This window comes from Triticum aestivum, chromosome 2D (genome assembly GCF_018294505.1).
Source record: "Triticum aestivum cultivar Chinese Spring chromosome 2D, IWGSC CS RefSeq v2.1, whole genome shotgun sequence".
Classification (NCBI taxonomy): domain Eukaryota; kingdom Viridiplantae; phylum Streptophyta; class Magnoliopsida; order Poales; family Poaceae; genus Triticum; species Triticum aestivum.
The window spans coordinates 513,084,388-513,228,566 of NC_057799.1; positions in this window are offsets into that span (position 1 = coordinate 513,084,388).

Below are 144,179 nucleotides of genomic sequence, written 5' to 3' on the forward strand. Positions count from 1 at the left end.
CGTGGTAGGCTTTTAACGGGCCGGATCTCATATGGGCCACTATTAGGCCCGGAGCATGGCAGGCCATTAATGGACCGGATCAAATATGGGCCGGCATTTGGCCCAAAACATGGCAGCCAGTTAATGGGCCGGCCTACTAGGGTCCTCAAAATCTTGTGGGCCTATAGCTAGGCCGGCCCATTAATGTCGGCAAAATCTCATGGGCATTTAGCTGGGCCGGCCCATTATGATCCGCAAGAATCTTGTGGGCCTTTACCTGGGCCGGCCCATTATGGCACACAAAAATCTTGTGGGCCTTTACCTGGGCGGCCCATTATGTCCCGCAAAATCTTGTGGGCCTTTAGCTGGGCCAGCCCATTATGGTCTGCAAAATCTCGTGGGCCTTTAGCTGGGCGACCCATTATGGTCCGCAAAATCTTGTGGGCCTTCAGTTGGGCTGGCCCATTTAAACTTGATGGGCCGGTCCACGTGTCAACATATCATAGGCACGTCTCGCCCATTGGATGAGTGACACCTGTGCCAACGCGGACCTGACACGTGTCTCCTCCAGCCAATGATGAATTTACACGTGGAAAATCCCCATTGGTCGGGGCTGTTAACGGGTTACCGGATCCAAAACCCGACCTGATAGCTTAACGGCGTTCCGTTACGGTGGATGCCACGTGTCGGTCACCCTTGACGAAAGCACTTCTGTGATGCACGATTTATCGTCATGGAAGTGGACACTTCCGTGATGATAATTTTGGTAATGTCATGGAACACTTCTACGACAGCACAGGTATGACTATCTTGATTTTGTCATAAATTTGTCATGGATGTACATGCATGACAAAAAACGCGACCTACTGTGACAAACATGTATCATCACGGAAGTGTATATATTTTGTAGTGGTGGCTGTGGTAAGCAGACGTAACTACATAGGAAGATCAATCGCCCTTTGTTAGAGAAAGGAGAGACATAACTTGTGAGGTACGTCGATCGATGGGGGGGTAGTTAAAGTCGATCTAGGTATATGTTGGGAGATCGATCGGTATACATGAATGTGTGTGTTAGAAGCAAATGAGGCACGTGGAGAAGGATAGAGAGAGAGGGATGCATGTAGGAGGTGGTACGAGAGGCATACTATATCGAGGGGGGAGTGTGTGAGTACGAGAACGATGAAAAGAGTGGTGGGAGTGAGGCATGGACGGTGACAAGAGAAGAGGGGAAGCTTGTGTTTGTGCTAGGCACACCTGGCTAGAGAGGCATATCGATCGATGTGTGCCGTAAAGAAGGAGCTGGGGGGCCTACACACACCATGGGTGAACGACCTAAAGTGAAAATACGAATTTGCGCGATGGAGCTAGAGAATGCTGAGGAAGGGTGAGAGGGATGCGGGCGTGTGCATGCACAAGAGAAAGTTAGCGCTAGCTACAAAGATAAGAGGGTTGTGTGGGTGTAAAAGACGAATAGAGATCATATATACTTCATTATAAAAAGCGAATTCGGATATTTAAAGAATTTATCATAGTGTTTCAAACCGACGCATGTATGAATATATATAACGGTGATACACATGGTGTGGTTATGAACATGTTATACTACATTTAATATATTTTATCTCTACTCTTACAAAAAAAACGGAGTTGTTGATGATGGTGTGCCTGCCATCCTGCATTATAGGCCATCCGATTTATATCTGGCGGATAGCAAGGAAACTATGATGGTTGAAGTTGGCAACAATCATGATTGTAGATTCTTATTGAAATAGAGAAACAAATTCAAATTTAGTTCGAATTGCAGGGGTAGTATAGACATTTGGAATGCACTAAAATGTTGGTATGAGTAGGTTACATGCATTATACAGCAAGCGAAAAAATTTAATCGGACATAACATGGATTCATACTCCCTCCTTCCATCTATATAGGGCGTAATGAGATTTTTAAGACCGCCTTTGACTATTGACAAGATTAATAGTACATGACATGCACAATGTGAAAATTATATCATTGAAAGAACCTTTCACAAACGAATTTAACGGTGTGCTTTGTGTAAGTTGCATGTCATATATCATTGCTCTAATATTTGGTCAAAGTTAGCACCGAAAAACGCATTAGGCCCTATATAGATGGAAGGAGGGAGTAGCTTTGAATAGCATTTGTATAGTAAAACGGGGCAAGACTCTCTCTTTGTGTGGTGTGAATAGTTTTATTTTTTTTGTTTTCTTTTTGGTTGAGGGAAGTGCGAATTGATTTGGTACGTACAAGTACAATATTACTACACGTTAGGCTTGTCCCTAAAATTCAACCCGCGTCTTGTTATATCCCGAAAATTTAGATATCGTGCTCCCAAAACTGGCGCCTTCACAACCCGCGCCTTGCTATCCCGAAATTACAACGCGCGCGAAAACTCCCTCCAGCTGCCAAATCCCGACACGCGAAATCCCCCTTCTAACCCTGAGCCGAAAGGGGCCGCTAGTTCAAATCGGTGGGAGGTACTTTTGTAACACACCCTACATTTTGGACAAGCACATCCCTAAGTCATGCTTCACCCCCTCCCATCGCCCCCTTTTCGCCATTCGAAATCCCAGGCCGCCATAACCTCTCCGCTCCAGCCGCGAAACCCCACCCTCCTCCATCTGCCACGTCACCGCTGCCCAGCCGGAGCCTCTTCCCCGACGACGTCGTCCACCGCAACAGCTCGACGTCCCTCGTCCACCTCCCCTGATGAGGATCCGTCGTCCATCTCGCCATCCCGCCGGTTCAGCCGCCCCGTCCTCCACCTCCAAGGCGCTGCTCCGATGATCGCCTCATCTATTGCGGCTGCTCCATCCCCACAGCGCCGCCTTAACCTGCTCCACCGGAACCGCAGCATCCTCACCGACTCCTCGGACGTAGCCGAGGCCTACTCGGCGCCACCAAAGAGGTTGTACACTTATCGCATCGCACCTTCTCCTTAACTCGACCTCCCGGCACCGACGGTGCTCCATCCCGCACCCCCATGGAGCGGCTACCTTGAAGCCGGCGCCGCGGGCGACATCTCCACGGCGGCTCTCCCCCAGTGCGAGGCCCCTTCGGCGGCGGCGTCCATACCAGCCGGATCTGCTGCTGCTGCTTCGGCTCTTGCTCGCTCGCTCGCGCTACTGCTGCTCCGGCTCTCACTCGATCGCTCGCTCGCCCAGCTGCTGCTGCTGCTGCTCTCCCCCTTGCTCGTGCTGCTGCTCTGCTCCGATTAAGCCACACTTCAGTCGACTGAATCGACTTTTGGGTCAGTCGATTTTCAGGGGTTGTGGGGGGGGGCTCGCCGGAGTTAAGGAAGAACCACCCGCAGCGGGGACGGGGGCTCGCCGGAGAGGTACCCCACTATCTATCTTAGGGTTCAGGGTGGGGGCGGGGGGCCTAGAGGGCTGGCCGGGGCGGCAGTGGCGAGTTGTTTCGGGGCGGCGAGGCAGCGCTGGGGCCGGCGGTTTGGCCGGTGGTGGCTGGCGGCTCAGGGGGGGTGCAGGTTGCAGGCCCTCCCTAAACTACATGTCAAGTGCCTCTCTGCTACCATTGCGTTCAGTTTCGACAGTAGCATTCAGATTCGACAGTAAATTTCAGTTTCGACAGTTAAGTTCAGAGTCAACAGTTTTTACCTCATCTGTTGTAGTCAGGTGGTTTTTGGTGATGTTAATTTTACATCCATTTTACATCATCTATTGGAGATGCTATTAGCATCCCACTTGAGATTGACGATGTCTGTCTTGTGCTGCTTCAGCCTTGACGTCTTACGGCTCACCGGAGCTGCTCCAATGACAGAACGATCCATCACAACAGAGCAGTGCCCTGGACGCCGTCTACAGATTCCTCAGATCTTCCTCCACACCTTCCGACAGCCACCTCTGCCTCAACTGCTTCAGCGACCAACCCAATGATGCTGAGGTCGACATGGCTACGGCAAAGAGGTTGTACACTTGTTGCATCACTTATTACTATACATTCACGTCGATCCATTAGGGCTATTTTGGTTCAACGGAAAAACGTCGATCCACTGGTTGTTACCATCACTCTAAATTTCTGCATGCTCTCCTTACATAATCTCACCATATTTTTTTCGTATGCATGTCAGATATTGTACACAGTCATGCTGAACATGTAGAGAAAAAGAGAAGAGTTTTGCGCGGCAATACAATGTCATGCAGACATCGCTCCATGGTGGGTTCAATGGCAAACCCTCCCCACCCCTCTCCAGATTGTAATCCAGAGGAAGATATCTGTTCTGAGGCGGATTCAGACGTCGCTGACCACTCCTATTTACCCCCCAAGGTGTTTGCTCTACCTTGGCATGATGATGTTAGTCATATCATGCATATGTTGCCTTGCAGTGCCTACTTTTGACATCATATATGTCATCTGCTTAGTTTAGACATGTTCTGTAATGCCACCTGTTTAGTTTCTATATCATATATGGGAATTATGCAGTCTCATGTCTTTTAGCCAGCCATAATATATGTGAAATGTGCAATGCCATCCTGTTTAACCAGGCATCATATATTTGAATGATATCTTGCCCATCCTTTTCTTCATTACATTTCCATTTGTCGACAATGTTTGTACATTAAACTACTCTTCCTGTGAATCAGCCATTTGGGTGGGAGATGGAAAAATCTGGAGTGAAAACAAGGCCTTCAGAGCAGACAGTGCTACCTGTCGAAGCAAATCTCTTGTTGGGTCCCGATAGCTCCTCAGAGATGGATTCAGAGACAGATGACCAGTCCTATTCCCCCACTGAGGTGTATGCTCTAACTTGGCACGGTTATACTGCTCATATCATGCATACGGTGTCTTGCATTGCATAGTTTAGACATCATATACACAATATTCAACACCATGTTCTTAGTTCAGACATCATATTCGAATGCCCTCTGTTTAGCATATAAATCACATATGTGAATTAAATGATGCGATCCTGGTTACTTAGATAACATGTAGGTGAATTATGTCATGCCATCCTGTTTAGTTATTCATCATATCTTTGAATTATGTTATGCTATGCTATCAAGTTTAGATAGACATCATATATGTGAAATTATGTCATGCTATCCGTTTTAGTTAAACAATATACATGTCAACTATTTCATGCCCTCTTTTTCCACACTATCTATTGCATCTGTCTCTCATACAATGTTTGTACATTCAACTATGTTTCCTGCTTATCAGCCATTTGAATTGGAGCGGGTGATGCCAGTATCTAGCGGACTAAAAACACGGTCTTCAAATAAAACAGTGCTACCTCTTGGTGGAGATAGCACCCTGGTTGTACATGCACAAGAACCAGCCCTACCACACATAACCCAAACTCTCGCGGATTGTACCCCTACTGCGATGGACAGAGAACCAGCTTCACCCAATCCAACCCCAACCCCAGCCGATAGTAACCCAGTTCCTGTTGACACAGCACCATCTCCACCACAGAGCTCCCAAACAAGAGCAGTAAGTAAGGCAGCTCCAGTGCCCAAAGGGCCAGTACTATCACGGCGAACCCCAACTCCACCATTTAGTACGCCTATTCCTGTGGAGGAAGCACAACCAGCTAGTCGTAGTTTAGCATCTATCGCATTTGATGTTGTTAAATCGTATGTGCGTATCTTCCCATCTTGGAAATATTATACTGAAGATGAAGGAAAATGTCAGTTGCAGGTGTTTGTCCAGGAGTTATGTGTATGTAATGTTATACATGGCAATTACTTTGCTTCGTCCCATACATCCTACATCCATGATGGTTATAATACAGCAAATTTTCCCATTTTTCTCTATAGAGAAGGACCGATTTGATACCTCTGCTATCTTCAAGAATGCTTGGTGGCAGTATCGGAATTACCTGAAGAAAACGTACTTCACCGGCAAAAAAACTCATCAAATTCCCTTACGTTCTCCTGAGACACATTTACTGGACGATGACTGGGAACGCCTTGTTCTGTACTGGTCCCGAACCAAGAATGTGGTAAGTTCTATGAGCTCATTTTCTATTTTTAAGTATTATATTCTTGCGTCTTACTGTACTCTGTTCATGTAGAACAAGTGCCTAAACCTGAAGAACAACTGTTCTAATTTAAGATTCCATTGCTATCATAGTTCAAAAAAGCGCTAGGCGTTAATTGTGCGTTTTGCCACTGCCTTGCGCTTTACTGACTAAAGCGCATGCTTATGCGCAATATAAAATGCACAGATTATGCGTAATTATGCGCAATGCGTTTTGCCAACGCCTAGAGCCTAGGCGCGCTTAAGCGCTCGCTTAGGCATGCCTTTTTTAACTATGATTGCTTTCCTATTGTATCACTGTATTTACTCATACAAACTTATTTTTAAATTGAAGGATCCAATCAAAACTCCAATGGCACAGCAGGTATGTTCACGCATGTTTCTTTAACAGGTTTACTCTTATCAATAGCTCTGTTGATTTCAATTTCAATTGTGTATATAGTTGACTTTCATATCATGCACATTACTAGCATCACAACAGAGCCAATAGTGTTGTTGTACATGTAGACCCGTGGTACCCATCTGAAATCTTGTTGTGCCGTGTAGTTTTCCACGCTTTGTATTCTTTCACTGCTGCTTTGTCTTGAACTGATATGATTTGAACCGTGTCTCTATTTTGATTTGGCAAGACAATAAAGTGACCATAGGACATAGATATATGTTTGTTTGATGCTTTTATTATGTACTAGTACTTGGCAATAGAAGACTTGGTAGTTTAATCCTGTCCACCTTACTAATGAACTGGTTCACCGAAATGAGTTTCATATACTAGTACATGCTAAACTTGTTATGTGTCTGCTTGTTTCTTCTTTTAGAATGCTAACAGAATATTGGGGAAGAGTGCCTTATTAAGCAATGGTAAAGGAAGTAATGCAGATAAGGTTCAGGATAGTGACACATCCTTGTTGGTCTCCAACTAAGCTGATAAAACAGCTATGGAAGACTATCTTGAAGACAGTGAGACAACCCCAAAGTCTTGTCTTGGTTTTGTGTTCGAGTTACTTGCCACTACCGCTTGCACAAGCTATTCAAACTCACTGTCTGAATCAGTTCGGTTTCTTGAGTCTCAACTACAAGCTGAAAGACATCGATCAGCTGTGCTACAACAAGAAGCGGAAGGACTGCGGAAGTCCCTGGAGCATTTAGATGCATACTTTCTGGTGCAATAGCAAGCGTTGGAGGATGTTAGCGCCAAACAGGACAAAGCTAATCAGCTTGCTAAGCTTATTGCCAGCATGGTGGATACCCAGGATACGTTTCTTGAGCACTTCTGAAGTTGTTTCAGTTATGCTCTTGTTTTGCTGCCGCGTTTATTTGCACTGGTGGCCAATTTTGACGGCCAGTCTATGTAATGTGCTGCATTGTTCCCTATATTTGCACTAGTGGCGAACTTTGATGCCCAGTGGATGTAATGTGTCTAATAGCGGTAATAGGCTAGCGTTAATTGCTTGCTTATTTATTTCCTTATTGTCTTGTTTAGTTGTTTGCTTGTAGTCACTGCAGTTCTTTTTCTGTTTTTTTCTAGTGGCCACAATAGCCTATTTTTGGTAACTAGGCCAAAATAATCATGGCAACACACGGACTGTTGTAACCATGGGCCTCCTGCAGGCCGTATGATCCATGGGCCTTCGTTCGGCCGTAGGATCCATCGGCCTTCTATACGGGCCTTAGGGTCCATGGGCCTTCTACGGGCCGTAGGGTCCATGGGCCTTCTACCGGCCGTACGATCCATGGGCCTTCTACGGGCCGTACTATCCATGGGCCTCATATGGGCCGTAGGATCCATGGGCCTTCTACGGGGCGTATCATCATTTCGCCAATCATGGGCCGTACTATTCGTGGACCATAACGGGCCGTTAATAGGCCGTATTTGATAACTCTATGAAAACAGCCCAACGGTTTTTTTACATGAAAACGGCCCAACGTATTAACGGTCCGCAAACGGGCCGACTATAACGACGGCTAAATTTGGCCCACAAGCAGAAAATGACAGTAACGGGCCGTATGTAACCGAATGCTGCAAATGAGCCCAAGAATCAATGGGCCTTGAGAAGGCCGAAAGATAACTTGGGCTGGAAACGGCCCAATGGAATAACGGGCCGTTAATGGGTATAAAGTGATACACTGTTCATTACGGGCCAGTTTCACCACGGGCCGTTAATGGGCCAAGAGTTACAAAGGTCCTCACATGGGCCGAAAGAAGTCATGGGCCACACATGGCCCAGAAGTTAAAACGGGCTGAATCATATTGGACGGCCCAGATGACGCTACTGGGCCTAATTCGGATAGGGCGTAACGGTCCCTGGGTTAGCGGGCTGTAAATGGGCTATATGCGAACAGGCCGTTAACAGGCTTTCCGTGGGCAGGCCCGCCACCTTTTGACCAAGTCAAACGGGCCGGCCTTTTCACAGGAATGGGCCTCTGTTGGGCCGTGCCATGTGTCGCTGTATCATAGGCGCCTTCGGTCCAATGAGCGGATGACATCTGTCCCAACGGTGAGCCGACACGTGTTTCCTCCAGCCAATGATGATTTTACACGTGGAAAATCCCCATTGGTCGGGGCTGTTAACGGGTTATCGGATCCAAAACCCGACCCGATAGCTTAACGGCGTTCCGTTATGGTGGATGCCACGTGTCGGTCACCCTTGACGAAAGCACTTCTGTGACGCGCGATTTATCGTCATGGAAGTGGACACTTCCGTGATGATAATTTTGGCAATGTCATGGAACACTTCTACGACAGCACAGGTATGACTATCTTGATTCTGTCATGAATTTTTCATGGATGTACATGCATGACAGAAAACGCGACCTACTGTGACAAACACGTATCAACACGGAAGTGTATTTTTTTGTAGTGTGAGATATAATGTTTTACTCGTTGCCCATTGACAACCTTCGGGTTAGTACCTTCGGGATTATTTATCTTGATGGCTCCAAACCGATAAACCTCCTCAATGACATATGGGCCTTCCCATTTTGATAGGAGTTTTCCTGCAAAGAATCTGAAACGAGACTTGTACAAAAGGACAAATTCTCCAACTTTAAACTCACGCTTTTGGATTCTTTTGTCATGCCATCTTTTAACTTTTTCTTGTAGTAATTTTGCATTTTCATAAGCTTGGGTTCTCCATTCATCTAATGAGCTAATATCAAATAACCTCTTTTCACCAGCAAGTTTGAAATCCTAGTTGAGCTCTTTGATGGCCCAATATGCTTTATGTTCTAACTCAAGAGGCAAATGACAAGCTTTTTCATAAACCATTTTATAAGGAGATATACCCATAGGATTTTTATATGCTGTTCTATAAGCCCAAAGTGGATCATCTAATTTCTTAGACCAATTCTTCCTGGACCTATTAATAGTATTTTGCAAAATTAATTTTATTTCTCTATTGCTAAATTCAACTTGACCACTAGATTGAGGATGATAAGGTGATGCAGTTCTATGGTTAACATCGTACTTAGCAAGCATTTTACGGAAAGCACCATGATTAAAATGTGAACCACCATCAGTCATTAAATATCTAGGGACTCCAAACCTTGGGAAATTAACTTCCTTAAGCATTTTAATAGGGGTGTTGTGATCAGCACTATTGGTTGGAATAGCTTCTACCCATTTAGTAACATAATCAACAGCAACCAAAATATGTGTATACCCATTAGAGGAAGGAAAGGGTCCCATGTAATCAAATCCCCAAACATCAAATGGTTCAACAGCAAGTGAGTAATTCATAGGCATTTATTGACGCTTACCGATATTACCTATTCTTTGACATTCATCACAAGATGAGACGAACTTACGTGCATCCTTGAAGAGAGTAGGCCAATAAAATCCAGACTGCAATACCTTATGAGCAGTTCTATCTCCAGCATGATGTTCTCCATAAGCGTCGGAGTGACATTTTCGTAGGATTTGTCCCTGTTCATGCTCAGGTACACAACGTCTAATAATACCATCTACTCCTTCTTTATAAAGATGTGGGTCATCCCAAAAGTAATGTCTGAAATCATAGAAGATTTGTGTTGTTTTGTTGGTATGTAAAGCTAGGTGGTAAATATTTAGCAATAATGTAATTAGCATAGTCAGCATACCAAGGAGTACCATGGGCAACATTTATTGTAGCTAACTGCTCATCAGGAAAACTATCATCAATAGGTAGTGGGTCATCAGGCACATTTTCAAGCCTAGACAAATTATCAGCTACTGGGTTCTCAGCTCCTTTTCTATCAATGATATGTAAATCAAATTCTTGCAACAAGAGAACCCAACGAATAAGTCTAGGTTTAGCATCTTTCTTTTCCATAAGGTATTTAATAGCAGCATGGTCTGTGCGAACAGATACTTTGGAATCAACAATATAAGGTCTAAATTTATCACAAGCAAACACAACTGCTAAAAATTCTTTTTCAGTAGTAGCATAATTTCTTTGAGCACTGTCTAGAGTTTTACTAGCATAATGAATAACATTCAGTTTCTTATAAACTCTTTGTCCTAGAACAGCACCAACAGCATAATCACTAGCATCACACATAATTTCAAAAGGCAAGTTCCAATCAGGTAGTTGAACAATAGGTGCAGAAATTAAAGCTGTCTTGAGTGTTTCAAAGGCTTCTAAACAATCATCATAAAAAACAAAAGGAATATCCTTTTGCAAGATACTATAGTAAGAGGCCTAGAAATTTGAGAAAAGTATTTGATAAATCTCCTATAGAAACCAGCATGACCTAGAAAACTACAAATACTTTTTGTATCTTTAGGACATGGCATTTTCTCAATTGCATCAACCTTAGCTTGGTCCACTTCAATACCTCTTTCAGAAATTTTATGACCCAAGACAATGCCTTCATTAACCATAAAGTGGCATTTCTCCCATTTCAAGACAAGATTTGTTTGTTCACATCTCTGCAAAACTCACTCAAGATTGCTTAAACAATCATCAAAAGACATCCCATAAACAGAAAAGTCATCCATGAAAACCTCAACAATATTTTCACAAAACTCAGAGAATATAGCAGTCATGCATCTTTGAAAGGTAGCAGGTGCATTACATAAACCAAAAGGCATACGTCTATAAGCATATGTTCCAAAGGGACAAGTAAAAGTGGTCTTTTCTTGATCAGGTTGAGAAACAGGTATTTGTGAAAAGCTAGAATATCCATTAAGGAAGCAAAAGTGTGTGTGCTTAGATAATCTTTCAAGCATTTGATCAATAAAAGGCAAAGGGTAATGATCTTTTCTAGTTGCTTTGTTTAATTTGCCAAAATCAATTACCATTCTATAGCGTGTAACAATTTTTTGTGGAATAAGCTCATTCTTATCATTAGGACCAACAGTAATACCTCCTTTCTTAGGGACACAATGACCAGGACTTACCCATCTACTATCAACTATGGAATAGATTATACATGCTTCCATAAGTTTTAATATTTCCGTTCTTACCACTTCTTTCATCTTCCGATTTAACAGACATTGGTGATCAACAACGGGTTTAGCATCAGGTTCCATATTAATTTTATGCTAACATAGAGTGGGACTAATGCCCTTTAAATCATCAAGAGTATATCCAGTAGCATCCTGGTGCTTCCTTAGAACTTTCAATAATCTTTCTTCTTCATGTTTTGAAAGGTTAGCACTAATAATAACATGATATATCTTCTTTTTATCAAGATAAGCATATTTCAAAGTGTCTGGTAATTGTTTTAATTCAAACACAGGATCACCTTTAGGTGGAGGAGGACCTCCTAGAGTTTCAATAGGCAAATTGTGTTTAAGCAGAGGATGTTGTTCAAAGAAAATATTACCTATTTCATTTCTTTCATGCATATGAAAATCATTTTCATGGTCTAGCAAATACTGTTGGGGCGTAACCCTCTCAGCGACGCGCCACATCGAAACCCGGGTGTGGTGGAAAATGGGCAAGGGCGGGCCGTCACCCCCCAAGTGGCGTGCCGTATCTTGATCCGGATACGGTGGCAAGTGAGCGAGGATCGGGTCGTCGCATCCTTAGTGGCGCGCTACATCGGCGCCCGGGTGTAGTGGAAAATGTGCAAGGGTCTTCGCATTTGACTCGACGAGTGCGAAGGGTAAGGAAGCTAGCTGAGCCTAGGAGGATTCGCTTAGGTAGCTGGAACGTAGGGTCTTTGACAGGGAAGCTTCGGGAGCTAGTTGATGCAGCGGTGAGGAGAGGTGTTGATATCCTTTGCGTCCAAGAAACCAAATGGAGAGGACAGAAGGCGAAGGAGGTGGAGGATACCGACTTCAAGCTGTGGTACACGGGGACTGCTGCAAACAGAAATGGCGTAGGCATCTTGATCAACAAGAGCCTCAAGTATGGAGTGGTAGACGTCAAGAGACGTGGGGACCGGATTATCCTGGTCAAGCTGGTAGTTGAGGACTTGGTTCTCAATGTTATCAGCGCGTATGCCCCGCAAGTAGGACACAATGAGAACACCAAGAGGGAGTTCTGGGAAGGCCTGGAAGACATGGTTAGGAGTGTACCGATTGGTGAGAAGCTCTTCATAGGAGGAGAACTCAATGGCCACGTGGGTACATCTAACACAGGTTTTGAAGGGGCGCATGGGCGCTTTGGCTATGGCATCAGGAATCAAGAAGGAGAAGAAGTCTTAAGCTTTGCTCTAGCCTACAACATGATTGTAGCTAACACCCTCTTTAGAAAGAGAGAATCACATCTGGTGACTTTTAGTAGTGGCCAACACTCTAGCCAGATTGATCTCATCCTCTCGAGAAGAGAATATAGGCGTGCGTGCCTAGACTGTAAGGTGATACCTGGAGAGAGTGTTGTACCCCAGCATAAGCTGGTGGTTGCTGACTTTCGCTTTCGGATTCGTGTCCAGCGGGATAAGCGTGCCAAAGTCGCTAGAACGAAGTGGTGGAAGCTCAAGGGGGAGGTAGCTCAGGTGTTCAAGGAGAGGGTCATTAAGGAGGGCCCTTGGGAGGTAGGAGGGGATGCGGACAATGTGTGGATGAAGATGGCAACTTGCATTCGTAAGGTGGCCTCGGAGGAGTTTGGAGTGTCCAGGGGAAGGAGAAGCGAAGATAAGGATACCTGGTGGTGGAATGATGATGTCTAGAAGGCGATTAAAGAGAAGAAAGATTGCTTCAGATGCCTATACCTGGATAGGAGTGCAGAAAACATAGAGAAGTACAAGATGGCGAAGAAGGCCGCAAAGCGAGCTGTTGGTGAAGCAAGGGGTCGGGCATATGAGGACCTCTACCAACGGTTAGGCACGAAGGAAGGTGAAAGGGACATCTATAAGATGGCCAAGATCCGAGTGATGTTGGCCAAGTCAAATGCATCAAGGACGGAGCAGGCCAACTCTTGGTGAAGGACGAGGAGATTAAGCATAGATGGCGGGAGTACTTCGACAAGCTATTCAATGGGGAGAATGAGAGTTCTACCATTGAACTGGATGACTCCTTTGATGAGACCAGCATGCGTTTTGTGCGGCGAATCCAGGAGTCTGAGGTGAAGGAGGCTTTTAAAAGGATGAAAGGAGGCAAGGCGATGGGCCCTGATTGTATCCCCATTGAGGTGTGGAAAGGTCTCGGGGACATAGCGATAGTATGGCTAACCAAGCTTTTCAACCTCATTTTTCGGGCAAACAAGATGCCAGAAGAGTGGAGACAGAGTATATTAGTACCAATCTGCAAGAACAAGGGGGATGTTCAGAGTTGTACTAATTACCATGGAATTAAGCTGATGAGCCATACAATGAAGCAATGGGAGAGAGTCATTGAGCACCGCTTAAGAAGAATGACATGCGTGACCAAAAATCAGTTTGGTTTCATGCCTGGGAGGTCGACCATGGAAGCCATTTTCTTGGTACGACAACTTATGGAGACATGTAGGGAGCAAAACAAGGACTTGCATATGGTGTTCATTGACTTGGAGAAGGCCTATGATAAGATATCGCGGAATGTCATGTGGTGGGCCTTGGAGAAACACAAAGTCCCAGCAAAGTACATTACCCTCATCAAGGACATGTACGATAATGTTTTGACAAGTGTTCGAACAAGTGATGTCGACACCGATGACTTCCCGATTAAGATAGGACTGCATCAGGGGTCAGCTTTGAGCCCTTATCTTTTGGCATTGGTGATGGATGAGGTCACAAGGGATATACAAGGAGATATCCCATGGTGTATGCTCTTTGCGGATGATGTGGTGCTAGTTGACGATAGTCGGACGGGGGTAAATAGGAAGTTAGAGTTATGGAGACAAACCTTGGAATCGAAAGGGTTTAGGCTTAGTAGAACTAAAACCGAGTACATGATGTGCGGTTTCAGTACTACTAGGTGTGAGGAGGAGGAGGTTAGCCTTGATGGCCAGGTGGTACCTCGGAAGGACACCTTTCGGTATTTGGGGTCAATGTTGCAGGAGGATGGGGTATTGATGAAGATGTGAACCATCGAATCAAAGCTGGATGGATGAAGTGGCGCCAAGCTTCTGGCATTCTCTGTGACAAGAGAGTGCCACAAAAGCTAGAAGGCAAGTTCTACAGGACGGCGGTTCAACCCACAATGTTGTATGGCACGGAGTGTTGGCTGACTAAAAGGCGACATGTTCAACAGTTAGGTGTGGCGGAGATGCGTATGTTGAGATGGATGTGTGGCCACACGAGGAAGGATCGAGTCCGGAATGATGATATACGAGATAGAGTTGGGGTAGCACCAATTGAGGAGAAGCTTGTCCAACATCGTCTGAGATGGTTTGGGCATATTCAGCGCAGGCCTCCAGAAGCTCCAGTGCATAGCGGACGGCTAAAGCGTGCGGAGAATGTCAAGAGAGGGCGGGGTAGACCGAATTTGACATGGGAGGAGTCCGTTTAGAGAGACCTGAAGGATTGGAGTATCACCAAAGAGCTAGCTATGGACAGGGGTGCGTGGAAGCTTGCTATCCATGTGCCAGAGCTATGAGTTGGTTGCGAGATCTTATGGGTTTCACCTCTAGCCTACCCAACTTGTTTGGGACTAAAGGCTTTGTTGTTGTTGTTGTTGGTCTAGCAAATACTATTCTAAAGGATCAGTAGGAGGCACAACAATAGAATCAAGACCAATTAATTAATCTTTACTAGGCAATTCTTTTTCATCAAGCTTTCTACTAAAGCTGGAAAAATTAAACTCATGAGACTCATCACCAAAACTAACACCGACAGTTTGTTTCTTACAATCTATCTTAGCATTAACTGTGTTCAAGAAAGGTCTACCAAAAATAATGGGACAGAAGTCATCTTGCGGGGAACCAAGAACAAGAAAATCAGTAGGGTATTTTATTTTCCCACACAAGACTTCAACAACTCTAACAATCCCAAAAGGTGATATGGTGTCTCTATTAGCAAGTTTAATAGTAACATCTATGTCTTCTATCTCTCCAGGTGCTATGTCTTTCATAATTTCTTGATAAAGGGTGTAAGGAATAGCACTCATACTAGCAGCCATGTCACATAAACCATGATAACAATGATCTCCTATTTTAACTGAGATGACAGGCATGCCAACAACAGGTCTATGTTTATCCTTTTTATCAGGTTTGGCAATTCTAGCAGCTTCTTCATAGAAGTAAATAACATGCCCATCAATATCTTCTTCTAAGAGATCTTTAACCATAGCTATGCTAGGTTCTACTTTAATTTGTTCATCAGGTTTAGGTGTTCTAATATAGCTTTTGTTAACCACAGTTGAAACTTTAGCATGTTCCTTTATCCTAACAGGGGAAGGTGGTTTCTCAATATATGTAGAAGGAACAACTGGATCAACATTATAAAGTATAGTTTCTTCATTAATTGGTACCGTTTCTTTGATTTCTTCTTTAATAGGTGGCTGATATTTAAACCACTTCTCTTTAGGGAGTTCAACATGAGTAGCAAATGATTCACAAAAGGAGGCTACTATCCCAGAGTCAAGTCCATATTTAGTGCAAAACTTTAGAAAAGCATCGATATCCATAAAAGATTTAACACAGTCATACTTAAGTTTAATAACTAACTCTTTACCTTCGCCGAGTTCCCAATCTTCAGAGTTGCGTTTAATTCTTTCCGAAAGATCCCACCGGAATTCAATAGTCTTCTTCATAAAGGAACTAGCACAAGAAGTGTCAAGCATGGATCGATCATTATGAGAAAGCCGAGCATAAAAATTCTGGAAAATAATTTCTCTTGGGAGATCATGATTGGGGCATGAATATAACATTGACTTAAGCCTCCCCCAAGCTAGAGTGTTACTTTCTCCTTCACGAGGCCAAAAATTATATATATAATTCCAATCACGATGAACTAGATGCATAGGATAATTTTTTTGGCGGAACTCCAATTTCAATCGATTCCAATTCCACGATCCAATATCATCGCATAGCCTACTCCATGCCAATGCTTTTCCCTTCAAAGATAAAGGGAAAACCTTCTTCATAACTTCATCCCTGGGTAAACCAGCAAGCTTAAACAATCCAAAAATTTGTTCTACATATATCAAGTGCATATCAGGATGTTTGGTTCCATCTCCTGCATAAGGATTAGCTAGCAGTTGCTCTATCATACCCGAAGAAATTTCATATTCAATATTTTCAGTAGGTGCATTAGGTTGAGGGGTAGCTAATTGTGGTTCCGGACGAGGTGAATATACCCCGAACAAACCCCTCAAAGGATTGTTTTCCATAGTAACAATTGAGAATAAATTTCAGCACACTATATAAATGTTTCCTTACCAAATTCCACTTACCACAGGCGCTTCACTCCCCGGCAACGGTGCCAGAAAATAGCCTTGATGACCCACAAGTATAGGGGATCAATTTTAGCTCTTTTTGAAAAGTAAGAGTGTCGAACCCAACGAGGAGCAGAAGGAAATGACAAGTGGTTTTCAGCAAGGTATTGTCTGCAAGTGCTGAAGTTGTAAGTACCAGAATGGTTTGATAGCAAGATAATTTGTAACGAGCAAGCAACGGTAGTAGTAACAAAAGTGCAGCAAGGTAGCCCAATCCTTTTGAGGCAAAGGACAGGCCAAAACGGTCTCTTATGATAGGCAAAGCGTTCTTGAGAGTACACAGGAATTTCATCTAGTCACTTTCACCATGTTGATTCGATTTGTGTTCGCTACTTTGATAATTTGATATGTGGGTGGACCGGCGCTTAGGTGCTGTTCTTACTTGAACAAACCTCCTACTTATGATTAACTCTCCCGCAAGCATCCGCAACTACGAGAAAATTATTAAGAATAAATTCTAGCCATAGCATTAAATTTTGGATCCAATCGGTCCCTTACGGAATAGCGCATAAACTGCGGTTTGAGCTTCTGTCACTCTCGCAACCCATCATCTAATTGCTACTCCACAATGCATTCCCTTAGGCCCAAATATGGTGAAGTGTCATGTAGTCGACGTTCACATGACACCACTAAGGGAATCACAACATACATACTATCAAAATATCGAACACATATCAAGTTCACATGATTACTTGCAACATGATTTCTCCCGTGACCTCAAGAACAAAAGTAACTACTCACAAATGATAAACATGCTCATGATCAGAGGAGTATTAAATAGCATAATGGATCTGAACATATAATCTTCCACCAAATAAACTATGTAGTAATCAACTACAAGATGTAAACAACACTACTAGTCACCCACAAGCACCAATCTATAGTTCCGGTAACAAGATTGAACACAAGAGATGACCTAGAGTTTGAGATGAGATGGTGTTGTTGAAGATGTTGATGGAGATTGCCCTCCCCAAGATGGGAGAGTTGTTGGTGATGATGATGACGATGATTTCCCCCTCCGGGAGGGAAGTTCCCCCGACGGAATCGCTCCGCCGAAGAGCAAAAGTGCTCCTGCCCAAGTTCCACCTCGAGACGGCGGCGCTGCATCCCGAAAGTCTTCTTCTGTTTTTTTCTAGGTCAAAATGACTTATATACCAAAAGATGGGCACCGGAGGTGGGCCTGGGTGAGCACAAGCCACCAGGGCGCGCTGGGCTCCCTGGAGCGCCCAGGTGGGTTGTGCCCACCTGGTGGGCCCCCTCTGGTAGTTATTTGCTCCAATAATTCTTAAATATTCCATAAAAAATCCTCGTGAAGTTTCATCTTGTTTGGAGTTGTGCAGAATAGGTGGCCTGATGTAGCTTTTCCAGGTCCAGATTTCCAGCTGCCGGAATTCTCCCTCTTGGTGTGTCCCTTGCAAATTATGAGAGAAAAGCATTATAATTACTCCAAAAAGAATTATTATGGATAAAAACATCATAAATAATAGTAAGAAAACATGATGCAAAATGGATGTATCACAGACTCATTCCCGTGTCGAGAGGTATGAGACCTCTAACAAGTACTTTGCCTACAAGATGGAGGAGAATGGCTCAACCAGTGAGCATGTGCTCAGAATGTCTGGGTACTACAATCACTTAAATCAAGTGGGAGTTAATCTTCCAGATAAGATAGTGATTGAAAGAGTTCTCTAGACACTATCACCAAGCTACTAGAACTTCATGATGAACTATAATGTGCAAGGGATAACATAAAAGATTCCTGAGCTCTTCGCGATCTTGAAATCAGCGAAGGTAGAAATCAAGAAAGAGAATCAAGTGTTGATGGTTAAACAAGACCACTAGTTTCGAGAAAAAAGGGCAAAGGGAAAGAAAGGGAACTTCAAGAAGAATGACAAGCAAGTTGCCACTCCCGTGAAGAAGCCCAAAGCTATACCTAAGCCTGAAACTGAGTGCTTCTACTGCAAAGGGAATGGTCACTGGAAGCGGAATTACCCCAAATACTTGGCGGATAAGAAGGATGACAAAGTGAACAAAGGTATATTTGATATACATGTTATTGCTGTGTACTTTACTAGTGTTCATAGTAACCCCAGAGTATCTGATATCGGTTCAGTTGCTAAGATTAGTAACTCGAAACAGGAGTTGCAAAATAAATAGAGACTAGTTAAGGGCGAGGTGACGATGTGTGTTGGAAGTGATTCCAAAAAAACCCTAAGCTATCATTTCTTAAAGTTTGGGGTTGCGATGCTTATGTGAAAAAAGCTTCAGCCTAATAAGCTTGAACCCAAATTGGAGAAGTGCATCTTCATAGGATACCCAAAAGAAACTGTTGGGTACACCTTCTATCACATATCCGAAGGCAAGATCTTTGTTGCTAAGAATGGATCCTTTGTAGAGAAGGCGTTTCTCTCGAAAGAAGCGAGTGGGAGGAAAGTAGAACTTGATGAGGTAATTGTACCTTCTCTCGAATTGGAAATTAACTCATCACAAAAAACCATTCCCGTGATGCCTACACCAACTAGAGAGGAAGCTAATGATAGTGATCATGAAACTTGAGATCAAGTTACTACCGAACCTCGTAGGTCAACCAGAGCACGTTCCGCACCAGAGTGGTACGGTAATCCTATTCTGGAAGTCATGTTACTAGACCATGACGAACCTACGGACTATGAGGAAGCGATGATGAGCCCAAATTCCGCAAAATGGCTTGAGGCCATGAAATCTGAGATAGGATCCATATAGAAAGAACAAAGTGTGGACTTTGGTGGACTTGCCCGATGATCGGCAAACAATTAAGAATAAATGGATCTTCAAGAGGAAGACGGACGCTGATGGTAGTGTTACTATCTACAAAGCTTGAATTGTCGCAAAAGGTTTTTTGACAAGTTCAAGGTGTTGACTACGATGAGATTTTCTCACTCGTATCGATGCTTAAATCTGTCCGAATCATGTTAGCAATTGCCCCATTTTATGAAATTTGGCAAATTGATATCAAAACTACATTCCGTAATGGATTTATTAAAGAAGAGTCGTATATGATGCAACCAGAAGGTTTTGTCAATCCCAAAGGTGCTAACAAAGTGTGCAAGCTCCAGCGATCCATCTATGGACTGGTGCAAGCATCTCGGAGTTGGAATATATGCTTTGATTAGTTGATCAAAGCATATAGTTTTATACAGACTTGTGGTGAAGCTTGCATTTACAAGAAAGTGAGTGGGAGCACTACAGCCTTTCTGATAAGTATATGTGAATGACATATTGTTGATCGGAAATGATGTAGAATTTTCTGGAAAGCATAAAGGAGTGTTTGAAAGGAGTTTTTCAAAGAAAGACCTCGGTGAAGCTGCTTACATATTGGCCATCAAGATCTATAGAAATAGATCAAGACGCATGATAAGACTTTTGATGAGTACATGCCTTGATAAGATTTTGAAGGAGTTCAAAATGGATCAGTTAAAGAAAGAGTTCTTGCCTGAGTTGTAAGGTATGAAGTTGAGTAAGACTCAAAACCCCACCACGGCAGAAGATAGAGAGAGAATGAAAGTCATTCCCTATGCGTCAGCCATAGGTTCTATAAAGTATGCCATGCTGTATATAAGACCTATGTGTACCTTGCCATGAGTTTGGCAAGGGGGTACAATAGTGTTCCAGGAATAGATCACTTGATAGAGGTCAAAATTATCCTTAGTAACCTTAAAGAGGACTAAGAAAATGTTTGTCGGTTATGGAGGTGATAATGAGTTCGTCGTAAAGAGTTACTTCGATGCAAGCTTTGACACTGATCTAGATGACTCTAAGTCTCAATCTAGATACATATTGAACGTGGGAGCAATTAGCTAGAGTAGCTCCATGTAGAGCATTGTAGACATAGAAATTTGCATAATACATACAGATCCAAATATGGAAGACCCGTTGCCTAAAATTCTCTCACAAGCAAAACATGATCACACCTTAGTACTCTTTGGGTGTTAATCACATAGCGATGTCAACTAGATTATTGACTCTAGTAAAACCCTTTGGGTGTTAGTCACATGGCAATGTGAACTATGGGTATTAATCACATAAAGATGTGAACTATTGGTGTTAAATCACATGACGATGTGAACTAGATAATTGACTCTAGTGCAAGTGGGAGACTGAAGGAAATATGCCCTAGAGGCAATAATAAAGTTGTTATTTATATTTCCTTATATCATGATAAATGTTTATTATTCATGCTGGAATTGTATTAACCGAAAACTTGATACATGTGTGGATACATAGACAAAACAGTGTCCCTAGTAAGCGTCTACTAGACTAGCTCGTTAATCAAAGATGGTTAAATTTCCTAGCAATAGACATGTGTTGTCATTTGATGAATGGGATCACATCATTAGGAGAATGATGTGATGGACAAGACCCATCCGTTAGCTTAGCATAATGATCGTTAAGTTTTATTGCTATTGCTTTCTTCATGTCATATACATATTCCTTTGACTATGAGATTATGCAACTCCCAAATACCGAAGGAATACCTTGTGTGCGATCAAATGTCACAACATAACTGGGCGATTATAAAGATGCTCTACAGGTATCTCCGAAGGTATTTCTTGGGTTGGCATAGATCGAGACTAGGATTTGTCACTCCGAGTATTGGAGAGGTATCTCTGGGCCCTCTCGGTAATGCACATCATAATAAGCCTTGCAAGCAATGTCACTAATGAGTTAGTTGCCGGATGATGTATTACGGAATGAGTAAAGAGACTTGTCAGTAACGAGATTGAACTAGGTATGAAGATACCGACGATCGAATCTCGGGCAAGTAACATACCGATGAAAAAGGGAATAATGTATGTTGTCATTGTGGTACGACCGATAATGATCTTTGTAGAATATGTAGGAACCAATATGAGTATCCAGGTTCTGCTATTGGTTATTGACCGGAGAGGTGCCTCCGTCATGTCTACATAGTTCTCGAACCCGTAGGGTCCCCACGCTTAACGTTCGATGATGATTTGTATTATATAAGTTATGTGATTTGGTGACCGGATGCTATTCGAAGTCCCAGATGAGATCACGGACATGACGAGGAGTCTGAAAATGGTCGAGAGGTAAAAATTCATATATTGGATGATAGTATTTGGACACCGGAAGAGTTCCGGGGGTACCGGGTACGTATTGGATCACTCTAAGGGGTTCCGGGCATCCCCCCGACAACTACATGGGCCTAATGGGCCAAGAAGTGGACAGACCAGCCCCTAGGGGGCTGGTGCGCCCCATGTAGGCCGAAATAAGGGGGAAGGATAGAGGAGAAGAGGGAAAGGAAGGGGAGGGATTCGACCTCCCCCTTCCTTCTCTCATCCCTCCTCCTTCCTTCCCCCTCCGGATGAATATGGAAGGGGGGAGGCCGAATTGGGAGGCGCCCAAGTAGGATTCCTCCTACTTGGGGCACCCCCTTGGCTGCCTCTCCTCCCCTCCAACCTATATATATGAGGGGGGCGCCGCTAGAACACACAACATTGATTCCTAGCCTGTGTGCGGACCCCCCTCCACAGTTTACGCCTCCCGTCATATTGTCGTAGTGCTTAGGCGAAGCCCTGCGTGGATCACTTCACCATCACCGTCACCACACTGTCGTGCCGACGAAACTCTCCATTGAAACTTTGCTGGATCAAGAGTTCGAGGGACGTCATTGAGCTGAACTTGTGCAGAACTCGGAAGTGCCGTACATTCGGTGCTTGATCGGTCGGAACGAGAAGAAGTTCGACTACATCAATCGCGTTGTCAAACGCTTCCGCTTTCGGTCTACGAGGGTACGTGGACACACTATCCCCCTCTCGTTGCTATGCATCTCCTAGATAGATCTTGCGTGAGCGTAGGAATGTTTTTGAAATTGCATGCTACGTTTCCCAACAGGCCGCTAAACCCGAATCTTCGAATAATGATGATGATTTTAAAGTGATTTGTGTGACTCCTATTGAATCTTTGTTTGCCAATATAAATCTTTATAAAGATGGGACTGGAGATGAGTCAACTTTAGCTAGAAGGCATCCCAATAGTTTCGAGGGTGAAGATCTTAATGGAAAATTTTATAAAAGTGGGATTGGAGAGGTCAAAACTTTAAGTAGTGATGAACCCACTCTTTTGGATTTCAAGGACTTTAATTATGTTATTTTTCTTTAATAGATTGTATTTCCTTGTTGCAATCCATGCTTAATTCACCGCATGCTTATAATCAAAATAAAGCTTTTACTAAACATATCATTGATGCTATGATGAGATCTTTTGAAGAAAAACTTGAGCTGGAAGTTTCAATCCCTAGAAAGCTTTATGGTGAGTGGGAACCTATTATTAAGATCAAATTAAAGATTATGAATGCAATGCTTTTTGTGATTTGGGTGCTCGCGTTTCAACAGTTCCAAAAACTTTATGTGATGTACTAGGTTTCCATAAACTTGATGATTGTCCTTTTGCACTTAGCAGATTCCACTATTAAGAAACCCATGGGAAGGATTAATGATGTTCTTATAGTTTCAAATAGGAATTGTGTGCCCATAAATTTTATTGTGCTTGATATAGATTGCAATCCTACATGCCGTATTATTCTTGGTAGACCTTTCCTTAGAACAATTGGCGCAATTATTGACATGAAAGACGGAAACATTAGATTCAATTTCCGTTAAGGAAGGGCATGGAACAATTTCCAAGAAAGAAAATTAAGTTGCCATATGAATCTATTATGAGGGCCACTTATGGATTAAATACCAAAGATGCTGATACTTAGATCTATGCTTTATGCCTAGCTAAGGTGGTTAAACAATAGCGCTTGTTGGGAGGTAACCCAATTTTATTTTGTGTGTTTTGTTTTTGCTTCTGTTCTTGTATAAGTACACAATATTACTTCTGTAGTAATTGTGTTTTAGTGTTTTAATTAGTGTTTGAGCCAAGTAAGACCTTTGGGATGATCTATGGTGATAGTTGATTTGGTTTTGTCAAAAAACAAGAACTTTTGCATCCAGTTGTAGAATTTTGTAAATACACAGAAGCGACGAAAAATTCTGAATTTTTTACACAAGGTTGATATACAAATTGCCTCTGTTGTCCTAAATTTTTAGAATTTTTTGAGTTACATAAGTTGGGGAAATGTCCAGATTACCGCAGATTGTTCTGTTTTTGGCATATTCTGTTTTCTTTGTGTTGCTTGCTTATTTTGATGAATCTATGAGTAGTATCGGGGGGTATGAACCATGGAGAAGTTAGAATACAGTATATATAACACCAATATAAAATTGGAATGAGTTTACAACAGTACCTAAAGTGGTTCTTTGCTTTGTTTCACTAACGGAGCTCACGAGTTTTTTTGTTATGTTTTGTGTTGTGAAGTTTTCAAGTTCTGGGTAAAGTTTTGATGGACCAAGGAGTAAGGGGTGGCAAGAGCCTAAGCTTGGGGATGCACAAGGCACCCCAAGGTAATATTCAAGGACAACTAAGCATCTAGGCTTGGGGATGCCCCGGATGGGATCCCTTCTTTTGTGTTCAATCCATCGATAAAATTAGTTGAGGCTATATTTTTATTCACCACGTGATATGTGTTTTGCTTGGAGCGTCTTGTATTATATGAGTGTTTGATTTTTAGTTTACCACAATCATCCATGTTGTACACACCTTTTGAGAGGGACACACATTAATCGTGAATTTATTATAATACTCTATGTGCTTCACTTATATCTTTTGAGCTTGGTAGTTACTCTAGTTCTTCAGTTATACCTTTTTAGAGCACAGTGGTGGTTTTATTTTGTAGAAATTGATGAACTCTGGATAACCCACAAGTATAGGGGATCGCAACAGTTTTCGAGGGTAGAGTATTCAACCCAAATTTGTTGATTCGACACAAGGGGAGCCAAAGAATATTGGCAAGTATTAGCAGCTGAGTTGTCAATTCAACCACACCTGGAGATTAATTATGTGCAGCAATATGATCAGTAGCAAAGTAGTATGATAGTTTCGATGGTAGTAACAATAGCAATAGTAACTGTAACAGTGATAGGAATTATTTTGTAGCAAGTATAATGGTAACGGCAGCAGTAGTAACTTAGCAAGAACTATATAAGATAATTTCATAGGCATTGGATTGGTGGATTCGTTGGATGGTATTGAGCATATAACAGTCATAACCTAGGGCGATACGGCAGTAGCTCCAGTTCATAAATATAATGTAGGCATGTATTCCATAAGTAGTCATACGTGCTTATGGAAAGAACTTGCATGACATATTTTGTCCCACCCTCCCGTTGCAGCGGGATCCTATTAGAAACTAAGGGATATTAAGGCCTCCTTTTAATAGAGAACCAGAACAAAGCATTAACACATAGTGAATACATGAACTCCTCAAACTACAGTCATCACTGGAAAGTATCCCGACTACTGTCACTCCAGGGTTTACGGATCATAACACATAATAATTGAATATAACATGCAAGATCGGATCTAGAACATAGATATAATGGTGATAACGTAAACGGTTCAGATCTGAAATCATGTCACCCGGGCCCCAAGTGACAAGCATTAAGCATGGAAAAGTCATATCAACATAAATCTCAGAACATAGTGGATACTAGGGATCAAGCCCTAACAAAACTAACTCGATTACATGATGAATCTCATCCAACTCCTCACCGACCAGCGAGCCTATGAAGGAATTACTCACTCCCAGTGGGGAGCATCATGGAATTAGCGATGGAGAAGGGTTGGTGATGATGAAGATCGAAGATCGAAGATCCCCCTCTCTGGAGCCCCAAACGGAATCCAGATCTGGCCTCCTGATGAAGAACAGGAGGTGGCGGTGACTCCGTCTCGTGAAACGCAATAATTCTTCCTCCCTGATTTTTCTCTGAAAATAGGATTTTATAGGGTTGGAATCAGGGTCTGCGGGGCCACCAGGTGGGGACAACCCACCTGGGCGGGCCAACAGGGGGCGCGCCCTGGTGGGTTTGCTCACCTAGGGGCCCCCTCCGGTGGTTCTTGGCTCCAGTATTTTTCTTTTATTCCATAAAAATTCGCCAAAAAGTTTCTTGCCATTCCGAGAACTTTTATTTCTACACAAAATCAACACTGTAGTTCTGCTGAAAACAGCGTCAATATGGGTTAGTTTCATTCGAAACATGCAAATTAGAGTCCAAAACAAGAGGAAAAGCATTAGGTAAAGTAGATACGAAGGAGACGTATCAACTCCCCCAAGCTTAAACCTTTGCTTGTCCTCAAGCAATTCAGTCGATAAAATGAAAGTGAAAAAGAAAAACTTTTACGAACTCTTTTGCTCTTGTTTACATAAATAAGCTTAAGTAGCACCGAGGTTTTCAGCAAAGATCATCACTAACCATGTCGACAACAACTCTTAAAAATCATACTAACTCGTATCAATGGCATATTCAACTGGCGAGCAATAATAAGGTATCTCAAATGACAACACTTTGTCAAAATAACCATGATATAATATGACAATAGTGGTATCAAGCTAGCCCTTTGTGAGGCCGCAAAACATAAATGCAGAGCACCTCCAAAGTTCAAGCAGCGACTAAAAATTGTAATTCATGGTCGAAAAGATCCAGCCATGATGCACCCAACATTAGCTACACACAATGCATGAGGATGAAAATAGTGCTCTCAGGATCTGGCGCTTATTTGAGAAGGTGATGACACAACATAAAAGTAAATAGATAGGCCCTTCGCAGAGGGAAGCTGTGATTTGCGGCGGTGCCAGAGCTCAAAATTTTAAAATAGAGGTAAATGAAATTTTGAGAAATGCACCCTTCTTGTTTACTTCGCGACCATTAGTTATCGGTATCTTCCATGCTAAACACATTAGTGGCGGTTCCCAAGTGATAAATGTTAAGGTTTACTGCTGTAACATCCCAAATTTTCAATTTGGTATGTTATACATAGATCATCATTGCATATCATATTTTATTGCATTTGTCGAATCCTCGATAAATCCTAAGCAACTCAAGGACCCTCGGAGAGAGTTGGGGATTTTCTCAAAATTTTCATATTTGATTTACATCAAGTAATAAAACGAGGATTTTGGTTTTAATTATTTTCTCTCCGGGAAAAATATCTCATTTAGAAATAAACGAGAGGAGAAAATATGACTTCTCCAAAACAATTGAAATATTGGAGGAAAAGTGTTAAAATCATTTATTGGAATTTATTCGGAGTTTATTTGCAATTTTAATTGCATTAAAAATATTGCACGTTTTCAAAAATTTATTTTGTGTCAAAAAAAATGTTCACCCTGTTCTAAATATTCTAACTACACGGGGAAAATTTGTTTTATATTTTTTTGGATTTTTATTTATTTTTCTACGAATTTTTCGGCGGAACGTTTAAAAAAAAAGAATCCGCGCCGCGCCCGACCTGGCCGAGGCCCAGCCGAGCGGGGGCCCACCCCCGCGTCTCCCTCGCGCAGCCGCCAGCGCCACCGCCGTGCCGAGTCCGCCTCGAGCACGAGAGCCACCGCCGCCTTGCCCCCTCCCCCACGCCACCAGCCCCCCTCATAAATACCCCGCCGCCGCCGCCCTCCCTCTCACCCGAGCCCGCCCGAGCCGCCGCCGCCCCGAGCCCGCGCCGCCGCCGCCGCCTTGCGCCGCCGCCCCGCTCGCCGCTCGCCGCCGCCGGAGCCAGCCGAGCCTCGCCGGAGCCCGCCCCGACGAGGTATTACCTCGCCGTCGTTTGCCGGTTTTGTTTTAAAAAAAACCGTTCGTTTCAAAAAAAACCCTAGATCGGTTTTTTTTCGGTTTTGTTATTTAGTGAGCGTTCACCGACTCGTTCGTTTTAACAAACGCGTTCGTCGGATTTTCTCTGTTAACGAACGTCCGTTCTTTAACCGTTCGTCTGTTTTTCTTTTTCGTCAGTTTTTTCCGCGATTATCTCAGATCTCGATTTCTGATCGAATCTTCATTTCTGTTTAACTTTTCGCTCATTTATCGGAATCAGGCGATTCAAGCGCCTAGAGTTTCGTCACGAAATTCTCTTTCCGTTTAATCTACTCAAACAAGTTTTTGCTACTGTAAAATTTGACCTAGATCCAGATTAGTAAACGAAGCTTGTTTCTTTCGCAGTTTGACTTTCGTTGCTTCGTTCGAGTTGATTCTTTTTGCAAACCGGAGTTCTTAAGTTGAACTTTCTGGTTGGATCTTTCATTCGAGTTTTACCTGTGCATTAGATGAGTACTGATTGTCTGCTTGTTTGTTTGCGATAGAGTACCCGGAGTGTGCCGCTTGTTACTTCGAATCGCTAGGTTTCGCGGATCATCAGCAAGGCAAGTAACACTTTGATCATACCTTCCATACCCAGTTTTATTGCATTAGATCTATTCCTCAAACATTGCATGGTTAGGATCAATTTAAATTTTGGGTATTGGGAAGTAGTTGAGGTAGTACCTATTACCTGTTTTCTTATCAAACCCTTGGGAGTTACTTCTACGTTGCTATTATATTGCCATGCTATGCTCGTAGACGTGGATTGGGTTTGAGAGATATTCATGACAGATGTGAGATTGTTAATAATGTTTTACCTAAGGTGGCAACTAAAACTCACATCTGGGTGGATTGAGGCACCTGGAGAATCCAGTGTTGTCTATTTGTATAAGGACCGCCACCCAGGCTCAAAGGGATCATAAGATTATTCATGCTAGAAACTTCCGTGTGCAGCCACAAGCTATTATGGGCTCTAGCATAGTTGAGTAGGTTACATGATCTCTTGAAGAGGTGGGCTAGCAGATGTAGGGGAAAGTAGGTGTACCGGTCCACCCGGAGTAAAGAGTGATTGTTCCTGAAAGACTGTGTCTCAGTCATCCGTTTCTCAAACATCACGCAGTGCGAGAATCAAGCGGAGGCGATCGAGTCTTGTGGGGAAAAGTGCGCAAACCTCTGCAGAGTGTACAAACTAATCATGGTTAGCCGTGTCCCCGGTTATGGACAACTTGAGTATCTAGTACCTGGATTATCATTTGAATCTCATCACCATGTTACTTTTAATTAATTTTGTTGGGTTAATGATGACTTTAATTGGGATTGAGATGCTGTCAACCATCTCAATGTTTCACAACCACCATGATAGTTAAATAAAATGTATTCCTTTGAAGTAGGAAAAAATTTGCTTTTCGCAAAAACTTAATCGTAGAGCTTTCCACCAGCCATACGTGCATGTAGTATAGCATTAATATTGTTCATTATTCTCTATGTGTTACTTTGCCAGCATATTCTATGTGCTGACCCATTTTCGGGCTGCAACATTTCATGTTGCAGACTTTTCAGACGACGAGTAAGGTGCCTTAGGTCGTGGTCTTATACTCAGTGATGCCGCTGGAGTTGATGGACTCACTTATCTTCCAAGTCTTCCGCTGTTATCGTTTTTAGATGGCCTTAAGCCATATTTATCATACTTAATCTCTTTGGAGATATTCGATGTAATAAGTGTGTGATTGCTACTCTGTTATAAATCCTCCATTTGTACTGTGCGTGTCAGCATTACTGATCCAGGGATGACACTGGTGCACAGCAGCACAGACCATTTGAGGTATGGTCGCTACAACTCCCCCTCCACCAACAAACACACTCCACGGCTAGCCGAATCCATGGGTACCGTCCATACCAACAACAATCCTGGGGGAGTTTTGTTTAATTATTTGCAATTTTGAATTCGGGACTGGGAATCCCTATTACCGCCCCTCTCGTGCAAGGACGAGTGAATAAACACTCATCATGAGAATAACTCGCTTCGCATGGAAGATACTAACTACCTCCTCTCACTCTGTGAACAATCCAGGCACACAAAAACGGATGTTTATTTGAAGTTTTTAGAGGTGGAACATGCAAATTTACTTAGAACGGTAGGGTAATACCGCATATATGTAGGTATGGTGGACTCATCTGGAATAACGTGGGTTTTAGGATTTTGATGCACAAGCAGTATTTCCGCTTAATACAGGTGAAGGCTGGCAAATAGGTTGGGAAGCGGCTAGCTAGAGAGTGAAAACGGTCATGAACATGCATTATGCATAATCAACATTAGATACTAGCATGATTAGGATATGAACACCATGAATATAAATATCATAGAGGCTATGTTGGTTTTGATTCAACTACATGCATGAACATGTGCCAAGTCAAGCCACCCGAACATTCGGAGGAGGATACCATATCATCATACTACATCACAATCATTTTAATGCATGTTGACACCCAAGATAATTCATTATCCACTCCTAGATACTTCAGCATGGCATGAGAAACTATAATCTCTAATTGTCATTGCAAACATGTTTCATCATAATAGGTTGAATCATGGATACTAGGTTCAACATATTTACAAAAACAAAACAAGTTAAGTTCATACCCGTTTCTCTCTGCCACGGCCAGTTCATCAAATATCATCATTATTTCCTTTCACTTGCATGACCGAATGATATGAAAATAATAATAGTGCAAGAGTGCCATGGACTAAGCTGGAATCTACAAACATTTTATTCAAAGATGAGACGACAAGGTAATATGGCTCTTAGTTAGATCAATAACAATGCATATGAGAGCCACTCAACATTTTCATAGTAGTCTTCTCATCGGTATGACTCAATAAACGGAAAAGTAATTCAGAGAAACACACTGAAATATTGTTGGAGCTTTTAGTTTTTATAGAAGAAAGCATATTAAAACAGGAAGAACAAAAATGAGAAAAACTATTTACAAGGGAAAGCTCCCAAGAAGCAAAAGAAGAACAAGGAAATCATTTTGGGTTTTCTTTTTAATACTACAACTAACTACACTACAAAGAAAAACCAAAAGAAGCAGGAAATATTTTTGTATTTTCTCAAAGTTTTTCAAACACACAAGAAGAGAACGAGATAATAAATCTAACATGGATAGTACAATGAAAAAGTGTGAACACCGACAACTAGAATGAAATGTGTGAACATGAATATAATGTAGGTGGGCATACGCACTCCCCCAAGCTTGGGATTTTAGCCTAGCTTGGTAATCACCACTCGTTCAAGCCCTCGGGACCTATGTTGAAGTATTGTGGAGCGGTAACCTAAGGGTCCCACTACTGAGGCTCCTCCTCAGCTGCTGCCTGGGCGTTCCGGTAGGCAATGATGTCCTCGGGCATGATCATGTATCCCCTCCTAGCAATAGGATCAAACAAAGCAGGTGTAGGCAAAGGGATAATATCACGAGAAGTCACACTAAAAACCAAGTAGTGTTCTCTCCATCAATAAACCGGTGGTCTGCCATGGCCTGACGATCTAAGTAACCTTGGTCAAACGATACTCATGTTGGCATATCTGAACATTGAAATGACTCGCTAGGCGAGTAGCGTAAATACCACCATGAATTTTGCCCTTGGACCTATTAAGGTGCAGGCGACGTGAAATGATAGCTCCCAAGCTATAAGTGTTATTGTCGTATAGTGCACGGTGTAGGACAACAAAACCAGGGGCACTAAGTGCACCAACCTTCTCTCTAGCAAGTAAACACTTCGCTATGAATAGAGTAAAATAATGCATAGAAGGAAACTGCAAGCTAGTGGCGGTGACACTCGATACCCCTCTCTCATCTCCCACTGACAGAGGGCGATATAAGTCCTCAAAATCTACAGGCCTAGGCTCTCTTATTTCTCCATCAGAAGGGATCACACATATGTCACAAAAGTCAGTAAGTGGTATCTGATGGTTTTCAGCATACAAATTAAACTGCACTTCGGGAGGGTTATTCCTACTCAGAAACTGAAAGCTTTGCACAAAGGAATTTTTAAGGAGATGGTATTGTTCACACTCATCTGCGATGAAGTCGGTGAGATCACCATTAGTAGCAAATTGTGCGAAATCTTGATGGATCTCGGCTCCATCCACGAAGGGGTTATGCGGCCATTCGCACGACCGCACCTCTGCCATCCTCCGCATGTGGAGATCATTGTCCAATGACTCCCCAATAACTCCCTTAGAGTTCTTCTTGGAAGCAAACTTCCTGAAGAAACTCATCCTATTCCTATGAACAAAATTCTGAAAATTTTAGTCCACAAAATTTTTGTTAACAAAGCTTCACAAGATTGATAGCGGCTACTCATGGGGATGCATAGAGGCCATATCAAGCATTCAACCTACTTAGAACTCTATGAATTCAACATGCAAGCTCATCTACAGCAGCACCAAGAGTAGCAATTTATTTGAAATATAATCCACTAAAACAAAAACTAGCTGGACCAACGGAGGAGTCACATACCAAGTAGCAATCCCCCAAAACAGTTTCGGAAATGGAGCTTCGAGCAAAGAGATGAAAATCCGCGGGTTTGAGAGCAAGACTAAGAGAGAGAGAGAGAAAGAGAGCAATGTTTGATTTTTTCTGGAGGTAGGTGATGACATGGGCTAAGGAGATAAGTGAGGGGCCCACAACCCACCAGGGCACGTGTGGGGTTGCTCGCGCGCCCAGGTGGGTTGTGCCCACCTGGTGCACCTCCTTTGAGGTTATTTGCACCAAAAAATCTTAAATATTCAGAAGAACAAAATCGTATAAAATTTTCAAGGCATTCTGAGAACTTTTATTTTTTGGTCATTTCTTTATTACACGGGAAATTCAGAAAGGGTTTTTGCCATCTGTGCCCCTGGTTTTTTAGTTGTACTCATTCATCCCCATGCTCTTAACTTTTGCTGACTTTTCTCCACTCCCTTGTCTGAAACTCTAACAAATGGGCAAACTGTACGTTGCCATCGGGTCAATGGCTTGACCGTTAATTGTGACTAGTGGGGCCGTGTAGGCGTTTCGGTTTTCCATGCAACTGACCTCGGTCGTGGGGTAGCACGTGTCCATGGAACATGCCAAAAACGTCCCATCGTATAATAGGGGGAACCACCTACGGGCGCATCGCCCCTACCATTTTCCCCCAAATCCCCTCCCCGCGCATCGTCTCCCTCTGCCCCACTGCGTCGTCTCACTCTCCTCCACTGAACCGTCTCGCTGCCCCCACCGCATCCTCTTCATCACCTTCATCGCCTCCCTCATACCAATGGCGGACACTCGTGGTGACGCCAGCACAGCGGCCGGAGATCTGCCGGGCATGGTGATCGCAGCAGATGTAGTACATGACGTTGGCGGTGTCCACGGTGGTGTGGGGAAAATCCCAACTGATGTCGCGGCTGTGGATGTGGAGAAGGAGGTGGCGGGCTCCGCCTCGGCACTGCCGGAGCTGAAGGTGACGGTGTTGACCGGCGCAGTCCATCCAAATGCGCAGCCTGGCGAGGAGAAGGTGGTACAGGAGGTACTTCCATTTGCTTGTACCCTAGTTGCAATATTTAGATTGTAGAGTTAGTTTCATTGGTTGGATTGCGATTCGTAAGGTAGTACAGATGGTTAGAGTAGTTGGTTTGAGGGATAGGGTTTTTTGTATGGGGGGGATGGGGGGTTTGTATTAGGGTTTTTTGGATTACATTCGTCGCAAAAATGCTAGACAGATCTTAATGAGAGATAGGGACCTCTGTGCTTAAATGCTACACATGATTATTAGATTTGTTTTGAATGCTACACAGATTGGGGTTCTGAATGCTACAGACATGTATGCTTAGATTTTTTTTGATGCTACACAGATTGGTGTTTTGAATGTCATATGCCCAAATGGAATGCATTAATTTTGATGTACCTACCAAATTATTAGGAAGTTACTTGATTCATCAATATATAAATTTGTCCACAATATGTAGTTATATTAGCTTTGTTGTTCAATGTGTGTGCATGACAATGGAAAATGCAAATAGGACCATAGTATGGATAATATGATCAATGTGTCATATGTGCATATCTAAATTATTAGTTGCCTTCTGTATTTACTAGTAATGGATGTAATTGTATATTCAGGAGGATGATTCTGTGGGGAATAAGAGGAAGCTGAACCTCACTGGGTTCAAGTACCCATACGATCCAGAGTATAGTGACGACGAAGAATATGAGGTAAGCCTACTTGAAATTTAGATTGTTCATTTAGTTCCCTTGACATGGTGTATGTGAATCTATAATGTATTAATGTAATTCATTCATGTGTGAAATGTGAGTCTGGAGAAGATGTGGACAACGGCAACGCCGCGTCCTTCACAGCGAAGGAGGAGGAGAAGATCCAGGCGAAGGGAGTTGCTTCCTTCTACAACCGTAAGATCAAGAAGTGGCACTGCCCCTAGTGCACCACCAAGCCAAAGACAAAGGATGGCCGCTTCGATCACCTTGTTTCTCATGCAAAGGATGTAGCGATTCGCGGGGAGGACTACAAGATCAGGGGCAGTATGCTGCCCTCGTGAAGGCCCTGACTCCTCTTCCCAATTGATGTGATGATGTTTTATGTTTTACATTTGGTAAACTGAATGTGGCTGTTTGGTAAACTTTGTGTGGTGGTATCTACATTAAACTTTGTGAGTGATCTATCGTAGTAATGTATTATGGTATCTATATTTGTCTGTCCTTAAATTTGCCTGTGGTGTATGGTATGTTCTGTTAGATGTTGTGAGTTATGAGTTTAGGTGCTGCAATGATCACACATGATGCTTCAATGTTGCTTCACTGATCAGGCATGCTTCAAAGAATAAGCAAAAAGAGCAAATAGTCCATCATTTGATCAAATATTCCAATAACAGAGCAAAAAACAACATTTGAATGAAGATAGTCCATCATTTGATCAAATATTCCAATTTGAATTTGATGCAGAATTTTAATTTGAACCAACACTTGAAGTCCATTGCCCTATGGTGTGATGTTGCAAAGTTTGCTGAACTATTATAAACGTTAGGTGATCAATCCGATCTCTTTTGCGTGGTACAACTTATAGTCATGACAAATGTGTTCCAAATGAGTTCCATTTGTAATCAAGTTTTTTTTGGACGTACTCCAAATGAGCCAAATATTATTTATTAACACCTATTCAATCTATATAGTGTAGATTTGAAGTCTCACTATTTATTGAATTAATCTTCATATTTTTACTTTTTTTGAAAAAATTATGCTTTAATAGAAAATCATTAAAAACACGTTTAAAATATGAAAATGGAAAACTAAGTTCAGATCCTTCTTATTAACTTTGGAATCAAGCTTTGGTGGTGTTTGATTTTTTTAATTTTACAAAAACCTAAGGGAACCCTACCTCCTCTCCTTGAACTCTCTACAACGTTGTACGCGATAGCTCATATGTGTGAAGGTTTTTTCATGGAAATGTCCATAGACCAAGTTACTATTTTTGGTTGGTAACATGTCACATAAGACAACATTGTGCACATGTTCTATATTTTTTATTTTTTTTAATTAATGGTGCTCATTTGACCTCGATCGTGCCACCTAGTTTTTTTTAAATTTCGTATACGAAGTTTAGTATTTTTCCTTGTTAGTGTGTCTTATAAAACGACGAACGGCGAAGGTTTCATATTTTTCGATTTTTTAAAATTAGTTATGCTCAGTCAAAGCCTAGATAACGCCGTTGACTAGCTCAAAACCCATCTAAACCTAGGCGGTTTCGCCTCACCCTAGCTCTGAACATCAGCCGTCCGATCATACACTAGCGCCAAGCGACACCCTCGGTTGTGGTCTTCTAGAAGGGTTGGCTGCGTGCAGGCTCCGCACCGTTGGATCAGATGGACGGCTCCGCATTGTTGGATCGTGGGGCGACCCGCGAGATATTCTCCCGTTGGTTGTGCTCGCCCACCATTGACTCCGCGAAAAAACATAGTTATTGGGCCGAAAATGAAACCAAGCTCTGGTTGGGCCGTCGCAGTGGCTCTGTTTTTTGCTTGATTGTTTTGATTGCACCAACAGAGATTTAGTTCCCGATGCCGTGGTGGGTGTGAAAATGAGCTAGTTCACATTTGACCCCATTACTGCCACGGTGAAATAACATGTCGCACTACGGCTATTTAAGCCACCCATCATCTTCTTCTTCCTTTCACATCCCTCATCTATCTCCCATCCTCTGCCATCTGCCCTTCTTGTTCTTTGACCCATTCTCCTTCTTCACATCCCTCAGCCATGCAGTACACCGGACCAACCTACCACTTCCCACCCATCGTGCCGGAGAGGCTCTCCCCTGCTGGCGTGTACGTTGAGCATACACTACGTGTGTGGGCGATATCAATGTGGAGGACCGCAAGGGGCTTCACTAAGTTCTTCCTCGCGGCTAGCTACCGCCACCTCCCATGGGGCTCTCCAACGATATTCCGCGGCGAGGAGGTCAAAACGGGGTGGTGGTTGCTATCCTTTCCCACTTCACCAACCCCTTCGACACCTTCTACCTCCACGGCTGCGTGTTTTGGTGTGGCTACGAGTTGATCGCTTTCACCACCCACAACATCTTCACGGAGTACAACAACATCTTCCCACCGGGTTGCGCATGCATACTCTGCCATACCCCATCAACAAGACCCCAGAGGAGCAGCGAAGGGCGCCCGCAGGAGCGAGGTGGAGAAGGCGGTGGCTAGGGTTTAGAACCCTCTATCTTTTTTCTTTTTTTGAATTTATGGTATGTTATGTTATTAAGTTGTAATTGAACTATATGATCGTGCTCTGGGCTTGTTGGCCCTAACTATGTTATGTTATTAAGTTCTATTATTAAGTTTTCTATCTATCATATTATTAAGTTCTTGCTAGTTTGTACTTTTTTTCAATTATTGATTGTTTTTTAAGAGAGCTCGCTTTGTTCGTAAGCACCTAGTGCATGCAGGCAGTACCATGTCGAGGAAGCCACAAAGAATTAAGATATGTAGCCACCTAGTGCATATAGCCAAAAACAATAAAAAATATTGTTCAATTTAGTTGTCGTAGCAAAATGGTTGCAGATGCAAGTGGATCGAAAAGGATCAAACGATGTTCTAAATCGAGCAGACACGCATCGACGCATGCAGGCAGCGACCATTAATTGTTGCGTCCGTGGCGGCTGGCGTGCATGAAAGCGGCTCAGTCAGTGCATTGTGGCGGCATGCATCGGCGCATTGAGGCTGGCTAGCTGGGTGCGAACTAGCGACAGTGACCGTCGTTGAGTCCGTGGCGGCTGGCGTGCAGGAAAGCGGCTGGTTCGGCACGCATCGGCGCATGCAGGCAGGCTAGCTGCGTGCATGCATAGCAGGCTAGCTGGATATGTCGTGCATGCATTGTAGGCTTCTGTCGTGGTGGCGCGCGCATGTGTTTAATTCAATGGCCCAATAGACTAAGGAAACCACGGCCCAACGGTCGAACAACGCCACCATCCAAGGTCGCCCCACTTGTCACGTCCAACGCGCGACACAGTCCAGCGCGGCCCCACTCGTCAGAGTTAACAGTCAGACCATTAACCCGACGGCGATGTCTAGTTCGCCCATTTGTGAGGGTTTCGGGCAAGGGAGTGGGGAAAAGTGAGCAAAAGTTAAGAGCATGGGGATGAATGAGTACAGCTAAGGAACCAGGGGCACAAATGTAAAAAAACCATTCAAAAAACAGACAAAACATGGCATTTTATTTTATCTAACTAAGAAAAACAGAAAATAAAAGTAAGGACAGAAAGTGGTTCGTACTAAATTCATCAACTTCATACCTCTAAAAATGATCCATTAATAAGGTTGATCAAGTCTTATTAACAACCACTTCCGATTAGCATGAAACCGAAGAACTTTTCTAAAACACCAGGTTACCTCAACGGGGATATGCATGTCCCCAACAATAAGCATTTCATATTTCTTTTTGGCAGTAGGTAGAGGTAGTTGAAAGATTCCAATAGTGATTACCAGATATTTTTCAATAACATTAATACAATTCGCTTGGAATTGTTTCTTCGGAAAGTGAACCGTATGCTTTTATTGCAATCAATAACAGCCCCTGCAGCATTCAAAAAGGGTCTACCAAGGATAATCGACATGTTGTCGTCCTCGGGCATCTCAAGTATAACAAAGTCAGTTAAGATAGTAACATTTGCAACAACAACGGGCACATCCTCACAAATACCGATAGGTATGGCAGTTGATTTGTCAGCCATTTGCAAAGATATTTCAGTAGGTGTGACTTTATTCAAATCAAGTATTTTATATAAAGAGAAAGGCATAACACAAACACCAGCTCCTAAATCACACAAAGCAGTTTTGAAATAATTTCCTTTTATGGAGCAATGTATAGTTGGTATCCCCGGATCTCCCAGTTTTTTAGGTACTCCATCCTTAAAAGAATAATTAGCAAGCATGGTGGTGATTTCAGCTTCTGGTTTTTTTCTTTTATTAGAGATGATGTCTTTCATATATTTTGCATAAGGGGCCACCTTTAAGATATCAGTCAAGCGGGTACGCAAAAAGACTAGCCTAATCATTTTAGCAAAGCATTGAAATTCTTCATCATCCTTCTTCTTAGTTCATTTAGGTGGAAAGGTCATAAATTTTGAACCCATGGTTCACTTTCCTTACCATGTTTTCTAGCAACAAAGTCTCTTTTATCATATCTTTTATTTTTAGGTTGTGGGTTATCAAGATCAACAGCTAGTTCTATCTCAACATCATTGTCTGGTTCTTTATTATTTGTTTGAGTGTCTTCATGAACCTCATCATTATATTTTTCATTATCAAAAGGTGAGTGTTCATTACCAAATTGAGTTTCAACATCAGAAATAGAAACATCATTATTAGTTTCAGGATGTTTTTCTATTTCAGATTCACTAGAGGCATGCAAAGTACTATCATTTTTCTTTTTCTTCTTCTTTATAGAAGGAATAGGTGCATGAGTGTTAATTCTTTGAGAGTCTTGTTCAATTCTTTTAGGATGTCCCTCAGGATAAAGTGGTTCCTGAGTCATCTTACCTCCTCTACTTGCTACTCTAACAACAAAGTCATTTATATTATTATTCATTTCATCTGGCAACTCTCTTTGAGATTTAGCAACTTGTTCTAGTTGAGTTTGAACCATAGAGGCATGTTTTCCTACACCTCTAACATCATTGGTGATTCTAAATAACAAGTCACTCAAGCAAGCAATCATATCAAAATTGTATTTCAATTGTTTCATAACATTTGTATTGAAGTGGTCTTGTTTTATAATGTAATTATCAAACACATACAGGCATTGACTAGGATGCATATTATAAGGATTATCCCTTTCATTGAATTTCAATAAAGAATTTACCTCTACCACCTTGGGTGGTGGTGTGTCAAGTCCATGTATTTCTTCAATCGGAGGCAAAATTTTAACATCCTCTGCTTTAATACATTTTTCCTTCATAGATTTCTTTGCCTCTTGCATATCTTCGGGACTAAGATATAGGATACCTCTCTTCTTTGGAGTCGATTTAGGCGGTGGTTCAGGAAGAGCCAATCATCATAATTTTTTAATATGTTATTCAATAATTCTTCAGCTTGTTCAACAGTCCATTCCCTGAAAACACAACCAGAACAACTATCTAGGAAGTCCCTAGAAGCATCAGTTAGTCCATTATAGAAGATATCAAGTATTTCATTTTTCTTAAGAGGATGATCAGGAAAAGCATTAAGCAATTGGAGAAGCCTCCCCCAAGCTTGTGGGAGACTCTCTTATTTAATTTGCACAAGTTAAATATTTCCTGTAAGGCAACTTGTTTCTTATGAGCAGGAAAATATTTTTCAAAGAAGTAGTAAATCATATCCCGGGGACTACGAACACAACCAGGAGCAAGAGTATTATACCAAGTCTTAGCATCACCCTTTAGTGAGAAAGGGAATAAATTGAGGATATAATAATAGTGAATCTTCTCATCATGAGCAAAAAGGGTGGCTATGTCATTTAACTTAGTGAGATGTGCCACAACAGTTTCAGTTTCGTAACCATGGTAAGGATCAGATTCAACCAAAGTAATTAACTCTGGGTCGATAGAGAATTCATAATCCTTATCTTCAACAAAGATAGGTGAAGTAGCAAACTTAGGATCACATTTCATTCTAGCATTCAAAGATTTTTCTTTCAGTTTGCATAATAATTTCTTAAGATCATCCCTATCATTGCAAGCAAGAAAGTCTCTAGTTGTCTCCTCATCCATATCATAACCTTCCGATATCTTAGGCAATTCATATCTAGGAGGACTAGGTAAACTAGGTGTTTCAATATTTTCAGTTTCAAGTACTTCATCAGTTTCAATAATTTCATCAGTTTCAGCTTTCTCAAAAGCTTTAGGTCTAACAAGTTGTTCATCAAGAAATTCACCTAGTGGCACATTATCATCAAGCAAGGTACTAGCATCATCATGAGTATCATTCATAGTAGAAGTAGCATCATCAATGACTTGCGACATATTAGGATTAATAACATGTGGTGGTGTTGCAATTCTACTCAAAACAGAAGGTGAATCTAGTGCACAGTGTGATGGCAGGTCCTTACCTTCCCTCGTCCTAGAGGGAATGATCTTGGTTTTAGTATCCTTCAGATTCTTCACAGTGATAATTTAAAGTAATCCCAAGTGACTCAATAAATATAGCTATGCTCCCTGGCAACAACGCCAGAAAAATTCTTGATAACCCACAGTATAGGGGATCGCAACAGTTTTCGAGGGTAGAGTATTCAACCCAAATTTGTTGATTCGACACAAGGGGAGCCAAAGAATATTTTCAAGTATTAGCAGCTGAGTTGTCAATTCGACCACACCTGGAGATTATTTATCTGCAAGAATATGATCGGTAGCAAGGTAGTACGATAGTTTTTTTGAGGGAAGTATGATAGTTTTGATAGTAGTAATGATAACAATAGTAATGGTAACAGTGATAACAATGATTTTGTAGCAAGTATAAAGGTAACAGCAGCAGTAGTAACTTGGCAAGAACAATATAAGAGAAATTCGTAGGCATTGGATCGGTGGAGTTGTTGGATGATATTCATCATAAAGCAGTCATAACCTAGTTCGATACAACACTAGCTCTAGTTCATAAATATAATGTAGGCATGTATTCCATAAATAGTCATACGTGCTTATGGTAATAACTTGCATGACATCTTTTGTCCTACCCTCCCGTGGAAGCAGGGTCCTATTAGACACTAAGGGATATTAAGGCCTCCTTTTAATAGAGAACCGGAACAAAGCATTAACACATAGTGAATATATGAAGTCCTCAAACTACGGTCATCACCAAAAAGTATCCCGACTACTGTCACTCCGGAGTTTACGGATCATAACACATAATAGCTGAATATAACTTGCAAGATAAGATCTAGAACATAGATATTATGGTGATAGCATAAAGGGTTCAGATTTGAAATCATGGCACTCGGGCCCAAAGTGACAAGCATTAAGCATGGCAAAGTCATATCAACATCAATCTCAGAACATAGTGGATGCTAGGGATCAAGCCCTAATAAAACTAACTCGATTACATGATGAATCTCATCCATCTCCTCACCGGCCAGCGAGCCTACGAAGGCATTACTCACTCCCGATGAGGAGCATCATGGTATTGGCGATGGAGAAGGGTTGGTGATGATGAAGATCGAAGATCCCCCTCTCCGGAGCCCCAAACAGACTCCAGATCTAATCTCCCGATGAAGAACAGGAGGTGGCGGCGGCTCCGTCTCGTGAAACACGATAATTCTTCCTCCCTGATTTTTCTCTCCGAAAATAGGATTTTATAGGGTTGGAATCAGGGTCTGCGGGGCCACCAGGTGGGGGACAACCCACCTGGGCGCGCCAGGAGGGGGAGCGTGCCCTCGTTGGTTGTGGTCACCCAAGGCCCCCCTCCGGTGGTTCTTGGCTCCAGTATTTTCCTTTTATTCAATAAAAATTCTCCAAAAAGTTTCATGCCATTCCGAGAACTTTTATTTCTACACAAAAACAACACCATGGTAGTTCTGCTGAAAACAGCGTCAGTCCGGGTTAGTTTCATTCAAATCATGCAAATTAGTCCAAAACAAGAGGAAAAGTGTTAGGAAATGTAGATACGACGGAGACGTATCAACTCTCATGCTTCATGTATATTATTTTGAGAGTCTTAAAAATAGTGTGGCAAATTTCTTAGGTTATGAATCTAGTCCTAATATGATGGGTATCCAAGAGGGGTATAATAAAAACTGTCATAAAGATCATTGAATATATGCGAAGTTTGATTCCTTACATTTGTTTTGATATATGAAGATGGTGATATTAGAGTCATGCTAGTGAGTAATTATAGATTTGTAGAAGTACTAGTGTTAAGGTTTGTGATTCCCGAAGCATGCACGTATGGTCTATCGTTATGTGATGAAGTTAGAGCATGATTTATTTTTGATTGTCTTCCTTATGAGTGGCGGTCGGGGAAGAGCGATGTTCTTTTCCTACTAATCTATCCCCCTAGGAGCATGCATATTAGTACTTTGTTTCGAAGGCTTTCATACACTTATAACTCTAGTGCATCCGTTGCATGCCAATATTAAACTTTTGTTTTGAATCTTATGGATCTGAATATGCATACCACAATGAGAAGAAATACATTGATAAATATGTTAGGTAGCATTCCACATCAAAAATTCAATTTTTATCATTTACCTACTTGAGGACGAGCAGGAATTAAGCTTGGGGATGCTTGATATGTCTCCAACATATCTATAATTTTTAATTGTTCCATGCTATTATATTATCCATCTTGGATGTTTTATATGCATTTATATGCTATTTTATATCATTTTTGGGACCAACCTCTTAACCTTGAGCCCAGTGCCAGTTGCTGTGTTTTCCTTGTTCTTGACTTCTACAGAAAATCAATACCAAACGGAGTCCAAATGGAATAAAACTTTACGATGATTTTTCTTGGACCAGAAGAAACTCAAGAAGCTTCGGGAGGAGGCCAGAAGACGCACGAGGGGCCACAAGCCCTAGGGGCGCGGCCCCTGGGCTTGTGGCCCCCCTGTGGCTCTCCTAATCCTAACTCGAGCACTATAAATCCTCAAATATCCCCCTACACCAGAGGCCACACCAAAAATTCTTTTTCGCCGCCGCAAGCTTTTGTTCTCGTGAGATCCCATCTTGGGGCCTTTTCTGCCGCTCCGCCGCAAGGGGATTCGATCACGGAGGGCCTCTACACCAACCTTGATGCCCTTTCGATAATGTCAATGGAAATATGCCCTAGAGACAATAATAAAGTTGTTATTATTATATTTCCTTATTCATGATAAAGGTTTATTATTCATGCTAGAATTTTATTGATCGGAAACTTAAATACATGTGTGGATACATACACAAATACCGTGTCCCTAGTGACCCGCTACTAGACTAGCTCATTGATCAAAGATGGTTAAGGTTTCCTAACCATGGACATGTGTTGTCACTTGATAACTGATACGCCCATTTTGCATCATGCCTTTATATTGATATTTATTGCATTATGGGATGTTATTACCTATTTTGGTACAATACTTATGCATTTTCTCTCTTATTTTACAAGGTCTACATGAAGAGGGAGAATGCCGGCAGTTGGAATTCTGGACTCGAAAAGGAGAAAATCTGAGAGACCTATTCTGCACAACTCCAAACGTCCTGAAAATTTACGAAGAATTATTTTGGAGTATATAAAAAATATTGGGCGAAGAAAATACAAGAGGGGACCCACGAGGAGGCCACAAGCCTGGGAGGGTGCGCCCTACCCCCTAGGCGTGCCCCTGTGGCTTGTGGGCCCCCTGGCAGGCCTCCGGTGCCCATCTTCTGCTATATGAAGGGTTTTGACCTGGAAAAAAAATCAAGAGAGAGCTTTTGGGATGAAGCGCTGCTGTCTCGAGGCAGAACCTGGGCAGAAGCAATCTAGGGCTGCAACGGAACTGGTCCTGTCGGGGAAATTTCCCTACCGGTGGGGGAAATTGAAGCCATCTCATCACCAACGATCCTCTCATCGAGAGGGGGTCAATCTCCATCAACATCTTCGCCAGCACCATCTCCTCTCAAACCCTAGTTCATCTTGTATCCGATCTTTGTCTCAAAACTTCAGATTGGTACGTGTGGGTTGCTAGTAGTGTTGATTAGTCATTGTAGTTGATGCTAGTTCATTTATTCGGTGCAAGATCATATGTTCAGATCCTTAATGATAATTAATACTCCTATGATTATGAAAATGAATATGCTTTGTGAGTAGTTACGCTTGTTCCTGAGGACATGGGAGAAGTCTTGTTATAAGTAATCATGTGAATTTGGTATTCGTTCGATATTTTGATGAGATGTATGTTGTCTTTCCTCTAATGGTGTTATATGAACGTAGAATACATGGCACTTCAACATTATTTGGGCCCAGGGAAAGGCATTGGGAAGTAATAAGTAGATGATGGGTTGCTAGAGTGACAAAGCTTAAACCCTAGTTTATGCGTTGCTTCGTAAGGGGCTGATTTGGATCCATATGTTTCATGCGATGGTTAGATTTATCTTAATTCTTCTTTCGTAGTTGCGGATGCTTGCGAGAGGGGTTAATCATAAGTGGGAGACTTGTCCAAGTAAGGACAGCACCCAAGCACCGGTCCACCCTCATATCAAATTATCAAAGTAACGAACGCGAATCATATGAGCATGATGAAAACTAGCTTGACAATAATCCCCATGTGTCCTCGGGAGCGCTTTGCTTTATATAAGAGTCCGTCCAAGCTTGTCATTTTCTACAAATAGGATTGGGCCACCTTGCTGCACCTTTGTTACACTTGTTACTTGTTACCCGTTATGAATTATCTTATCACAAAACTATCTGTTACCGACAAATTGAGTGCTTGCAGAGAATACCTTACTGAAAACCGCTTTGTCATTTCCTTCTGCTCCTCATGGGTTAGACACTCTTACTTATCGAAAGGACTACGATAGATCCCCTATACTTGTGGATCATCAAGACTCTTTTCTGGCGCCGTTGTCGTGGAGTGAAGCGCCTTTGGTAAGGAAACATTTATATAGTGTGCTGAAATTTGTCACTTGTTGCTATGGAAAATAATGCTTTGAGGGGTTCGTTCGGGGTATCCTCACCCTGACCAGAAGAGCTAAGAGTTTCCCCTCAACCTACTGAAGCTACTGAAAATATTTATTATGAAATTCCTTCGGGTATGATAGAGAAACTGCTAGCTAATCCTTATGGAGGAGAAGGAACAGTACATCCTGATATGCATCTAATCTATGTGGATGAAGTTTGTGCATTATTTAAGCTTGCAGGTTTGCCCGAGGAAGAAGTCAATAAGAAGGGCTTCCCTTTATCTTTGAAGTATAATACATTGACATGGTATAGGCTATGCGATGATATTGGGACTTGGGACTACAACCGATTGAAATTGGAATTTCATCACAAGTTTTATCCTATGCATCTAGTTCATCGTGATCGGAAATATATTTATATTTTTTGTCCTCGTGAAGGAGAAAGTATCGCTCAAGCTTGGGGGAGGCTTAAGTCAATGTTATATTCATGCCCCAATCATGAGCTCTCAAAAGAAATTATTATTTAGAATTTTTATACTCGGCTTTCTCGTAATGATCAATCCATGCTCGATACTTCTTGTACTGGTTCTTTTATGAAGAAGACTATTGAATTCAAATGGGATTTATTGGAAAGAATTAAACGCAACTCTGAAGATTGGGAACTCGACGAAGGTCTGGAGTCAGGTATAAACCTTAAGTTTGAATGTGTTAAATCTTTTATGGATACAGATGCTTTTCGTGAATTTAGCACAAAATATGGACTTGACTCTGAGATAGTAACTTCTTTCTGTGAATCATTTGCTACTCATGTTGATCTCCCTAAGGAGAAGTGGTTTAAATATCATCCTCCCATTGAAGTGAAAGTAGTAGAACCTATTAAAGTTGAAGAAGAAACCATTACTTATAATGTTTATCCTATTGTTCCAACTGCTTATATTGAGTAACCACCTTTCCCTATTAGGATAAAGATCATGCTAAAGCTTCAACTGTGGTTCGTAAGAGTTATAATATAACACCTACACCCCATGAACAAATTAAAGTTGAACCTAGTATTGCTATGGTGAAAGATCTCTTGGTCGATAATACTGATGGGCATGTTATTTACTTCTGTGATGAAGCTGCTAGAATTGCTAGACCGGATGAAAAAGATAAACATAGACCTGTTGTTGGCATGCCTATTATTTCTGTTAAAATAGGAGATCATTGTTATCATGTCTAATGTGACATGGGTGCTAGCGTGAGTGCAATTCCCTTTACTTTATGTTACTATCAAGCTTGCTAATAGAGATACTATATCGCCAATTGGGATTGTTAGAGATGTTGAAGTCTTGTGTGGGAAAGTAAAATACCCTACTGATTTTCTTGTTCTTGGTTCCCCACAAGATGATTTTTGTCCCATTATATTTGGTAGACCTTTCTTGGACACTGTTAATGCTAAGATAGATTGTGAGAAGGAAACTGTTACTGTAAGTTTTGGGGATGTGTCTCATGAGTTTAATTTCTCTATATTTTATAGACAACCCCATGACAAAGAATTGCCTAGTGAAGATGAAATTATTGGTCTTGCTTCTATTGATGTGCCTCCAACTGATCCTTTAGAATAATATCTACTAGACCATGAAAATGATATGCTTATGAATGAAAGGAAGGAATTAGATGAAATATTCTTTAATCAAATGCCTGTTTTGAAACACAATTTTCCTACTGAGATTCTTGGGGATCCTCCTCCACCCAAGGGTGATCCCATGTTTGAGCTTAAACAATTACCTGGTACTCTGAAATATGTTTATCTTGATGAAAATAAGATACATCATGTTATTATTAGTGTTAACCTTTTAGAGCATGAAGAAAAGAAATTATTGAAAACTCTGAGGAAGCACCGTGCTGCTATTGGATATACTCTTGATGATCTTAAGGACATTAGTCCCACTCTATGTCAGCAGAAAATTAATATGGAGCCTGATGCTAGACCAGTTGTTGATCACCAACGATGGTTAAATCCCAAGACGAAGGAATTGGTAAGAAATGAAATACTAAATCTTCTGGAAGCAGGTATAATTTATCCTATTGCTGATAGTAGATGGGTAAGTCCTGTTCATTGTGTCCCTAAGAAGGGAGGTATTACTATTGTTCCTAATGATAAAAATGAATTGATTCCACAAAGAATTGTTACAGGTTATAGAATGGTAATTGATTTTCAAAAATTAAACAAAGCCACTAGGAAAGATCACTACCCTCTAACTTTTACTGATCAAATGCTAGAAAGACTATCCAAACATACACACTTTTGCTTTCTAGATGGTTATTCTGGTTTTTCTCAAATACCCGTGTCAAAAGAGGATTGAGAAAAGACTACTTTTACTTGCCTTTTAGTACTTTTTTTATAGACGTATGCCATTTGGTTTATGCAATGCACCTGCTACCTTTCAAAGATGTATGACTCTTATATTCTCTAACTTCTGTGAAAAGATTGTTGAGGTTTTCATGGATCATTTCTCTGTTTACGAAACTTCTTTTGATGATTGCTTGAGCAACCTTGATCGAGTTTTGCAGAGATGTGAAGAAACTAATCTTGTCTTGAATTGGGAGAAGTGCCACTTTATGGTTAATGAAGGTATTGTTTTGGGGCATAAAATCTCCGAAAGAGGTATTGAAGTTGATAAAGCTAAAGTTGATCCTATTGAAAAAATGTCGTGTCCTAAAGATATCAAAGGTATAAGAAGTTTTCTTGGTCATGCTGGTTTCTATAGGAGGTTTATTAAAGACTTCTCTAAAATTTCTAGGCCTCTCACTAATCTCATGCAAAAAGATGTTACATTTGTTTTCTATGATGATTGCAGTACAAAAAAAGATACATCCGTGACATTTTCCCTGTCATGCTTATGACACTTTTATGACGATAATTGTGACAAACCTCGTATCATCAAAGATGTGGTGGGCTCCTACTTCTATGACAAAAAATCATGACAGAAAATGGGCTTTTCATCCTGGGCGGGCCGGAGACGCACCTGCATGACATTCTTTGGGCCGTCCATGATGGAGCAAATCATGGTAGAAGCGAGGGCGAGGAAAATATCGGGGAGTTCCCAGTTACGTTGGGTGGTCGAGGCCGAGCGATGTAGTGTGGTTTGCGCGTTTCTCTCGTACGCGCGCGTGGTGCGAGCCGTGTCACTATAACTGAACCTGAGCGATCTCCTGCTGCTACGTACTGAAGCCGATCGATCGATCCCTTTGCTCCTAACTGAACCCGACCGAGACTCCTTCGCTGCTAATTGAACCCGATCGATCACTTTTGTTGCATGCTTACTGAAGCCGATCGAACCCCCGTGCGAGACGTAGCTAGCCGGTTGGGTTGCCTCTGGATGAATAGTGCCCGTTGCTGCCGCACGCGCGATACGTAGAAAGATTCGAGACGTCGTGTGAGTCGAGCTGGTTAGGTTGGCTGTGGATGAATAGTTCCCGATGGGGGTTGGATGAACAAGACCCCGGCCGTGTGTGGGCGGTTGCCGCTGGATGAACAGGACCCCGTGGTATATAGTACACGGTTGCCGCTGGATGAACAGGAGCCTAGGGAGGCTGCCGCACACCCCAACCGGTTTGGGGTGGATGAATGGGACCCCATGGAGGCTGGTTGAACTGAAGCCGGTGGAGGCTGGATGAACAGTAGCCCTTGGATGAACAATGTTTGGTGGAGGCTGGAGACGGTGGATGAACGGTAGCAGGTGGAGGCTGGAGGAAGTCGACGGTGGATGAACAGTAGCCCGTGGAGTCCCGTTTTGCGGTACGCCACACCCCTCCCGATGAACAGGACCCCGTTTCGACCGTAGGCAGTCGAAGATAAGTCCGTTTCCTCCGTTTTGTGGTACGCCACACCCCTCCCGATCAACAGGACCCCGTTTCGACCGTAGGAGCTCGAACAGAATTTCGTTACCACCGGTTTGCGGTATGCCAGACCCTTCCCGATGGACAGGACCCCATTTCGATCGTACGCGGTCGAACAGAAGGCCCATTTCCTCCGTTCTGTGGTACGCCAGACCTCATTTGGCTGTTCCGCCCAAGCCGGTTGGCTCCCGATGAACAGGACGCGTTCCGACCCAATGGCTTCGCTCCCGATGAACAGGACGCGTTCCGATCCTGTCACTTGGCTCTCGGTGAAGACGACATTGTTTCCTCCGTTCTGACCCAGCCGGTTAGCTGCCGATGAACAGGACGACGTCATTGTTGTCTGTTGCCTCTCCATGTACATGAGCCATGGCCGTACATATGCACGACTACGCGTTCGAGACCCCGCCCTTATGTACGTACGTAGCCGTATTAAATTTCTTGCAGCGTGGCTGTACGTACGTTTACATGATATATATAGACGGGACTGAGTGACATGCTACCTCCGCGCCTCTACTACAACATGAGCATCTCCTTACTTGGACATGGTTCATCGCTGTAGAGAGATCGATCGACCAGTATGTACGTACACGTTCGCGACCAGATAGACAACCTGACGTACGGTTCGACGCGGTGGGTCCCAGCTGTTAGGGAGGATAAGGAGGCACTTCCTTCCGTGCGAAGATATAGCTGGTGGGTCCCAGCTGTTAGGAAGGATAAGGAGGCACTACCTTCCGTGCGAAGAAATAGCTGGTGGGTCCTAGCTATTAGGGGGAAGAATCATTTTTTGGTCGTAATACAGACAGACTTCCTTCTGTACGAAGATGTAGCTGGTGGGTCCCAGCTGTCAGGGGGGAAACGTTTTTTTCGAGGCCCTTCCGGTAGGTCCCGCTGTCAGGTGGAGGAATCATTCTTTTGCGCGTAATAAGGAAGCACTTCCTTACTGCGGCCGTGGACCCAGCTATCAGCCTCTCCACATATAGTCCTCTTCCGATGGAAGGCGTTCTTTGACCACGTTGACCACGTCGCGCCAAGAGCGCCAAGGCGGTGGACGACTGCGAGGCCTAAGATGGGAACGATCTGGAGTCACGGAACAAGGGGCACTGGAGTCCCTGGCGGAGGGGAGTACGAGGGACTGGTTCGACTGCCGGGTGAGGCTGCCTTTGCCAGAGAATAACAGAAGGTGTGGGTGAGTACAGGTATGACCTGGCCACTGCTGGGAGTATAGTGGGGGTGGCGAGGCCTGTGCAGCAGCACAGCCGGCCACGGGAGGTAGATGCAGGCGCTCTAGCCGACGATGGTTTTGGCGGCTGGAGCAAGAGCAACTAGATCAGAGATTGAAGAAGCAGGATCGCCGTTGGATGTCAGTCCAACGACTACAGATGTCAGAATAATTTGTTGACTTTTTGTAGACCATTAAATCATTTTGTTCACTAAATGGACAACACCTTACGCAAGCTTCGTCTAGTAGGCCAACAAAGTCAGATTCGAAAGTTGTCGCGTAATGCAGCCCATTTATTTAGGTTTTACAACCCATTTCATTTTGTGTGCCAATACATCTATTTCGTGGGCTTTGACTCAAAAAATAATTTATTTCCTGGGCTGGGTAAAAATAATAATAGCCTATTTACTATTTATGATAATTGTTTCTGAAAAATATACTATTTGTGGTAATTTACAGCGCATTTGATTATTTATTCGAATACACCTATTTACTGAGCTGGGTCAAAAATAATATTGCGTACATGCAGCGCATTTATCATTTCTGATAATTTACAAGCCATTTGATTTTAGTAGAAATGGACCCATTTTCTAGGATGGGTGAAAAAACAATGATGGTCTGGACTGAGCATTTCGTATAAAAATAATATTGAGATACGAATATTAATAAAAAATTAAGTTGGGCTTCGTAATATTATTATATAAAAAATGAACTGGGTTGTGCATTTTATTCAAAGAAAGATAGGCTAGGGTGCGCTTTATTTTAGGATATTGTGTACAACTGTCGGACCAGTTGCATTGCTGATGTTCAAAAAAAGGATTGTGTAGTACCCTACAACTTTACATGGCTACTCAGCCCACATTGAACGACGCCGGAAAGGCCCAAACATGGCTTCTGTACAACTTTTTGAAGTCATTGAGCTCAATTAATAACTTAAGAAAAAAGTTAGAGTACAGTGGAACCTAATTAAAAGCTGTCACGAGCGAAGAAATAATTCAACGGGTCCCACTTGTGTGTGTGTGTGTGTGTGCGTGTGTGTGTCTGTGATAGAGAGAGAGAGAGACCCATCGGTCGATGCTCGTAAATACATCTTTCAGGCATATGGATTGCTGATGCTCAGTAAAAACTTATATAGTTGACACAATCATATAGAACACCATAGCACGCTGAACTTCCATACAAAGATTTCACACTGGCGGCACAATCAGGGTGGAAGCAGTGGATCGCTACGGGTAGGGCTATGTTGAAACCAACAAACTCGTACATAACGGTTCATCATCTTTATAAATAATGGGGAAATATCTTGAATGTTGTGCAAAGAAAACAGACAGACGACACAATAAGTTCTGCTAGCACATTAAGTTGACGTACAACCCTTTCTAAAAAAAGTTCAGGTACAAAAATAGAACAAGTCACAATCAAATGTATTGGCACATGAGTGCTTCACTCCGATAGCTCGGATTTAACTAGTATCTGACAAGATTCAGTTGTTACCTCAAATTTGAGCACATCCAGGCAGCCAACCCTGCCTCTCCTCCCAAAGAAGCCGTGGCCTCCATCGCGTGATGGAGTAGGCCCTGTGCCATCCATCGTTCCAAGCAACACGGGGAAAGCCTGACGTTGACTCCTGTAATGGACGTCGTCGAAGGACCCTCGCACCAGCGGCGGCGGTAGGACTTCGATTGATGGATTGACCACTTCTTCGACATGCACGAACACTCGATACACATACATCCCTAACATGGTCCGCGGTGGCCTTGGTGCCGACGAATAGTACAACCCCGGTTCCTGCACCGGTGTCCCAACACCAATCACCATCGGTATGGTGGACGGCTTCTTCATCCATGCCATAACCGTCAGAGCCCAGCTGTCTGGAGGAACAAACATACTTACAAGCTCACCTCCAAGGTCGTTGATAAGCTCATTCATGGACTCGTTGTTCCAAGCACGTCGAAGCATGCCGTGCAAGGTAAGCTTTGTTAAAAACTCAAGCTCAGAGGGCACCGAGCCCCATCCAGGGTGCCACCGAGCAAAGCTCACCAGCGCGCCATCGCAGAACAAACGCAGGGATGATTCGTACACACAACTGCAGTCAAAAGTTGTCCGGAACCAGACGAAGAAATCAACCGGTGGCGGACAGACTTCGACGAGCAAGTAACTTATTTGGATACCATGCGCAATGCCAAGAGCTTTGACAAGGTCGTCCGGCGAGACGGGAGGCCGGTCACTGTTGATGGTTACCATTAGCACTTTGCCGGCAAACTGGTCGTCAAGCACCGCCATGCCACTGTTGAGCGACAGCATGCAGCGCCCGAAGGCATGTCGGACCTCAGGATCTCCGGCTCGGAGATCCGCGTTGACCGGTGACATGATAGTGTGCTTGAGTATAGGGAGTACGGTAGGGCGATTTGGGGGAACAGGAGTAGGAATCGAGATTCCAGAGGTGGGGGAGGGGTGGGAGATTGGGGATGAAAAGGTAGCATGAATTACGAACACGCGCCAATATGCTCTTGGCGCGCAAGCGCACGAAAACACCGGTGGCACCCACATGTCGGCCTAAGAGTCCTTTTTCTTTCTTTTTTGAGAGCCCGGCCTGAGAGTCATAATTGACCTGTTTGGCATTGCGTTACTACTCGGCCCATATTCAATGACACCTCACTGGCCCAATCAAGTGTACATGATCGAAAAGACACTGAGCTCAAATTATAACTTGAAAAAAGGAGACATACTATGAACACCGGAGAATGGTGATGCCCTCATTTACCCCACCAGCAGTTCGAGACAATAAACAGTTGGAAACAACGATATATACAACATTCAAACACTGACTAGTGAATACTACTAACATAAACAACAAGACATGATAGTTCATAAGAAGTCTTGGTACACCACCAAAACGCACCCATCTGCAGCGCTCAGACTCTCGTGATCCAAACGAGAATGACATTCTAAACAGAGGCAACTATTACATAGTAAGAGTGACATAGACGAGGATGACCAAATGACAAGGAATATGCGTAACAAAAAAATAGAACTACCCATCCAGAACAAGCAGCAAAGACAACAAGTCATTCGAAGAGGGATGATCCAACACCATCATAATTTGCAGCCCTACTTTAGCCACCAGTGATCCGGAGACACCAGTACTCCACCCTTTCGACGCAACAACCCAAGGATCAAAGTTAATCCAGATGCCTTTTTCATTCTCACCTTCTTTTGTTTGCAGGCTATATCATTGACAATAAGGCGAGTTTGCTCCCGAAGTCCTAGGGCTCGCCGTGTAGACATAGTTTTCCATAGCAAACAGAGCCTCTCTGCCATCAAGGTCCTTGCCAACGGTGATCTCCTGGTTAATCGGATAATTGAGTCCGAGAAACAGTGAGTGTGATCCAAGGCTGTTTACCCGCCTCCAACTCAAAAATCTTGAAGGCCCCAACAAGCTGGTATCCTGCTCATAGACGTAACAGCCACTATCCGGATACTCACATATTTCACGGTGCTTGTACATAGTGGGCTTTTTGCCTCTGTTGGAAAAGGCAGTGCCTAGGTGGCGCTTAGGCACACCTAGGCACTAGGCAATGGCCAAATACCTCGCCTAGGGCATAAGCAGAAGTCTAGGCTGAGCAAGTAAGAAATTGTCTACCCAAGTGAGAAATCATGCCATATTGCACTGATATGCCAAAAGGGCCATATTGCAATCATAGTAGCTGGTAGTTAACATACTTATATGCCCTGAATTAATAAAATACACATATAATAACCACATATATACCTTAGTAAAAATCATATAACCGCCTAGGCTGCGCCTAGGGCGCTTAAGCACCGCCTAGGCACCAGGCGAAGGCCAACCGCCTCATTTACGCCTACCGCTTTTCCAACCTTGGTTTTTGCAATATAACTTTTCTGGCTCATGTGTGCGAATGATCATCAGTCTTTTGCCGTCGTCTGATCGAGCGAGGAACCAGTTGTGCTTCCCTGTTTTTGGCAAAGGTGGTGTGATTACAAAGGGCAGTAACTGTAGGGACACTGCATCATATAAAAAAGGACATGCATTGTTAATGTAAGATCAGCATTGTTCAGAGTATGAGAAGGATAATGCAAGAAATAGCATTGATATCTCCCAGTTGGAACTGAGAGGAAAATACAAGGAAATGTATACTGGGTTCTAAAATATAGAAGTGCCATGCATGGTTATACTCATGTTATCTCGCAATTGATTCTTCACAGGAAACTACCATGTCATGCATGTTATGTAATCATGTTCTGTCCTCACAAACAAATTCTTTAAGGAAACTAAGAGACCATGCATTATTATGTACTCATGTTCTGTGCGCAAATTTTTTGTGAGGATATTATTCTAGCCATTGATTGCTGAAGGGCGAATATAGGTTTGTACACATGGTAACCATTACAGGATTTCACTACTTCCAAATATAGAGTTCTCCATATGCACATTTACTTCCCTAATGTATGGTTAGATGAAACCAACAGTGTGATGCATGTTTCTACATCATGAAAATGAGGAAACTAACATGGCTATTGATACACACTCATATTTAGTAGTATATAGATTACTATAAAGTAAGGAGAATATCCATATCTTCCTAACCGTTTGATTATTCAAGGGTGCAAAATTGGCTGTAATGACATGGTCACAGTCGCATGAATTAACTCATTCCAAATATAGCTGATTTACGGCGTCTCTAATACATTGCCATAGTTCTACTCAAATTCTACTCAAACAGGGATATGCCAATCATCACAAAAAGTTCAAACAGTGTCATGGCGTTATCATTCACATTAGATGAAAACAACTTACACGCGCCGTCCCAGCAATACGTGGTGCCATATGCTTTGACGATCGCGTAGATGATGCCATTGTGTTCAATAGCATCACAGAAGTGTGTATCAGCTTTGACCATCCACCGTGAGTTGAGTTGTCTCCAGCTAAAGGAGGCACCAACATAAAGATAGGCGAGTCCGTGGTCGAACAAGGCAATTAGCTTGAAGTCTGTGTAATCCGCATGTCGTGTGGGCACTTGGCATATTACAATCTTCTACAAAACAAGGTCCGTCCAACTGACATGGTAATCTAGATGACTTAGACCGCGATGGTAATACCCTATATAATCCAACAGAGGAAGGATAATCTCATGGGAGGTCTGGAAGTTCACGAGCACCAACTTTCTCCCGCCTTCTCTAACGGTAGCTATCCAGTGGGAGTTCATGCCGACCCAGTACATACCTGCCAAGAAGTTTCGGGCAATGGTGATTGGATCGAAGTCGAGGGAAATGATGTACGACAACCCACTACATAGCTGCAAAAACGTTTTGGCTAATGGAGGTTGGATTGAAGTGGAGGGGCATCATCTACGCCTCCGGATCATGGTGAGCAAATCACCCAAGACCATATAGCAGCAAGCAGGGTGTCTTGAAAATCTTAGGCCTCGCTTCGACGATGGCCGTGTGCATGTCCCTCGAGCATGCAGCCAGCCGCACGACACTCAACATATCCATACACGAACAACAGAGGTCGAGGATGTCACTGGGGAGATTGCTCCAATCGCGACTCATATGGATGTTGCGTGGTTCGCATTCGGCCATGGTGGAGTTTGGAAGGTGGGGTTTTGGGGGGCTTGATTTACAGGGGAGAAGGCTCGCGGTGCTGGAGCGGCTAGCGAGGGAATAGTGGTATTGGGGGAGGCGAGCGAGGCGAGGGTACGCTGGGGTACAGTGAGATGATGAAGAGTGACCTCAGGATCTCCGGCGAGACGGAGATGGAGATGGAGTGGTGCTAGGGGAGAGGGAGACAAGGCGAGGCATGCTATACAGTGGCGGTGACAGTGACTGCACGGTGCACAAGGTGAGGCTGACTTTGGTAACGCAAACACGCCGCCTGGACTAGTGTCACCTCGGGCAGGGTCTAGTCACTTCACTGTGAGGACCGGGTGAATAATATTTTGACCATCAAGTGTACCACAGTTGTACTACTACTAGTAGGAACATACAGAGTACTAGTACTGTATAGCGGAAATAGGTCTCCTGTGCTAGCATGCCTCTGGGTTCACTTCATCCTCCAAGTATCATCCATATTGCGAGCAGAACCAAATTCTCGTGCATGCGGAAGCGCGAAGAAGGGATTTTTCTTTATTTAGGATAACTGCATATTCCTTAACTAGAGAATGTTGTGTCTCCCACGCACGCAACAATATCCATCCGAACTAGCTACGACACATTTTTATATCTGTTTGCATAGGTCCCACCTGTCAGGAGGGGTCCAGAAATAAAAAGGAATCATAAAATGTCTCACCACGGTGATTTGAAAGAGTGGCCTCAACTAGCCAGTGGCACATGTAGCACTAGAAGGATGGGCACGTACACGGACAGGTACCACTCCTCAGTCTACCCGCATAGCCTTTTCGTTTAGTCTACCTAGCCATCTAATCAACTCCCTCTAGGCCACTTCTCACATTTACTTCTCCATCGGGAACCGATTTTCCTCGGCTTCTTCACCTCTCCTTCATCTTCATTTGCATCCAAACCCCACTGCATTCACATTGTTTTAGCCTCTTCACATACTCCTGGAGTAATACCGAAACCCCTTTAAATAATCATCTTCTTCAGTTAGACTAGCCATCTAATCCTAATTCTCCAAACCATAGCCCTCCGGTCCAGCAGTTCCAAATGGCGAAAGAGATCCAGATGCAGGTTTTTAGCGTCCAACATGTCCTCGTCGAATTCTCGTTGAGCATAGTTGCCACTGTCACCGACCACACAAGGGTTGTTCGGGAGATGAAGGTCATCGGTCTCGACGCAGAGTACACGGAGCGTGCCACTGGGAAGATCCAACGCGCCACCATCCTTCAGTTGTGCCTCGAAGATGATGTTTTGGCGCAACAGGGCATTTTGGATGGATGAACTATTTCCTCTCTTGTAAAAAAATATTTCCTCTCTATGTATATTGATATAGATGAACTATTTCGATGGTGTGCATGTCTTTGGAACAAGTAGTAGTGTAGGTCCGCTTGACTATAAGGAACTATTTATCCGCCTAGCTTTCTCTACTACTCCTTCCCGTGATCGGTATGTAATGCATGTGTCAGTAGACATGAAAACTTGTCCATGGAAGTTGAACTACGACGACCATCACGTTTCATCCACTGCCACACGCGATTCCCACGACGCCGCTCCAACCCATGGCACCACATCCCCCGACGTGTGCCTCACCCCTCTCGGCCGCACCGCCCCTCTGCCTTTGTGTGCATGACATATGGGCCAGCTGAAATGCGGCTAGCATCAAGTTTCTACCACAGCCACACGCGATTCCCATGACGCTACTCGAACCCATGACACCACACGTCCCCCGACCTGCGGCTCACCCCTCTCGGCCCCACCGCCCCTCTACCTTTGTGTGCATGACATGTGGGCCAGCTGAAATGCGGCGAGCATCAAGTTTCTACCACAGCCACACGCGATTCCCACGATGACGCTCGAACCCATGACACCACACGTCCCTCGACCTGCGGCTCACCCCTCTCGGCCCCACCGCCCCTTTGCATTTGGGAGCATGACATGTGGACTAGCCACCTATCAGGTCCACATGTTATTGACTCAAAGGCGGGTGTAGTAAGGTGCTGAAGGTCAGTCCCGTGGGCCCTGAGTGGGAAATGTAACTCCTGCGCCAGGCCTTGTGGTGCTACCGCTGCACGAACTTGTGCCAAACTTGAGATTTTTTTCTTACTAGCAAGATGCCCGTGCGTTGCACGGAAAACCAAGATGCATTTGTATGAGTAGTTTATCTTGTGGGAGAAAAGGATGAACGAGGGAAAGCCTTATTTGCAAATGTGGAGAGGGGTGTGGGTATCTTTTTGCAAAATGGCCATAGTTTCCTTCCATGGACATCTACGCCTCGTACTGCCTCGAAGTCCAGTTGTGGCACCCTCGCCACAGCAAGGCCACCACCGGCCGGTTCAACTCGAACAAGTGAGTCACGAACGCCGCCATGACAACGGCCAGCTGGGCATCTCGAACCACACCAATGCCGCTTCCCCGTAGCCGACCTACGCTGGCACATGGCCGCACGTCGTTGAGTCGCGTGACAATGTACGACGGCAGGAACGCCTCCAGGCTCACTGGCTCAACTACGTCAAGTACATCATGTTCGCAAACCTGTATCCATTGAGCAGGTTGCTCCCGCCCACGAGCACATGCCTATACGTATCCATCATTCCAGCCTCGTTGTTGAGTGGTACATCCTCAGGATGGTGCAAGCAGTCGGAATCTCAAGCCCAAGTCGAGCTATGTGCCCCAGGTAGATCACTGGCTCCCGCCCGAGCTCCCACCCGACAGTCATTGCCGCCGGACCACTGACGATCTGGAGCAGCACCCTGCCGCTCATCCGGAGCGCAAGCTAGTAAACATCGTGCGGCACGTCACAACAGTCAAGCACCTCGACATGCGTCAGCCGGGCAGAGACTTTTCTTGGCCACAAGCTCCATGGTCTCGTCCAAGATCAGTGTGGTACTGCAGTCAAACATGCAGGTAAAATACTACGGGAGCAGCTGCATGTGCATGGCCCAGACGCCAATGTTGGCGTGGAGGAGGTGGTACTCGCTGGTGCTGCAGCGTGCTACATGGCTTAGGCAGGCACCTGTTGCGACGCTAGAGCATTGGCACCGGCATGCGTGTACAGATTCATGTTGGAAATTATTTACTGGAAATACGGCCTTTATTTACCTTTCTTTGAGGCTATGGATGACCCACACAAGCAAATCTATTAAAACCGTTGGATGAAAATTAGTGGTGCGGGAGTACGGATCGGAGCATGGGAGGGGAGCAGGCAAGCCTTGTCCGCCGGCATGCGCCTCACCCCTCTCGGTCCCACCGCCGCTCTGCTTTCATGAGAATGACATGCGGGCCAGCCGCATTTAAGGTCCACATGTCATGGACTCAAAGGCTGATGCACTAAGCTACTCAAGCTCGGTCCCGTGGGCCCCGAGAGGGAAATGTAACTCCTGCGCCAGGCCTTGTGGTGCTCCCGCGATACGAACTCGTGCCAAACCAGGAATTTGTTTCTTACTACTACCAATGTGTCGGCACGTGTGTTGCAATGGATCCAAGGTATCTATTTAGTGGAGTGTACTCTAAACACATTATCTATTTATTTTTCTCTAGCCTTTCCTAGCCATGCAAGCAAGTAACATAAGCTTCATGGGTGCCCCCCACATCATATTATTCATACTACGTTGACTAAAAAAAAGATAAATCACTCAAAACAAGATCTTCCTTTTTTTGTTCCTACGATGATGTGTCGTGCAGGTACCTAGTTATATAGTGGTAGTAGTTCTAGTACAAACTTCGTAGTAGGAGTACTAGTATGAAGTGCTCCTACTCTATCAACGAGCCCCATCTGACACCAAATTTCTTGGCTTCCGTGCTACAGCTATATCTTCCCCTCCTCGTTTCTGTTTTCCAACATGATGGGCGGGGTGCGGTTTGCCGATAGTCGGTTTGCTCAACTGCGGTCCACATGAAAGTGAAAATGCTAGACAACACGCCTTCCCTAGCTATGTGGCGTGCCGGACGAGCCGTGGAGTACTCCCGATTCCCGGGCGTGTGGGGGTCCGACGCGAACGCGGCAGGCCTTTTCCTTTTACTAGCAATGTGCCCGTGCGTTGCGACGGATCCAAAGTAGAATAGTACTTGTTCACAAACTTGAAAGAAAACACTCTTGTTTTGATATACATATATACCACTAAAAATATATTACTTTTTACTCAAAATATATTTCTCAGGCTGTTTTGATGAGGTGAGGGAGGGATGTGTTTGCTTTCAAGATAATAAGGGGTTTTCTGCAAATTGGAGCAGAGAAGTGGGCTATTGTTGCCAAAATGCCACAACATACCTCACAGCCATTAGATGCAGATCTAATGGTCAGAAATGACTGATGGCTGATACACCACCATCACCAATTGAGTCTTTTATAGGAGTAGATAAACATGTATAAATTGTAACATTTGGTTCTACTCCTTGGAACGATCGATAGACAGAAATAATGATTGGAAACGCCAGGGTGGGTCTTTTTCCGCCAGATATGAAGGGTAGTAGCTAGGTTGGCGCATCATCGGTTTGGTCACATGCGGTCCGACATGTTGTAGTGATACTAGCAAGATGCCCGTGCGTTGCACGAAGTTGATGAAAAAGGTAAGCACAACTTATAAATTGACGGATGGAGTACTAGTTAGAGTGACGCATATAATTGCCTCCAAATGTGAGCAAAGGGATCGCACATGTTTGTATTGACTAGAACGAGAATGCAATAGCACAATAAGAATTAACGCCATGATGATGTGACTGCAGTGGTGGTTACAGGAGGCAAGAAGAAAGATGCATCCATCAACGTACGAACTCCTCCTCCTCGACTCAGTATGCCGGGCCACCGACCAGCGGCTTTGGAGCGGCGGCTCTTGTGGCGAGGTCAAGGCGCTTCTCAACAAAGGCGTCCAATGCTTCCAGCCGGTTGACGAAGGCCAACGTCGTAGCGTCCTCACCGGCTTTGTAGATACCTATGTACACGACTTGCTCGTACACATGGATGTGTAGGTCAATGAATTCTTGCATGGCGAGGCGCCTCATGGCGAGCGCGACCTCCAGGTGCACATTCTTCATTGCGTCGGCTGGCAGTCGCAGGGCCACCAGTGCTTGAAAGAGATTCTCGCCATGGAGGCCGATTAGGGTGGCAGGCAATGAGGAGCCCAGGCGCGCGGGCTGGAGGAGTACGGCGATGTCGTCCGCGAGCTTCTTGACGACGGTGAACTTGTTGATGGTGGCAACGATCATCTGGTCCAACTAAGAGTCGTAGCTGGCGTCGACGATGGCCATGAACCAGCCGGTCGCCAACATCGTCTGGAAACCATCCTCGGTGCCATGCCGTAGGCCGGCGTCATGGACCATCTAGCACAGCCGCTGGCCACTCGCGCGCATCGCCGCCATGGGTCTGGAGTGAGCACTTTTGCGCCTAGTGTAGGTGCTTAGGTGTGTACGATGTGGTAGATGGATTGGAACGGAGGGGCGCCCTTATATGAGTGCAAACTGCATTGCATTCACATCGTGTTGCCTCTTTCCCCCTTCCTCCTCCCATTACTTCCCTCATGCATTCAGCATGCTAACTGAAGGAGGATGCATCATTGGCCGTTCAACATTTAGGGAACCGCTACCCTCTCCCTCCTGTGCATTAAAGTCGTATCGTGAACTGTCCTGGTTTACTAGTAGCTGTCAAATCGAATAGTACTGCGCCACCCGCTGCACGCCCAGCTGAACACGCCTCCTCGCCTCCATCAAACGCCTCTGTTAAACCCGCATGCAAACCGAGAGACCTACTCTAGCCACACATCCGTTCATGAGCGGGTCAGAATTAAACGCAACACCGGCCGAGCTCCTCCGTCCCCCCTCAGTTTAAACGAAGCCGGGCGCCGGCCAAGCTCCTACCGTCCGCGCTCTATTTAAACGAGGCCAGACAGCAGGCAAGAATCGCACCCCTCTACCGCTCCCCCATCTCCTCCTTCACCATTTTCTCCACTCTTCGGATGGCTTTTGAGGAGCCGTTCTCCGACATGCTACCCGAGTGGGTGGCCCGCCGAGCCCTCCGGATACGAGCGAGGCCGCTCGGTGCTTCACCTACCTCGCCTGGCCCGACGGAGCCAGTTGCCGCCCCAAGCCGAAGCGTGGTTCAGCGTCCATCTTGCCGGATCTGCTTCTACGGCCGCATCTACCTCTCCCACGTCCCCTAGAAACAAGTAGACTGCTCATCCACCACTGTACCACAGCCCATTCAGTGCCGACCTTGTCCACAGCACCGGATCTGCTTCACCGGTACTATCGTCAAACACAGCGCATCGGTAGAAGCTCCTTCGTACTCCCCACCGGAGACGCTTCATCCACACCCCTGGAGCCGCCCCACCGACTCCCCCGTCAACGGCCTCTGATCCTCTTCGCCGACACCTTCCTCAACCCTGCTGGAGATGCTTTGCCGACACCATCCTCAACCCTACCGGAGTAGCTTCGCCTATACCATTCTCAACCCTACTGGGGCCGCTTTGCTAACGCACAAGTCCACGGCCACAGATCCTCTTCATCGCACCCTCGTCCAACCTACCGGAGCAGCTTCTGACGCCCCGTCCATGACCGCAGATCCGCATCGTCGACACCATCCTGAACCCAACTACCGGAGCAGCTTCACCGAAGCCCTCGTCCACGGCCTCAGATCTGCTTTGCCCACACCGTAATCCACCCTACCGGAGCCGCTCCACAAACACCCTACTCGATGGTTCTAGATCTCCTTACCGGACCCCGACAGCCAGCGCAACATCATCACCCTTGATGTTTCTAACCTGATTCCCACCGTTTGGCAAGACACCAAGCGCCCTCCATGGCCTAGGTACTTGTCACCTTTAAAACCGTCCAGCATCACCTGCCCGATGTACTTCAAATATACTAACAGGTCGCTGTTACATGTTATGCAGCTGACAAAAACTACAAGAACGATGGTTCTTGTGGATCTAACAGCCTAGCCAACCAAGATCCTGGACTGAGGCATTGCTATGATCTTGTAAGTGTCTCTCTCTCTCTCTTGTATTGTTGTGTGCCTGCTAGCGTACTTTGCTACGATTTTTGACCAGTAATCCCTTTGTGCAGACAATGATTTGCACTACTGGCTGCTAAATTAGATATGTAGATGTCATACATGATACTCCCTCCGTTTCTAAATATAAGTCTTTCTAGAGATTCCACTATAGGCTACATATAGAGCAAAATGAGTGAATCTACACTTGAAAATGCATCTATATACATCTGTATGTGGTCCATACTAGAATCTCTACAATGACATGTATTTAGGAACAGAGGTAGTACATTACATAAAATCATAGGTGGCATGCAAGAATTCCAATGCACTATATTAGGCTCCCTTAGAGTGCCTGCTAGTCCAGCACACAGAGTCATGGCTAGTTTATGCTACGCACACAATCGTTAATTGGTGGTTTAAATATGCGCAAGGGATATGCAATATATTATCATGTAAAGATATCTGAAATTAGCCGTGTCAACTTGCAAATAGGGTTACACAATGAAAAAGTACAAGATGTACGTGGCAATTTCATGGAACATTGCAAATAAAGGAGAGGCAGCGGTGAGCCTATATAGTGTGCTATGGTAGGTCACTCTGGCCCAATTCTTTTGGAGGATTCTCCCGGAATCTGCCCCTCTCTTGCTTCTCCTATAATCTTTGGCCCCCTTTTGTTTTACAATCCTAACTAATTAGGCCCTAACTACATAGGATTGTAAAACAAATGGGGCTCAAAGATTCTGGGAGAATCTGGCTAGGGGTCAGATTCTCGGAGAATCTGGCAAAAGAACTGGGCCTCCATTGCAATCATTGTGACATGTTATTTGTATGACAGTTCAATTGTCCAAGTTTCTTAGGGACAGTTATTTCGAGTTATCCTAAGAAAATAAGCACCTTTGAATATAAGCTCCAGATAATAAGCCAACCAATTCTTTTCATTGCATGTCTTTTCAGCTTATTTGTGGTATGATCAGTGAAAAGTCTAGATTGCATTATATTTTGTCATTTTGCTTCCCATATGAAAATTAATTTGACTTGCAAACATCACAAATTGAACCCAGTGCAGTAATTAATATGATAGGAAAACAAACCATCAATATTTGTTCAAAATGCAAATACAAAGATACCATCTACTTGGCACAATCTACTTTGGTCAATGTATTCCATAGAGATCCCATTGCCTAATTTAAATGAAGAACGCATGACCTAAATTTAAATGAAGAACAATTATTTATTGAAATTCGGTGGTCCAAGTGGCTGGTTATTATCATATAAAAGCACCACCTGAAAGCATCATATAGCAGCACCAGCAGCTCATAGCAACTCATCATACAGCAGCAGCAACAACAACAATAGCTAGCAATTCATCATATACCAGCAGCAGCTCATAGCAATTCATCATATAGCAGCAGCAGGAGCAGCTCATAGCAAGTCATCATATAGCAGCAGCAGGAGCAGCTCATAGCAATTCATCATATAGTAGCAGCAGGAGCAGCTTATAGCAACTCATCATACAGCAGCAGCAGCTCATAGCAATTCATCATATAGTAGCAGCAGCTCATAGCAATTCATCATATAGTAGCAGCAGGAGCAGCTAATAGCAATGCGTCATATAGCAGCAGCAGAAGCAGCTCATAGCAATTCATCGTATAGCGGATCAGAATGAAAATTTGGCAAAAAATCAGAGGAGATCCTCACCTTGTTGGATGAGTTCATCCTTCAGCAGCACCTCAAGGTCACAGCCTGGGAGGAGGGGAGGGGGAACGAGGTGCCTTTTCTCGGAGTGGGGCATCGGTCGTAGTTGTGCGGCGCCCGCTGGAGTAGTGCGTTGGACGGACCATAGCGAAGCAGCTGCTGGAGACCATGGGAATGAGGGGCGGCACCAGAGGGAGGAGCAGCCGGGGAGATTTGGCCCTACCCACCGGCCATGTAGCCTAGCTGGATAGAGCATCGTCGAGGACCAGGCCAGATGAGACCAGTGGCGATGGCTCGCTGGAGGAATCCTAGCGCTGCAGGCAGGGATCGAGGTAGAGGGAAAGGGGAGAGGAGATGCAAGGAGGCAGGGCAATGAATGCTTGCATGTTTGTTTTTACTTGAGGGTCAGGTGTGACGCAGGCATGAGCAGTGGCATTTTGAGTGTAATATAAGCAGACAACACAACCATTTCACTATTCCCCTTCCCTTCAATTTTTAGTGAGCTTCTACCCGAAACACCCCCCCTCCAAAGCGAAATAAGTTAAGCCCAAGCCCAAAACTCAAAATGACTTCTTTACATCTTTTATGTCTTATTTTGACAATAAGATCTGAAAAGGCAGAATAGAACCGGCCCTTAACCTGCAATTCAATTGTGCGTGCAATGATGAATCACTCATGTCTGCTATAGTGTACATTTAGGCATCAACATACATGGCATAACCTAATACATGTGCATTTCATTATAGAATCTGAAATATGCAATGTTTATGTTAGTTCATATGTTGCACATGATGTTTAAATTCCTCTTAAATCTGGTCAGTCAAGTGATGGTCTTTAAGCCTCTTTCTATGCTTCTTTCTTGATATGTAAGATTTGCTCACACATCTGTTCAATTGCTTGTTTGTATCAGCCGTCCATACTAGGACCGTTTGCTTTGATTACTTGTTGTTCTTGACCTAACAGAGCTTGTACATGATTTAAACACTAAGGGATGTTATAGTGGGGGCTTGTATAACTCATAGGTGACATAAAGGTTTGGCTATACACTAAAGTAGGCTCTCCAAGAGTACTTGGAGATCTAGTTCGAAGGTATGCGTAGTTTTTACATAGTGCACACATAGTAAATGCTCATTTCATTGTGTGCAAGAGATGTGGCATGTTTCATTATGTGGTGTTGTTTTGTTATAAACTCATCCTTTTCTATTGTAGACAGACTGGAAAGTATGCATATTTATCTTCCAAGGAGACCAGTAACTATTTTGTGTCACCTTGTAGAGGGGGTGCAATGAAGATAAGATTGAGGATTTCCAAGTACAAGATGTTAGGAAAGAGCCTTGCAAGAGAAGGAGGAGCAGCGATGAGCCTGTTCAACCAGTTAAAGTAAGTCATTGTATTACAATTACCAGGACATCCTATTTGTCTGGTATTGTGCTTGCGTAGGGTTCTTCACCGTTACCCAGTCATGTGGCCATTGATTAAAAACCCCTCCACTCACTACTATATGATGTTCTAACTTTTTTGTAAATTAGATGTATGTAAACACATTTTAATGTGTCTGTTCACTCATAACGGATGTAGTCTACTTCTAAATATCTAAAATTTTATAGTAGTGAACAGTGTGAAACTGCTTCCTACCATGGTAGAGTTGTCGATGTCATAAATGTCATAACCAAACGCATATTCACATCATTAGCCTCCCTATCATTACTAGGATATTGATTACATACTAGTCGAGATACTTCATAGGAGGCAAACAACATTACATTACTTGTTCCTTTATATAGTAAATGTAGATAGGCCATGGATGTTACTGAGGTGTGCATGTATGCATGATGCCAACTCAAAAGTTCAATTGCTTGTTTGTTTCACGCATAGTTAAATTGCTCTTTTCAATTGCTTTATTTGTCCACAGTTAATGAGATGCCCAAACAATGATGCATGATGTTGGGTACTTGTATAACTATTATTTGACATAATTAAAGACCTTACCATTTAATTATTCTCGCGAAGTGTGTGTGAAGCTTTGAAGTCTATTAACCAACTATTTACTGCATGAGGCTCACAATCTAGTTTATACTAGGCTAATGATTACATAGTTTTGCTTGTTGTAGTAGGTTTGTATGAATCCATTTGTTGTTCATTATGCTCCCTAAGACTTTAATTGAGCTACAAAATGGCCAACTTCTTGCTTACTTATACGCAATGTGTGGTCTAAAGTTGTAACTTGTCTGTGTATTGGATTTGGCCCCAACATCATGCTCCTCTAGCGAGCTAACAGAGATTTCTGTATGCGGGCTGCACAGACTACCATTTTTATAATTTTTAAAATATCACCTGCTTATGCTTTATGACGTGTAACATTATATTGTTAGTCCTGTTTTGCCATGTAAAAAATAGTCTATCTTGCTCGCTTCACTGTTGTAACTCTATTTTTGCCCTAGTCATGTGTACTTATAGAAACATTTCAGGATGAAGTGACATCAACACAAAGATCTGCGAGCAGTGCGGCATGGCCATTACCAAATGATTATGGATTGGAATTGGAATGTGCTGCTGTTCTCGAGCATCAACTAGAGGTGGCAAGACAACATGTACATGATTCTCAACGTGCAATCAACAAGTTGAGACTGGACTTGCAGGTATTAGATGCATGAGTCAAAAAAATGAAACAAGACACTTAGGTAACCACGAAGGAATTGGAGATTTTGCAGACTAAACTTTGTGCTATCTGAATCCGGCCAATCCTATTTCCTGAAGAAATTATAGTTCAAATGGTAATTTCTATTGATGTGTGTCCATGATGTATGACCTTTATTTGCCCAGTGTATGTAAATGTTTGTGTACGCTTTCTTATCATTGGTGCCGAACTATAATGCCCAGTTGGTATAATCGGCTATAATTTCTTTATTGTATAGTGTAGGATTATTCTATGTTTCTATGCCCTACTCTCTTTATTGTATAGTGTATGTTTTTTAGAGGCGATAGTATAGACTAGGATAATTATTTGAATATGCTATATCGTTGAAACAGGGGGCCAACACGCCCAAACATTTCCTGGACGCCATCAGAACGAACAAATATGTGTAGTTAAAGCGGGCCTTAATTGGGTTGTCAAAATAATATTTAGTAGATCCTAAATGATGTGGCCCACCATAACAATGGCTCTTAGCAGGTCGTTAACATGTCGAAAGCTCGATAGGGCCGTATAAATGGAAATGGCCGCGGGCCTCTAGCAGACCGAATTAAATGTCAATTCGTCTTAGCCCTTTTACTTTATGGGCCAGTAAGAGGCCGAAAGTGTTTTGGGCCTGAGGAGGCCCAATTTGCAAACTAGGCTTTTAACATGGCGAAAGTCGCGTCGGGCTGAAATTCTGCCCTGCGGAACATGGGCCGCTAATGGACCCACAATTAGGTTGCATAGTCAAAGGCCCAATTGTTGTCCAGGCCGTTAACAGACCGAAAGACAAAATGGGCTAGGAATTGGCCCATTTACAGAATGGGCCGAGGAAAGGCCTAAAGTCACAACGGGCTAGAGGTTAGCCCAACTGCAGAATGGGCCGAGAAAAGACCCAAAGACGTTCCGGTCCGTTAACGGGCTGGAACTGACGATGGGCTGCTAACAGGCTGAAAGAAGCTCGGGCCGTAATTGGGCCCAAACACATAGCAGGCGGTTAACGGGCCGGAACTGATAATGGGCTGGAAATTGTCAAATCTAGAATGGGCCTTTGATGGGCCGATTCTTTGTAACTTGTATGGGTCGTGCTTGTGAATGGGCCTGACTCAAGTAGGCCGCTAACGGGTCGGCCCGCTTATTTTGACAGGCCCGGCCTTTTAACCTGAATGGGCCACTGTTGGGCCAAGACACATGTCGACGAATCATAGGCGCGTCCCATCCATTCGCTGGATGACAACTGTCCGAACACTGGGCCGATGCGTGGATCTGCCGACGAATGAGAATTTTACACGTGCAAAATCCCCATTGGTCTGGGCTATTAACGGGTTATCAGATCCAAACCGGAACCCGATAGCTTAACGGCGACCCTTACGATGGATGCTACGTGTCGGTTACCCTTGACAAAAGCACTTCCATGACGCGCCATTTATCGTCATGGAAGTGGACACTTTCATGATGATAATTTTGGTAATGTCATAGAACACTTCTACAACAGCACAGGTATGACTATCTTGATTCTGTCATAAAATCGTCATGGATGTACATGCATGACAGAAAATGTGACCTACTGTGACAAACACGTATCTTCATGAAAGTGTATTTTTTGTAGTGTTGTGTAGAAGCATTTGAAATCCTTAAGAAGGCCTTGATTTCTTCACCCATTGTTCAACCACCTAATTGGAACCTCCCCTTTGAAATTATGTGTGATGCTAGTGATTATGATGTTGGTACTGTTCTAGGACAAAGAGTTGATAAGAAATTGAATGTTATTCGTTATGCTAGTAAAACTCTAGACAGTACTCAAAGAAATTATGCTACTACTGAAAAATAATTTTTAGCAGTTGTCTTTGCTTGTGATAAGTTTAGACCCTATATTGTTTATTCTAAAGTAATTGTTCACACTGATCATGCTGCTATTAATACCTTATGGAAAAGAAAGATGCTAAACCTAGACTTATTAGATGGGTTCTCTTACTGCAAGAATTTGATTTGCATATTATTGATAGAAAGGGAGCTGAGAACCCTGTAGCAGCCAATTTGTCTAAGTTAGAAAATTTTCTTGAGGACCCACTACCTATTGATGATAGCTTTTCTGATGAGCAATTAGCTGTCATAAATGCTTCTTGTAGTACTCCATGGTATGTTGATTATGCTAATTATATTGTTGCTAAATTTATACCACCTAGTTTCACATACCAGCAAAAGAAAAAGTTTTTCTATGATTTAAGACATTACTTTTGGGATGACCCACACCTTTATAAAGGAGTAGATGGTGTTATTAGACGTTGTGTACCTGAGCATGAATAGGAACAAATCCTACACAAGTGTCACTCCGAGGCTTATGGGGGACACGATGCTGGAGATAGAACTGCATACAAGGTATTACAATCTGGTTTTTATTGGCCTACTATCTTCAAGGATGCTCGTAAGTATGTCTTGTCTTGTGATGAATGTCAAAGAATTGGTAATATTAGTAGACATCAAGAAATTCCTATGAATTATCCACTTGTTATTGAACCATTTGATGTTTGGGGTTTTGATTATATGGGACCTTTTCCTTCCTCCAATGGGTACACACATATTTTGGTTGCTGTTGATTTTGTTACTAAGTGAGTAGAAGCTATTCCAACTAATAGTGCTGATCATAACACTTCCATTAAAACACTTAAGGAAGTTATTTTTCCGAGGTTTGGAGTCCCCAGATATTTAATGACTGATGGTGGTTCACACTTTATTCATGGTGCTTTCCGTAAATTGCTTCCTAAATATGATGTCAACCATGCATAGAATTGCATCTCCTTATCATCCTCAATCTAGTGGTCAAGTAGAATTGAGCAATAGAGAAATAAAGTTGATCTTGCAAAAGACTGTTAATAAATCTAGAAAGAATTGGTCTAAGAAACTTGATGATGCGTTATGGGCCTATAGAACCGCTTATAAAAAACCCTATGGGTATGTCTCCGTATAAAATGGTTTATGGAAAAGCATGTCATTTACCTCTTGAACTAGAACATAAAGCTTACTAGTAGAGTGCCCGTGCGTTGCCACGGGCTTTTGAAATATTTTGCTGGAGTTAAATTTCACATGTAGAGACAAAATAACACAAACAGAATTGCATAATAATTGAAGTCCACTTCATTTGCAATGTAACGAAAAGGCAAATTGACTATGTATACATATAGACCGACGATCCAACTAAATTTATTACCCCTATATACCCATTGGAATACAAATGTTACCATCTAGAAAAATCGGAATTCCAGCCGGGTTGCTTTATTTTGAGTGCTTCTTTGAATTCCCTTGCAAAACTTTTTAATTTCACTCAAGAACAACCATGACACTTAACTGCGAGATTGTGGCTGAAGAACAAGATTATAAATTCAAAAAAATTGCAACCAACCTAAGAAATTGGGATCGCGAGGAGAGTGAAGGAGGAGAGTAGCATGTATCATCAAATCTTTATCTACCTTGCAGCGGTGGGTCGCGGGCGGGAGACCTCAGGATCTCGGGGCTGCACGGAGGAGAGAGGATTTCCTCGATGGAGGCAAAGGACAACATCTGCTCCGCCGCCGCCACAAGGCCTCGACCTACAGCCCCAAGGCTTCAAATTGCCGCCACATTGAAGCCCCTCCACCCTTGCTCCCAACATCCTCATGCTTTCTCCTTCTCCTTTTTTGAACTTGAGGAGAGTAGTGGCTGGGAGACGGGCGCGGCATCGACGGCGAGGAAATCGGGTGGCATAGTGGCAGGGGAGGAGCGTCGGATGGAATCCTAGCCGGGACTGGGTGAGGGGCCGTGTGTGTGGTGTGTAGGTTGGGCCTTGGAGGGAACGGGCAAGGAGGAGAGCAAAACCGGAGTGGAAGGAAACCATGGGATATGGGGAAAAATCGATGGGGAAGGGGGAGATGTCTTCGTTTGTTCGATCGACGGCGTACGAAGCGACGGTACCACCTACCAACTCACCCATTAGGAGTAGATATTACACAAATAATTAAAATCCTACCTAATTCTCTACATGCCTACTTAACTGCCAACCAAATCAATTAGTTATCTTCCTAATTGTGAAATATCCCTACTTCTAACTATACGTAGGCATATTTAAGTGTCTACCTAATTAAATAATTGCATTATTCACTCGGTTTACAAATTGATTCGATGCAAAAAATAATTCCTTTTTAAATGGACCTAATTAAGAGCATAAATAATTAACTCTCTAGCTAATTAATTGTCTTAATGGTTTGTTTTCCAAATTGATTCTTCGCTCGATTTCTAGAATATTTTTTCATGAATGGCTGTTACGAACAATGAAGATTACTGAGTTGTAGCACACATTTTTTAACGAATTTCTTGACATTTGAATGGTCATACTTGATTTGAGAATGTAGTCTATATGGCTCTCTGAATGACTAATAAGAAATAGAATATGACCATGTCACGGATGCATGGACGTGGTGGTCTAATGACCTGCCTTCCTGCACGGCCGTCCTTGACGCCATGATGAACACCCTGACATTCTGGAGTATCGCCCCAACATCAGGCCCAACTACAGCGTCCTCCATGGTGTCGTGCATGGCGTCCCACCGCAGGGGCGCGCGAATGCATACGCCCATAAGAAAAAGATATATTTTATTTGTTATATTAGTAATCTTGTGATTTTAAATAATAGTAGGGATAATGATAATAATAAATGGCATAGTGCGCAGGATTAATGATTTCTTTTTTATGAAATATCATTTTATTTTGGAAGGCTATCGAGAAAATATTATGTCTATATTTTAGGAAGTTGCACTCACATATATGGTGCGATTTATAAATTCTTAATTACCTATTATTTACATGATTAAAATGAATAAACACCTGGCAAAGCAAGCACAAAACAAGATCTCCCTTTAATGGGATTTGTTTTTTTAATGAGAAGGAGAAAAATCAGTGGGAGAGTGATGTCTACTACGCAACCTTCTTCTTGTAGACGTTGTTGGGCCTCCAAGTGCAGAGGTTTGTAGGACAGTAGAAAATTTCCCTCAAGTGGATGACCTAAGGTTTATCAATCCATGGGAGGCGTAGGATGAAGATGGTCTCTCTCAAACAACCCTGCAACCAAATAGCAAAGAGTCTCTTGTGTCCCCAACACACCCAATACAATGGTAAATTGTATAGGTGCACTAGTTCGGCGAAGAGATGGTGATAAAAGTGAAATATGGATGGTAGATATAGATTTTTGTAATCTGAAAATATAAAAACAGCAAGGTAACAAGTAATAAAAGTGAGCGTAAACGGTATTGCAATACTAGGAAACAAGGCCTAGGGTTCATACTTTCACTAGTGCAAGTTCTCTCAACAATAATAACATAATTGGATCATATAACTATCCCTCAACATGCAACAAAGAGTCACTCCAAAGTCACTAATAGCGGAGAACAAACGAAGAGATTATGGTAGGGTACGAAACCACCTCAAAGTTATTCTTTCCAATCAATCCATTGGGCTATTCCTATAAGTGTCACAAACAGCCCTAGAGTTCATACTAGAATAACACCTTAAGACACAAATCAACCAAAACCCTAATGTCACCTAGATACTCCAATGTCACCTCAAGTATCCGTGGGTATGATTATACGATATGCATCACACAATCTCAGATTCATCTACTCAACCAACACATAGAACCTCAAAGAGTGCCCCAAAGTTTCTACCGGAGAGTCAAGACGAAAACGTGTGCCAACCCCTATGCATAGGTTCATGGGCGGAACCCGCAAGTTGATCACCGAAACATACATCAACTGAATCACGTGATATCCCATTGTCACCACAGATACACACGGCAAGACATACATCAAGTGTTCTCAAATCATTAAAGACTCAATCCGATAAGATTACTTCAAAGGGAAAACTCAATCCATTACAAGAGAGTAGAGGGGGAGAAGCAACATAAGATCCAACTATAATAGCAAAGCTCGCGATACATCAAGATCGTGCCAAATCAAGAACACGAGAGAGAGAGAGATCAAACACATAGCTACTAGTACATACCCTCAGCCCTGAGGGTGAACTACTCCCTCCTCGTCATGGAGAGCGTCGGGATGATGAAGATGGCCACCGGTGAGGGTTCCCCCCTCCGGCAGGGTGCCGGAACAGGGTCCCGATTGACTTTTGGTGGCTACAGAGGCTTGCGGCGGCGGAACTCCCGATCTATTCTGTTCCCCGATCGTTTTATTGTATATGGATATATATATAGGCGGAAGAAATACGGCAGGGGAGCCACGAGGGGCCCACGAGGTTGGAGGGCGTGCCCAGGGGGGGTGGGCGCGCCCCCCTGCCTCGTGCCTTCCTCGTTGCTTTCTTGACCTGGACTCCAAGTCTCCCGGGTTGCTTTCTTTCCAAAAATAACTTCTCCAGAAGGTTTCATTCCGTTTCAAATCCATTTGATATTCCTTTTCTTTGAAACACTGAAACAAGGGAAAAACAGGAACTGGCACTGGGCTCTGGGTCAATAGGTTAGTCCCAAAAATAATATAAAATTGCATAGTAAAGCCCATAAAACATCCAAGATGGATAATTTAATAGCATGAATACTTCATAAATAATAGATAAGTTGGAGACGTATCAGCATCCCCAAGTTTAATTCTTTCTTGTCCTTGAGTAGGTAAATGATAAAAGAAATAATTTATGAAGTGTGAATGCTAGCAGCTGCATAAGTTTGATCAATGATAATTTCAATCACCTTTTCTAGTATATGTCATAACAGTAGCTCAACTCATAGAACTTTGCATGATCAAGTAACAAACTATTCACATGTTAAAAGTATAGATCATAAGCTTTCTTGAAAACTAACAAACCGTGTTATTAGTCATCAAACAATTACAATTCATCTTATTTTCAGGAAGAGTCTCTGTTAGAGCTTTTATTCCGCAAACTTCACATACTCAACTATCATTTAGTCTTCCATGATTGGTACCACTCAAAGCATATTTTTAGAACAAATAGTGTTCATCGAACACAGAGAAAGCTAGGGGCTTAGTGTTTCGCCTCCCAACCTTTTACCTCAAGGGTAATGTCAACAGTAATAATTCATGCTGAAATATATTTGAATGGCTATATATGCTTAGATCTTTCCATCACATGATGCTTGCCAACTAAAGAGTGGGTTGGAATGAGAAGGAATACTACTGACTCTTGCATAAAAGTAAAAGATAGGCCCTTCGCAGAGGGAAGTAGGGATTTGCAGAGGTGCCAGAGCTCGAAGCAAAAAGAGAGATGAAAATAATTTTGAGAGGTATGCTTTCATTGTCAACATAACGACCAAGAGTTCCCAATATCTTCCATACTACATACATTATAGGCGGTTCCCAAACAGAAAGGTAAATATTTTTACTCCCCTCCACCAACAATCATCAATCCATGGCTTGCCCGAAACAACGGGTGCCTCCAACTAACATCAAACCTGGGGGAGTTTTGTTTGCAATTATTTTTGATTTGATTTCGATCTTTTGATCATGGGACTGGGCATCCCAGTTACCATCCATTTTCTCGTGAATGATGAGCGAAGTCCACTCATCGTGATAATAACCCACCTAGCATGGAAGATACTGCTAACCCGTAGTCGCTACATGAGCGATTCGGGCATACAAAACAAATTATTATTTGAAGGTTTAGAGTTTGGCACATGCAAATTTACTTGGAACGGCAGGTAAATACCACATATAGGTAGATATGGTGGACACTCATGGAAGAAACTTGGTTCAAGGAATTTGGATGCACAAGCAGTATTCCCGCTTAGTACAGATATTTTGGCTAGCAAAGGATTCTAAATAGCAAGCACCACATGTTAGAGGATCCAAAACAATATAACTTATACAAATATACCCAAGCATAACTCATTATGTTGTCTTCCTTGTCCAACTTAACCTAATTTGCTCATGTTTGAAAATAATTAATGGGGCTCACAATCATAGAAGATGTCCAAGATAGTATATTTATATGTGAAATCTCTCTTCCTTCAATATTATTTCATGAATTGTTCAAGTGACCAATACAATGTTTGCTAACCTTCAACAAATTTACCACCTCTACTTATTATATGTGAAGGCATTACTCCCCATGGGAAAGGCATATGAAACATATATAATTTCAGATTTATGACATTCAAATCATTCAACCATTTACTCATAGGATATAAGTGAAGCACACGAGTAAATGACAAACTACTCCAAAAAGATATAAGTGAAGATCAATGACTAGTTAAATAATTATGTAGCTATGTGAAGACTCTCTCTCATTTAATAATTTCAGATCTTGGGATATTATTCAAACGTCAAGCAAAACAAAATAAAATGACATTTCAAGGATAGCACGCATCATGTGAAGAAGCAAAAACTTAGGCTCAACCGATACTAACCGATAATTGTTGAAGAAGAAAGGTGGGATGCCTACCGGGGCATCCCCAAGCTTAGATGCTTGAGACTTCTTGAAATATTATCTTGGGGTGCCTTGGGCATTCCCAAGCTTGAGATTTTGTGTCTCCTTAATTCCTCTCATATCACGGTTTCCTAAATCTCGAAAGCTTCATCCACACCAAACTCAACAAGAACTCGTGAGATAAGTTAGTATAAACCAATGCAAAAACCTTATCATTTTCTACTGTAACAAATCACGAAAATCATTATTCAACATTACATACTAAATGTCTCTGCATATTTAATACTCCTATCCTCAAATAGAATCATTAAACAAGCAAACATATGCAAACAATGCAAACATAGCAGCAATCTGCCAAGACAGTACAGTCTGTAAAGAATGCAAGATTCATCATACTTCCCTAACTCCAAAAATTATGAAAGAAAATTCCCACTGTAGTAAATTTATCAGAGCTTATTATGCAAAAGGTTTCAACATTTGATCACATTCTGACTTTTCTAGGGAATTTTTGCAACAGCGGTAAACTTTCTGTTTTGAAACAGCAACATGTATACTTGCAAAATAAGCATGGTAAAAGCTATCCTTGACATTTTTATTGAAACTAGAGATGCAAAACATTATTATAAATGACAGAAAGCAAATAATAACAAAAGAAAATGACGCTCCAAGCAAAACACATATCATGTGGTGAATAAAAATATAGCTCCAAGTAAAGTTACCGATGAACGAAGACGAAAGAGGGGATGCCTTCCGGGGCATCCCCAAGCTTAGGCTCTTGGTTATCCTTGAATATTACCTTGGGGTGACTTGTGCATCCCCAAGATTAGGCTCTGGCCACTCCTTATTCCATAGTCCATCGAATATTTACCCAAAACTTGAAAACTTCACAACAGAAAACTCGTAAGCTCCGTTAGTATAAGAAAATAAATCACCACTTTTGGTACTGTTGTGAACTCATTCTAAATTCATATTGGTGTAATATCTACTGTATTCCAACTTCTCTATGGTTTATAAACTATTTTACTAGCCATAGATTCATCAAAATAAGCAAGCAACACAATGAAAACAAAATCTGTCAAAAACAGAACAGTCTGTAGTAATCTGTATCAAACGTATACTTCTGGAACCCCAAAAATTCTAAAATAAATTGTTGGACCTGAGGAATTTGTCTAGTAATCATCTGCAAAAATAATCAACTAAATAGCACTCTCCAGTAAAAAGTTGAAGCTAATCTCGTGAGCACTAAAGTTTCTGTTTTTTTACAGCATGATCATAAAGACTTCACCCGAGTCTTCCCAAAGGTTCTACTTGGCACAAACACTAATGAAAACATAAAACCACATCTCAACAGAAGCTATATGGATTATTTATTCCTAAACGGAACCAAAAAGCAATAAACTAAAATAAAATTGGGTTGCCTCCGAACAAGCGCTAACGTTTAACGCCCCTAGCTAGGCATGATGATTTCAATGATGCTCACAAAAGCTAAGAATTGAAACATAATGAGAGCATCATGAAGAATATGACTAGCACATTTAAGTCTAACCCACTTCCTATGCCTAGGGATTTTGTGAGCAAACAACTTATGGGAACAATAATCAACTAGCATAGGAAGGCAAAACAAGCATAACTTCAAAATTTTCAACGCATAGAGAGGAAACTTGATATTATTGCAACTCCTACAAGCATATATTCCTCCCTCATAAAAAATTTCAGTAGCATCATGAATGAAGTCAACAATATAACCAGCACCTAAATCATTCTTTTCATGATCTACATGCATATAATTTTTATTACTCTCCACATAAGCAAAATTCTTCTCATGAATAGTAGTGGGAGCAAACTCAGCGAAATAACTATCATATGATTGAAAATTAAGATCAAGATGAAAAGTTTCATGGTTATCATTATTCTTTAAAGCATATGTGTCATCACAATAATCATCATAGATAGGAGGCATGCTTTCATCATAGTAAATTTGCTCATCAAAGCTTGCGGGACAAAAAATGTCATCTTCATCAAACATAGCTTCCCCAAGCTTGTGGCTTTGCATATCATTAGCATCATGGATATTCAAGGAATTCATACTAACAACATTGCAATCATGCTCATCATTCACATATTTTATGCCAAGCATTCTATGTAATTCTTCTTCTATCACTTGAGGACAATTTTCCTTTCCATCATTCTCATGAAAGATATTAAAAACATGATGCGTATGAGACAAACTCAATTCCATTTTTTGTAGTTTTCTTTAATAGAATAAACTAGTGATAAAACAAGAAACTAAAAGATTCGATTGCAAGATCTAAAGATATACCTTCAAGCGCTCACCTCCCCGGGAACAGCGCCAGAAACTGCTTAGTTGACGGGGTGTGAGTGCCACTTACCTAGCCTCCCCGGCAACGGCGCCAAAAACTGCTTGATGTCTACTACGCAACCTTCTTCTTGTAGACGTTGTTGGGCCTCCAAGTGCAGAGGTTTGTAGGACAGTAGCAAATTTCCCTCAAGTGGATGACCTAAGGTTTATCAATCCGTGGGAGGCGTAGGATGAAGATGGTCTCTCTCAAACAACCCTGCAACCAAATAGCAAAGAGTCTCTTGTGTCCCCAACACACCCAATACAATGGTAAATTGTATAGGTGCACTAGTTCGGCGAAGAGATGGTGATACAAGTGCAATATGGATGGTAGATATAGGTTTTTGTAATCTGAAAATATAAAAATAGCAAGGTAACAAGTAATAAAAGTGAGCGTAAACGGTATTGCAATGCTAGGAAACAAGGCCTAGGGTTCATGCTTTCACTAGTGCAAGTTCTCTCAACAATAATAACATAATTGGATCATATAACTATCCCTCAACATGCAACAAAGGGTCTCTCCAAAGTCACTAATAGCGGAGAAAAAACGAAAAGATTATGGTAGGGTACGAAACCACCTCAAAGTTATTCTTTCCAATCAATCCGTTGGGCTATTCCTATAAGTGTCACAAACAGCCCTAGAGTTCGTACTAGAATAACATCTTAAGACACAAATCAACCAAAACCCTAATGTCACCTAGATACTCCAATGTTACCTCAAGTATCCGTGGGTATGATTATACGATATGCATCACACAATCTCAGATTCATCTATTCAACCAACACAAAGAACCTCAAAGAGTGCCCAAAAGTTTCTACCGGAGAGTCAAGACGAAAACATGTGCCAACCCCTATGCATAGGTTCATGGACGGAACCCGCAAGTTGATCACCAAAACATACATCAAGTGAATCACGTGATATCCCATTGTCACCACAAATACGCACGGCAAGACATACATCAAGTGTTGTCAAATCATTAAAGACTCAATCCGATAAGATTACTTCAAAGGGAAACTCAATCCATTACAAGAGAGTAGAGGGGGAGAAGCCACATAAGATCCAACTATAATAGCAAAGCTCGCGATACATCAAGATCGTGCCAAATCAAGAACACGAGAGACAGAGAGAGATCAAACACATAGCTAATAGTACATACCCTCTGCCCCGAGGGTGAACTACTCCCTCCTCGTCATGGAGATCGCCGGGATGATGAAGATGCATGGCCACCGGTGCGGGTTCCCCCCTCCGGCAGGGTGCCGGAACAGGGTCCCGATTGACTTTTGGTGGCTACAGAGGCTTGCGGCGGCGGAACTCCCGATCTATTCTGTTCCCCGATCGTTTTAGGGTATATGGATATATATAGGCGGAAGAAATACGTCAGGGGAGCCATGAGGGGCCCACGAGGGTGGAGGGCGCACCCAGGAGGTGGGCGTGCCCCCTTCCTCGTGCCTTCCTCGTTGCTTTCTTGACATGGACTCCAAGTCTCCCGGGTTCCTTTCTTTCCAAAAATAATTTCTCCAGAAGGTTTCATTCCGTTTCGACTCCGTTTGATATTCCTTTTCTTCGAAACACTGAAACAAGGGAAAAAACAGGAACTAGCACTGGGCTCTGGGTCAATAGGTTAGTCCCAAAAATAATATAAAAGTGCATAGTAAAGCCCATAAAACATCCAAGATGGATAATATAATAGCATGAATACTTCATAAATTATAGATACATTGGAGACGTATCAGAGAGGTGGTGGGAAGTGGGATGAAATAAAACCGGACAAAAATAAAACCGGTGGACGAGGCTACCAACTGCTCCATTAGGAGTAGAGATTGGGCAATTAAAGAGCTCAACTATGATTTCAAACTTGCCGGTGAGAAGAGGTCATTTGACATTAGCTCACTTGATGAATGGAGAAACCAAGCCTATGAGAATGCCAAGTTGTTTAAAGCAAAAGTTAAAAGATGGCATGACAAAAGGATACAAAAGCGTGAATTCATTGTAGGTGACCATGTCTTGCTATACAACTGTCGGGGGAAATCGACACCTATGGAATCGCTGGGATCCCTTCTACGGTTGGCGGGCGCGGAGTTGTGGAAAGAGCGGGTCTGACATGAAGCACACTGATCGTTTACCCAGGTTCGGGCCATGAAGATGCGTAATACCCTAGTCCTGCTTTGGTGGAAGTATTTGAGTGTTCTTGAGCTAGCTACGGGGTGTGACTTGCCCAAAAGATCCGAATCCTTCTCCTGGTCGCCTCGGGCCTCCTTTTATAGATAAAAGGGGTTGCTACAGTGGCACACAGGAGCTGGAAAGGTGTACAGTGGATGAGTCTATCCTCTGGCACCGTCGGACCAACGCATTTAATGTGCTGTCGACGTGCCCCTCTCGCTTTATCGGTGACGGCAAGGAAGCACGTCCCAGCTGTCGCCGCCTCGCCGGCTTCGACACGCGCCCGAGCTGACGAGGTGTCGTGGCGCCACGTTGGCTGGCTGCTGGGCTAGCGCGGTGGTGGAGCCTTCACGAAGATCTGCATGCCACCACGCAGGTGCTTGCTGGGTCGGTGTAGAGGCCGCTCGTCGCCACGCAGGTGCCTGCTCAGCTGGTTGAGCTAGCAGCTGCATGGGGACGATGGTGGTGCCTTCGGCAGGCGTGGGCCTGGCTGTGGTCCTGCTGATGCCCTCGGCAAGGATCTTGCCGGGGCCTCGGCAAGGGTGTTGCCGTGGCGTCGTTGTCTTCCCCGGCAAGCGTCTTGCCAGGGATCTCGTGGATTTCCTCGGCTGGGATGCCACCGGGGATCGTCGTCTTCTAGTCCTCATCTCGTGTGTTTATGATCTTGACAAAGATCTGCATGCCACCACGGAGGTGCCTCCCGAGCCTTGGTCCCAATCTGGTTGATGGCGTCGGTACCCCTGGGCTCAAGGGAGGCGCGCTCCGTAGGCGTCAGGCAAGTTGCCCCGACAAGGCTCTTGCCGGGGCCGCGGAGGCCGTCCCGGCAAGGGTCTTGCCGGGGGAGTCCACCTCGCCCTCTTGCTCTTTGTGCTTCTGGTCTTGGTGTTGCCTTATTCGTCTTGTGCTTCGGTTTCCCTCCGGCTTCCTTCCTTTGCCCTGCTAAGTGTGGCCGTGGGCGCGGCTCTGACTGCCCGTGCACAAGTAAAGGGGTAAAGAGGAGAGCCCCTACTTTGGTACACCGACAACAACTCTCATTTAATATTTTTTTGTAGGAAAGCTTCTCTCTAAATGGGAAGGGCCTTACATTGTCGAGGAAGTTTATCGTTCCGGTGCCATCAAAATTAACAGCGCCAAAGGCAATAACCCGAAGGTGGTAAATGGGCAGAGAATCAAACATTATATCTCAGGTACTCCCATAAATGTTGAGACCAATATTATTAATACCATAACACCGGAGGAGTACATAAGGGAGACCTACCAGAACGTTTCAGACTCCGAAAAGGAATAGGTATGTGGTACGTTAAGTAAACCGACTCCAAAACTTTTCCAGTGTCAGTTTTACTCCGTTTTGGAATATTTAAAAAATTAGGAAAATTAAAAGTAGTCCGAAAAGTGCACGAGGAGGCGACGGGGGCGCGCCCTACCCCCCTGGGTGCACCCTGTGGCTTGTGGCCACCTTTGTGCCCTCCAGACTCCGTTTTCTTGTGGAATACTCCTTTTGGTTGGTAAAAATTCATTATATAACTCCCGAAGGTTTTGACCACCATACCATGGCAAAATCCTTTGTTCTTGTTTCGGGTTGTTTTTCTGACAGATCTAGATCGCCATGACGTCTCCAATCGCCCCCAAGGACAAGTTTTTCGAGAAGGTCATCAACCCTTACCTCATGGAGGTGCTGCAACACCCTCAACCCATTGAGATGCATGAGGGGTGTTGCACATCCGTGATGTTGAGGGGCCGAAGAAGACCTGAAGCATGGAGGCAAGGCTCGAAGCAATGGAGCAGCAAGTCTTCAAGTGCCAAGGGATGGTGGAACGTAGACTCAATGCCAATCACTTGATGATCATGGAGTTTACACGTGACCACAAGCTGGATGCCAAGAACATCGGAGAGGCTATCTTCAAGCTTCATGAGAGAATCGAGCATCTCCAAGCCTAGATCTATGACCTGCAAAACCAAGACTGTGAGTATGAATAAAGATTTAAGAAGATGAATTTAGCTACATATTTGAGGATCCTGGAGACTCATTCATCTTTTTACAATGGTGAACCTATGCCTTGGAAGATGGAGGATAAGATTCTTTCATCATCAACAACTCCATCATCACCACCTTCGAAGAAAGAGACATAAATACATGGGTATGATCACTCCCCTTGGCTTGTGCCAAGCTTGGGGGAGGTGTCTCGGTATCGTATCACCATCACACCTTTACCTTTATCGTTTTTCTTAGTTCGATCCTTTTAGTTATATCTTGGTTTAGTAGAATAAAGCTTTTAGTATGATCTACCCTTGAGTTTTGCTTTATCTTCCCTCTATGTAATCGAGTCCATGAGTTATATAATAAAGATTAGTTTTGAGTTGAGGGCTTTGATTTCTTGATATGATCATGAGAAAAAGAAATAAAGAATAAAAGAAATAAAAGATTATATAATGATCTTATGGGATGTGACGACTTCACATATAAGAAGTATGTCGCATGAAATTTGTTGAAAGTTGACAAACATAGTTTTGGTCATTGTTGCAATTAATAGGAAGTGATAAAGAAAGAGAGGTCTCACATATAAATACACTATCTTGGACATCTTTTGTGATTGTGAGCACTCATTGAAATATTATATGCCAAAAGGTTGTTGTTGGACAAGGAAGACAACGTAATGGGTTATGTTTCTTTATATCCGAATAGAAGTTATATTATTATGGATCCTCCAACATGTTGAGCTTGCTATCCTTCTTATGCTAGCCAAATCCTTTGCACCAAGTAGAAAAACTACTTGTGCATCCAAACATCCCTTAACCTAGTTTTGCCATGAGAGTCCACCATACCTACCTATGGATTGAGTAAGATCCTTCAAGTAAGTTGTCATCGGTGCAAGCAATAAAAATTGGTCTTTAAATATGTATGATATATTAGTGTGAGGAAAATAAGTTTTATACAAACTTGTGATATAGAAGAAATAAAAGCGACAGACTTCATAATAAATTTCTTTGTCACAAGCGGCAACATAAAGTGACGTTCTTTGCATTAAGATTTTGTGCATCCAACCATAAAAGCGCATGAAAACCTCTATTTCCCTCTGCGAAGGGCCTATCTTTTACTTTTACCACCTACCTTTATACAAGAGTCATGGTGATCTTCACCTATTCCTATTTATACTTTTTCTTTTTGGCAAGCACTTTATGTTGGCGGAAGATCCATATATATATATATATATACACACACACACTCGGATGTAGATATTCATAAAATATTATTGTTGACATTACCCTTGAGGTAAAAGGTTAGGAGGCGAAACCATAAGCCCCTATCTTTCTCTGTGTCCGATTGAATCTTTGATCTCAGAAGTATCACGTGAGTGTTAGCAATTGTGACAGACTAAATGATAGTTGAGTATGTGAACTTGCTGAAAAGCTCTTATATTGACTCTTTCTTACGTTATGATACATTGCAATTGCTTCAATGACTGAGATCATAGTTTGTTAGTTTCCAATAAAGTTCTTGTTTCATACTTTACCTTGTGAACGAATTATTACTTTAGCATCAGAAGTTATATAACAATATGTTGTTGTTCTAAAGATGATCATGATGCATTCATGTCCGTCTTTTATTTTAGCGACACCTCTATCTCTAAACATGTGGACATGATTTTCGATTTCGGCTTCCGCTTGAGGACAAGCGAGGTCTAAGCTTGGGGGAGTTGATACGTCCATTTTGCATCATGCTTTTATATTGATATTTATTGCATTATGGGCTATTATTACCTATTTTGGTACAATACTTATGCCTTTTCTCTCTTATTTTACAAGGTTTACATGAAGAGGGAGAATGCCGGCAGCTGGAGTTCCGGGCTGGAAAAGGAGCAAATTTGAGAGACCTATTCTGCACAACTCCAAAAGTCCTAAAAATTTACGGAGAATTATTTTGGAATATATAAAAAGTATTGGGCGAAGAAAATACCAAAGGGGATCCACCAGGAGGCCACAAGCCAGGGGGGTGCGCCCTACCCCCTGGGCGCGCCCCTGTGACTTGTGGGCCCCTAGTAGGCCTCCGGTGCCAATCGTCTGCTATATGAAGGGTTTTGACCTGGAAAAAATCAAGAGAGAGCTTTCGGGACGAAGCCCCGCCGTCTCGAGGCGGAACCTGGGCAGAAGCAATCTAGGGCTCTGGCGGAGCTGTTCTGCCAGGGAAACTTCCTTCTCGGAGGGGAAATTGAAGCCATAGTCATCACCAACGATCCTCTCATCGAGAGGGGGTCAATCTGCATCAACATCTTCACCAGCACCATCTCCTGTAAAACCCTAGTTCATCTCTTGTATCCGGTCTTTGTCTCAAAACCTCATATTGGTACCTGTGGGTTGCTAGTAGTGTTGATTACTCCTTGTAGTTGATGCTTGTTGGTTTATTCCGTGGAAGATCATATGTTCAGATCCTTAATGATAATTAATACTCCTATGATAATGAACATGAATATGCTTTGTGAGTAGTTATGTTTGTTCCTGAGGACATGGGAGAAGTCTTGTTATAAGTAATCGTGTGAATTTACTATTCATTCAATATTTTGATGAGATGTATGTTGTCTTTCCTCTGGTGGTGTTATGTGAACGTCGACTACATGACACTTCACCATTGTTTGGGCCTAGGGGTAGGCATTGGGAAGCAATAAGTAGACGATGGGTTGCTAGAGTGATAGAAGCTTAAACCCTAGTGGTTGCGTTGCTTCGTAAGGGGCTGATTTGGATCCATATGTTTCATGCTATGGTTAGATTTATCTTAATTCTTCTTTCGTAGTTGCAGATACTTGCGAGAGGGGTCAATCATAAGTGGGAGTCTTGTCCAAGTAAGGACAGCACCCAAGCACCGGTCCACCCACATATCAAATTATCAAAGTAACGAACGTGAATCATATGAGCATGATGAAAACTAGCTTGACAATAATTCCCATGTGTCCTCGGGAGTGCTTTGTTTTATATAAGAGTTCATCCAGGCTTGTCCTTTGCTACAAAAGGATTGGGCCACCTTGCTGCACCTTTGTTCCACTTGTTAATTGTTATGCGTTACGAATAATCTTGTCACAAAACTATATGTTGCCGATAAGTTCAGTGCTTGCAGAGAATACCTTGCTGAAAAACCGCTTGTCATTTCCTTCTGCTCCTCATGGGGTTCAACACTCTTATTTATCGAAAGGACTGTGATAGATCCCATATACGTGTGGGTCATCAATAACGGGATCACATCATTAGGAGAATGATGTGGTGGACAAGAGCCATCCGTTAGCTTAGCATATGATGGTTCAGTTTATTGCTACTGCATTCTTAATGTCAAATACATATTCCTTCGACCATGAGATCATGCAACTCCCGGACACCGGAGGAATGCCTTGTGTGCTATCAAACGTCACAACGTAACTGGGTGATCATAAAGATGCTCTACAGGTATCTCTGAAGGTGTTTGTTGAGTTGGCGTGAATCAAGATTGGGATTTGTCACTCCGTGTATCGGGAAGGTATCTCTGGGCCCTCTCGGTAATACACATCATAAGTAGCTTGGAACTGAAGTGACTAAGGAGTTAGTTACGAGATGATGTATTACGGAACGAGTAAAGAGACTTTCCGGTAACGAGATTGAACTAGGTATGAGGATACCGATGATCGAATCTCGGGTAAGTAACATACCAACAGACAAAAGGAATTACATATTTTGTCATAAGGTTCTACCAATAAATATCTTCATAGAATATGTAGGAACCAATATGGGCATCTAGGTCCCGCTATTGGTTATTGACCGGAGAGGTGTCTCGGTCATGTCTACATCATTCTCGAACCCATAGGGTCCGCACGCTTAACGTTCGTTGACGATATAGTATTGTATGAGTTATGGGAGTTGATGACAGAATGTTGTTCAGAGTCCCTGATGAGATCATAAACATGAAGAGGAGCTCTAGAACGGTCTGGAGGTAAATATTGATATATAGGACGATGCTATTTGGTCACCGGAAAGGTTTCGGAATATATCGGGTAGTCATCGCATCATCGGAAGGGGTTCCAGGAGGCCCCAAGAGGCCCCGAGAGGTTATTGGCCATATGGGCCAAAAGAGCGGAGCACCCCACCCCACAAGGGGCTGGCGTGCCCCACCTCTAGGCCTCCGGCCCTATGGAAGGAAAGGGGGAGGGCTAGCCCCTCCTGCCTTCCCTCCACCTAAGAGAAAGGAAAGGGGGGCACCACCCCCTCCTGCGTTCCCCCCGCGCGCCCAAGAAGGAAGGAGGGGCGTGGCCAGGGCAGGTGCCCAAGGTGGCCACCGGTGATACATCTCCAATGTATCTATAATTTTTTATTGTTCCATGCTGTTTTATTATCAATCTTGGATGTTTTATAATCATTCTATAGTCATTTTATATCATTTTTGGTACTAACCTATTGACATAGTGCCAAGTGCCAGTTGTTGTTTTCTGCATGTTTTTACATCGCAGGAAATCAATATCAGACGGAGTCCAAATGTCACGAAACTCAACGGAGATTTTTTATGGACCAGAAGGAAGATATTGGGCCCTGGTTGCACCTGGGGGGACTCCCGAGGAGGGGACAACCCACCAGGGCGCGCCAGGAGGCCCAGGCATGCCCTGGTGGGTTGTGCCCACCTCGGGTGCCCCCAGACCGCCTCTTTACTCTATAAATACCCCAAAAATCCTAGAACCCTAGGGGAGTCGACAAAATATTCATCCAGCCGCCGCAGAGTCCAGAACCACCAGATCCAATCTAAACACCATCTCGGATGGGGTTCACCACCTCCATTGGTGCCTCTCCGATGATGCGTGAGTAGTTCTTTGTAGACCTTCGGGTCCGTAGTTAGTAGATAGATGGCTTCCTCTCTCTCACTGAATTCTCAATACAATGGTCTCTTGGAGATCCATATGATGTAACTCTTTTGCGGTGTGTTTGTTGGGATCTGATGAACTTTGAGTTTATGATCAGTTATATGTTTTTATATCCATGAAAGTTATTTGAGTTTCTTTGATCTCTTATATGAATAATCTCTTATAGCCTCGTATTTCTTCTCTGATATTTGGGTTTTGTTTGGCCAACTTGATCTATTTATCTTGCAATGGGAAGAGGTGCTTCGTAGTGCGTTCGATCTTATGGTGCTTGATCCCAGTGACAGAAAGGGAAACGACATGTATGTATGGTTGCTACTAATGATAAAACGATGGGGTCTATCTCTACATAGATAGATCTTGTCTACATCATGTCATCATTCTTATTGCATTACTCTGTTTTTTTCATGAACTTAATACACTAGATGCATGCTGGATAGCGGTCGATGTGTGGAGTAATAGTAGTAGATGTAGGCAGTAGTCGGTCTACTAATCTTGGACGTGATGCCTATGTAATGATCATTGCCTGGATATCTTCATGATTATTTGAAGTTATATCAATTTCCCAATAGTAATTTGTTTACCCGTCATTTGCAATCTTTCTCGAGAGAAGCCACTAGTGAAACCTACGGCCCCTGGGTCTTCTTTCTCATATTTGCCTTTGCGATCTACTTTTTCCTTGCATTTATTTTCAGATCTATTAAACCAAAAATACAAAAGTACCTCGCTGCGTTTTATTTCTATTTATTTTATTTGGCGTTCGATCTATCTATCTATTACAACTTTATCCCGTCCGCACGCTATTTCTGGCACCGTTACCCGAAAGGGATTGACAACCCCTTTAACACGTCGGGTTGCAAGGTGTTGTTATTTGTGTGCAGGGACTGTTTACATTGTGTTGCTTGGTTCTCCTACTGGTTCGATAACCTTGGTTTCATATCTTAGGGAAATACCTACCGCCGCTGTGCTGCATCATCCCTTCCTCTTTGGGGAAATACCAACGTAGCTTCAAGCGACATCAGTCGGCCCCTTGAGGGAACCCTAGGCTGCCTCCCCTCCGCCCCCACCTATATATATGTGTGGAGGGAGAGGGGCAAGACACACCACGATTCCCTAGCCATGTGCAACGCCCCTCTCCCTCTTGTTCACCCTCGGTCATATTTTCGTAGTGGTCGGCGAAGCCCTGCCGAGATAGTTGCATCACCATCGTCACCATGCCGTCGTGCTTCCAGAACTCATCTACTACTTCGCCCATCTTGCTGGATCAAGAAGGCGAGGACGTCATCGAGCTAAACGTGTGCTAAACGCGGAGGTGTCGTACATTCGGTACTTGATCGGGTGGATCGTGAAGGTGTACCACTACATCAACCGCGTTGATAAATGCTTCCGCTAAATGATCTACGATGGTACGTAGACACACTCTCCCCTCTCGTAGCTATGCAACTCGATGGATAGATCTTGCGTGTGCGTAGAATTTTTTTTGTTTTTCCATGCAACGTTTCCCAATAGATGTGTGTGTAGTTTACCACAGACCTACGAGTCCATAGGTAGTAGCTAGATGGCTTCTTCTCTCTCTTTGATCTTCAATACAATGTTCTCCTCGATGTTCTTGGAGATCTATTCGATGTAATCTTCTTTTGCGGTGTGTTTGTTGAGATCCGATGAATTGTGGGTTTATGATCAGATTACCTATGAATATTAGTTGAGTCTTCTCTGAACTCTTTTATGCATGATTAAGATAGCTTTGTATTTCTCTTCGAACTATCAGTTTGGTTTGGCCAACTAGATATGTTTTTCTTGCAATGGGAGAGGTGTTTTTGTTTTGTGTTCAATCTTGCAGTGTCGTCACCAAGTGATAAAAAGGGTAGCGAGGCACGTATTTGTATTGTTGCCATCAAGGATAAAAATATGGGTTTTTTTACCATATCTATTGGATCTATCCCTCTACATCATGCCATCTTTCTTAAGGCGTTACTCTGTTCTTATGAACTTAATACTCTAGATGCAGGTAGGAGTTGGTCGATGTGTTGAATAATAGTGGTAGATGCAGAATCATTTCGGTCTACATGTCACAGACGTGATGCCTATATTCATGATCATTGCCTTAGATATCGTCATAATTATTCAATTTTCTATCAATTGCTCAACAATAATTTGTTCATCCACCGCATGCTTTCTTCAAGAGAGAAGCTCTAGTGAAACCTATGGCCCCTGCGTCTATTTTCCATCATATATTTTCAGATCTATAAAACCAAAAACCCAAAAATACCATGCTACAATTTATTTATATTTAATTTATTTTGCCTTTTATGTATCTTTTATATCTATCTCTATTAGATCTCACTCTTGCAAGTGACCATGAAGGGATTGATAACCCCTTTTTCGCGTTGTGTGCAAGTGTTTGTTAGTTTGTGCAGGTGCATCTATTGGGGACTTGCTTGTACCTCCTACTGGATTGATACCTTGGTTCTTAACCGAGGGAAATACTTATCTCTACTTTGCTGCATCACCCTTTCCTCTTCAAGGGAAAATCAACGCAAGCTCAAGAAGTACCAGCGCTGTCAGACCTCCCCCGAGCCCACTGAGCACATCTGCACGCTCATAGTGAGCCCTTATCTCTTTCCCCTCTCTCTCGACGCTCGCGCCTGTTCCCTATCCCTTGCTGCCATGCTCGCCGGAGCTCAGGTCCGTCGTGCTGCATGCTACCTTCGTCGTCGTTGCCACGCCACGTTGGGCTCACAGTCGTGCTCAGGGGAGCCTGATAAGTCTCCAACGTATCTATAATTTATCAAGTATTCATGTTGTTATATTATCATTCTTGGATGTTTTACAATCATTTAATAGAAACATTATATCATTTTTTGGGACTAACCTATTGACATAGTGCCCAATGCCAGTTGTTGTGTTTTGCTTGTTTATTACTTTGCAAGAAATCAATATCAAACGGAGTCCAGATGCAGTGATTTTTTTTGAAGAATTGTTTTGGACCAGAAGACCTAGGATGGGCCAAAGAAGTACCAGAGGGGTGCCCCGAGGTGGGTACAACCCACCTGGCGCACCCTTGTGGGTTGTACCCACCTCGGGGGCCTCCCGCACTGCCTCTTCGCCCTATAAATTCCCAAATATTCCAAAACCCCCGAAGATAAACCCTAGATGAGAAGTTCGCCCGCCGCAAGCCTCTGTAGCCACGAAAAACCAATCTGGACCCCGTTCCAGCACCCTGCCGGAGGGAAAAATCATACCGGAGGCCATCTTCATCATCCCTATGGTCTCCACGATGAGGAGGAAGTAGTCCACCCTCGGGGTTGAGGGTTTGTACCAGTAGCTATGTGTGTAATCTCTCTCTCTCTCGTGTTCTTGATGGCACAATCTTGATGTATCACGGGCTTTGTTAATATAGTTGGATCATATGGTGTTTTCCCCTCTCTATCTTGTTGTGATGAGTTGAGTTTTCCCTTTGAGATTTCGTTCTATCAGATTGAATACTTTTAGGGATTTGAGAGCACTTGATATATGTCTTGCATATGAATACCCGTGGTGACAATGGGGTATTATATTGATTCACTTGATATATGTTTTGGCACTCAACTCGCGGATTCCCAAGGTGACATTGGGGTAATCTATGCATAGGGGTTGATGCACGTTCTCGTCTTTGTTTCTCCGGTAGAAATCTTGGGGGATTGAGTATTATGAATCTGACATTGGAGTATCTAGGTGACATTAGAGTTGGTTTATGTGTTTCATATGGTGTTATTTTAGTACGAACTCTTGGTTAGATCAATCGGAAATAATAGCTTGGTGTTGTTTTAGTACGAACTCTAGGATAGATTGATTGGAAAGAATAGCTTTGAGGTGGTTTCGTACCCTACAAACAATTTCTTCTTATGTTCTCCGCTAGATCAACTTTGGAGTGATTCTTCATCGCACGTGAGGGAAGGTTATATGTTCCAATTATATTAGCATTGTTGAGAGATTGCACTAGCGAAATACGAACCCTAGGCCTCATTTTCAAGCATTGCAATACCGTTTGTGCTCACTTTTGTTACTTGCTACCTTGTTGTTTTTATTGTTCCTATTACAAAAATCAATATCTACTATCATTACTACACTTGTATCACCATCTCTTCGCCAAACTAGTACACCTATACAATTTGCCATTGTATTTGGAGTGTTGGGGACACAAGAGACTTTTTATTATTCGGTTGCAGGGTTGTTTGAGAGAGACCATCTTGATCTTACGTCTCCCACGGATTGATAAACCTTAGGTCATCCACTTGAGAAAAAATTGCTACTGTCCTACAAACCTCTGTGCTTGGAGGCCCAACACGAGTCTACAAGAACAAGTTGTGTAGTAGACATCAAGCTTTTTTCTGGCGCCGTTGCCGGGAGGTGAGTGCTTGAAGGTATATCTGTAGATCTTGCAATTGAATCCTTTAGATTCTTGTTTTATCACTAGTTTGGTTGATAAAAGAAAACTAAAAAAATGGAATTGAGGTGGCCTCATATTATTCGTCTTTATCATGTATTTCTTGAAAATGATGGAGCGGAAAATTGTGCTCCATTGATAGAAGAAGAATTCAGTAAAATGATTAGCATGAATGATGAGCATGACTGCAATGTTGTTAGTATGAATTCTGTGAATATCCAAAATGCTAATGATGATTGCACAAGTCATCACAAAAAAGTTTCTTATAAGCATGTCAATTTTTGTGGAGTTGAAAGACTTTGTGAAGACATGCCTTATAGGGATGATAGATTTTGTAAGAAGCATGAACATGATAGAACCAATATTTTGCTCAAAGTAATAGATGGATTTGCTATAAAATTATGTTCTCTTTATCCTATTACTTGTGAACTTTGCAATAAAGTTGGTCACCTTAATTTCCAATGCATGCTTTTTCATGATCGAATCGTGTCCAAATATTGCAATAACTTGATCACCCTTGAACTTTATGATGAACTTTGTTTAATTTTGGGGTGTGAAGAACTGTCATATAAAAATAGTTGGTTTGAAGCATTCATATTCATAGACTGTGCTGAAACTAATTTGGAAGAAATCCATATGTTTTGCGTGGTAAATTGCAATGATAATTCTTATATTGCCAACTATAAAAAGATGGGAAAACCAATATAATATAAAAGGAATATTAATGAAAGGGCAAAGATTTCCACTTTCCCTCCTATTGTCTCTCATGATGAAATAGGTGATGAGGAGGAGCTCCCTATTCAACCAATCTTATCAATAAGAAGCTCGAAAAAATCAATTAAACCCACACATGATGTGGTGAAGAAGAAGAAAAGAAGAAAGAATAGAGGTAAAAGGTATCTCTCCCAAATAATGTTTCTCCTATTGTTGTTGTGCCTCATGAAAATGAATCAAAAAGAATTGTGGAAGATGATGCACTTGATGATGATATTGCTTCTTTGTCTTATGGCACAATGTCCGAGAGCACTGTTGATGATGATTTTGTTATGCCTATTGCTTGTTGGGATGATTATGATTGGGAAGATAATGATACTTCATATAATCTTCGAAATCTTTTTGGCACCAACTTGGGCAATTATGATGATAGCAATTGTTATACTGTTGGTGCTTTTCATACTATTAATTATGAGAGTGATTATGCTTATGATATGCCAAGCCACAAGCTTGGGGATGCTATGTTTGATGAGAATGACATGTTTGAGAATTTATTTGCTGCAATTAATGTTTGTCCCAAGCTTGGGGATGCTATGCTTAATGAAGACGATCTTCTTAGTCCCCCTACTTTGAATGATCAAATTTGCTATGATGATTGCATGCCTCCTATCTATTATGAGAACAAGGTTGCTACTTATGATGATTATTGTGATGATACTTATGTTATAAAAAGTAGTGATAATTATTGTCATAATTTTGAATATCCTTTTATTGAACATTACTCTTTTAATGTGGAAACAATTTATAGTATTCGAGCTTCATATGATACTCCCACTATTATGAATGAGAATAAAATTGCTTATGTGGAGAGTAATAAAAATACTACGCTTGTGGATCATCAAGGCCGGCCCTGTGTTTCGGGAGGCCCTAGGCGAACTTGAGGACATGGTCCCCTATGTTGTAAGACCATAATATATGTATACGTGTACATGATACATAAACATATTAAGAATAAACTTTCAACCACACGTGTTTAGTTTGAGATTTGACTATAATAATTTTTGGACAATGTCATATTACGACACAAATACTAAAAATATAGCAAGATGGAACTAACATGACATGATTACCTTAAATAAGAACCAAATTTGACTGACTCTATCGACAACAATAATACTTCGGTGCTTCAGAAAAAGTTTCTTCGGGCATTTCTTGATGCAAAGTCATTAAGGGCACAATCAAGATCATCATTGTCCAAGATATCCTTCTCAATGCAACACATAGCCAAGTCAGTCAATCTGTCTTGCAACATAGTAGACCTCAAATAATTTCCCAATAGTTTCAGTTTAGAGAACCTTCTTTCAGTTGAGGCTATAGACACATGCACTGTTGAGAGGATCCGATAGGCAAGAGAGACATTTGGATAGCAATCTACATCCATAACAGACTGAAGAATCTCAAGCGCTGACATCAAACCATCTGGCAAAGTTATCTGCAACACTTTCAAATCACAGACAAAATCATCAAGATTAACATCAGATGAGTTATCATCAGAAAAAGCTTTTGCAAAAGTAGTGCAACATTCCTGTAGATTGCTATCATCCAAGGACTTCAGATTTTTTTGAATTGAATAAAAACCCAAACACCTTTTCAAACTTCTTCAACTGCTCAAAGAGACTAGTCAATGAAAGACTTGCAGTGTCAACGATGACTAGAAAATTATGAAGAAAAGAGGATACAAAAAATTAGAAATTTATACATCGGATGATTGAAACCCTAGACGTGTGCATAGAATGACAGAAAATTAGGATGGATCATGGATGGATAAATAGTTGAATATGTACTAAAGAATAAAAAAACTACTAAAATAGGGCTTTGGGGTGAATCGAGGATGGTTCAGGTCATCAGGACCATGTACGTGGATAAATTCATGGATACCTCGTACTTTTTAGTATACGTATTGCCGCCTTGCTGGATGCCCGTGTGGCGCGCGCAGCGACGACGACTAGCGGCGGCCAAGGAGCTGAGCGACAGGTCGACGAGAGGACGAAGTCGCGAAAACGAACTGACGAACGACGAAAGCACACGATGATATCTTTGATTTGTTTCAGAAGCAAAACGAGCGGTCGTGGCACCGTCCCTTGCGTCTGGCTGGCCTGACGCTTCGTCATCGCTAGCTAGCTATCTGCAGGGCCGGCCCATCTCGTTTCTTTTCTCATGTACAATTTTTTTCATACCTATTTCTTGCTGGGGCAACCGGGCTATACTAATATGTATCCTACATCATGGCCCCCCTCCCGGCCTGGGCCCTGGGCCGTCGCCCCTCCCACCATACCCCAGGGTCGACCATGTGGATCATGAAAGGAATGCTTTGGCTGATTGATGAATCCATTCATGATGCTACAGACAATTATTATGACAGAGGAACTTGTGATTCATGATGCTCTCTTTATGTTTCAATTCTTATCTTTTATGTGAACATCATGGAAATCATCATGCCTAGCTAGAAAGGCATTAAATAAAAGCGCTTGTCGGGAGACAACCCAACATTTACCCCTACTAATTTTGTGTGTTCACATGATTAGGCTACTGTATAAATCATGTTTTATAGCTTTTGTATCAATAAAGTGCCAAGTAAAGCCTTTGGGATAGTGTGGATGATAGTTGACTTGCTTCTTTGCAAAAAGAGAAACTTCTGTTTCCAGTAACAGAATTGTTTAAATTCACTAGAATGCGATAAATTTTTGAAACTTCTACAGATTATTTTTATACAAATTGCCTAAGTTGTCCAATTTTTTTAGAATTTTTGGATTTACATAAGTATGGTCATTGCACAGATCATTATATACTGTTCTGTTTTTGACAGACTCTGTTTTCAATGAATAGTTTACTTGTTTCCTAGTTTCTATGGCTTATATTGCTCAATATAGATTGTGGAAATGATAAGGTACAGTAGGCATTGTGTTAGAACAATTATGAATCTTGTCTTTGACTGTACCAAAGTGAATCATTTGCTCTTTATCATACTAACATATCTCACGAAGTTCCGTTAAGTTTTGTGTGATTGAAGTTTTCAAGTTTTGGGTGAGATATCGATATGAGGAGAATAAGGAGTGACAAGACCCTAATATTGGGGATGCCCAAGGCACCCCCAAGGTAATATTCAAGGAAGATCCAAACAACTAAGCTTGGGGATGCCTCGGAAGGCATCCCCTCTTTCGTCTCCAACATTATCGGTAACCTCACATGGAGCTATATTTTCATTCGTCACATGATATGTGTTTTACCTGGAGCATCATTTTATTTTATTAGAATTTTCTTGCTGCTATTTAGAATAATGTTTTGCATCTTTCATTTCAATAAAAATGTCAAGGATAGCCTTTACCATGCTTATTTTGCAAGTATATGAGTTGCTGTTTCAAAACAGAAAGTTTATCGTTGTTGCAAACATTCCCGAGAAAATTCATAATGTGATAAAATGTTGAAATATTTTGCACAATAAGCTATGATAAATTTTCTACAATGTGGTAAATTTTCAGAAATTTAGGAGTTATAGAAGTATGAATATTCTTGCATTCTTTACAGATTGTACTGTTTTGGCAGATTGCTGTTATGTTTGCATTGTTTGCTTGTTTAATGATTCTATTTGAGGATAGGAGTATTAAATATAAAGAGGCATTTAGTATGCAATGTTAAGTAATAATTTTAGTGATTTGCTACAGTAGAGAATGATAAGGTTATTGCATTGATTTATACTAACTTATCTCACGAGTTCTTGTTGAGATTTTAGGCAAACTATGATATAAAAGAAATTAAGGAGACATAAAAGCTCAAGCTTGGGGATGCCCAAGGCATCCCAAGATATTATTTCAACAAGTATCAAGCATCTAAGCTTGGGGATGCCCCGTTAGGCATCCCACCTTTCTTCAACAATTATCGGTTAGATTCGTTGAGCCTAAGTTTCTGGTTCTCCACATGATGTTTGCTATTCTTGGAATGTCATTTTGTTTTTTTTTCTTGCTGTTTTAATAAAATACTTAGATCTGACAAATTTTAAATAAGAGAGAGTCCTCAAATGGCTACCCATTTATTTAACTACTCGTTTGAATTTCACTTATATCTTTTCGGAGTAGTTTGCCTTTTACTCTTGTGCTTCACTTATATCCTATGAATAAATTGTCGAATATCATGAAGTTGAAATTACATGGTCATATCATGCCTATTAGTAGATTCACATTGGATTTAGAAAGTGAAATCTTTTGAAGCTTGACAATCACAATATTGGTCACACAAGCAATTCAGGAATGATTTGTAGGAAGAGGACTTTCACATATAAATATATTATCTTGGACATCTTCTATGATTGTGAATAACCATTAATATATTTTCAAACTTGAGAAAATTAGTTGAAGTTTGACCAGGAAGACAACGTAATGAGTTATGGTTGTGTATATTTGCATAGAAGTTATATTGTCATGGATCCTCCAACATGTGGTGTTTGCCTAGGATCTTTTGCTAGCCAAAAATTCGTACTAAGTAGAGATACTACTTGTGCATCCAAAAACCCTTAAACTGAATTTCTTGCCATGAGTTTCCACCATACCTACCTATGGATTGAATAAAATCCTTTAAGTAAGTTCTCATCGGTGCATAAAGCAATAAGAATTGCTCCTAAATATGTTTGATCTTTTATTGTAAGGGAAAATTGAGCGTTGTACGAAATTGTGATGGCAAAGTAATAAAAGTGATGGACTGCATAATAAAGGTTGATATCATAAGGGGCAATATAACGTGACATTCCTTTCGGTTAAGAGCTTGGTCATCCAAATAAAAAGCGCATGACAACCTCTGCTTCCCTCTACGAAGGGCCTATCTTTTACTTTTCAGTATTTACTTTTATGCAACAGTAAATAGTATGCATTCTCATTTCATCCTCAAATATTCTCTAGTTGGCAAGCATCATGTGGTGGGGAAAGATCTAGGCACATATGACCAGTCAAATATATTTGATCATGGATTATTATTGTTGACAATTATCTCTATGATAAATGAGTTGGGAGGCGAAACATGAAGCCCCTATCTTTCTCTGTGTTCGATGGATGCCATTTGTTCTAAGAATATGCTTTGAGTACTAGCAATCATGGAAGACTATATGATGATTGAGTATGTGGAGCTCTTACTTAGATTTTGTTGAATAAGTTGAATTGTAATTGCTTGGTGAATGAGAACATAGGCTGTTGAGTTTCAAGAGAATTCATTGTTTGAACCTTAACATGTGAATTGGTTGCTACTTTAACATGATGAGTTTTATGAGAAAGAGTTCTTGTTATGATGCTAGGAAAAGTGATTGAAATTATCATTGATCACACTTATGCACTTTGCTAGCATTCACACTTCATAAATTATTTATTTTATCATTTACCTATTCAAGGACAAGTAGGAATTAAGCTTGGGGATGCTGATACGTCTCCAACGTATCTATAATTTATGAAGTATTCATGCTATTATATTATCATTTTTTGGGACTTTGTATCATTTTATAGCAACTTTGTATCATTTTTTGGGACTAACCAATTGACGTAGTGCCCAGTGCCAGTTGATGTTTTTGCTTGTTTTTTACTTCGCGGGAAATCAATATCAAACGGAGTCCAAACAAAGCGAATTTTTTTGGAGAATTGTTTTGGACCAAAAGACTCAGGATGAGCCAAAGAAGTACTAGAGGGGTGCCCCGAGGGGGGCACAACCCACCTGGGTTGGGCGTGCCCTCATGGGTTGTGCCCACCTCGGTGGCCTCCCGAAACGCCTCTTTGCCCCATAAATTCCCAAATATTCCAAAACCCCCCAAAGATAACCCTAGATGAGAAGTTCTGCCGCCGCATGTCTCTGTAGCCATGAAAAACTAATCTAGACCCCGTTCCGGCACCCTGCCGGTGGGGGAAATCATCACCGGAGGCCATCTTCATCATCCCTATGGTCTCCATGATGAGGAGGGAGTAGTCCACCCTCTGGGCTGAGGGTTTGTACCAGTAGCTATGTGTGTAATCTCTCTCTCTCTCTCTCTCTTTCTCTCGTGTTCTTGATCGCATGATCTTGATGTATCATGGGCTTTGTTAATATAGTTGGATCATATGGTGTTTCCCCCTCTCTATCTTGTTGTGATGAATTGAGTTTTCCCTTTGAGATTTCGTTCTATCATATTGTATACTTTTATGGATTTGAGAGCACTTGATATATGTCTTGCATATGAATACCCATGGTGACAATGGGGTATTATATTGATTCACTTGATATATGTTTTGGCACTCAACTCACGGATTCCCGAGGTGACATTGGGGTAATCTATGCATACGGGTTGACGCACGTTCTCATCTTTGTTTCTCCGGCAGAAATCTTGGGGCACTCTATGAGGTTATTTGTGTTGGATTGAGTATTATGAATCTGAAATTGTTTGATGCATATCGTATAGTAAACTCATGGATACCCGTGGTGACATTGGAGTATCTAGGTGACATTAGAGTTGGTTGATGTGTATCATATTGTGTTATTTTAGTACGAACTCTTGGTTAGATCGATCGGAAAGAATATATTGGTGTTATTTCAGTATGAACTCTAGGATAGATTGACCGGGAAGAATAGCTTTGAGGTGGTTTCGTACCCTACAAACAATTTCTTCTTATGTTCTCCGCTAGATAAGAACTTTGGAGTGATTCTTCATCGCACGTGGGGGAAGGTTATATGATCCAATTATATTAGCTTTGTTGAGAGAGTGCACTAGCGAAATACGAACCCTAGGCCTCATTTTCAAGCATTGCAACACCGTTTGTGCTCACTTTTGTTACTTGCTACCTTGCTGTTTTTTATTGTTCCTATTACAAAAATCAATATCTACTATCATTACTACACTTGTATCACCATCTCTTCGCCAAACTAATACACCTATACAACTTGCCATTGTATTTGGTGTGTTGGCAACACAAGAGACTTTTTTATTATTTGGTTGTAGGGTTGTTTGAGAGAGTCCATCTTCATCCTACGCCTCCCACGAATTGATAAACCTCAGGTCATCCACTTCAGGGAAAATTCCTACAGTCCTAGAAACCTCAGCGCTTGGAGGCCCAACATGAGTCTACAAGAACAAGTTGTGTAGTAGACATCAGAGCCCCCTGGTGCCGCCCATGCCTATAAGTCGCCCCCCTGTGCCCCTAGCCGCTAGCCCAATGATATGTCTCCATCGTATCTACTTTTCCAAACTCTTTTGCCCTTGTTTTAGACTCTAATTTGCATGATTTGAATGGAACTAGCCCGGACTGATGCTGTTTTCAGCAGAATTGACATGGTGTTATTTTTGTGCAGAAATAAAAGTTCACGGATTGACTTGAAAATTTACAGAGAATATTTTTGGAATATATAAAAAATATTGGCGAAAGAATCAACCAGAGGGGACCCACCAGCTGACCACAAGGGTGGAGGGTGCGCCCTACCCCCTAGGCGTGCCCCCTGCCTTGTGGGTCCCCTGGACCTCCTCCGACCATAAATCCAACTCTATATATTCACGTTCAGGGAGAAAAAAATTAGAGAGAAGGATTCATCGCGTTTTACGATATGGAATTGCCGCCACCTCCTGTTCTTCATCGGCAGGGCAGATCTGGAGTGCGTTCGGAGCTCCGGAGAGGGGGATTCATCACCATCATCATCACCAACCTTCCTCCATCACCAATTTCACGATGCTCATCGTCGTGCGTGAGTAATTCCATCATAGGCTTGCTGGATGAGATTTATCATGTAATCGAGTTAGTTTTGTTAGGGTTTGATCCCTAGTATCCACTATGTTCTGAGATTGATGTTGCTATGCTTAATGCTTGTCACTGGGGCCCGAGTGACATGATTTCATATCTGAACCTATTATGTTTTCATGAATATTTGTGTTCTTGATCCTATCTTGCAAGTTGTAGACACCTATTACGAGTTATGATCTGCATACCCTAAGGTGATAATAATTGGGATTCTTTCCAGTGATTACCGTAATTTGAGGAGTTCATGTATTCACTAAGAGCTAATGCTTTGGTCCGGTTCTCTAATAAAAGGAGGCCTTAATATCCCTTAGTTTCCGTTAGGACCCCACTGCCAAGGGAGGGTAGGACAAAAGATGTCATGCAAGTTCTTTTCCATAAGCACGTATGACTATATTCGGAATACATGCCTACATCATATTGATGAATTGGAGCTAGTTTTGTGTCACTATAGGTTATAACCATTCATGATGAATGCCATCCGACATAATTATCCATCATTGATCCATTGCCTACGAGCTTTTCAAATATTGATCTTTGCTACATTAATATGTCGTTGCCACTGTTACAATTGCTACAGAACTGCTACGGTTACTTTCCACCGTTACCGTTACTTCCATACTACTTTTCTACTAAATACTTTGCTGCAGATATTAAGACTTTCAGGTGTGGTTGAATTGACAACTCAGCTGCTAATACTTGAAAATTTTCTTTGGCTCCCCTTGTGCCGAATAAATAAATTTGGGTTGAATACTCTACCCTCGAAAACGGTTGTGACCCCCTATACTTGTGGGTTATCACCCGATCTCACCCGATTCCGACAGCCGGCTCCACTCGTCGCCAGCGACAATTCCGACCACCACGGCCCGAGCCACCGCCACCATTCGGCGTGGCGTTCAACGCCCGTTCGAACGCACCCACGCACGCCCTAGCCCGAGCCCCATAGCGTGATTCCGGCCAAGTTCGGCCATTGGCGCTGTGTTTTGAGCTCATTGGAGCAACTCTGGCACCCAGCGCTGGCATGGTGCCGACGTGGCACGCCCTGGGCCACTGGCAAGTGGGCCCAGTGGGTCCGTTGACCGGGTCAACCCAATCAACCCTCCTGGCTGGCCACCTCTGGGTCACTGACACGCAGGCTGATAACCCACAAGTGTAGGGGATCGTTTGTAGCCTTTTTTGATAAATAAGAGTGTCGAACCCAACGAGGAGCTAAAGGTAGAACAAATATTCCCTCAAGTTCTATCGACCACCGATACAACTCTATGCACACTTTACGTTTGCTTTACCTAGAACAAGTATGAAACTATTTGGCAAGAATAAAAGTACGAGCACATTGCGAGAATAAAACTAGGAATAAATTGCGAGATAGTAAAAGTAGCTAGCTTTTGTCAATAAGAAAGTCATTTGTCCCTAGGCAATCGATAACAAGACCGGTAATCATTCTTGCAATTTTACATGAGGGAGAGACATGAGCTAACATACTTTCTCTACTTGGATCATGTGCACTTATGATTGGAACTCTAGCAAGCATCCACAACTACTAAAGATCATTAAGGTCGTGAAACCCAACCATAGCATTAAGTATCAAGTGAAAGTATTGCAACACCGTGTTTAGGCTGCTGTCACCCCGGCAACCGACAATAAGTAAACCATGAAAGTATTGCAACACCCTACAGCGGGGACCGCTCACGTTTGCGCGAGACGAAGGGCACCATAGAACAGCACCATAAATAAAATATACACTCATACCAACCAAGACCACGATTAACCCATAGGACAAAATGGATCTACTCAAACATCATAGGATAACCATAGTTCATTGGGAAATAATATATGGAGCACCATGTTTAACTAGAGATTACAGCAGGGACAAGAGGTGTTGCACCGCTGGATAGAGGGGGAGAAAGTTGGTGTTGGTGGTAGCAAGATTGTTGATGTATATCGCCATCACGATCCTAGCCCCGGCGGCACTCCTGCGCCACCGGGAGAGAGGGGAAGAACCCCCCTCCTTCTTCTTGTTCCTTGGTATCCCCCTAGATGGGAGGAGATTTCCCCCTCTCGTCCATGGCCTCCATGGAGGTGGAGGGGCAGGAGCCCTCCGAGATTGGATCTATCCCCTTGTTCCCTTCTGTTTCGCATCAAAAATTATAGATACGACGAAGTCGTATCAGCATCCCCAAGCTTAATTCCTGCTCGTCCTCGAGTAGGTAAATGATAAAAAGGATAATTTTTGATGTGGAATGCTACCTAGCATATACTTGATCATATGTGTAGTCATGGCATGAATATTAAGACACGAGTGATTCAAAGCAATAGTCTATAATTTGACATAAAGACATCACTACTCAGGCATCCCAACAAACAATCATGTCTTTCAAAATATCAACGCTAAAGAAAGCTATTCCTACAAAATCATATAGTCTTGTCATGCTCTATCTTCTTAACACAAAGTATTTATCATGCACAACCTCAATGACAAGCCGAGCAATTGGTTCATACATTTTAACGCTCTTCAGCTTTTTCAACCCTCACGCAATACATGAGCGCAAGCCATGGATATTGCACTATGGGTGGAATAGAGTATGATGATAGGGGTAAATATAGAGAAGACAAAAAAGTAAGAAAGTCTCACATCGACGCGGCTAACCAATGGGCTATGGAGATGCCCATCAAATTGATATCAATGTGAGGAGTAGGGATTGCCATGCAACGAATGCACTAAGAGCTATTAGTGTATGAAAGCTCAAAATGAAAACTAAGTGGGTGTGCATCTAATCCTATAATGAAAAATTCCCACTAGTATATGAAAGTGACAACATAGGAGACTCTCTATATGAAAAACATGGTGCTACTTTGAAGCACAACTGTGGAATTAGCATGCCCCTTCTCTCTTTGTTTTTCTTTTCTTTCCTTTTCTTTTTATTTTCCTTTTTTCCCTTTTTTCCTTTTCCTTTTTTTCTCTCTTGGTCCAGAGTGTCATCCCGACTTGTGGGGGAATCATAGTCTCCATCATCCTTTCCTCACTGGGGCAATGCTCTAAAAATGAATAATGATGATCATCACACTTCTATTTACTTATAACTCAAAAGAAATAAAAATTACAACTCGATACCCATAAAAAATAAGACTCTATATGAATGCCTCTGGCAGTGTACCAGGATGGGCAATGATCTAGTGTAACATGTATAAAAAATGATGAACGGTGGCTGAGCCACAAATACTATGTCAGCTATATGATCATGCAAAGCAATATCTCAATGAATGCTCAAGTCATCAAAACGGAAGCAGTGGAAGTTGCATGGCAATATATCTTGGAATGGCTACAGAAACGCCATAATAGGTAGGTATGGTGGCTGTTTTGAGGAAGATATAATAAGGCTTATGTGTGATAGAGCGTATCATATCACGGGGTTTGGATGCACATTCAAAGTTTGCACCGACTCTCGAGGCGAGAACCGACAATGCACGGTACCGTAGAGGCTAGCAAATTGCGGTAAGGTAAGAGTGCGTACAATCCATGGACTCACATTAGTCATAAAGAACTCATATACTTATTGCAAAAGTTTATTAGCCCTCAAAGCAAAATACTACTACACATGCCCCTAGGGGGATAGATTGGTAGGAAAAGACCATCGCTCATCCCCGACCGCCACTCATAAGCAAGACAATCAATAATAAATCATGCTCCAACTTCATAGCATAACGAGAGACTATACGTGCATGCTTCGGGAATCACAAACCTTAACACCAATATTCTTACTAAGCACAACTGTTTACTAGTACCTCCCATATATTCCATCTCTATATCGGAAAACTATTGCAAGGAATCAAACATATCATATTCAGTGATCCACAAGTTTTATGTAGGATTTTATGACTAACCATGCAAATGACCAATTCCTGTTGACTGTCTAAATAGATATAAGTGAAGCATGAGAGTTTAATTCTTTGTACAAAAGACCATGCTCTAATAAATATAAGTGAAGCAAAAGAGCATTCTTCAATTAACGGTTTTCTATGTGAAGAGAAACAGGCAATCCAAACTTCAAATGATATAAGTGAAGCACATGAAGCATTCTATTAAGCCATACTCAAAAGATATAAGTGAAGTGCAATGAGCATTCTATAAACCAATCATGGAATATCTCATACCAGAATAGTGCATAAAAGAAAAAAGAAAACTAAACACAAAAGATGCTCCAAGATTTGCACATATAACATGAACGAAACGAAAACGAAAACATACCAATACTTGTTGAAGAAAGATGAGATGCCTTCCGGGGCATCCCCAAGCTTAGACGCTTGAGTCTCCTTAGATATTTACTTGGGGTGCCTTGGGCATCCCCAAGCTTAAACTATTGCCTCTCCTCCTTCTCCTCATATCGATACCTCCCCAATCTTTGGTCACTTCATCCACACAAAACTCAACAGAAAACTGGTGAGATCCGTTAGTATAATAATGCAAATCACTACTTTAAGTATTGTTGGAAACCAATTCATTTTTTTTTGCAGTGTAGCTATTGTATTATAACTTTTCTATAGCTTATACCACCGATAAAAATTGATAGTTTCATCAAAACAAGCAAAACAACGCATCAAAAACAGAATCTGTCTTAAACAGGACCGTCTGTAGTAATATGAACAGTCACCATACTTCTGTAATTCCAAAAACAATTAGGACAAAATAAACAATTTGTATAGCAATACTGTGCAAAATGTTTCAGAATTTTATCACATTCCAGCGAATTTCAACAATTGTGTTTCTGGGAACAAAAGTTTATGTTTTTGCACCGGACATACCAATAAACAATCTAATCATCCTAAAGGCAAATCTTGGAACATTCTTTTTATAATACAATGGATTTGTACAAGGGGATAATTATTTTTATGAGAAACTACCATGAAAAATTTACATTGTTTCCATGAGCATGAACACAAGTGTTCAAGGTCGACCCTCACTTCTCCAATGCATAACTTCAAATCGCTTCTCTTTTAGAAAAAGTTTTTTAGGTTCCCCTCTATTTTTTGTTTTTAAACTTTATAAAAGAAATCGACAGAAATAAAATGACTCTCTAAAACTTCCGGGTTGTCCACCCTGGCAGCGCTTTCTTTAAAACCATTAAGCTAGGCATAAAGTGCTCAAGTAATGAATCCACCCGGATCCCAAGGTATACCAAAGCCAATTTTAATTAACAATGATTTATAATTGAGTAGTGAGCACAAAGCAACATATATCATGCAATGACGAAGTCTAACTGTCTTCATATGCATCGCCATGTCATAAAAGAATAGGTCATGCACATCAAGTAAAGGCCAATACATAGCATAAGCAGTTAATTGCAATTCTATTGTGTTGAAAACATAGAGGGGCGGAGATGTAGTTCCTCTATCATAATAATTGCAAGTAGGAGAAACAAGCACGTGCATATTATATTCATCAAAATTATCATGTGCAATGGTAAAAGGCAACCCATCAATGTAATCCTTAATAAGTGCAAACTTCTCCAATATAGTGTAGTTTGAAGAATTCAAAAAGATAATAGGACTATCATGTGTGGGTGCAATAGCAACAATTTCATGTTTAACATAAGGAACAATAGCAAGTTCATCTCCATAAGCATAATTCATATTGGCATCATGGCCACAAGCATAGCAAGCATCAAGTTCATCAAAAAGGCATATTTCAAAAGAATCAACGGGATCAAATAAATTATCATAGCAATCATCCTTCGGTAAGAATGAAGGGACATTAAACAATATATGAGTTGAAGAGTTACTCTCATTCGAAGGTGGGCACGGGTGATCAATCCACTCTTCCTCTGCTTGTTCTTCGCTCTCCTCGTCATCTTTTTCATCCAATGAGCTGACGGTTTAATCAATTCCTTCTTCCACAGACTCTTGCAAAATATCAGTCCCTTCTTGGACAACAGAGACATTCTCAAGAAATACATCAATTTCGGAATTATATTTATAATTCGCATAGCAATATTTAAGGGTAGCAAAATTTTGAGATCTATAAAATGAATCATCAAAATATTCAAACTTTTCAAACAAAGATTCAATTTCATAAGCACCCTTAAAAGAAACAAATTCTTCTATTTGTTCCACATCATAGTAATCATATATACCATTAGCATAATAAGACAAGGTTACATTATCATTAAATTTGCATGAAATGGGAAGGTGTGGAGCCTTCATCCTAGAGCAACAAGTATAATCATATCTCAAGCATAAATTCCAAGCATACCAATGCAACATATCAATTTGATCCCATAATAATTACCCTTTTTGTGTCAAGCGATAATCCCTAAAGTATTCACGTTGATCCAACGTGTCTCCCATTATCAAGTTGAATGGGGTTTTCTCAGGATTATTAAAGTATTGCATAATATTTTTCACATACGAGCATCGAGGGTTTTAGGAGCTTCCCCATCTCCATGAGTAGCAAGTACAACTAATTTTTTTGGTGTTTCGTGTTCCATATCCATAACTAAAGATAGAGAACAACTTAGACTAGAAAATAAAAACTACTTAGTGATAAAGCAAACAAGCACACACGAGAATATTCACCCCACGCTATTGCTCCCCCGCAACGGCGCTAGAAAAAAGGTCTTGATAACCCACAAGTGTAGGGGATCGTTTGTAGCCTTTTTCGATAAATAAGAGTTTCGAACCCAATGAGGAGCTAAAGGTAGAAATTTTTTTCCCTCAAGTTCTATCGACCACCGATACAACTCTACGCACATTTTACGTTTGCTTTACCTAGAACAAGTATGAAACTATTTTGCAAAAATAAAACTACTAGTACTTTGCGAAATAAAACTACGAATAAATTGCGAGATAGTAAAATTAGATAGCTTTTGTCAATAAGAAAGTCATTTGTCCCTAGGCAATCGATCACAAGACCGCTAATCATTCTTGCAATTTTAGATGAGGGGGAGGCATGAGCTAACATACTTTCTCTACTTGTATCATATGCACTTATGATTGGAACTCTAGCAAGCATCCTCAACTACTAAAGATCATTAAGGTCGTGAAACCCAACCATAGCATTAAGTATCAAGTCCTCTTTACTCCCATACGCCATAAGCCACTTATTAGTGTTTAGGCTACTGTCACCCCGGAAACCGACAATAAGCAAACCATGAAAGTATTGCAACACCCTACTGAAGGAAATATGCCCTAGTGGCAATAATAAAGTTGTTGATTATATTTCCTTATATCATGATAAATGTTTATTATTCATGCTAGAATTTTATTAACCGGAAACTTAGTACATGTGTGAATACATAGACAAACAGAGTGTCACTAGTATGCCTCTACTTGACTAGCTCGTTGAATCAAAGATGGTTTAGTTTCCTAGCGATAGACATGAGTTGTCATTTGATTAACGGGATCACATCGTTAGAGAATGATGTGATTGACTTGACCCATTCCGTTAGCTTAGCACTTGATCGTTTAGTTTATTGCTATTTCTTTCTTCAAGTATACATGTTCCTCTAACTATGAGATTATGCAACTCCCGAATACCGGAGGAACACCTTGTGTGCTATCAAACGTCACAACGTAACTGGGTGATTATAAAGATACTCTACAGGCGTCTCCGACGGTGTTTGTTGAGTTGGCATAGATCGAGATTAGGATTTGTCACTCCGAGTATCGGAGAGGTATCTCTGGGCCCTCTCGGTAATGCACATCACTATAAGCCTTGCAAGCAATGTGACTAATGAGTTAGTTGCGGGATGATGCATTATGGAACAAGTAAAGAGACTTGCCGGTAACAAGATTGAACTAGGTATTGAGATACCGACGATCGAATCTCGGGCAAGTAACATACCCATGACAAAGGGAACAATGTATGTTGTTATGCGGTTTGACCGATAAAGATCTTCGTAGAATATGTAGGAACCAATATGAGCATCTAGGTTCCGCTATTGGTTATTGACCGGAGATGAGTCTCGGTCATGTCTACATAGTTCTCGAACCTGTAGGGTTCGCACGCTTAACGTTCAGTGACGATCGGTATTATGAGTTTATGTGTTTTGATGTACTGAAGGTTGTTCGGAGTCCCAGATTTGATCACGGGCATGACGAGGAGTCTCGAAATGGTCGAGACATAAAGATCAATATATTGGATGGCTATGTTTGGACATCGGAATGGTTCTGGGTGAGTTCGGGCATTTATCGGAGTACCGGGAGGTTACTGGACCCCCCTGGGGGGGAGTATATGTGCCTTATTGGGCCATAGTGGGAGAGAGGAGAAAGGAGCCTAGGAGGGGGCGCCCCTCCCCCCAAGCCCAATCCGAATTGGGTGGGGGGCTGGCCCCCCTCTCTCCCCCTTCCTTCCTCTCCTAATCCAACTAGGGAAGGGGGGATCCTACTCCCGGTGGGAGTAGGACTCCCCTTGGGCGCGCCATAGAGGGCCGGCCCTCTCCCTCCTCCACTCCTTTGTATACGGGGGAGGGGGGCACCCCATAGACACACAAGTTGACAGTTGTCTTAGCCGTGTGCAGTGCCCCCCTCCACAGATTCCACCTCAGTCATATCATTGTAGTGCTTAGGCGAAGCCCTGCGTCGGTAACTTCATCATCACCATTATCATGCCATCGTGCTGATGAAGCTCTCCCTCGACACTCAGCTGGATCGGGAGTTCATGGGACGTCACTGAGCCGAACGTGTGCAGATCGCGGAGGTGCCGTACTTTCAGTACTAGGATCGGTCGGATCGTGAAGACGTACGACTACATCAACCACGTTGTCATAACGCTTCCGCTTTTGGTCTACGAGGGTACGTAGACAACACTCTCCCCTCTCGTTGCTATGCATCACCTAGATGGATCTTGCGTGTGCGTAGGAAAATTTTGAAATTACTGCGTTCCCCAACAGTGGCATCCGAGCCAAGTATATGCGTAGATGTTATATGCATGAGTAGAACACAAAGAGTTGTGGGCCATAATAGTCATACTACTTACCAGCATGTCATACTTTGATTCCGCGGTATTGTTGGGTGAAGTGGCCCGGACCGACTTTACGCGTACGCTTACGCGAGACTGGTGCTACCGACGTGCTTCGCACACAGGTGGCTGGCGGGCGTCAGTTTCTCCAACTTTAGTTGAATCGAGTGTGACTATGTCCCGTCCTTGTTGAAGGTTAAAACAGCACACTTGACGAAAAATCATTGTGGTTTTGATGCGTAGGTAAGAACGGTTCTTGCTCAGCCCGTAGCAGCCACGTAAAACTTGCAACAACAAAGTAGAGGATGTCTAACTTGTTTTTGCAGGGCATGTTGTGATGTGATATGGTCAAGACATGATGCTATATTTTATTGTATGAGATGATCATGTTTTGTAACTGGGTTATCGGCAACTGGCAGGAGCCATATGGTTGTCGCTTCATTGTATGAAATGCAATCGCCATGTAATTGCTTTACTTTATCACTAAGCGGTAGTGATAGTCGTAGAAGCAATAGTTGGTGAGACGACAACGATGCTTCGATGGAGATCAAGGTGTCAAGCCGGTGACGATGGTGATCATGATGGTGCTTTGGAGATGGAGATCAAAGGCACAAGATGATGATGGCCATATCATATCGCTTATATTGATTGCATGTGATGTTTATCATTTATGCATCTTATTTTTCTTAGTTCGGTGGTAGCATTATAAGATGATCTCTCACTAAATTTCAAGGTACAAGTGTTCTCCCTGAGTATGCACCATTGCGAAAGTTCGTCGTGCCGACACTCCACGTGATGATCGGGTGTGATAAGCTCTACATTCACATACAATGGGTGCAAGCCAGTTTTGCACATGCAGAATACTCGGGTTAAACTTGACGAGCCTAGCATATGCAGATATGGCCTCGGAACACTGAGACCGAAAGGTCGAGTGTGAATCATATAGTAGATAGGATCAACATAGTGATGTTCACCATTGAAAACTACTCCATCTCATGTGATGATCGGACATGGTTTAGTTGATTTGGATCACGTGATCACTTAGATGATTAGAGGGAAGTCTATCTAAGTGGGAGTTCTTAAGTAATATGATTAATTGAACTTTAATTTATCATGAACTTAGTACCTGATAGTATTTTGCATGTCTATGTTTTTGTAGATCAATGGCCCGTGCTACTGTTCCTTTGAATTTTAATGCGTTCGTAGAGAAAGCTAAGTTGAAAGATGATGGTAGCAACTACACGGACTGGGTCCGTAACTTGAGGATTATCCTCATTGCTGCACAGAAGAAATACGTCCTGGAAGCACCGCTAGGTGCTAGGCCTGCTGCAGATGCTGCTGATGATGTTAAGAACGTCTGGCAGAGTAAAGCTGATGACTACTCGATAGTTCATGAAGGAAATATACCCTAGAGGCAATAATAAAGTTGTTATTTAGATTTCCTTATATGAAGATAAATGTTTATTATTCATGCTAGAATTGTATTAACCGGAAACTTAGTACATGTGTGCATACATAGACAAACAGAGTGTCAGTAGTATGCCTCTACTTCACTAGCTCGTTGAATCAAAGCTGGTTAAGTTTCCTGGCCATAGACATGAGTTGTGATTTGATTAACGGGATCACATCATTAGAGAATGATGTGATTGACTTGACCCATTCCATTAGCTTAGCACTTGATCATTTAGTATGTTGCTATTGCTTTCTTCATGACTTATACATGTTCCTATGACTATGAGATTATGCAACTCCTGAATACCGGTGGAACACTTTGTGTGCTACCAAACGTCACAACGTAACTGGGTGATTATAAAGGTGCTCTACAGGTGTCTCCGATGGTGTTTGTTGAGTTGGCATAGATCGATATTAGGATTTGTCACTCCAATTGTCGGAGAGGTATTTCTGGGCCCTCTCGGTAATGCACATCACTATAAGCCTTGCAAGCAATGTGATTAATTAGTTAGTTGTGGGATGATGCATTACGGAACGAGTAAAGAGACTTGCCGGTAACGACATTGAACTAGGTATTGAGATACCGATTATCGAATCTCGGGCAAGTAACATACCAATGATAAAGGGAACAACGTATGTTGTTATGCGGTTTGACCGATAAAGATCTTCGTAGAATATGTGTGAGCCAATATGAACATCCAGGTTCCGCTATTGGTTATTGACCGGAGACGTGTCTCGGTCATGTCTACATAGTTCTCGGACCCGTAGGGTCCGCACGCTTAACGTTCGATGACGATCGGTATTATGAGTTTATGTGTTTTGATGTACCGAAGGTATTTCGGAATCCCGGATGTGATCGCGGACATGACGAGGTGTCTCAAAATGGTCGAGACATAAAGATTGATATATTGGACGACTATATTCGGACACCGGAAGTGTTCCAGGTGATTTCATAGAAAACCAAAGTGCCAGAGGGGTTACCGGAACCCCTCGGGGGAATTAATGGGCCACCATGGGCCTTAGTGGAGAGAGAGGAGGGAGGCCAGGGCAGGCCGCCCCCCCTTGGAGTCCGAATAGGACAAGGGATGGGGGGCGGCGCCCCCCTTTCCTTCTCCCTCTCCTTCCTTTCCCCTCTTTCCCCCTTGTTGGAAACCTACTAGGAATAGGATTCCTAGTAGGAATCCTACTTGGGGCTGCGCCCCGGGGCTGGCCGGCCTTCCCCCTTCCTCCTTTATATATGGGGGCAGGGGCACCCTAGAACACAACAACAGACATTGTCTTAGCCGTCTGCGGTGCCCCCTCCTCCATAATCCACCTTGGTCATGTCGTTGGAGTGCTTAGGCAAAGCCCTACGCCGGTAGCTTCATCATCACCATCATCACGCCATCGTGCTGATGAAGCTCTCCCTTGACACTCAGCTGGATCAAGAGTTCACGGGACGTCACCGAGCCGATCGTATGCAGATCGCGGAGGTGCCGTATTTTCAGTGCTAGGATTGGTCGGATCGTAAAGACGTATGACTACATCAACCGCGTTGTCATAACGCTTCCGCTTACGGTCTACGAGGGTACATGGATGTAACGCCCCGGATCCGATGCGCCAGGTGTCTTCCGTTTATTCGCCGTTGCCGCCATGTCAATTTCTTGCGTGTTGCATCTTGCCATGTCATCATCTGCATTTCATCTGCATATGTTTCAAAACTTGCATCCGTTCGGGTTCCCCCGGTCCTCTCCGTTGTCCGTTCCGAGCCCTTTCACACTCGCACGCGCCCGCGGCACCTCCGAAATATTATTTTATAAGTGGCATAAAAATGTCCTCAGAATGGGATGAAAGTTGGCGTGCGGTCTTATTATGGTCTACACAGACCGCCTGCCAAGTTTCGTCGCATTCGGAGTCCGTTTGATAGCCCAACCGTCATCCGTAGCCGCACAGTTGCTGGTTTATTCGTCAGAAGTTTCGGTCTCCGAAACTGCCGCCGGGCTGCACTTCTCTTCGTTCCCCTCAGCCCAAGTCCGCTCTTCACAGCCCACCTAGGCCTGCCCCCCCTCTCGATCGGGTCTGTCGGATCGCGATCGGAGGTCTCGAAAAGCCTCCAAACCCCCCAAACCTAGCCCCATTGCTATAAATGGACACCCCCTCTCCATTTTGGGCAACCCTACCCCCTCCTCCTCATTTTCCGCGCCACCCAACCCGCAGCCGCCACCTCCACCTTCCAGCCGCCGCCTCCCTCCTCGGATCTGCCGCCGGCCACCTCTCCCCGCCACTTGGCGCTCAGCCATTGGCCGAGCCGCCACCCGGCGCCGCGCCCTCCACTCCCGTGCCTCCACGTCGCCCCTGCCTCCGTCCTCATCCCGCAAGGCCCGCCAGAGCCCATCCCTGGCCCGCCTGAGCCCATCTGGGCCCGGACGAGCCCGCGTCGCGCCGCCGCTCGCCGTAGGAGCTCCAGCCCGGCGAGCTCCCGCGCCTCCCGCTCCGGAGCCCCGTCGACCCCGCCGCCTCGCTCCTCCGCCGCTGGAGCGCGTGCCCGCGCTGCCGTCGGCGACCTCGCCAGGCTAGAGCCCCGTCGCGCCCTCCCTTCTCCTTCCTCTCTCTGTCTCACCCTCTCGCTCTCTGTCTGTGCAGGGGCTCCGCCCGACCTTCCTCCGTCGCCGGAGCTCCGACCAGCCGGCGCCGTTGCCCAGATCCGGTGCAGGATGCCCGGATCCGCTCGTTCACGGCCTTCCCCGCCTCGCATCATCGTCGTCCTCGCCAGACAAACGCCGCCGGTGCGCCCTTCGTCGTCCGTGCGCGTGTGCGAGCGCACGACGCCTCCAGCCGCCAGCGCTCGCGTGGGCCGGCCTGCTGTCCAGAGCCCATCCGCCGGCCCACCTCGCCTCTCCTCCGACCTGGGCCAAGCCCATGGGTGAGCCCCGCCTAAAACCCCGCCAGTGCATCTTTTTGGTATATTCCGCCCATTTCGTTTTTTCAGAGAACTGCCAAGTCCCGAAATTCTATCATCATGTGCCCATATTCTTCATGCCATAACTTCATGCTTATAGCTCCGTTTCATGCGTGTAATATGTCAAAATGTTCACCATAAGATGCTCTTCATTTTGTTCCAGTGTGTCATGTTCATTTGGGTACATCTTGATGCCCAATTCATCATTGCAAGACTGCTATGTGATGTTGTCTACTATAGTTTAACAGATCTTACTCATTTGTCATTTTTATATCTTTTTGTGTGGTTTTCTTTTGAGCGTGATGTCTACATGTCTTATGTGCTACAAGATGCCATGTTTGCTGTTGTGCAATCCAATCTTCATGATATGCCATGTGTTGATTGAAACAAGCATGCAAAGTAGCCTCTATGATGTTGCTGATTTCTGTGACTGTCATTTCTGCCAAGACCGAGTCTGTTATGTTGTGATGCCATGTAAACCTGCTGCTACCAGTCATTCTATGCATAATCTGGAGATGTTCACTAAGGATATTTTGTTATACATGTTATGCTCTATCCATCTATGCCCTTGTTTGCATTTATAGCCTGCCGTAGCTTGTTGTAATCTTGCTCCAAACTTGCTAAATAATGTTTCTGTCAGCCTGTTAACATGAAGTCTAGTATTGTCATGTGTTTTGCTAGTGATCCATGCACCCTATGAACTTTCTCTTGCCATGTTTGGCTCCATAAATGTGTCTTCTTACTGTTGGTCACCTTTTCATGACATGTATTGCTTTGGGGTGAGTTGTACAAGCTCACCGACATGCCTACTTATCGTTGTTTCTGCCATGTACTGTTATTTTCAGTCTGAATCAGTCATATTACTTGCCATGTTTGCATGGATGCTACCATGTTTTCTGTTGATCTTTGGAATTAGTTCAGTAAAGGAGTTTTGTTCTTTGTCTTTTGGACTAGCATGCCATGCTTAAGGTTTCCATGATAGCTTGCTGTAACTTGTTGTTTGATAGCTCTAAACGTTGCAACCTGATGTTATTTCTGCCATGCCCAGAGATTTTCTGCCAAGTCTGTGAACTGTTATTATTTGCAATTTTGACATGTCCTTTTGAGCATGTTATTGTGGTTTCCGGAGATAGCTCAGTGTTCATGTTTTGTAATACTTTACCTGTAGTTCATGCACATGCCTTCTCTTTTTATGTTGGGGTGTTGTAGCATATGTTAATGATGCTTGCAAGATGCCTAGTTGCTATTTTGGACAGATTGTTGTTATATCTTGTTTGGAGTGGAAGTGTTGCACCGTTTTGAGCATGCTCTATATGAAACTTGCTTAGAATTGCATGTAGTTTCATATTACCTTGTTGCATCCTTGTTTTGAGAGTGTTTGCTTGATGTTTGAATGCATTTTGTATCAATGCCATGTTTAACTTGGTTTGCTCATATCTTCTAGGCCATTGCTCCAAACTTAATGAACTTTATATGTAACTTGACTAGAATTTCGTGTAGATCATCTTGGTGCACCTTAACTTTCTGTTTAACAACTTGAACATAAGGCTTATTCAGATCTGGACCAATGTCGAAATTTGCATATGAGGACTTACCGGAATTGTCATATGTTGTTTCCGGCCTCTTTTAAACTTGCTTTGATGTGTTGCTCTTGTATGCATCATCTCTTGCCATGAGTAGCTTCATGTAGCTTTGTCATGCATCCGGCTTGGTTGTGCATCATGCCTTGTTTATGCGTTGTGTATTTACCTTGTTGGTTGCTTCTTTCCGGTTGTGCTCCTTCTCGTTAGTTCCTGTTTCGTTGCGATCGTGAGGATTCGTTCGTCTACGCTTGGTTCGTCTTCGCGGCTTCATCTTCTTCATGGACACGTTCTTCTTCCTAGCGGGATTTCAGGCAAGATGACCGTCACCTTGGATCTCACTACTATCATTGCTATGCTAGTTGCTTCATTCTATCGCTATGCTGCGCTACCTATCACTTGCTCTTCATGCCTCCCAGATTGCCATGTCAGCCTCTAACCTTTTTCACCCTTCCTAGCAAACCATTGTTTGGCTATGTTACCGCTTTTGCTCAGCCCCTCTTATAGCATTGCTAGTTGCAGGTGAAGATGAAGAAGTTTGTTCCATGTTGGAACATGGATATCATGAACTTTGTTGGGATATCACAATATCTATTATTTAATTAATGCATCTATATACTTGGTAAAGGGTGGAAGGCTCGGCCTTATGCCTGGTGTTTTGTTCCACTCTTGCCACCCTAGTTTCCGTCATACCGGTGTTATGTTCCTTGATTTTGCGTTCCTAACGCGGTTGGGTGTTATGGGGACCCCTTGACAGTTCGCTTTGAATAAAACTCCTCCAGCAAGGCTCAACCTTGGTTTTACCATTTGCCTATCACCTACTTCTTTTCCCTTGGGAGTCGCGCTCTCGAGGGTCATCTTTATTTTAACCCCCCCCCCCCGGGCCAGTGCTTCTCCAAGTGCTGGTCAAAACCGAGCGATGTCCGGCGCCCCCTGGGCAACCAAGGTCTATGCCAACCCGACGTCTGGCTCATCCGGTGTGCCCTGGGAACGAGATATGTGCAGTTCCTATCGGGATTTGTCGGCACATCCGGGTGGTCTTGCTGGTCTTGTTTTACCATTGTCGAAATGTCTTGTAAAACGGGATTCCGAGACTGATCGGGCCTTCCCGGGAGAAGGAATATCCTTCGTTGACCGTGAGAGCTTATAATGGGCTAAGTTGGGACACCCCTGCAGGGTATAAACTTTCGAGAACCGTGCCCGCCGTTATGTGGCAGATGGGAATTTGTTAATGTCCGGTTGTAGAGAACTTGACACTTGATGTCGGGTGGTAGGTGCGACATATGCCAACGGGTGGCTTATCATTGTGGGAGCCAGTAAGACATCGCCGGTGCCTGGAAACAGGATAAGGCGAAGACATGCACGCCGGCGGATCTTACCCAGGTTCGGGGCTCTCCGTGGAGATAACACCCCTAGTCCTACTCTGCGGGGTCTCCGCATGATCACTAGAGCTGTTTGGCTAGAGGAAGAAGAAGGGCAAGGCTAGCTCTCCTTTTCTCTCTATGTGGTGTGTGAAACTCTATGAGATCAACCCTTTGCATGGGTGTCCCGGGGGGCTTATATAGGCCTACTACCAGGGGTACAATGGTAATCCGCCTGGGCGCGGGTCCCAGCCGTCAGTGTCTGTGCTCTCCGGCTTCTCCGCCGGCCATTGGGGCCCGCCGACTGGTGGGTCCCGCCGGCTGCCGGCCTCTTGGCCGACAGGCCGGCCCCACCGCTTGGGGGATTTGTCGGCGGCTGGTTACTGTTGCCTCGCCTCTGATGACGAGGGCTTTGTCGAGGTAAGCGTGGCTACAGTGCCGCCGCCTTGTGGGCTCTCACTGTAGCCTCACCTCGTCTTGTCTCCTTAATGAGGCACATGTCTCGAGGGAGGGGGTAGCTAGCTATTGGGAGCCGGCTACGCCCCTGGCCGACTAGGGGAGGCTGGGCCGCCTTCGAGCGTCTCTCTGGCTAAAGGGGCCCGCCGCCCGCTCGCCGTACTGGCGCCTATCGTGGGTGACATCGAGGTCGACATGGCTACAGTGCTGCGCCGGACGGGAGATGGTTGGCCCGTACGGTGCCCTGTGGCCATGCCTGTTTCGGGATTCGGGTGTAGTGGGCTGTACTGCGGCCACGCCCCGTCTTATCACTGTTATGTGGATGCAATCTTGGTGGGTGCAGTCTTGGCCGGCTTCTGGGAGTCGGCTTTCTTCATGGCCGGCTTCTGGGAGTCGGTCCTCTTGGGGCCGGCTTCCTCGAGTTGGCTATCTCGTAGCTTTCTTTGTGAAGGTTTCTGAGGCCGGGTCGCCTTCTGGTAGTCGGCCCGGGGGATAGCCGGCCCGGGGAAGGCGGCCCTATGCTTTGTATGCTTGAAGGCTCGAATGGCCTAATAATTTTTTGAAGAGCCAGGGGGAGTCGGTTAGGCTACCCGTGGCCATTTACTCTGACAGTAGTCCCCGAAGCTGGTTGGGCTTCGAGGCTGAGAGGAGGTCGAGAAGGTCGCTCTTGACGAGCCAGCAGCTGGGAGCCGGCTTCGGTTGGGCGCGCCGTCTTGGCGAAATTTCTAAAGTCGGAAGGTGGGAGTCCATTGGCGCGTGCGCCGGGCCGCGGGCCGACCGTTCGCCGCCTGCGAACCACGTGGCATCCTCCGGCTAAAAAAAGCCTGCCAACCCACGCGCGCGACAGGACGTCGCCGCAGGTCGGGGGCCCACCACTCCTATGCCTAGGCCCAGGCGCGGATCCTTTGTGGCCCAGAGCTGTCCGCACGTCTTCCGGCGGCGGTTTCCGTACGCTGTTAGGGCGCAATAATCACGGGACGTGGGGGAGTGGGCGCAGTTAATCCCACGTTACTCCCCACGCCTCGCTTCCTCGGCTTCGCCGCACGAGGCTATAAGTAGGGGGAGGAGGGGAAGCCGCAGACGCTCGCACGCACCTCTCCTCTCCGCCATCTTCTTCCTCCTGCTTTCCCTCGCAGCAGCGCCTCGCCGCCACGCCGTCCCACCAATCTTCACTCCGCCCCGCAGCTTTGCCGCCGCAGGGCCGTGCTTTCTCCGCCGCCGCACCCTTCCTCGTTAGCTTCTCGCCACCATGCAGTACGGCGGGGACTGGGACGGCTCCAACGTCCATATGGACCACATCGACTTCCTCCGCAAGATGCGACAGTTGCCCGACAAGGACCAGGTGCGGGTCCGTCTCGCGCCGGAGAAGGACATCACGCCGGCGCCGGAGGAAGGCGAGCGGGTAATCTTCCGCTCGCATTTCCTGCGCGGCCTCGGCTTGCCGGCGAGCGCCTTCTTCCGCTCCTTTCTCGACTTCTATCAACTCCAGCCGCACCACCTCACTCCGAACACGGTGGTGCTGCTCTCCGCCTTCGTCACCCTGTGCGAAGGCTTTCTAGGCGATCTCCCCACCCGCATGCAGGGAGTGCCGGCTCAGAGCGGCGCCTTCATCGCGATGCGGAGGCCGGCGACCGACAACCCCTTCCCTGTCATCACGCTGATCCAGTTGGTGAAGCGCTGGCAGAAGTCGTATTTATACGTGAAGAATGTCGCCCCGCAAGGCGATTACGTCAACTTGCCAGCTTACGTAGTCGGCCCGTCGGCTGGGAGGCGGCCCCAGTGGTCCTATCGGGCCGTGACGCTGTCGCAGGCTGGAGCCGTGGCCGTCGCCCGACTCCGAGTATTGATCCAGTCGGAGGGCCTGGCTGGGTCCGACTTGCTGGCTGCCTTCGTTGTGCGCCGGGTGCTTCCGCTTCAAAGCCGCCCTCACCTGATCTGTCAGATGAGCGGCCAACTCGATCCGAGTCAGATGTGCACCAAGGATATGCCACACGACGAGGTGGCTCATATGGTGAATTATCTTGCTAACTGCAAGCTCTCCGCAGAGTGGTGGTTTGGCAAGGAGCCGTACTCCCGTGCACATCCCCCGCCTACGGTATGCTCTCTTTATCCTTTCTTCTCTTAGTTTTGTCGTCGAGTCCTTCTTGGCCGACTCTGACCAGTCAGCACGTCTTGGCAGAGCCCTCTCCTTCGACCTGCGGCCGGGTTGGAGGCAGATCGCCGATTTCTTCCCGACCGGGCGGAGCATGACTTGGAGGATCACGACTTGGGGGCGGCCGCCATGGATGACAACACCGAGGTGGGAGGCGGCGAAGCAGGCGGCTCCGGGCTTGGAGTCAGCTTCGACGACTGGCCGGATGACGACGAGGCGGAAATCGTTCCACGCTGCCAGCCGGCGTCCGGTCATGGCGCGGGTTCCTCCGCCGCGCCACCTGCTCGGGGCGGCGGGCAGAAGCGCCGGGCCGCGTCGGGCTTGTTCGGCAGTCGGCCGAAGAAGCCCATGGGCAGGGCAACGGCGACCAGGCAGGGTGAGGTGGCCGCGAAGGCGGCCCGCTTCCGCAAGGTGGTGCAGCAGCCGCAGACGGTGTCAGCGTAAGTGTATATTCTTTTGCATACTCTTTCTTCTTTTCTTGTTGATTTCGGAATCCTTATCCTTTCTCAAAAATCAGGGCTCCGCTTTCTCTTGAGCGGGTTGCTGCCGCCTCCGTGGTTGGATCGTCGGGAGGGTCCGCGAGCACCCGCCATGTGGACCCCCGCGCCGAGCTTCAGGCGGCGATGGAGCGAAATGTGCGGGAGGCCCGGGAGGAGCGGGAGGCGGAGGAGCTGAGGGCGGATGCCGCCAAGGCGGCACAGGAGGAGGAGGAGTCGGCGAAGGCGCGTGCCGACGCGGAGGCCAAGGCCCAGGCGGAGGCTGCGGCCGCGGCAAGAGCGGAGGGGGCCTTGCTTCTCACCCCTCTGTGTGTTGCGGCGCCCGAGGTCCCGGAGCCCCCGCCGGAGGACGCCGGCAGCGACCTGCCGGGGTTGGAGAGGGAGGACGACATCGTTGTCCCTGAGAGGGAGGCGGCACCGTCCTCGCCGACTGGGGCGGCCCAAGGCAGCCGGCCTAACGTGCCGCCTGCACAATCGGCTGGGGGCGAGCCGGCTTCGAGGACGAACCTGGTGGTCCAGTCGCCATCGCGCCAGCGCGTGGGGAAGGCCACTTCGGACCCGCAGAAGGCCGCGGGCTTCGGCTCGTCGGCCCAGGACGTGGAGGCGGCCAATGCCAGCTCGGGGTGCACGCCGGGTGGAGGGACGGCCGTGGTGAATGTGGCGGCGCAAGAAGTCCGGAACTGGCTTCAGTCCCAGGCCGCGGCGCTGAGGAAATACAATGACGAGTTCCCTGCGACGCGATCGGCCATTTGGGTAAGCCTTCCCGTTTTTGCTTTTTGACCTTGGTTTCTTCCATGGGGGCGCGTAAGCGCACCCACTGGGTGTAGTCCCCGAGTTCCGAGTCGGCTGCTGAGCAGGCAGCTTGGAACTTCTTTGCAGGCTTTGTTTGCTATCTTGTTCATATTCGCTTCTCTGCCTGACTTGCAGGACCACCACAACCTCCGCGCGGCTGCCTTCAACTCCCAGGCTCGGGAGGTGACCCAGAAGAATGCTGATCTATCTGAGAGCCGGGGTAAGTGCTTCATCTTTTATCTCATGTGGGGGCGTGTCAGCGCACCCACTGGGTGTAGTCCCCAAGATTCGGGCCGGCTGCTGAGCAGTCGGGTCGGATCTTTCTTGACGACTTCTTCCTTATTGCTTCTTTCTTCTCTGCCATGCCTGCAGCGGCCAACGCCAAACTGAGGGAGCAGCTCGGTGGGACTTAGGCCGCCCTTTGCGCTAAGGAAGCCGAGTTTGACGCCTTGGCCCAGGAGCGTGACCGCCTGGTCAAGAGGCTGGCCGACCAGGAGGAGAGCCACAAGGCGGCCCTGAAGGCGGTGCAGGACAGCGAGGCCGCCCTTCAAGCCGAATACTAGACGGAGGAGGCGAGCTGGGCCTAGGCGAGGCAGTCGTTGATCAACGGCTACGGCCAGATCGAAGACTTGGTTGACGGTAGGCTGCCCTCTTCTTCGTCCCTTGCTTGCCGCTTGCCGTTTGGTTCATTTTCTGACTTGGTATTTTTCTCTTTTTTCTCTTTCTTTCTCGCGCACTTCCCTGGCCACCCTACTGCCGCCAACAAGGTCGTCGAGGCCCACCGCGAGGCGCAAAGGCAGGCTGGCGCCAAGATCGCGCCGAACGCTCGCCGGTCGCTGGAGGAACAGCTCTTGGCGATTCAAGCCCGCCTCCAGCCGGCTCACCACATGCTCCGCCAGCTTCAGCGTGTTGGGGCGCAGGTGCTGGCCGCTCTCTGGCCCGGTGAGGTGATTCCCTGCACCCCAGTCGGACTGCCGACTGGCTGGAGGTGGCGGCCGGCCGCTTCGAGGCCTGGAAGGCTTCTGCGGCTCGGTCCGGCGCCAGGCGGGCGCTGGAGTTCGTCAAGGCCTGGTATCCCGAGGTGAGTTTGGACCAGCTGGCCACCTGGCGGCAGGAGGCCGACACGGAGCTGGAGCCGGTGTGGCCGGCTATCATCCAGCGAGCCTCGGCGATCGTCGACTACACTGACATGAGCGTCTTTGCTCCTGAGGTGGACAACAATGGCGTTGCCCAGCCAGAGGAGTGGTTCGGGCTGAACCCGGCAGATGGCGAGGACTCGGCGGAGGAGATCGACTCTAGCGACGAGAGCGAGGGGGAGGAGGAGGAGGGTGAAGACGCCGCGCCAGATGGTGGAGCGGCCGGTCAGCCTCAGCTTGACTGTGCCTCCAGCAACAAGGCACGTGCGAGCGCACTGCCTGCAGCCGGCGATGATCAAGCCGAGACTCGCCAGCCGGCCACTCCTCCAGCCAGTGCGACCGTCTCCACCGACCAGCCCGGCTCCCCTGCTGCGCCCTTAGTCTAATCTGCTGCCTCTACTTTCCTGTTTTATTACTCTTGGAACAGTATTTTGTTACGTTTGCACAGTTCCACCCACTGGGGGTGTATTCGAACTATATTGACTGCCGGCCTATTGAAGGCCTTATGTGTAAATATAATTATGCATGCGTTTGGCTTTCCCTTGTTCTTTGCTTGTCGTCCCTCGGCTGTTTCCTTTGCTGCCCTCCCTTGGTTGCCGCCTTCCCAGCCGGACAACTGCTCTGCAGTCTGTGGCTGGAGAAGTGCTTGGCCAGTTGGGAGGGCAAGTACTCTAGCTTTGTTGGATTGTAGCGAAGTTACTGGGAGGCCGGCCAGCCGGCTGTTTTGACAGCCGGTAGGCGTGGTTGGAGGCCGTCTTGTGTTATATAAGTTCGTTAGTCCTGAGCCATTTTTCGTGTGGGCATCCTTTCTGCCTTTGGCTCTTGCCAGTCGAACAGTAGGTTCTTCGAGCTGCGACTTACAACAAGAGAGGGCTCGGGTGCTGGCACACTACTTGTCTGACTTCAGGTAGAACTTTTAATATAAGTTAGGGCGGCCAGTCCCCGAGCCGACTAGTCGAACCCGGTGCCAGATAGAAAATCAAATGTACCAATACATTCGTGAGTATGACACTCGTCATTCATAGATAAAGGAGGGCAGTCCCCGAGTGCGCCTCGAGGGGCCCGTTATCTCGTACTTAATACAAAATGGTAGCATGATACATACTGCTTTTAACTGTAAAATCTTCTCAGGAGGTTGGCGTTCCATGGTCGTTCCGACTCCTTGCCAGAATCATCCCTCTGGCGTGCTCTTGGCTTCTGTGCGTCGATCAGGTAGTACGAGTCATTGCCTAGTGCCTTGCTGACGACGAAAGGGCCTTCCCAAGGGGCCGAGAGATTGTGCTGGCCGGCTGTTCGCTGGATCAGCTGGAGCACAAGATCGCCCTCTTGGAAGGATCTTGGCTTGACCCTCCGGTTGTGGTAACGGCACAAACCCTGCTGGTAGATGGCGGACCGGCTGAGTGCTAACAGTCGGCCTTCTTCCAGCAGGTCGACGCCGTCTTCTCGTGCTTCCTTGGCCTCCGCCTCCGTGTACATGGTGACCCGAGGCGAGTCGAACTCGATGTCAGTTGGGATGACAGCCTCGGCACCATATACAAGGAAGAACAGAGTGAAGCCGGTTGACTAGTTTGGGGTAGTAAGCAGACTCCAGAGGACAGCCGGCAGCTCATCGAGCCAGCAGCCGGCCGAACGCTCCAGTGGTACGACCAGTCGGAGCTTGATGCCGGAGAGGACGAGGCCGTTTGCTCGCTCGACCTGGCCGTTTGACTGTGGGTGGGCAACGGACGCTAAGTCCAGTCGGATGCCCTGCGTCGCGCAGAAACGTGCCAGTGCTCCCTTGGCAAAATTTGTGCCATTGTCGGTGATGATGCTGTGTGGCACACCATACCGAGTAGTGATGTCTGCGATGAATGTCACGACAGTCGGCCCGTTCAGCTTCTTGATCGGCTTTGCTTCAATCCACTTGGTAAATTTGTCCACGGCGACAAGCAGATGTGTCATGCCGCCGCGGGCTGTCTTGAATGGGCCCACCATGTCCAGCCCCCGAACGGCAAAGGGCCAGGTGAGGGGGATGGTCTTGAGTGCAGAAGCCGGCAGGTGTTGCTTAGAACTGAAGACTTGGCATCCTTTGCAGCATTTGACTAATTCCTTGGCATCTTCCAAAGCAGTCGGCCAGAAGAAACCATGGCGGAAAGCTTTGGCGACAAGTGATCTTGAGGCTGCGAGGTGGCCGCATTCGCCTTGGTGGATATCCTTGAGGATTGATATGCCCTTCTCTGGCTCGACGCAGCGCTGGAAGACTCTAGTGACGCTACACTTGACAAGTTCTCTGTTTATTATTGCGTATGCTCCGGCTCGGCGTTGCACTAGTCTTGCCGAGATCTCATCAGTCGGCAGCTCTCTGTTGACTAGGAAGTTGAGGATGGGCTGGGCCCATGATGGAGCTGTGACTTCTTCTACTGTCAATACGGCCACTGTGACCCGGATGGGTGGGTTGGGTGGTGGAGAGTTGGAGTAGGCCACCGCTTCTTGTGCCGCTGCAGTCCCCGAGCCGGGTTCTGAAGTCCCCGAGCCACCTGCTGGGTTCCTCCAGTCGGATCCGGCTGCTTCAGGGGCGGGCGGTACGAAGATAGAGTCCGATTCTGGAGACGGCTTGATAGACGGTTTGAGGAGGCCCTGGAGAGAGACACCGGTTGGTATGGCCTGTCGGGTGGAGCCGATCTGTGCCAGGGCATCTGCTTGGTCGTTGTCGGCCCGTGGCACGTGGAGGAACTTGCACCCTTCAAAGTGTCCACTGATCTGCTGGACGAGGAATCGATAGCTCGCCATGTTTGCATCCTTGGCGTCCCAGTCGCCAGACGACTGCTGGACCACCAAGTCCGAGTCGCCATAACACAGGATCTGCGTATGCCGAGCTCTTTGGCTAGCCGGAGCCCGTGTATGAGCGCCTCGTACTCAGCCACATTGTTGGAGGCGGCAAAATGGATTTGCAGCGTGTATCTGAGCTTGTCGCCTTTGGGAGAGGTGAGGACGATGCCGGATCCCAAGCCGGTGCGCATCTTGGACCCGTCGAAATGCATCCGCCAATGAGTGGAGTCGGGAGCCGGCGGTAGGTACTGGGTCTCGGCCGAGTCGACAAGGAAGTCGGCCAATGCTTGGGACTTGATAGCGGTGCGGGTCTGGTAGAAGATTGTGTAAGGGGCCACCGCAATGGACCACTTAGCCACCCGGCCGGATGCATCCCGGCTGCCTATGATCTCGGCAAGCGGGGCGGTGCATACGACCGTGATGGGATGCTCTTGAAAGTAGGGCTTCAGCTTCTTGGCGGCGAAGTACACTCCATAGCACATCTTCTGGTAGTGCGGGTGGTTTTGCTTTGAGGTGGATAGTACTTTGCTTAAATAATATACCGGCCTCTGGACTAACTGGGCTCGGCCCTCTTCTGGGCGCTGGACCACGATGACCGTACTAACCACTCGACTAGTCGCGGCAATGTAGAGGAGCATGGGCTCCTTCTCAGTCGGCGCCGCCAGGACAGGTGGAGTGGCCAGCATTTTCTTCAACTCATGGAAGGCTTGGTGTGCTTGGTCGTTCCACTCGAGTGAGTGGATTTCTTCATGAGCCGGTACAGGGGGAGAGCCTTCTCCCCTAGCCGGCTGATAAAGCGGTTTAGGGAGGCCAGGCACCCGGTGAACTTCTGAACGTCTCGCAACTTGGTGGGAATCTCCATTCTCACAATGGCCTTGATCTTCACAGGGTTGCACTCAATGCCACGTTCGGAGACCAAAAAGCCTAGAAGCTGGCCGGCTGGTACTCCGAACACGCATTTCTCGGGGTTGAGCTTGATTTGGAATCGACACAAGTTGGCAAATGTTTCTTTGAGGTCTTCCAGCAGGGGGTCGCGCTTCCCCGCCTTCACCACAATATCGTCTACGTAGACGTGGGCATTTCTGCCGAGTTGCTTGAGGAGACATTTCTGCATGCAACGCTGAAAAGTGGCACCGGCATTCCTCAAGCCGAATGTCATGGTCAGGTAACAGAAAGCTCCGAATGGTGTGATGAAGGCGGTCTTCAGGCGGTCAGCCGGGTCCAACTTGATCTGATGGTATCCTGAGTAGGCATCCAAGAAACTCAACAGCTCGCATCCGGCTGTGGAGTCTATCACTTGATCAATCCGTGGTAGGGCAAACGGATCTTTGGGGCAGGCTTTGTTGAGGCTAGTGTACTCTATACACATACGCCATTTGTTGTTCTTCTTCAACACCAAGACCGGGTTGGCAAGCCACTCTGGGAAAAACACTTCCATAATGAAGCCGGCGGCCAAGAGCCGGGCTATCTCTTCTCCTACGATTCTTCTCTTCTCCTCCGACAGTCGGCGGAGAGGCTGCTTGACTGGTTTCGCGTCTGCTCGGACGTGTAACTTGTGCTCGGCGAAATCCTTCAGAACACCCGGCATGTCCTTTGGCGACCATGAAAAGATGTCTCGATTCTCACGGAGGAAGTCGACGAGCTTGCCTTCCTATTTACTGTCCAGGTTTGCACCAATGACAGCAAACCTCTCCGGGTTCTCCGGGTCCAGAGGTATCTTCTTCGTCTCCTTGGCCGGCTGGAAGGAGCCCTGAGCATCATATTCTTTGGGGTTGGGGGACAGGGCCGGCTGCTTGCCGGCCATGGCCACAACTCGCTCCAGCATCTTCTTCTCTTCTGCAACCACGAGGGACTCGGCCAGCCGGCTGCTGGCTGTAGCGCACTCGATGGACTTCTTGTAGTCGCCGGCTACAGTGATGATCCCCTTCGAGCTCGGCATCTTCATCTTGAGGTAGGCGTAGTGGGGCACACCCATGAACTTGGCCAGGGCAGGTCGGCCAAGTAAGGCGTGGTAAGGGCTCTCTAGGTCCACTACTTCAAACCAGATCGCTTCTCGGCAAAAGTGATCCTTGTCTCCGAAGAGAACATCCATCTTGATCTTGGCGATTGGGGAACAGGACAGGCCGGGTACGATGCCATGAAACACGGTTCGGCTTGGCATGAGCTGCTTCTCCTTGAGGTTCAACTTCTCCATGGTGTCGCGGTACAGTATGTTGATACTGCTTCCGCCATCAATCAGCACGCGGGAGAATCGGGCGGCTCACCTCTCCGTCGCGGGGGTGACGTTCAACACCAGTGCGTAGGAGCCAGGAGACGGCATCACCTCTGGGTGATCGTCCCGGCTCCAGCTGATAGGCCTTTCAGACCAATGCATGAACTCAGGGTTGCTGGAGGCGACCGCATTGACCTCTTGGTGCTGTCGGCGCCGGCTGCGCTTGTCTTCGACCTGGCTCGTGAAGACGATGTAGGCGGCGTGCGCATCTGGGAACTCATCCTGAATGGCTCCGACTGCTGGTCGAGCAGCCGGCTGCTGGGGGGCTGGAGGCGGCGGGCCGGGAGGCGGAGGCGGCACCAGCCCCTCGCCCTTGGAGATCCGTGTGAGCCAGTGGCACTTCCGGGTCGTGTGGTTGGACGGCTTCGCGCCGCTGTGAAACTTGCAGGGGGCATCGAGAGTCTGCTCGTAGGAGAAGGCCGGCTGCCAAGCCGGCCTGCTGCCCTTCTTCTTGGGAGCTGGCCGCTCTTCGGGCTGCTCGTCTTCGATAGTGGCCACCTGCTGACTGGTGGAAGACAGCATAGGGGCCTTGCGCTTGTGGTTGTTCTGGTAGGGGCGTCGGTTGGAGTCACCAGCCGGCGTCTTGGGAGCCGGAGCGAGCACCTTCCTAGAGGCGTCCACTTGGAGCTCGGTCTTCATCGAGGAGTCGGCCGTGGCGTACTTGTCTGCTATGACCAGCAGCTCATCGAGGGTAGCCGGCTCGTTGCAGAGGAGTCGGTGCTTGAGGAGGGTGCCCTCTCGGCACCCGACGGTGAAGTATTCTATGGCTTGAACCTCGTGCACCCCCTCGCAGGAGTTGCGGAGCTCGGCCCACCGCGTGAGGTAGTCACAAGTCGATTCGCTGGGCCCTTGGACGCACAAGGAGAGCTGGCGGGGCTTGGGAGGCCGCTTGTACGTGCTGGTGAAGTTGCGGACGAAGACTTCCGTGAAGTCCAGCCAGCTGTTGACGCTGTAGGGCTTGAGGCTGTTTAGCCAGGTGCGTGTCGTGCCTTGAAGCATGAGAGGGACATACTTCACGGCTACGCGCCTGTTGGCATTCGCTATGCTGACAGCGATAGAGTAGTCGATCAGCCAATCTTCCGGCTTCACCGAGCCGTTGTACTTGGGCGTGTCTCTGGGGAGCGAGAACCCTTTGGGGAACTGCTCGTCGCGGATGCGGGGGCCAAAGCAAGGCGGGCCGACATCGTCTTCTTCTTCTAGCGCCAGGGATCGTGCTAGGCGGTCGATCCGGTGGCGGGCGTCGTTCTCGCCGACTCCTTCGCGGTGGCCTAGTCGGCCACCGAGAGCCGGATGCGTGACAGGCGGCGGGGTGGGATATCTCTCCCCACGAGGCAGGGGAGGAGGCGGATTGCCTTGGCGCTCCATCGCTCGAGGGTGGCCTTCTGCGTCGCGCTCGATGGTGATTCGAGTCCGGCTGCGGCTAGCAGCCGGCTCCTTGTCTTTCCTTGCGCGGACGCCGCTCGCAGTCGGCGGCCGGGATGTCGCGGCGTGTTCTCGGCGCGGGCGCCGGCCTCATGCCATTCTGTGGCCGTGTCGATCGGCTGCTGGATGCGCCTTGTCATGTAGGGGAGCTCATCAGCCCCCAGCCCGTTCAGCTCTTCTGCGGCCGCCTGAGCGGCTCGTAGATTCTCGAGCGGTGTGGCATAGACTGGGCGGTCTGCCCCCAGCATGCTGGCGATGGTCGCGCCGCGCTTCTTGACGAGGCCGGCTCGGCTCGGCCTGCCATGAGGCGGCGTACCAAAGGTGGCGCGGTTGACTTCCCGCTGGTGAGCCTCAGTGAGGCGTCTCATGGAGGCTATCTTCTGGCCCTCCGCGATGAGGGCGAGGCGGCGTGCCTCCAGAGTCTCGGCGTCGGCGTCGGCCGGGATGGGGACGGACAAGTCATGCATCGCCGCTTGTAGGGTGTCGTGGGCGTTCTCGCCCGAGTCGGCGCCGTGGCCGATGACCAGCACCTCAGTGACAGCGCTGCTGCCACTGTCGGCTCGAGGGAGAGGGTCGTCGAAGATTACCACGTCGCAGGGGTAGGCGTCGAGCGATGCCGTGTCGGAGTCGACAAGCATCGGGTCGGTGGAGCCGACCGACTCCAAGTCCACAGCAAGCTCGCTGGAGACGTGAAGCTGGTCGAGGAGGATGACGAGGCGGCTCTCGGGGTAGTCTGTGCCTGCATCGGACGCGGGCTCGTCAGAGATGCGAGTCTTGCCAAGAAGGTCGGCGAGGCAGCTCGCCGCGTAGGCGTCGTCGACGCCTTGCACCGCTTCAGGGCAAGCGCCATCGGGCGTAGCAGGCTGGCTACGCTCGCGGGGGAGGAAAAGGGTTCCCGTCCAGAACAGGTCTACGGACGATGGTGCACCTGGCCCCATGATGGGCGCCAAATGTCGGGTGGTAGGTGCGACATATGCCAACGGGTGGCTTATCATTGTGGGAGCCAGTAAGACATCGCCGGTGCCTGGAAACGGGATAAGGCGAAGACATGCACGCCGGCGGTTCTTACCCAGGTTCGGGGCTCTCCGTGGAGATAACACCCCTAGTCCTGCTCTGCGGGGTCTCCGCATGATCACTAGATCAATACAAGTAGCTACAATTGCTCCTTGAGCTGTTTGGCTAGAGGAAGAAGAAGGGCAAGGCTAGCTCTCCTTTTCTCTCTATGTGGTGTGTGAAACTCTATGAGATCAACCCTTTGCATGGGTGTCCCGGGGGGCTTATATAGGCCTACTCCCAGGGGTACAATGGTAATCCGCCTGGGCGCGGGTCCCAGCCGTCAGTGTCTGTGCTCGCCGGCTTCTCCGCCGGCCATTGGGGCCCGCCGACTGGTGGGTCCCGCCGGCTGCCGGCCTCTTGGCCGATAGGCCGGCCCCACCGCTTGGGGGCTTTGTCAGCGGCTGGTTACTGTTGCCTCGCCTCTGATGACGAGGGCTTGGTCGAGGTAAGCGTGGCTACAGTGCCGCCGCCTTGTGGGATCTCACTGTAGCCTCACCTCGTCTTGTCTCCTTAATGAGGCACATGTTTCGAGGGAGGGAGGTAGCCGGCTATTGGGAGCCGGCTACGCCCCTGGCCGACTAGGGGAGGCTAGGCCGCCTTCGAGTGTCTCTCTGGCTAAAAGGGCCCGCCGCCCGCGGGCCGTACTGGCGCCTGTCGTGGGTGACATCGAGGTCGACATGGCTATAGTGCCGCGCCGGACGGGAGATGGCTGGCCCGTACGGCGCCCTGTGGCCATGCCTGTTTCGGGATTCGGGGGTAGTGGGCTGTACTGCAGCCACGCCCCATCTTATCACTGTTATGTGGATGCAGTCTTGGTGGGTGCAGTCTTGGCCGGCTTCTGGGAGTCGGCTTTCTTCATGGCCGGCTTCTGGGAGTCGGTCCTCTTGGGGCCGGCTTCCTCGAGTCGGCTATCTCGTAGCTTTCTTTGTGAAGGTTTCTGAGGCCGGGTCGCCTTCTGGTAGTCGGCCCGGGGGATAGCCGGCCCGGGGAAGGCGGCCCTATGCTTTGTATGCTTGAAGGCTCGAATGGCCTGATAATTTTTTGAAGAGCCAGGGGGAGTCGGTTAGGCTACCCGTGGCCATTTACTCCGACACTTGACTTAAATAAAACGCATCAACCGCGTGTGTAACCGTGATGGTCTCTTTTCGGCGGATTCCGGGAAGTGAACACGGTTTTTGGGTTATGTTTGACGTAAGTAGGAGTTCAGGATCACTTCTTGATCATTGCTAGTTTCACGACCGTTCCGTTGCTTCTCTACTCGCTCTTATCTGCGTATGTTAGCCACCATACATGCTTAGTCGCTGCTGCAACCTCACCACCTATCCTTTCCTTACCCATTAAGCTTTGCTAGTCTTGATACCCATGGTAATGGGATTGCTGAGTCCTCGTGGCTCACAGATTTCTACAACAATAGTTGCAGGTACAGGTTTTGCAATGACATGACGCGAGAGCGATGTTTGCTTGTTTTGGAGTTCTTCTTCTGCTTCTTCTTCAATCAGGGGATAGGTTCCAGGTCGGCAGCCTGGGCTAACAGGGTGGATGTTGTTTGAGCTTCTGTTTGTGTTTCATCCGTAGTCGGATGTTGCTCTTATGTATGATGTTGTTGTATTCATGTGGCATTGTATGCCTCTTGTATGTATCCCCAACTATTATGTAATTGTATGATGTAATGATATCCACCTTGCAAAAGCGTTTCAATATGCGGGTCTATCCTTGGTGGGACCTTCGAGTTCCTCTCGGATAGGGTCGCATATTGGGCGTGACAATGGACAACACTCTCCCGCTCCTTGCTATGCATCACATAAATCTTACGTGATCATAGGATTTTTTTTTGAAATTACTGTGTTCCCCAACAGTGGCATCCGAGCCAGGTTTATGCGTAGATGTTATATGCACGAGTAGAACACAAATGAGTTGTGGGCGATAATATTCATACTGCTTACCAGCATGTCATACTTTGATTCGGCGGTATTGTTGGATGAAGCGGCCCGCACCGTCATTACGTGTATGCTTACGCGAGACTGGTTCTACCGACATGCTTCGCACACAGGTGGCTGGCGGGTGTCAGTTTCTCCAACTTTAGCTAAATCAAGTTTGACTACGCCCGGTCCTTGTTGAAGGTTAAAACAGCACATACTTGACGAAAAATCGTTGAAGGTTAGAACGGTTCTTTCTCAGCCCGTAGCAGCCATGTAAAATTTGCAACAAGAAAAATAGATGACGTCTAACTTGTTTTTGCAGGGCATGTTGTGATGTGATATGGTCAAGACATGATGCTAAATTTTATTGTATGAGATGATCATGTTTTGTAACGGAGTTATCGGCAACTGGCAGGAGCCATATGGTTGTCGCTTTATTGTATGCAATGCAATCGCCCTGTAATTGTTTTTACTTTATCACTAAACAGTAGCGATAGTTGTAGAAACAATAGTTGGCGAGACGACAATGATGCTACGATGGAGATCAAGGTGTTGCGCCGGTGACAATGCTACGATGTGATATGATCAAAGGCATAAGCTGATGATGTCCATATCATATCACTTATATTTATTGCATCTGACGCTTATCCTTTATGCATCTTATTTTGCTTTGAATGACGGTAGCATTATAAGATGATCTATCACTAAATTTCAAGGTATAAGTGTTCGCCCTGAGTACGCACCGTTGCTACAGTTCGTCGTGCCGAGACACCACGTGATGATCGGGTGTTATAAGCTCTACGTTCACATACAACGGGAGCAAGTCAGTTTTGCACATGCAGAATCACTACAAAAAAAGACACATTCGTGACATTTTGGGCCGAATGAATTTTTTCTGTCATACTTATGACACTTCTATGACAATAATTGTGACAAAACCCGGTATCATCATAGATGTGGTGGGGTCCTACTTCTATGACAAAAAATCATGACGGAAAATGGGATTTTCGTCCTGGGCGGGCCGGAGACGCAGCTGCATGACATTCTTTGGGCCGTCCATGACAGAAAAAACCGTGGTAGAAGCAAGGGTGAGGAAAATATCGGGGTGTTCCCGGTTACGGTGGGTGGTCGGGGGCCGAGCGATGCGCGTTTCTCTCATACACGCACGCGTGTGGGTGCGAGGCGTTGGGCTCTAACTGAACCCGAGCGAGGCGTTGGGCTCTAACTGAAACCGAGCGATTGCACTGCAGGCTACGCGTTACTGAACCCGAGCGATCGATCGATGGCTGTTAACTGAACCCGATTGAGCGATTCCTTCGCTACTGCTGCTAACTGAAGCCGATCGATGCTGCCTCTGGATGAACAGTGAGCGTTGCTGGGGGGTTTGGATGAACAGCTCCCGGTGGGGGTGGATGAACAGGACCCCATGGTGTTGCCTCTGGATGAACAGTGAGCGTTGCTGGGGGGTTTGGATGAACAGTTCCCGGTGGGGGGTGGATGAACAGGACCCTGTGGTGTTGCCTCTGGATGAACAGGACCCCGATCGATCGAGCCAGGTAGGGCTGGATGAACAGGACCCCGTGGAGGGCTGGATGAACAGTAGACGGTGGAGGGCTGGATGAGCAATAGCCCGTGGAGGGGTGGTTGAACAGGAGCCCGTCGAGAGGGATGGTTGAATAGTAGACGGTGGAGTAGCGCGCGGTGGAGGCTGGATGAACAGGAGCCCGTGGATGAACAGTCGCAGGTGGAGGCTGGAGGAGGTCGACGGTGGATGAACAGTAGCCAGTGGAGGCTGGAGGGGGTCGACGGTGGAGATGAACAGTATCCCATGGAGTCCCGTTTTGCGGTACGCCACACCCCTCCAGATGAACAGGAGCCCCGTTTCGACCGTAGCGCTCCAACACAAGTCCGTTTCCTCCGTTTGGCGGTACGCCACACCCCTCCCGATCAACAGGACCCCCGTTTCGACCGTAGGAGGTCCGTTTCCTCCGTTTTGCGGTACGCCAGATCCCTCCCGATGAACGGGATCCCGTTTCGAACGTGTCCGGTCGAACACAAGGCCGTTTCCTCCGTTCTGCGGTACGCCAAGCCTCGTGTCCATCGGCTGTTCCGTCCAAGACGGTTGGCTCCCACGCGTTCCGTTGCCTCCCGATGAACACGACGCATTCCGTTGCCTCCCCATGAACACGACAACGACGCAGTTTCTCCGTTCCGACCCAGCCATGTACACGAGCCCTGGCCGTACGTACGCGCGAGTAGGCGTTCGAGACCCCGCCCGTACGTGGCCGTATTTATTTTCTTGCACCCTGGCCGTTGTACGTACGTGTACATGCTACGTGCGCGCCTCTACTACGACACGTGCGCGCCTCTACATCGACCAGTATGTACGTACACGTTCGTGACCAGAATGACAATGCTGCGTACGCTTCGACCAGGTGGGTCCCGACTGTCGGGCGCTTCCTTGCCTACGAAGATGTAGCTGGTGGGTCCCAGCAGTTAGGGGGCGAATCATTTTTTTTGCCCAGACGCACTTCCTTGCGTGCGAAGATGTAGCTGGTAGGTCCCAGCAGTCAGGGGGAAACGTTTTTTTCGTGAAATACAGTTGCCCGTCCGGTGGGTCCCTACTGTGAGGTCGAGGAATAATTATTTTGCGCGTAATAAGGAGGCACTTCCTTGCGGCTGCCGTGGACCCAGCTGTCAGCCTCTCCACGTACAGTACTCTTCCAATGGAAGTCGTTCCTTGACCACGTTGACCACGCCTAGCCGAGGGCACCAGGGCGGTGGACGACGGCGAGGCCTAGGAAGGGGACGACAAGGAGCCGGGGAAGACGCGGCAGTGGAAGCCCGCCCGGAGAGGAGTACGAGGGTTCACTGGTTCGGTTACGGTGTGAGGCTGCCATCGCCGCAGGGCCTGGCCAGCGGTGGGAATAGTAGGGGGCAGTGAGGCCTCTGCGGCAGCACAGCCGGCCACGGGAGGCAGGAGCATGCGGCGCGACCGGCGCTGCTTTGGGCGGCTGGAGCAAGAAGACCAGAGGTTGAAGAAGCACTACGGCCGTTGGATGGACATCGTACGATCACTGCAGCTAGGATCGTTCATATTGACTATCTTAACAAAGCACTCCATCCCAGTCAACTTAGTAGGCCCACAAGTTAGCCTCCCACCAAGGTGGGTCCCAACTAGCAGGGGGAGTGTTCATTTTTTTGTGCGTAATAAGGAGGCACCTCCGGTTGGTCCGAGCTGACAGCGGGGGGAGGGTTTTTTCGCGAAATACATTGCCCCGTCCAGTGGGTCCCAGTAGTCAGGGGGAAACATTTTTTTTGCCAAATACGGTGGCCCGTCCGGTGGGTCCCTGCTGTCAGGTGGAGGAATAATTATTTTCCGCGTAATAAGGAGGCACTTCCTTGCGGCTGCCGTGGACCCAGCTGTCAGCCTCTGCACGTACAGTACTCTTCCGATGGAAGTCGTTCCTTGACCACATTGACCACACCGCGCCGAGAGCACCAGGGCAGTGGACGACGGCGAGGCCTAGGAAGGGGACAACGCGGAGCCGGGGAAGACGCGGTAGTGGATGCCCAAGCGGAGAGGAGTACGAGGGTTCACTGGTTCGGCTGCGGTGTGAGGCTGCCGTCGCCGCAGAATAACAGGGGGTGTGGGTGATTGGACGGATGCCCTGGCCAGCGGTGGGAGTAGTAGGGGGCGGTGAGGCCTGCGCGGCAGCACAGCCGGCCACGGGAGGCAGGAGCAGGCGGCACGACCGGCGCTGCTTTGGGCAGCTGGAGCAAGAAGACCAGAGGTTGAAGAAGCACGACGGTCGTTGGATGGACATTGTACGGTCACTTTAGCTAGAATCGTTTATATTCACTAAGTTGACAAAGCCCTTGGTACGCGTCAACATAGTAGGCCCACAGGTCAGCTTCCGAAATGCTGCACCCCAGATGTCAGGGGGAGGAATCATTTTTTGGGCGGGTGAAGCTAGAATATCCGAGATTGAAGAAGAAGCACGGCATCCGTTGGATGGACATCCAATGGCCAGTGCTGCTAGAACCATGTGTTGACTATAAGTTGACAAAGCCCTGCATACGCGTCAACTCTTTTTTTTTGAGGGGACGCGTCAACTTAGTAAGGCCACAAGTGTGTGGCAGAGAACTTATAGCCCATTTGAGATTTGTAAGAATGTGCAGCCAATTTTTTAATTCTAATGGAATTTACTACAACCCATTTACAATTTGTTAAAAGTACAGCCCATTTCAACCAACCGTTCAAAACAGAATTCAATAAAATTTCCCACATTTTGATGGGATCCGAAATATTTTTATCCCGAAAATTCTAGTCAGATTAAATACCATTTCAATATAAATTTATATTACGTAAAAATCCAACGAAACATTGCGCTCGCAACAATTAATGAAATTAAAATTTTCAATATCCAAAAATAATATTTTATAAAGTAATTACGTGTTTGGTGCATTTTTTATAGTTACTGCCCAGTTTTTATAATTACATCCCATTTATTATATCTTAAAGCCCATTTTCTTGTTAAGCCTAATGCATCCCTCCTAGGAAAGATTTGCAGCCCAGCGGAGCGGAGAATAACAACTTGACCTTGCTTGGGTATTCCTAAAAAAAGTATAGCTGGGCTAGCCATTTTCAGCTTGAAAAAAATTAATATCTGGGCTGGATATCTGGCCTGGGCTAGACGGGCCACAGCCCGCCCAGTTAATAGCTGCAGCGATGTTTTCGTTGTTGTTCAGAGGAGAAAAATTAATATCTGTGCTAAACATCGCTCAAGAAAAACTCTGCGGTGCTCACACCTCAAAAACACAAATACTGCTCGAGCTGCTTGGTCCCGCTGTCGGCCGCTTCTTGTGAAATTATCTCGTTTATTGACTACATAGGTTGACAATGGTGAGGGACCGTGATGTCAGGAAACCAGGAGGAAGCAAAAAAATATAGTTTTATAAACTAATAAGGAGGCACTTGCGTACGTGCAGCTATGGCCCTGGTGGGTCCCCACTGTCATCCTCTCCAAGTAAAGTCATCTTCTCATCCTCATGTCCGTTGACCATGTTGACAACGCGAGATAGTGGCGCCACGACAAGCGCAACAACTCGAAGGATGATGGAGAGGGCCTCGCCGGCCCTACGGATGGTCTGATACAGCGCCCGCTGCTCATTCGGGAAGCCAGGATGATAGGGCCACATGTCCGCGATGGCATTGTCGTTCGCTTGTTCACCAGTGCTCATTGAGGAAACGGAGGTTGCAGCACAGGTCCTCCTGCACTGGTATCTCTTCCGCCATTAGGGCGTCGAAGTGCCGCCGCTCCTGCTCGATGGTGAACACAGCATGAACCGGCTTGGACAGTGGCGCCGACTCCTAGTCAGAAGCTACGTCCATCGTCTGATTGTCGTCGCTCAGCTCGGCGAGGTAGCTAGCGAGCCAGCATGTCCGGATGCTGGACCGACCCGCTGCCAAGCACGAGTCTGACTGCGCTGGCCCACCCAGACCGCTTCCCTCGCCCGCGCGCGCTTTCCGCCCAAAACGGTCAGCGCCGCCCGCCCCGCTTCCCGGTGCATGCGATTGCTCCGCCTTCAAATGACACAAGTGTCGTCCGTCCGTCCTTCTGCCGCCCACATTAATGATACACGGTTTCCGAGGCAGCTACTCCGGCGCCACACGTCCGTCCCTCCGCCGCCCACCATTGCTATATAAACTGATGCGCCGGGCATAGCCGCAGTCATCCACATCCGTTCCTATTCTCCTGTCCACACCACTACTGCCCACCATGGCTTCCTCGCGCTCCAGCGCTCTTCGGGACCGGCGGACAACGGACCACAAGGAGATGGCATCCATTGCTGCCGACTGGCTGGCCGGCAGGCAGCCGGAGGATGACGACGTCCCAATGGAGAACATGGTAGTCGACGATCCGGCACCGACCCCCTCCTTCGCGCCATCCTCGTCGGTGCATTGCACCGTGACCATCGGCGAGGCCCGTGCCCAATATATGGACACCGTGAGGCAAAAGCCAGAGGAGCAGTTCCGGGAGGCGCAGGCCGACGCCGCCTACCACCACCATCTCCTCCAGGAGCACCTGTAGGTGCAGGAGCAGATCGCCGCGGAGCGGGCGGAGCAGGAGGCGCTGCTCGACTCGTACCGCTCCACCCGCGAGGGCCGCCTCGAGCGCTGGCGGTACCGCATGCGGGTGGCGGAGGCTGTGACCGCCTACAAAGAGGGAGATGAAGCGGCTGAGGCGCTGTTTGGCGAGACCGAGGACGAGGCAGAGGACAATGCCAGCTCCGACGAGTCCCCACTCCGCTGGCGTCGACGAGTCCCTGCTCCGCCGAGGCCCCGCGGTGCCAACAACGAGCCCCGCCCCGCTGCCAACGAGGCCACGCCACACAGAAAATGAGGAAGAGTAGAACTCGGTAGGTCGCCGTTGCTCGGGTCCAAGTAAGGCCACCGCTGCTACCCTCCGGTTGCTGGCACTGAGCTATACATCATGGAGCAATTCTATGATTACAGGATGATTGAAGAGCAATCCGTGGTTGAGCAAGCTCATGAGATACTGTCATTTGCTAGAGAACTTGAGCACTTCAGTTGTATGCTACCGGACAAGTTTGTTGCCGGAGGTATCATCACTAAGCTGCCTCCTTCGTGGATCTTATTGGCACTCTTGATGTGGAAGAAAAGGTGAGGGCAAAGGACACACGTGCTCGAGGAATTGAGGGAGGATCTAGTGCCAATCTGGTATAGAAGAAGAACTTCCAGCCCCACAAGTTCAAGAACAAGGGCAAGTTTGATGGTAAAGCAAAGTTTGATGGGAAGAACAAGGTTGTGCAACAAACGAACGTCAAGAAGAAGAATGACAAAAAGAAAGGTGTTTGTCATGTGGGGATCCTGATCATTGGGCTCCTAGTTGCCCTAATCGCTATGACAAGCTAGGCGGGTTGACCACTGACGGCTGGTTAGCTTCTTGGCGGCGACGTGGAGTCGGAGAGCTATGTTGGAGAAGGACGCTGCTTCTACTTAACTGCTGGTGCAGTTGGCTGAATGACACGTGGGCCCAAAAGGCATCTGGGCCACATGTCAGTTACGCAACTGCACCTGCAGTTAAGTCACTGAAGCTTCTGTTCGGCTCAGCCGGACACAGGTGGGTAGCTTCGGTTAATTAATTATACCTTCAAGGCACCCCTTTTTAGTTGAAGAATGTATGAAATGTAATGAAATCCGGCATGTTTATATGAAATCCGACCGTGTATGAATGAATTTATTTCGATTAGTTCGAATTCTTGTATCACTGGCATTGGATGAACAAACAAAACAATGCGTACTAGCATTATTCCTAGGGTGATCACCTCGTTTGCAGCAGTTTCACATGTACTCCCTCCGGTCCTTTCTAGTCTGCATACAAGTTTTGTCTGCAGTCAAAGTATCTCTACTTTGACCAATCTTATAGAAAAAAGTATGCACTTTCACAATGTGCGAAGTAAAAAGGAACATAAGGAGTACAAAGAGTTTGAGCAGCTTTTAAGCGTTCCTGTACATTGCAATCAAACACACAGGCCTGGCAATTCATGAGAACATTCAAAACAATCGATGATTATGCATCTCAATGATTCACATGTCAGAGCCAATATTTACTTCACAACTAAAGACTAAAGAAAAATGGATCGACGCTGCTGACAGCAAAGGGCATCCCATTTGAAAATATCAAACGCATGTTTTCTTGCTAAAATCAATGAGCAAAATTTGACAAGGTTTTCCCATTCCAAAATATCAAATTCCTACGATTGTGGAATGGGCAAGGTTTGCCATCAGTTCGGACATTGACATGGCACCTCGTGCTAAATAAACCAGCTGTTCTTTTTGTGCAATTCCACCAAAATCAACCAAATTTGTGCGTAGCTTGTATGATTTCGCCCTTATATGTTGCAACGCCTTGAACTTATGGGCACCTCCTTTCTTGTGGTGGAAATGAATGATTCGATGTATTCATGAACATTTTGTGCAGTTCCCATTCAAATCAAGCTGAGCCCCCCTGTTTGCACAAATAAAAAAGTGATTAGTATAAAGCAAACTGTGCTATGAATTGACAGTTTAAACAGGCACCTACATGGTCCATGTAGAGCACACTTTTAGAAAAATGGAACTCACCAGAAAGAATCCTAGAACAACATTGTACTCGCGCATCACAGCAAGAAAATGGAGATTTGTCAGTCCTTCTGAGCTGAAGTTAGTTTGGTCTTGTGGGGGGTAATGTAACCATCCTTCAACTGCTCCTTCTGATGAGAAGATAGACAGGGCTTCTTCATCCTGGCATAATCGGAACTAGTGACTTCACGTACTCCACATTCTTCTAAAGAGGAGCATGATCCTGTTGTGCAAAGACAAGAGGATAACTAAATGCTAGCATCCTTGTTTGCTTGAAAAAAAGGAAAGGAAATATTTAAAACAGCATAGATGAGGCACTTCTCAAGGACAATACCACTTTTTTATGACAATATCTAAACAGTAGCACAACACCAATAGAGATGACAAAGCTCAATCATATGGATGAAATCAGAGGGCGAGTACCAACCTTTGTCGGGAGGCTTATTGTGTAGACCATACAGATGAAGCACTTCTCCGGAACCATCTATTGCTATGTACTGTGGTGGCCATGCTTACTATATACTCCTCGATTAGATTAATGTTTCCAACATCTTCTTGTGCAGTTCCACTAAAATATATGGTATCTTCAAAGAAGATCCATGTTTACACAAGTAGAGATAATTATGTATTACATTAAGAGTGGCATCAAATCAGTGGCAAAACAATTGCTCGTTCCAGCCATAGCAATAAATTAAGATGCAAAACGATATCATTACTTGTGTCATCACAGTTCCAGTGCTTCATTACAGCACCAGGAGTTGATTTTTGTTTTCTTCCGCTTGTTCTTCCCCTTCATCACTTGGTTCAATAACAGACAAGCTTCGCCTTCAATGTAAGATTTTGCATGTCAATTAGGTTGCACAAGTGTATCACTAAACAATGACATTAATTTTCTAATTAAAGTGCCAAAATACAGGCCAACAGTTGTGAAATATCCTTATCTTACCTCAATGGGATATTGTGGTGCACATACAGATTGGAAGTCTTGTCTCCATCTGTGCAGTTCACTAAAATCAAGCAACATTACCGTACAAGTAACACAACATATGAAAGCACACTGCAGAATGATGTGAAAGAAAGCTAGTACTGACCTCTCATGACGCGGAATTCAAACAACTCACAAGAAGAAGATCTGAACCAAATTTGCCAACACTGATAGGAAGTAAGATCTCCTCTTGTGAAGTTCCACTAAGATTAAGCAATCAAGCAACCTTGTCGGTGTGACATTTTGGTTGAACTGCACAAAACACTCTTAAAACAAAAGTGTTTTGTGCAGTGCAACAAAAGGTCACAATGGCAATGAGGTGAAGTAGATAACCCTGTTTACACAGAGGTGCAAAGGAAACAACTAGTGGTCAATAATGGTGGATGACACAGAAGCCAACAAAAAGAAGCATCTACCTTATCTGAATGGGAAAGAAAGCAAGATAGTAGCATTTCTCAAATGGTGGCATTGATTAATATTAACAGAGAGATTATATTAACAATAAAATTTGTTAAACATGTAATTTGCTTTTAACTGTGGCATTGCATCAATTTTCCAACGCATTATTAGAGGGTGCTTGTTTACAGGGACATTTTGGTGGAGGGACTAAAAAAACTACGTGTCAGTCCCATCTAAACCAAACAGGAGGGACTTTAGGGACTAAAAGTGGGCATTTGGGACTAAAGAAAGAAGACCCCGAGGGAGAGTCTTTTTGGGACTTTTTCCAATAGTTGCCCCTGCCATGCATCGCACCTTGTCTCTATTAGTTCATTACTAGGGGTAACATGGTCTTTTAGCATGTCATTTAATAACCTCTAGTCCATGTATAGTCCCTGGAACCAAGTAGGTAGGGACTAGGGAGTTTTTAACCAAACAGGGCCTTAGATTAACAACAGCTAAAGAGTTGCACGGGACAGTAGACGCACCAGCACCATGTGCATCTACCGATGTACTGGGGTGATGCACAGTCTGTTGCAACAAAGAACAAACGACCAAGGAGGATATTTGTGTTGGTCCCAGTTTTGTTATCTTTAGACACCTTTCCCTATGTGAGCGCGACAAATCTAGTCCTGCTCAAACTCTACAGCCTTGTCCCCCAAACCAAAAGATCAGTTCATTACAGATGTGCGTACTGCATTTGTCATTGTTTTCCCTTTCCGAACAACGTAGGTGCTGGATAGCCAGTCTGTACTAGTACTTTCCACACTTCCTTTCCTCTGTGAACCACGTCCTAGATTTATGCTGTACAACTTTCCCCACTACTTTCCCCCATTCCTGTCCTCTTTGAACCACGTCTTAGATTCATGCGATACAACATTCCCCACTACTTTCCCCCTTCCTTTCCTTTTTGAACCACGTCCTAGATTCATGCTATACAAGTTTTCCCACTACTTTCCCCCATTCCTTTCCTCTTTGAACCACGTCCTAGATTCATGGTATACAACTTTCCCCACTACTTTCCTGTTTGATCCAACACCTAGATTCGAGTGCATAAGCGGAAAAAGCCCACATGCAGCTAGAGCAATGCATGTGGAATAAGTAAATTATACCTTAAGGTTCTTGGGGCGTGGTTCGGTGGGCGACCGGAGGCCGTTCGACCCACACTATGTATGGCGGCGAAGAACAAGGGGTCGGAGGCCCTCCCGCGCCGCCGCTTGGTGAAAGTGAACAGCTGCGCCGGTAGCGGATTCCCTCCCTCGCCGACGGCGACAGCGTTCAGCCTCCTTCCCTTCCCGGCGGACGGATCCTGCCGACTCTTTGACCAGCAGTGAGGGGAGAGAGAGAGGCCAACGAAGTCTTGTTTAGATCTGGAGAGGGTGAGAGAGTGTGAAGAGAGAAACTACAAGCAGAACAGAAGTGAGGGGAGAGAGAGGCCAACGAAGTCTTGTTTAGATCTGGAGAGGCTGAGAGAGTGTGAAGAGAGCAACTACAAGCGCTGAGGCTCTAGCATGTATATATATACTGGAGAGAGTGTGAAGAGTGCAAACCCTAGAAAACAAGCGCTGAGGCTGCAGCTTATACGTGATGAGGTGATTATCCGGTCACTACGAGATCATATAGCTCTGTATCCATCCATATTGACTAGTCAAAGAATCCTCCTGGCACGAATTATGCTCAAGTGTAGTTATCGAACCCGAGACCTCAAGTTTCATGAGCGAACAGGCTAAGCAGCTACACAACCCTCCCGTTATGTTCAACGAGAGGAAAATAACCTTGTATACATTCCTTCCTTCGTGTGACAAGCATGCCGTGTTTTTTTGTGTGTGGGAGTCATTGGGATTTAAATCATAATCGTGTCATGTGGCTTTGGTGGTAAGACTATCCACAGTGGTGCAGAAATAATGCAGCCTTAGTCACCTTACCTCTCTGCATGTAGTACATTGGGTCCCACCAGTCAGAGGGTGAAACAAACAAATTAATAAGAAAAATTAAAAGCGCCAGCGGTGTATCTTACCTCACACATCTCGCTACTGCTCGGGAACACTGTCCAATTGATCCCTCTGTTCGCTCACGTACTATTTAAGTGAATCCTTACTATAACATGCACACAATTTTGGGCACTTGTATTCGACCTAAGTCAGTGTGCCATTGTATCTCGTACGACTCCCTCCGTCTAGGTGTAATAAGTCACGTTAGAAGGTGCAGCGGGACGAAGGTGCAAGCAGATTGGAGGAGAAGGAGAAACTTGACCGGTCATTCCTCCAATCAAAGCCCTGATTTCTGTCTCTAAACGCAATAATTAATCCAAACAACTAAGAGCTGCGTTTTAGCTACCATGCAGGGCCACGTATTAACTCGCATGCAAGCCGACTTTGATTTCTTGACTGATCAACGCGTAGTTGTGCTCCATGCATTGGGTTTCCGAGGGAGATAACAAGGCAGAGTAAGGAGCGTTTGGTTACATTGCTTAGGCTGGTCATAGTGGTGTCTAACTTGGACTAGTACACCATGCATATGTTACTAGTCTATGTTACTACTACGCGAAGTTTGCCGTCCGAAGCGAGCCGATCTGGCTCTCCTGAGCTAGCAAGGTTTTTCTAGCCCACCCAAGCTAGCTGGCCCACAAAAGCTAACATATTTTAACAGTTCCAAACGCCTAACCTTGCCCGGCTATGCTATAAGTTGTTCTTGCTAAGTATCCAAACGCTCCCTAAGTAACAACACTCGCTAGCAACGAGGCCAGGAGGGGATTGAGATGCGAAGTTAATGGACGACGCCTAAACATTTTGGGAATATCTGATTTCCGTAGGATGACTTAACACCTAGACGGAGGGAGTACTACTCCTCAGTCTAGGTTTGATGGAATATTCGTCACCTCTTATCTTCTTGTACGTACTCCATTTGTATCTCCCTTCCTGTGGCTTCGCACTCGCACGATTTTCCTATTCTATGAACCTGTGTGTGCGTGTGCGTGTGTGTGTTTAACAGCATGTGTGTGTTAGAGAGAGCGACAGATCGACCTACTCCTACAGAGAGATGGTGTGTAGTGTATGATTTTAGCCGTGAGAGTCGGTGCATCCTCTCGTTTCCGGGCGTTCGGTAGGGACAGGCGGACAGCTGCCACGCCCGCTCCTGACCAGCCTGGCCCACCCAAAGCCCCTCCATCGCCCGCGCGCACTTCCCGCCCGAAACGGTCAGCGCCGCTCCAAAGAATCGGTGACGCATTCATGCCCGGGCAGAGCCGACGCGACCTCTCACTGGCGCTTGCGTTGAAGGGAGAAGCGGATTCAAGAGTGATGGTTGCTTCGTCCGTCCAACTTACTGCTGGGTCTATGTGATTTGACGGCTCATTGGTCATTATTACTGAGGTGGTAGGACTGCTGAATGTCCCACGGTTTCGGCGAAAGGAGGTACTACTAGATTACAATTTTCTCCATTCTTATGGCGGAGGAGTGCAAGAGCAGTGAAAACATGCAGGCTGAGTGATTACATGGCCCACCTCAGACTATCACCATATTTTCTGGACACAGTGCGACACCTACAGTAACTCATTACATAGTACTCCCTCCGTTCCTAAATATAAGTCTTTGTAGATATTCCACTAGGTGGACTACATACGGAACAAAATGAATGAATCTACACTTAAAATGCATCTATATACATCCGTATGTGGTTCATGGTGAAATCTCTACAAAGACTTATATTTAGGAATGTAGGAAATACTTGTATAGTACGTACTGTAATTTATCAGCGAGATAGTACAATGCTATGAAGCTTCGAGCTTCTGTTACATGTATCTTGCGTCCAAGGTTGGCCGTTGCAACATTTCATCAAATACAAAGGAGACTAACATGCATGCTATTGCATCTCAATGATTGACAGATCATAGCAAATATGTACTCCCTCCGTTCCAAAATAAGTGTCTCAACTTTATGCTACATACGGAGCAAAATGAGTGAATCTACAATCTAGAATACGTCTATATACATCAGCCTTTGGAGTATGTACTAGTAGTTCATATTGAAATCTACTGAAGGACACATATATTCCAAACAATATGATAATCTCTCTCACCAAGGTAGTAGGGACGAGGAGTAAACGGAGGGAGTAGTAAAATTTTCTCCTCGTTCTGTGACCCACCGCGCGCGTGGGCGGGGGAGCGGGCGTAAGGCGTACAGTACTACTACTACTCATGCAGTCCCTAGCCATTGAAACAGAGACAGCTAAAGAAAAAATGATCCATGCAGTCCCTAGCCCTTGAACCGTAAACCCTAACCAGGCTTTAATTTGCTGGCAACGTTGGCGCTTCCTAAGAAATGAAGTTTGCAACCCT